Source organism: Nuphar pumila, chromosome 4 (assembly GCF_984573655.1).
Source record: "Nuphar pumila chromosome 4, dmNupPumi1.hap1.1, whole genome shotgun sequence".
Taxonomy (NCBI): domain Eukaryota; kingdom Viridiplantae; phylum Streptophyta; class Magnoliopsida; order Nymphaeales; family Nymphaeaceae; genus Nuphar; species Nuphar pumila.
The window spans coordinates 15,218,100-15,358,635 of NC_143252.1; the positions used below are offsets into that span (position 1 = coordinate 15,218,100).

The following is a 140,536-nucleotide window of genomic DNA, read 5'->3' on the forward strand; positions in this document are numbered from 1 at the left end:
CCTGATCTCAACAGACCAAGCAAATGGTACAATGTTGAAAAGAACCCAAATACGAGTGACTGACAGAGGTTAACAATGAGGGAGACGATGCAGTCAGAGTGCTTGATGGAGATGCAGGGAACATCCACCATAGTGTTGGATGACCTGCATGGAAGGCCAAGATGGTAGAGGTCTAACTTGATCTTTACAGGACCCAACGTAGGAACAAAAAAAATGATAGTACTGCAATGACACAAGTGCAGCAGAGGTCCACCATGTAATATAGTAGCAGCTACAAAGGAGAGGCGAATATCCCCTCTCAGCAAGACCGCACAAGGGCAGGATTTTAGAGATCACGAAGAGGTTGATGACATGCCAACTCTGATACCATAAAAGAAAACTCAAAGACTAGGATGGGAAAAATATGGTTTTATTTCTTTCATTTTATACAATACATAAAGAAAACCAACAAACCATAAAACATAAAGATCGATAACATCGATCTTCATGGTTATAACATTAGTGCCAAACATGGATACGATTAACCATATTTGCACATTTGCTGAGACGGAACAAACGTGGATAAGGCTTCCTTATTAGAATGCACACATTTGCTATTATACAGTTAGTGCACATTTTCTTATGTGACCTTATCATATCCAGAGACTCTGGATATGACAATGTCATCCTTATCAACCCTAACAGTTGGATAGGAACGATTTCTAACAACAAGTCTATACACGACACTGGTGATACCTTTTCTTATAGATTTAGTAGATTTTCTGTATAAAAAAACCAAGTATAATTCCAACTACAGCAACTTGCCAAACTTGTCATGCCCTAACACAAACATACACACAGGGCAGTTTTTTTTATAGTGCAAGTTCTATCATTAAGAGGATCTATGGACAACATATTACATGGTATAAGAAAATAGTATATTCGATTCATGGAAAATTTTCTTTCTTTAGGAAAGTGATGACACACTAAACAACTCATGGACTTGAGATTCATTATAAAAATACAAATGATAAGAAATACAAAAAAAAAATAGAAAATGACCATATTATTCTTTTAAAATGGTGTGTGTTCTGAAATGCCTACCAATTTGTTGAAATCTTGTGCATATCCAAAATCTTTGATTCTTGACTTTTTAGAACATTTTTGCCCTTCACACAAGTGAACCTGCTGAACTTTATGTGTTATATAGATATATATATTGTAGGAAGTTTGCAACGTTTCAATAAAAAGGAGATTCACACGATCATTTCACGAACCTCATGAATTTTGCATAAACAAATTTGTGAACCTTACCAACTTTCATCCCAACAAAGGAGATTCGCATATCAAACACGTGCACCTCCTCAGGTTCTCAACCCTTATGTGAACCTTTTGGCATTGACATGTTCTAGCTTGGCAGGTTCATCCCATGTATTTGCGGCAGTCCTAAAATTTGTGTAGGTCGTGTGAACAACCTTTAACTGAAAACCTGCGAATCTCCGCAAATATAGTATCACATTCACAAATATAGTATGCCATTTGCAAAGATACCCAGCGAACCTCGTTAACTAAATACTCAAGGAATTCTGCAAATGTGTGTTGGCATTCGCAGTCACCTGCTACAAATGTCACCAACATTCGCACTTTGATTAGACATCTGCAAATACAGTACAACCTTCATAAATATAGTATGACCTTTGCTAAGAAAACTTGTGAACCTTGTTTAACTAAATACTCCTCACATACATCTACAAATATGTGCTGACATTGGTAAATATCTATTGTGAATGTCCATACCTTCTCATAATTGCTAATTCATATATAAAGTTATTGTGGTCAATTTTTTTATTTTTTTGTTTGTTTTTTTTTAGAACCCTAACCCTTCTCCCTCTCTCCTTTGCAGCAATTCTTATGAAATTAGCTTGCAACATTTTGACGAGGTTGTAGAATCCTTTTGGTCAAGTTTTTCATCTTCTGGTTAGGTCAAAAAGTGAGTTTTATATATATATATATATATATATATATATATATATATATATATATATATATATATTTAATACAGCCTTGTAGTATTTATGTTTGGTTGTTGTCGTACATGATGTATGTATGTTTGCCTGTATTTTATATAATATTTGGTACATGATTTTTTTCTTTAGGGTTTACTATGTTTATGATTTTTTCATATATATATACATATATATATATAAGTGTTGTAGATGGTTTATGTTTGTTTTCTTGTCTTTTATTTAATATTTGATAGTTTCATCTTGGGGTAATGGAGTTAGGGTTTACTATGCACAAGCATTCAATTAATGTTATGAGGTTGGGGTAATTGTATATAAGCATTCAATAGGGGTTGGGTTTTTATCGATAGTTGGTTTTCAGAGTGGTTGTTGTGGGTAATTTTTTTAATTGAATGTATGAAGGATATATAGATGACCTTTTTGTCGCAAGCTATTCTCATTAGATGAATGATATGTTGTATAGTTGGTGTAGGCAGTTAATGATAACTTCTGAAATAGTAAAAGTATACTATTATAACATTGATTACTTTAATTGGAGATCTATATTGGTCTCCAAAAATCATAGCTTTAAGAAATTTATGGCTTTAATGTCTTGTAAAATCGAATATGAAAAAGAGTTATTGAGCCTCTGGTATAGTTATTCTTCAAACAATGATAGCAAACAAATATGAATAGATGTTTTGGATGATGATGATATATAATTGATGTTATTTAGTTTTGATGTTTACTTGGATGCTCGCAAAGTTAAACAATGAGCAATTGCTTTCGAAGCTAAATAAGTAGTTGGAAGTAATGTATAAGAAGCAATTGATGATGGGAATCCTATGGAGAATGTGCATCTATTTCATGCACCATCTATTGAGATCAGTCCTCTGGCAAACATCTAATTAACTCAAATAGTATTAATGTTCTTAACATACACATGGAGAGCATGTATTAAGGATATATGTTCAATATGTAGGCAATAAAGAACTTTCCTGAACAATTGATGTTGTACATGATCAAAGAATCACTGCAGATAATGTAGAACTACGTCAATAAACATTCAGCCTTTCAAGGCAGATGACATAACTAAGTACAAGTTGTTGGACTTTGCAATTTATAATTGAGATGTAGGTGTAATTATGAAGGTGTTATTTTTATTGTGAATCATAAAATTTAGAAATGTAAGAATATTTCATATATGAAAGTAAATAAAGTGATAAATACAATAAATTTTTATTTTGTTTATGCATCCAAACAATCAATTAGTTGTAGCAATGATCATATTGACGATAGAGAATTAGATTATGATAATTATTATACCATGTTGGATAAGGATAACTCTAAAATTATAGGAGAGGACCAAAACTCTGACGATATAGGACAATTAATGGCGGATGCAAATGATGCACAGATGACAATTGAAAAGTTAAACCATTGGTATGGTGTACAAGCTATATGAGCATTTATTGAGCAATAAAATTGTTTTTGGATTTTATACTAATAAGACGTGGTTAAATAGGTTTTTGTTTAATGGATTCTTATATAATAAAAAACAATTGAAAATCATTGAAGTAGAGGTATCTCAGTTGATTAACGAGTTGCATAATGAAAAACTTAATTATAAAAAAAAAATCAATGACTAACAACAAGTACAAATGATAGAAATATAATTGTCAGCCAAAACTTTAATGATCTAAAGTATTGTCATGAGTTTTTTAAAGATCATGTGATAAGGACTAACTATAAAATAAAATTCATAAGAAGCTATAGAAATAGAGTGATTGTCATATGCACGAGAAAGAACCCACATACTATAGGTGTGTAGAGCAACATTCTTTCAAGAGAAGAAGTATAAAAGAGAGCATATATATGGTGGATCATTGGGCAACTGTGGAGTGAGAAAAGTGTCTACCGTGTGGATTGCAAATTTTATTCACAAATGCCTATACGATAACCCGAAGATGACTCCAAGAGAAATTATCAATGACATCAATTATGAGGAAGTGTAGACACACAAATTTTGATGGAGTCATTTCAAGTTATTGGTCGTGTACCAAAATTTAGTGGTTTTGACCCATTTCAAGGTTCTACCAACTTCAACTTCATTTTTGGCATCCTCAAGGATATTATCCAAAAAATCAACTAAATTAGAGGATCTTAGCTTTTCAATAATCCAAAAATCATATTCATACAACATTAAAGTCAAAAGTTATGAAAGAAAACAAGGTGACTTGTTTAGTAAAAAAACTTATTTTTTAGGTAGGGCCTCATTTAAGAATATTTTTGGCTATTAAACTGATCAAATTTGGTTTTCATTTAAATGTTAAATTAAAGTAGAGGATGTTAGCTTTTTAACACGTCAAAAATTACCTAAAACTGACATCTAGATAGGAAGTTATGGCTAAAACAAGTTAACATATCTTGACGACACATGGGCAATGTTCAATTATCGTTAATGAAATGAAGGATTGACGTTTTTTCTTTGCTTTTGAAGGTCCAAATTCCAATTAGTGGGGTCCAACCTATGGTTGTGACATAAAGTACAAGAATGCAAGTAATCATCAGCAGTCCCGGCAGTGATGGTTGTGATGGCTGAAAAAGAGGGTCCCCCTAGGGTTTTGAAAAAATACTATTACAGATCATTTCCTACTCCAGGTCTGACCCAAAGGATTCACCTCAGCCCTGGGTGCACTCTAGTCAAGATCCAATCCATAGGATCTCAGCTCCAGTATCAACTCTAGGGAAACCCTCCAAGCCTAGAATCCTAGGCAGGCTGGGATTATGGTGGGATGGCCCCCTATAATCCCAAATAGGGTGAGACTATGTTTATATATTTACTCTTTTAGCCCTCTTGTAGGCTATAAATAGAGGTGCTCAGTCGATGTATTTTTTCAATAAAGCTTTAAGATTATTCTCTCAATTATTCATTCTTGGTTTGATTTTTTATTCTTGATTCATTGAAGGAACATATTTCTTCCTCGCCTCTTATTCCACGCCCATTATTAACCCGAAGGGAATGCCTTCTCTCCCTCCCTTGTCATCGACCCCCCATCCACCACACGCATCCCTATGCAGCCACCAATAAGAGATGTCTTTCTCTCTCTCCCCATCGCTGCATGCCCCTCCTTCACCTGGTGCACGTCCCTCTCTTAAGCCACGCCCTGTTGAAAGTCATAGAACCATCCTATGTGGGAGCTCAGGTTCTAATAGTGGTATCAAAGCATCATTCTCAAGAGTCACGGTGTCCAGATGATTGCCTTGGACAATGCAGCAAGGGTCCATAGCCTTTACAGTTTCTGTTCATGTTCGATTTGATGCTCAGATTTAATTTCATAATCATTTTTTTATTCAGTTGTAATTAATTTTTATCGTGAGTGGATTTAGATCAGACCCAATGCTATCTATACTGAATTTGGAGTATTTAGTTTGATTTATGTTTCTCAGGACATTTTTTTTGTCTTTTGGAGCTAGAAGATAGTCCAAGTGGCTTGGTAGACCTAAAAATCACCAAAAAATCACCCATACTTATCCTTACCAAACACTAAACCAAACCCAATGTATAGATCAGAAAAATCATATCATGATAAATGGATATCCTCATTTTACCAAAACATGTCATATCCATTGTTGGATCCTGACGACCTAACATTTTTTAAACTTCAAAAAATTCTCTAGGTCTGACCCTAAGCTTTAAAATCCTGAAATTTTTACCTTATGCGCGTACTTTTAGCTTTCAAACCCCTTTTACAGAACTTAAGAATTTGTCTAAATCGCTAAGAGTTGATCTAATCTTTGAACCCTATCTGAAACCAGGAAATTAAATTGAACCTATAACGCCTTGCCCTATCCTAAAAATAAATTATTTTTGACCATTTAAAAACCCTAAAAAATCCAAAAAGATTTTGTTTTGCATACTTGAGACCTCTGACCAAATGGCCAAACCTAGAGTATGCCTTAAAACCTATCCTACCCCTTTGCACTATTTAAACTTCAAACTGACAGTAATTTTTCTTGCATACAGTGCGGCCATGAAGGAAAATCACACTGTCTTCATATGCAAATTTCACCTTATTTGAACTCAACTGTCTTGGTTTCTTTTGTAGTTGGGAACATAGGATTCAGACCTCTTACTAGAAGATATTGAGTTTGCAATCAAACAAATCCAAGAATTGTATGCATCGAATAAAGAACGATGACTTAGTGAGAATGATATCAACATGGTGAGGTATATTGATACCATCGAGGACACACTAGAAAGAGTTCATTGGACTCTCACTGGTGTGTAGTTAATTGAACAAATTACTGCAATATAATTCTTAACGAAGGATCATGACATGTTAAGCATCATACTGAAAGATTGTGAGGATTAATATAAACAACCAAACCCGGGTGAAGATTTTATGCAAGAAAGGGTAAAAAATGACACATGTCAAATGTTCGACGAAATGCCCAAGTTGCTTCTCATAGTTGTTGTGAGTGATGACACATCAACCATTGTGAGGATAACCCCCAATGACCGTTACAGATGCAACAAAAATCAATAAGTGAGTGATTCAGTTGTGGGCAACATGAGTGTTGATCTGACTGAAGCACAACCCCCCAATGACCATTGTGGATGGAACAAAAAGCAGTAAGAGCGTGATTCAGTGGTAGGTAGTATGAGTGTTGATCTGATCTTTTCGATCTTCATGTAATATGTCGTTGGATGCGTCTCGCCATGCCGAGCGCAACGATATATCACTTTTTCGAATTCAAGTTTCGGTTAGCCCGAAAATTGCATTTTTTGAAAAAGGAGTAGTTTGTCGATTTGGATCCGAAGTTTGATCGGATTGGATCCGATGAATTTGATCCAAATTAATATGGATCTAGACTCTATCAAAGACCCATATTAATCTGGATTTGGTCCAGTCCAAAATTTATTTAGATTTTTGGAAATGAATTTTGATGTTAGATCCAGATCCAAATCCATGCCCAACGTTTTTCTAGCTTTAAATGCAATAACAAGCTTTAATTTGGGGTTAAATAAGGTTGAGAAGTCTCCTAAGTTATTTTAGCTATTTTTGAAAACTTTTAAATAATTATTAATTAATTAATATTAATTAATTAATTAATTTTAATTAATTTTGAATTTTATTTTTTATGGCTGATTGGGACTTCTTAATAGAGTCCTTACTCATGCCTAAAAAGGCTTGAAAAGTTTTAAGAAGGAACTTTTGAAAAATTAGGAAACTTTGAAAAAAAGTCGAAACAAGAGAGTTGAAATTTTTTTAGAAAGTTTGGGAGAAAGTCCTAAGGAGGAAACTCTCCTTCTTCAGCCCATTTAGAGAGGGATGGAGAAGGGGGAGGGCATAACGCCCCCTTTTATTTATAAATAGCCTAAAAAAAAGAAGAAAAGAGAAAGAGAAAATTAAGTAGCAAGAGAGAAGGAAAGAAAAGAGAGGAAGGAGAAAAGAGATGAGGAAGAGAGTTGCTCCAGCCCTCCACCCATGTTTTTCAACATTCACCCTTATTTTTTTCACTTTTTTATTTAAGGTATGGGTTTTCTCTCTTGAATCAAGTGAGAAATTGATATAGATTGGATTTTCATGCAATAATTTGATGAAAATCCATGAAAAAGATGTTTACAATCATGTTTTTGTAAAAACACATAGAGGATGATCCATGGATCTTCCTCCATTGATGTATTTTAGATTCTTTTCATCCTTTCAAAGAAATAAATTTATGTACATGGTATCTTTTTGCTAAAACAGAATTTTTACTTATGATAGAGGTATTTGTTTAGAGCTTCTTCTTGATGAATATCGATTTTCATGAATGTGTTATGGTTTTATTCATCTTTTCCCAAATAAAATTCTGTACATGCTTAGTTTTACGATAAAACGGAATTTTTATCATGATAAAAATGGTGTATTATGGGTTTGTTTCTTAATGGATTCGATTCTCATGCTTTATCTAATGTGTTAGAGTCATGGAGTGCACGTAGGCTTATGAAAGCATATTTCAATACAAGTTTGCATAAGCATGATAAGGATCAATGCATCTTTGATATCATTTTTTTTATATATAAATACATACCCATGGTAATACTAGTGTGCCATAAAAAAGGTCATGAAAAATTGGCATAAACAAGTTTATGAATTCATTCAAATGTACACATGTTCTTGAATGTGAATATGCCTGTACATGTTTATTTGTGTCTACTCGCCTAAGTATAGCTGACCGGAAATAATGCTAGCGGTTTTGATTTTGTTGTCTCTTTTTGTCTTTGTCAATAATGCTTTGAGAAGAAAGTGTTAACTACATGCAAAAAAACATGCTTGTATGGTAAACCTGTTCCCCAAAAAGAGCATATTTTGGTTTTACTTAGGAGAGAAAGGGGCACCTACTTGTATGGTAAACCTGGAATATGAATATATTTAAAAGTCCTAAAAAAAAATTTGTAGTGCATAACTGCTTTCTTTTTGTACTGGGCAAGACCCAATCTATGGAGATTCCAGCAGGCTGTTTGGAAACGGCCAAGCCTGGTAGCACTTGTCTGGTGCTGCCAGACTGGGCCAACCTGTGGCATGCCCTGCTGGACCCGCCAGGCCTGCTGGGCAGCAAACTGTTAAAAATATATATATAGATAGATAGATAGATATATATGACGAGAAAAAAATGAGTATTTAAACTTTTTCAGTGGGCTGGCTGGCAGCCCAGCCGAACCAGTCTCGACTGGGCTGGTACAGGGCTGGGTCAGGTGACTGTGCACTTTAAAAAAAAAAAGATCTATAAATTTTTATGCTGGGCAGTTGGCCAGATCAGCCCCCAGCCGACTGAGTTCGACTGGACCAGATGTCTGAAAAAAAAATAAAAATAAGACTGCATAAATTAATAGTATGGCGCCACTGCACTTTCTGAGAATGAACCAACGTCGGTTCAAATTGACTTGTAATAGGTACTTGTCTTCTTGGACCGACTGAAAGCACTTAGCGGCACGCCAGAATAACGCAGTCATAACTGCAGTTTTCAATTCTATGATAACATGTGCAATTGCAAGATACCTAAACTTTATAAAACAAATTGGGAGACAAAGCATAAACATGAGCAATTCTGCAACTTGAACTTTGTCTTTAAATTCTGTTTGATGTACCAATGTCCAGATTTGCCTACAATGAATGATTAGGCTTCACGCATGTCGTAAAAAATCTAACGTTAGCATGCTTATTATGGATTGATTATGCACGGTCAATATTTCTAATGTAATGTTACTTAGGTATGCTCGTTGTGAGCATGTGAAAATCCTAAAATTTATATTGTTATGTATATGCATATTTGCATTAATGTTGGCATATTGAGCATAAGATGAGTCACGGAAAGAAACATGTATTTTGTATAATCATGTGAACACATGCATGTAAAAGTTGATATTCATGTACACTCTTGTTTAGTAAGTACGAATGTGCATTTGAAAGTATGTGAAAGAAATGCATAAGGGGCATGCTCATGATGATTTTTGCGTTATATGCATCGATGGTCAAAAGATGAATCATCGTAGGCCGTGCGGGCCTTGAGCAGGGGATGCTCTATGCTTATTTTTTTTCTTATGCATCGCAAAAACCCATTTAATGTTTATTGAATTAATTACACTGTTTCTTATGCTACGGGCTGTAGTCCCGCAATGGATTTTGCATGTTGATTTTTGAAACGTGTGCTATTAATTTTTCATATTAAAATAATAAGAAGATAAAAAAAAAAAGAACAATGTAATATACATTTTAAGATGTCTCGTCAGAAGTATAAGACTCTTGGAGTTGCGGTTTGGGAAAATCGAAAGGATACAAAAACTCTATGTGCAGTGTTGTTGCTTCCGAACCCGATATTATTGAGGTTCTTTCTCCTGACCACGATTTTAGAAAGTTTCTACCAATTTGCCTGAGGGTGGTGTGTAGATACAGTTGTTGTTTTGGTATGTCAAGAAGTGACACTTGCGGATGTTGTTTTTTCTGGTGTCTCGACATTAGATTTTGTTTTCTAATGTTTCGATGAATGGTGTTGTTTCCTGATATCGGTCAAAGGCTAAATTTGAAACTCAGTAATAAAATACAACTTGTGTGCTAAGTTACCCTGAGAACCCTACTTGACCTCAAGAATTCTTACCTGTTTTGAGTATCCGCGGGTAATAATAATAATAAAAAGTGGAACTTAAATGCGTATGTGCATCCTAATAAGGACATGCATATGAAAGAGAACTTAATCAAAGATAAAGAATTATTCATGCATGTGCACTGAGATCATGCATTTTCTTGTTATGCATTAGATCATGCATTTTGCTTGCATCTTTACTTGTCTTGCATGATTCATTAAATATATTACATGTTATTGCATGTTAGAGTATTCTTACTGCTTGATATTCTGCAATTATTCTAGTTGTATCACTTCAAATTATTGCATGCATCCTATCTATACTCTTTATGCTTATTTGTTCATTAGAGAAACTTATACTCAAAATTTTGGTTCTGACACCTATATTTTTATATCTTGCAGCCTCAGGTACCCAGTGAGAGAACATTGTTCTAGTAGAGCTACGAGTACATCACGACTGCTAGACAAATCACTTAGGGACAACGTAACTCTAGTCTTTTCACTTACTTTTTGGCTTACTCTGATTTTTTATTATTTTGCATTTGTCTCAGACTGTTTAATTTGAATTAATAAAGTTGATTCAGCTTGAGTTTTGTTTGAAAGATAAGGTGTAAGATCCCTTTTAGTTGGTTGAGTTATCCAATTAAGAATGGAACTATAAAGGCCCCAGGGTTTCTGGGAAGACTTCCGCAATTGATTAAAAAAAAATCACACTTTTTCAAGGATACGATTTGGGGTCGTTACATCCTTCCCATTTTGTACCTTCTTCATGTTTCTTGTTCAAGGCATAGAAAACCACGGCATCTGCAACCAAAAGCACATTTGGCAATTGCTACCATGCGGTAAATGCTTCTTCTGAAGGTAGCATTTGCCAATTCCAAGAAGTGAGGGGAGACCTTTACCTTTAGAATTTCATGAACTCCATCCTATGACCAGCACCCAAGCATACCCACAATTGCATGAATTATCCACAAGTTTCACATGAGAAGCAAAGTGGTTATTCAATTATATATATATATATGAGAAGCAAAGTGGTTATTCAATTATATATATATATATATATATATATACAGGGAAGGGAGAGCGTCCAACCAAAGGAAGGTCTAAAATATCAAAGAGCTCCCCTTGGTCAATGCTTGAACATTTCATGGATCAGCCCTCATATATTTGTTCTTTAGTAAGAAATATACTTTACATGAAGATTTTACGATATATAGGTATGTTTTTTTAAACATGAAAAATCAACCGCTCACAATGCATTTAAAACTTTACAATACAAAATATTGTGGGCCATTGATTTTTAGCACTTTCAAAAAAAACATCTAAACATCAAAAATTCATAATCTAAAACATGTTAAGTAAATGAATGAAAAAAATCCAATATATAAAATCTGATCCATGAAAAGCTGGATTGTTAGAGAAGGAACACCGTTGGTTATCATCGATTGTAGGTTTTAGACCTTAACCTTCCTTTGGTTGGAAGGTCCCCTTCCCTATATATATATATATAAGGATGAAAAACTAAGAACTGCAATTTTTGCCTTATCAGGAAAATACAAAAAAAAATGACTTTGATATGCCCACCATTTAAAACACAGAACTGTAGATTTTCACACATGTAGTCAGACTTGATTCTCAACATTTGGCTATTCAATACGAATGGTTCATCCAAGATGAGAAGCAGGTATTCCTGTTAGAAATTTTTGATTCATGAGAGACTAATAAAACTTCTTGATACTCGTATTCTTTAATTCGTGCACAATTCAAAAAAAGATGCAAAGGAGAATGAAGAGGAAGAGGTGATATTTTTATTCAACCAGCCTTCCAAACAACTTAAAAATGGATTTGGTAAGGGCTGGGCGGAATTTTGATGGTGCTCCTAAACAGGCAAGTGGCAGCTCCCAAACAGAGCCAGTTAGCCCCATAAGGGTCTAGCTTTAAATCAAAAGACTCAGGCCTAGGCTTTTAAAAATTTGTCATTGGGTTTTCATTTGGTCTCAAAAGGATTTTGCCATTAATTTCACTATTCTTTTACTTCTTGTCTTGTTGATCAAATGAAGCTTTAGCTAGGATTTTAGAAATTTGCTGTTTTTTGAAGGGACTCACTTGTCTGACGGTGATCCATGCTCATATCTGTCAGTCGGGTCTAAATTTATAAAACCAAATCTGGTCAATTTTAAAAATAATAATGTTATATCTAGACCCATCTAGTTGATGAAGAGATCTAGGGATGGCAGTGGGGCGGGGCGGGGCGGGGGACAAGGTCTCCACCCCCGCCCCGCCTCAAGATTAGAACCTCCATCCCCGCACGGGGATGGATTTTAACCTCCACCCCCGCCTTCATCCTCGTTTCATGTCCTCCATCCCCGGTTCAAACGGGGATGAGGCAGAAGGGGCGGGGCTATTGCAGGGAAGAGTGGCGGGGACGGGGTGGGGCAGGGATCGTGGCGTGGCGGGGAAAAGTGTACATCCATCCCCACCTCCATCCCCGAACGAGGATGGATTTTAATCTTCGTCCCCGCCTCCATCCCCGTTTCATACCCTTCATCCCCGGTCCAAACGGGGCGAGGCGGGGTTTCCCCCGGTCGACTGCCATCCCTAAAGAGATCTGGGTATGGTTTTACAATAAAAGATTTATTAGATCCATTTTTGGCATAAAAAGAAATAATACAATGCAAAACCTTCAACACTATCGTACCCTTCACTTTCTCTTCTCCTTTTCTAATATCATCCCAGGATGATATTAGAAATGGCAACATTATAAGAAATTCATTTGAATTTGGATTTATAACCTTTTAATTGTGCGTGTGTGTGTTTGTGAGAGAGAGCGAGAGAGAAGAGAGAGAGATGGTGCACATCCTTATCTGGTACATACCCTACCCATACATATTAGTGAAAATTTTACATCCACAAAAGATGCTGCAACTCAAGAGCAGTTTGAAGTACCCATGTAACATAGATCGCAGTTGTAACAGCTAACATGCTTCTCCTGACATGTTATAACATTGGTCTAGCTTTCAGAGGTGGGCCGCATAAGGCAGGGTGGTCGTGGGACCCCACCCGGGGTTTTCCTCGCTTCTGCGAGGGTTCCTAATCATAAAAAAAAAATAAAAGGTCTAGGCTCCTGAATACGTCTTGAATAATTAAGATCCATATGGGATCTGTTTCCTCATTATATACAAAAAAATAAGTTGCTTGGAGAATCTAACTTGAACCTTCTCTAGCAAGAAACATACAAAATTCTCCCCTTTTCTTAAATTTTTAACATGCAACTTTAATAAATACATAGCTTTTATTCTTTTTAGACTTTTTGAAATAAAACCAAATCGTTCTCAAACAGCATTTGATTTTCTTGTGTTTCTTTACCATTCTCTTCTAAATACACTGGTGGTTGGTGAACATCTACTTTGTCATTCGGTGAGCAATTATTAGGACAACAAGCACCAAGAAATAACGACGTATTTAGCTCAATGTGTACAAGTATCTAATTATTGAATCACAAGTATACTTTTTCTCTGTTTTAGCCAAGGCAAGATTAGCCAAGGACGTGAAACCCCGGGTGTTAAACTCCAAAGAGTAGTGCTAGGTTCATCCTTATCACCTGACATGCACTTGTAGGAGTTTGTAGCTGATTTTACCCTCAAAGAGGCAATAATCTGCTACAGTAACAAGCCAACAAACTGATAAATCACTGTAAAGCTACAAGTATGGAGATGCCAATCAACTTCTATCCAGTAATTATAAAAAAAAAGAATGGAAGCATAATTACTACAAAAGAGATGAAAGGCATAAGTGAACAGATGGTAGCTCAAATAGGATGAGTTGTCATGTATATCTGAACTGGAAATGGTTCAGATAACACATGAGAGGAAGTGTTCCTCGAGTTGGATGGCACTCAAGGAGTTCATTGTGAAATTAGTGTAATTTCCAAAGAGAGTTGAATTTATATTATGCTGAAAACATGAGTTGATTGATGTTAATGTTTATGTAAGATACATTCTTGTTTTCTTTTATAATGCATAAATTAAAAAATTATGTTATTTGACTACATTAGCTGTTTCTATGTTGCAATGGAATTATTGAGGATTGATGTATGACTTACTGTGTTTTAGTATTATGTATGGATGCACTGCTATAATTTAAAATTTTAATGAGCTATCAAGAGCGATACAGAATGTTGCATGTGGGGCCATAATCTGACTCCTGCAAATCCTAGATTTGTTTGGGGCCTTTAGTAGAATAAGTTTGGTTTATTTAAATTTATTTCAATTGAATTTTGTCAAGGACATATGTGGGTCTGACATTTTAAATAAGTTATTCTATTGAATTATATTTGAATGTTACTTTGTTCAAATAAGCCCTATGTGAGTGTGTTTATCTAATTGTAACTAGCCTGAATTTTGGGAAGGCAAATTAAATATGAAAAGCTTTTTGTTGCATTCAAGAGAAAAGGGCTTTTACAAAAAAATCATGGATCAAAGAAAAAGCAATTTAAACAAATGGAGTCTTATTGTTGAAAAGGTCTTAAGATAATGATGAAAAATGAAAAGAAAAGAAAAGAACCTTTTATTAATAGGTTGCTAGTTTTGACCACACGCACCACATAATAATAAAGACCTCCAGCCAGACCATCATCTATCTATGCGCTGTTCCAATATTATTACATGCTTGAATGCCTAGTTTTCTCTCCTCCATAATTAACTGCACTACGGTATTTACATACTCAACTATTAGATCACCTCCAACGTGACCATCATCTATCTAATGTGTTGTTCCAATATTATTAAATGCTTGAATGTCTAGTTTTCTCTCCTCCATCATTAACTGCACTGTCGTACCATATACTCAATCATTAGATAATAAAATCTCCATAAAAAGAAAACCTGGAATAGTTCTGCTAGATTTGAGCACTACTTCAAACCTTCAAATATTATTTTTCTCTGACAAACCAAGAATGAACAAGATAAAAACTAAAAGAATACTAACAGAGAATATTACTTTAATGAGAAATAGGAAAGAAACTTATTAGTCCTTATAAAGTCCAAATGGGCATGATATGTAAATTGCAAATCAAAAAGTAGTTAATTAACAAGTTCATGAGCAGAAGAAACAAGAGGAATAAGAAAGCATTTACATAATAAAGAAAATGAGTATACCATAATGACTTCAACAAACACAATATGCAGAGATATGAAACACTTTAGCATAACTATAGGCCTTAAATGGAAAGCGAAAAACAAGACAGCTTGGATGTTAGAGGTGTTTTTAATAAATCTTGGAAAAATCTCAGTATTTAAAATCAAAAAGTACAAAGTGTACACCAGAAAGAAAGGATAAGTCTTAGAATGTAAAAAACAGAGAGAAAATTATTTAAATTATAAAAGGATAAAGAATAAAAAAATAATGTCTAACTATAAAAATATAAAAATAAAAAATAGTTCAGAAACTATAGTGATTTTATTGGTAACCTAACCACAATAACAATGATATCTATGTTTTGAAGTTATTTTGGATGTATCACAATATTTTATCTTTTAAATTGGTTTTTTTCCTTTTCACAGCTTCAATAGTGACATTTTCTAAATATTGGTGATATTTGTAAGAATGATATAAACTAAGGTATCAAATAATAAGGAGCACTAGGAAAAAAAACAAGGGAAGCATGTGCATCAAATATATAGGACACTCATGCTCCTAAGGTGATGTGCTATTGTCTTATAATTTGTTATAAAGCCATTTAAATGTCATTTAAATACTAAACAACCAGCCATGAGCTAAGATTAAAATTCACAGGCATTGTTCCTTTTTTCATTAATCATCAAATCATGGTATTCGTGTGCTGCTTACTATTTACTCTTATATTTTATTATAAATTATCAAAACACAGAACCAATCTACTAGCAGCTATGTCACCTGGGTATGGGTGCAGGTACAGAGGGTATGACACAACAATTCCAAAAAATGTGGGTATGGGGACACTGCTATATTCAAAATAAACTGAATATAATCTAAATATATATACTATATCTAAAATATATATTATATACTGAAAATATAAAGTTATAAACTGAAAATATAATTATAAATTATAAATTGAATACAAACTTGCATGTACAGAGGGTAAAATGGTGTGTCCAGGAGTCCACGTGGGGACACACGTGTATACACGGGTACAGAGGGCAAAATGGAGTGTCCGTGTGACATAGACTAGCAGCAATCCCTTAAGGAAAATCATGAATATGAAAAATTTGGTACTTTTGATATCAATTTCTCACTTGAATTGGCCTATTATGTTCATAATCAGTTGTTCTTCCATTATTTACAAATGAGTAAATTATTTTGTAACGAAAGAAGCATTTCACTAAACTAGTATTAGATGAATATATTTGGGCCAAGATGCATCAGAATCATTAGAATGGTCTGGGCACACTTGGCCAATACCTAAGGACTAAACAGTGACTAGGATATCAAATAAAGTTACTAAAAATCATGCAGAATGCTTTTAGCGGACTATACCCAACTAGGAAGCTCTCAGTGGCCTTTGGCTAGCACCATGGTTACCGGAAGCGCTTAGAGCATGTAGGCATCCCGATCTATAGGAAGTGGGAAGCAGAAGGGTCAAAATTCGCATTTCAGAATCATGGAAATCCCCATTTCTAGTCATAGGAATCCCAATTGCCATTCATAACACCATTTGAATGTAATTTTTTTGTAAAATGATAGTTATATAAGTATGAGATTATTTGGATGTTAAATTTTATTGTAAATTTTGAAATAATGTGAACATATTTTGTTATTGCTTTACAAGTTTGCCTTTTAGATGAAAGGAATCAAGGATTTTCTACTTTAGATTGGTGTCGAATATCATTTTACATGTATGGATCTACAAAAACTTCCTACCTTAGCATATTTTTTCCTTGGTTCAAAAGTATGATATAATGGCTAATTTATGTTGTTAGGATTAAGCAAAATTTCTTGGATTTGTCATATATGTAAGGAAGTATGCATAAATTGCTGCTCGAATTCTTTTTATTATTTCAACAATTGGTGTCCAATGTAAGCTTATTAAGGTGTTGCCTTTGAATATTTTGCACCTGTTGAATCTATATGTGTGTGATTCTCTTATGTAAGCAATCTAGAAATTTTCTAATAGAAAGATATAGTTATTTATTGTAATTTTCATTAAAATTTTCTTCTTGCATTAATCAATTTATCAGTATTGCACATGATTTCACATGTTGCTTCTCAAACAATTCTCTATACCCCTTCCTACTATACTTCCTGCTTCCAAATCCTTTAATGATTTGAAACGATCACTTCCTGATTTTGGTTCCCCTACTGCTTCTCGCTTTAATTCTCATCTGGAAACTACAGATAGCGCCAATCCTCCCAACATTTGCACCATTCTAAAGATACAATCTTACCAAACAAGCCAACAAACTGGAGCAAGATTCCAAAGGACTGCTCGGCCAGAAAATACTATGTACTTTTATAGAATAGATGAGTTCAACGTTCTTAATCACAACTCAACACATCATAAATTCCATGTTCCAATAGCAATCAGTCAATTCAGTCACTTTTCGTGGTCGGCTCAAGGTTACAAAAGACCTGGGCCAGAAAGCGTTACATGATAGAAAAGATAAAGATGAGTTCAATGATCCTAATCACAACTCAACACCTCATCATGAATTCCATGTTCCAATAGCGATCAGCAAACCTTGAAAATTCATCAAGAGAATGACAAATGTGAAGGCAAAAAGCAAAAGAAAAGTATACTGCATGGATTAAGATGAACCCACATAGATTAAGATGTCACATTTGCTTCCACCAAACACCACATAAACATCACATGAGCTAACCCACCAATGAGAACGTGCATACAATATACCAACTCAAATTTACTTGATTTCCAGGACTTGTTAGAAACATCAAAGTTAAAACCCTTTGAACGTAAGAGACCAATGCATCAAAACAACTACAGAACAGAAAGTATCACATTTCCGTCTCAAAAACTTCACTTATTATTCCTATACTATTGCAAGAAAATTCCAGATAAATACAAGTTTATCAAACGGACCTTTTAGAAGATAATATCTTCGTCCTTCTCCACTGCCAGGAGATTGTGTGCGGCATTGATCGAAATCCCCTTCTTGAGAGAAACCTTCTCCCCTGCCTGATCTTCCGCGAATTGCTTGGCCGCTTTCTGCTGCCTGTCGATCTCCCTCTTCTTATACCCTTGGATCTTCTTCAACCGGAAGAAATCCTCCCTCTCCAGCTCGTCCAGCTCCCCCTTGATGTAGCTGATCGTGTTCTCCAGCCTCGGCTTCACCACGTTCTCGAGTGCGTTCACCCTCCGGTTCGTCGTCTTGATCGCCTCGTCGAGGGTCAGGAACGACGTCTGCAGCGAAGCGAGCTCGACGAGGACCTCGACGGCCTTGATGTAGGCGGAGCGGCAGAGCTGGATTTGCTGGCCGCCCCTCGCGAGCCCAGTGAGGTCGTTCTTGGCATCGCCGTCGGTGAAGTACTCGAACTTCGGGAGCTTGACGCCGGCGACGTTCTCCTGGCGGGACCGCACCTTCAGCGTGGCGGAGCGGACGTTCTCGAGGACGACGTGCTTGACGTTCTCTCCGGCGACGTACTTGGCCTCGGTGAGGGCGAAGCCAGAGGCCTTCATGATATCGCCCATCGACTCCTTCGAGGTGACGATCTTCTTCAGGATCTGCCGGAACTGAACGGTCAGGGCGTCGCTCTTCTTCTTCAGGAGGGCGTGGCCCCTCGTGGCGCCGACGAAACGGGCCTTCATGATCCCGAGCATCGTGACCGTCGGGACGACGTTGAGCCTCTGATCCTGGCCGGCCATTCCCAATCTCTCTGGTGATATCCGACGAAACCCTGAACCCTAACAGATCTCGGACGAATCCCGGACAAAAACCGCCGCAATCCCTCGATTTCTCGCCGGAATCGGCTTGAAATCCACGATTTCTTCGATGGGGGATCCGAAAACCCTAGAGATCGACCGAACGGTGTTAGCTCTTCGATTCCTGGCCTAAAAGTTGCGAGAAAACCACAGTTTTCCAAAAGGGACGCGATTTCGAGGCAGTTTTTTGCGATACGATTTGCCCATTCGACGCGCACTTTCTGCCCGTTCCGAAAGCAATCAGATTTATGTTTGCAATCTGATGAATACTTTAGGGCGTAGAAACCAGAAAGGTTCAAAAGAAAGAAGAAAAAAAAAAGACAGATTTTTTTTTCCGAATAATTTACAAAAATACGCTTAGTGTTTCATGTATACACAAATACGCCTCGGCCTTTGGTAAATTGCGTAACAGCCTGTACAAACTTAGGCGTCCAATTCCAAGGTAGGTAGTGGAATTGAGAAATACTCGGCCGCCAAAGTTGTTTGGGATGAATGCAGTCGCAGGAACTGATGGAACTGGAGTGGTATTTAACACCTTCTTATTCGCATTTCACTTAAGATGAAGTGGTAGTTACCAAATACTACACCAGTTCTCACACTTTAACTGCTCCCCCGACCACTTCAATGCTCTTCCAGTCGTAATTTCAGCTTTTCAATTGCACAAGTGATAAATGTTATGAACCATTTCACTTATCCCAAACAACCATGTGAATTTGTTAAAACCACAAAATTTGAGGATTCCATAGCTGCCACCTTCTAGCAATTTTAATCAGGGCCTAAAAAACATATATGGCTGCTTAATACTAACTCCATCCAATTAACTCAAGTGTAGTTAATTAAGGTAACCAGATGTTTTTGCATTACCTTTTGCCTTTATCTATTCACCACTAGTTAAAAGAGGGTTTCTTCCAATGGTGTCAATCTAGGATTGGCAAATAAACCAAACAAGGCAAGTTCAGGCTCGGCTCGCCAGTTTTGCAAACCAATCGTAAACAAGTTCATGACAAGTTGAACCAAGCCAAGTCACAAGCTGCTTAGTTCGTTTACCAACCCTAGTTGTCACTTTTCATTATCGAATTTGAATTGATTTTTAAAACAATTCAAAATTTTGGCTATTTAGAGTAAACTAAATCAAGCTGAATCGATTTTGGTTGAGGTCACCGAATCAATGGAGCATATTGCTAGAAGGAGGGCTTGAACCTCTAACCTTATGATGTTGGATTTTGTAAAAATCGTCAAAAATTAAAAGGATCGTCAAACATGTTCTCGCTAAATCACTGAAATCAAAACTAAAACTTGATGCAGAAGTGTACATGAATTCATTGTCACTCTGATAGATCATTGACAAATATGATCTTACAGAACCTAGAACCTGTATACGTGGTCTTATTTCTTTCTCTAAACCTTATGAGAATGATTGAATCTCTTGATAATTATAGAAAGCCTCAAAGAGAGGATCATTGTATAAGGTTTGAAGATCATAACCTAATTTGTATTTAATTAAGAGTTTATCTTTAATTCACTCCATTATAAAATTGTAGACAGAATATGTCTCTTCACATAATGTACCATACTATATGAGATATCATATGGCCCAACCGAATTGAATCACATAAACTAGGTTTGAACCTATGACAATCTATAATATATGGTTTAACATATTTAAGCCCACACAATTTTTCTCAACATGTGTTGCTCTACCATTTTAAGTTATTTCGGTTGTGGGATTTCACAATCCTCTCTTATAACTCATTTCTTGCTTTATTTCCTTTGGTCTTAGTCTCACAATGGCTATAGTCTTTATATAGGCAACCACTAGAGGATTGACTTAACTCAACATTAACTTGAAAATTAGTACCTCATTAATCCAGTAACTCCCTCCATATCTATCTTAATATAGCCACTAAGTAGCATTAATATCAAATATTAAGATTGGAGTTATAACACAAATTGCACTTAATTGGCCCACAATCTCAATGGGTAACCTGTGAAACCTTGTGGCCACACTAGATCCAGTACTTAAACCCAGCACTCTTAACTTAAGTATCACCCAAAAGTAGCCTAAGATGGTTTAAGTAATTCTAATGATCACTAGGCAACCATCAAACCATACTACTGTTACAACCGTGGGAATGATCATTTGCTAAAGCAGGAGTCTTCATTGCCTCTACTTCTTGCCCCTCCATACCTTAGCAACAAAGGCTAATTTAGTGGAAGTTGCCTAGGTCACAAAGATTCATGAACTAAAGGACACGTGATATAAGTTCAACTATCAAGTTCAAAAAAAATCAGAAAATAAAACATCGGGATAAGGAATTCTTTAATTTTTTTAATTTAAAAAAAAACTAATTTGATATCTTAATAGCATAAAAATAAATTTATTGAAAATATACAAAATATTAAAATAATATAAAAATATTAAAGTGATAACCATATGTGTTGGTGTCCATGTAGACTTATTTGAACGTGTCCACTCGTGTCACCAGACACAAATAAAATGAGAGTGTCCCTGTGACATAGGGTGTTGCTTGTAATCGAACCTCGTTGCACTTTAGCTCTTGAGTATCTCATCTGATGTCTCATCTAATTTGAAGATCGGATTTTGGTCCTCATCATTTAACAATTGACAGTAAAAAATGGCAAATAGAGCAATCCACAATAAGAAATCGGAAGGAGAGAGACTATAATTAAGGGTAGAGAAGTAATTTCATGAAGTAAAAGTGTCTCAGGCAATTATTTAAGTAATTTCCTAAAAAGGTAAGCGTTTTTTGTTATTTCAGACCTGATCTAAGCGCAAATTTGCCACACATTAAAGCTTCTCTATGTAAATCACCCTGGTTTTTATAACAGATTAGCTCCCAAAATATTTTATAAGTAGAATTCTTCTCTACCAGAACAAATGAAATATTACCGTCAGGCATAAGTTATATCACCAACCTACATAAATCATGACCCTTTAGGAATCGGATGGTCATGATTGTAATTGGACCCAAAATTTAAGATTGTTATGCGACTATTAGCAAGTCAAATTAACCACCCTTTATTTCAAATTCTACAGTGTAATGAAAAAAAAAAATTTAACAACATTTTTCTTAAGGCCTAACAAAGTCTCTCTCTCTCTCTCTCTCTCTCTATATATATATATATATATATATATATATATATATATATATATATATATATATATATATATATATATATATACACACATATATATATATATAGAGAGAGAGAGAAGAGTAATCGTCACTAGCATTTTGTCCATTGTTCGTGGAACGAGCATCGCTGGTCACACGTGCGTTAATAAGAAAAATGACCTTCAGCGCGATCACGGCCACCGCTAAAGTTCATTTTTTCTGCTAAGCTATTTAAGGGAAAAAACTGCCGCTAATTCTTTTTTTTTGTGTCAAATGGATGCGGGACACACATTTATGTATCTGAGGATTGGGCATCCACTATTATTCTCAATCAGGTATATATATGGGTAGATGCCTAATGCTCTTTGTGTCTATCGTGTGTTTACCGAGCTTTGGAAAGACTGTTTCTATTTTTTCTAAAATCTGACCATACATGATGCTTGATTTTATGAGAATCAACTTTTGGATTGTTAGATCCCAACACCAAGTTAGGTTTTTATAAGATATTCAATCCTTAAAAAATCATCTTTTTCTAAAAAAAACATAATCCAAGTGTGATTCTTAGCAACTCGATCATGCAAAAGACATGGGTAGGGTCAGATTTTTGAAACAACAACAACTACGCCTTCATCCCAAAACAATTGGGGTCGACGATATGAACCAACAAAGAAAATCATTCTGGGTCTTCCACATGAATATCCTTCTCCTCCAATCATTTCTATCCAATGCCATGTCCTCGGTGAGGTTCAAAGCCTTCATATCCTTTCCTATCATCTCCATCCAAGTCTTCATAGGCCTACCCCGACCTCTTTTAACCAATATATTTTCCCATTTCTCCATCCTTCAAATCCCCTATCCAGTGGTGGTAGACACGCGGTAGGCACAAAAAGCATCAGGCACCTACCCATTAATATATATATATATATATATATATATATAATGAATCTCTTCAAGTGAAGCTCTTAGTTAAGCTTTTACAAGTTTTTCTCAAATATTTACTTCTAATTTCTTGATATTTTTTTTTATGTATTACATAGAAAAACCGCACCTAGGAGGAAAGACTTGATCACATTAGTCTTAGCCGGTCGTACATATGGTTGCTTTCTTAGTAAGGTAAAACTCTGTGAGCACCTCCCTTGAACTCCTATAGAGCCTCTTGATTCGCCTTGTGGAAGGAAGTTTCTACACGAGGACTCAAACTTAGGTTAGAGGGTATCTTCCTATCCACAAGCTTGTGATCATGTGGGCAACCCCTTAAGGTCAGTTCCTCGATAAAGGTTTTGTTGATGTTAGTTCTATCAGATTCTTACATTCATAAATTTAAAGCAATAGAATCAACATTACCACTTATTAACCACCTTCATTTTATGTTTAATTGAACGTTTCGGGTATGTTTGGTTAATCTTTACAAATATGAAAATAAAATCTCTTGCGATACGAAATCTGATGAGAATCAAAATCATGTGAATTGGAGTCTCGTAAGATTTCACTTCTCAAGTTTTTGTTGGTTTGACGAAAGAAATCTCATTTGGCTCACAGAGCAGGCGGTGGAGCTCGCTAAAAGTGGTATTCCGGCAAGTTTCACCTCCACTGCATTCCCTTTAGTTGGATGCAGTGACACCAAAATAAAATTTTGGAGAAGAAGGGCTTGCATGGAAGATGGCTTCGTCGGAAAACAAATATCATGCCCCTGTTATCGGCGAGCTTCACCATGGAACCACCCTCTGCCTCTGGCGGTTTTGCATCAACCAAGAAAAAAGTTATACCTGATTTTTTTCAGTGAGCTTCCTCTGACAGTCTTTACTATATCCAGTGACCTTTCCCTCTTCCAGCAACACGCAGGTGGCTGCTTTCGCCTCCCCCTCTTTTATGCTTTTCTTCTAAGTGAGAGAGGAAGAGAAAGAAGATGAATGTTAGGGTTTGAGACCTCCATCGTTCAACTTTGCATGCTTTTTTGGTAGGCTTCTCGTGAATCACTGGTGTTAGTTCGAATCATGTGATTTGAAATCACATCCTCACCCTTGAGATTAGAAATCTCACGCTCTTGGCTGATTTTGAATAACATTTTATTTGAAATCACATGAGCCCCAAATCTCATGTTTAGTTGGGCATGAGATTTGAGGCCAAATGAGAATCACTCTCATTCAAATGAGAGCAATTCTCATGCTTCAACATGCCATGACATAGATTTTTTCTATAATTGACTAAAATATGATATATTAATTAATGTTGAGACATGCACTTAGCTACAGAAGAATAGTTGAAACCTTTTTGCAACGGTGGAGTCAAGGGAGAACAACTAAACCCTAGATTTGTGATCCAAGTTATTTGTTTCTATATTATACCACTTCTTAAACAAATGATGAAAAAAAAATAATACTTAATACTTTCATCCTCGTTTCTTTTAAAAAATTATAATATTCTTTACAAAAAAAATAATTTCACCCGCATGAATATTTTCCCTTAAAAACATGGTTGTAACATTTTTAATAAAAGGGAAGGTTATTAATTAAGCACGATTTATACATCTCTACTCTTATCCAACTTCATACCCTAGAAAATTTCATTTGTGACCATGAAACCAAGAACTGGGCCTTGAATGCCCACAAAATGTTGCACAAAAGAATATTTTTTAAGGGTAATGTTTGCTACCCTAGTGGGTAAAGAATCCTTAGTGAAAAATACATATATTTTTTATTGTTTGTTTTTCTGACCCTTCAGATGTGATCTAGTAGAAACTGACCTTTGGATAATTCGTGCGAAATCAGAGTAGTTTCAAATAGGGGTGGCAATCGGGTCGGGTTGGCGGGTTGGCGTGTCAGCATACCTCAACCCGAACCCGACCCGTTTATTAAACGGGTCGGCTGTGGCAAACACGAACCCGACCCGTTTAATAAACGGGTAACCCGACACGACCCGCCAACCCATTTAATAAATGGGTTGGGTCGGGTAAACGGGTTTTCAGGTTCGCGGGTCAGGTTGGCGGGTTGACGGATCGGGTTGGCAGGTTGGCGGGTCGGGTTGGCGGGTTGGCGGGTTGACCCAGCCGCCTAACCCGTTTATTAAACGGGTCAGCAGGGTTGGCATACCCCCAACCCGAACCCGACCTGTTTAATAAACGGGTTACACGGGTCGACCCGTTTATTAAACGGGTTGGCTTAAGCCCAACCCGAACCCGCCTAAGAGGCGGGTTGGCGGGTCGTGTCAGAAATTGCCACCCCTAGTTTCAAAGCCGTTGTCTTCATATGTTTATGTCAGATTATACGAGGGTTGAAAAATAAAAAACCTACAATGCTCCAAAATTTTAAACTTCAAAATTTTAAACTTCAAAAAAACATATTTTTACATAGAAACCCTATAATCCAAGGTCGATTCATACTATTTTGACCATGTTGAACACATCTATGAAACACCACCACCACCTCTTCCCCATTAGTCCTTACCCACGAAGGTAGCAAATACTATCCCTTTTTTTCAACCCAGAATTTTATGTAGGACATGAGACTACTAAATTTAGGTGGTACTAGTAAAAGTAGCATATCCAACAATCAATTCAACCCCAATGGGACTCGGCATATTGGTAAAGGGAATACCTAAGGTGGGGATGAAAACGAGCTCAACTCGGTTCATATCTAGGCATTACGAAGTCTGACCTAATTGGATCTAGCATAATCGGATTTGGAATCTGAGTCAGTCGGGGATCAACTAAAACTGAATCCATATATGATTACATTAAATTCCGATATTTACATACATTCACATTTGGATTTTAGTCAACATTCTCCCACTCGTACACACTTACAGATGCAAAACTTGATACTGATTTAAGATTCAATTATTAATCGAATCCCACTTTGGCTTACCGAATTCGTTTAGAGGGAATCTGATTTGCTTGTGTATCCAACCTGAATCTGAACCATTTACATCCCTAATCTAAAGTTGGGCAAATCCAATGGTTCAGGGCCTACTTAATGGTGCCAACTTATCCATCATGATTCGGACTGTGTGTTGATCCAAAATCGATGATATAAAATCTTTGTAAATCTTCAAGTGTTTTTCATAAAAAAAAAAAATACGATCCATATGTTGATCCCTAGGTATCAACCATGCTAAACACATCCATAAGGTCGGAATCGCTAAAAAAGCATCAGCAAAAGCTGAAAAAGAAAGCCATTTAACAGGTTTTATTTAGCAAATTTTATTTAGCAAGTTGGCTATATTTCAGGCTTCAGCTGGTCACGGTGAACATATGCAAAAGTCTAATTTAAACTGCCACATCAATATCAAAGGCTCCACCACAAGGAGCGTTCCCCAGTTTGCACCTTGTTTTATTTAATTTCCGTACTTGGTTTGGACACTACTATCAAAATTGTTTTACGTGCTCCGCTGCACAAGAAAGCTTCACATGAGCTAAACAAATATATATTTGACCTTCTTAAATGACAAAGTTGCCCTAAATAGTCAATCGTTCATGATGTCCAACTCTCAATGTGACGATCCAGTTCAATTTGTCCAAACCAAACCACATGCTTGCCCACTTGAATCGGATCCATTTATTGGCTCCAACACCACCCAATTGGATTCGCACTAGTCCGGACACTGTTTGTTATTGGCAGGAAAGAAACCGGACAGGGTTTAGGGTTGACCATTTTCCTATCTTCATCTGGCGAAAGACAAGTTTAGCTGAAATTGTGAATTCCACTGGTGAAAGTCGTTTGCTGGACAGGTGATGGCGAAAGTCCCTTTCACATCTTAATGGAAGAGTACACTCGTCAAAAATACTATTAATTGTAAGGATAGTATTGTCATTTTTGGTAAGATCTAAGAAGGGGGTACGAAGACACAGGGAAGAAATGGAACCAGAGGCTCCATTGCAGGGCAGGTAAAAGGTGTCCCACTTGATGCGCAAGACGTCGTACTCCAGTCTACGATGTGTGGGCACCGAGGTCATTGACAGTAGTGACCCGTAGGCGGTTGCCATCCGCGCAATCAAACGTCCCAAAGAAGTTGATGAAAACAAAGAGGCATATTCGTCATTTCGTATTATTGATTAAACTATTCATTCATTATTGCAGACATTGTTTTAACGAATACGACTTACGAGTGCGCTCTCTCTTGTCCTTTTATGTGCCGCCCGTCCCCTCTTGAGTTGCGGTTCCATTTCAAACTTTCCCTTCTTTCTTCCCACACATCCCTTCCCGTTCTTCTCGGCGTCCTGTGCCCCTCTTGTTCGCAAATGGTAACGAAGGATCCTGGTCGTCGATTCTTCAAATACAGAGCGACCCATCTTCACCTCCAACCCACCGTTTACGACTAGCTTTTCTTCTCGGATTCTCCCCTACGAAGCGAAAACAACAAAAGAAGCCACGGAAAAGAAGGAAGGCGGAGAGAGACCCTGAGAAAAGTTTCCCTGGGTTTCTCGATTCGGCGAAGATCTCCCTCTCTTTCCCTTTCATTTTCTGTCTCTGTCTCTCTCTTTCTCAATCTCAATGTTGGCTAGGGAATTCGATTTCTCACGATCCGTGGTAGAGATGGCATGGATCATGTTGAGGATCGACTACTCGAGGCTGTTCTGGCTCCTCTTCGGCGTCTTCTCCTACGAGAACCACGAAGGAAAGCCTCGGATTTAGCATCCGCCGCCCTCTCCTTCTCATCTCTCACCGGAAAAGAGACAGAAATACTAACCCTTTCCCCTCTCTCTCTCTCTCTCTCTCTCTCTCTCTCTCTCTCTCTCTCTCTCTCCCTCTCCCTCTCCCTCTCCCTCAACTTCTCCTCCTCTGACCCCTCTCTGGCGGCCGAATATGTTCGAGCGCAGGCGGTTCGGTGACGATAATGGCTACGACGAGACCGATCCCACCGGTCGGTATGGACGAGTACGTTCTTCCCTCTTCTTTTTTTGCTCCTTTTTTCTCTATCACAAGGATACGAGTAAAATGACACGAGACACGCTATTTTTGTGCAAAATTCTATTCAAAATAGTATACAGGGCCGCGACACTGTAGAATCCCCGTGACCTAGCTTTTTTTTTCCTCAACGAAGGTTGTGGCCGACTTATGGTTGGAGGGTATTTTCGTCAGTTTGAAAGTTTTTGGCCGCCGCTCCGGCATGTGATACCATAGTGAAGGGTATCTTCGTCATTTTGAAAAAGATTATCGGTGCCTCTTCGTCGACCGGAAGGTCGGGTATTGTTGTAATTTGGGCAATCAGACGATTGAATTATTGAGGTCGGTTCCTGTACTTTTTCGGCTACCGCCACCCACCCTCGAGCGTGCAAAATGACGCAAGGGGGTTTGACCTACACATGGACACGAGTCACCAATTTGTGATTTTTATGAAACACAAAGATTTTTAAATATTTATTTATTGAGCTAAAAGTCATACTTTTAAATTAGCATCTCAATCTGACCACATAGAGCATGGTCTATTTGCTAAGAATGAAATATCCGGTGGTGATTTTTTCATGTAAAAATATGATGTTTTGAGGCATAAAAAATTTGGTACACTGTTGCCCGTTGATTTTCGAAGCTTTTAAAAACATACTTATAAGTCTCAATCATGTGATTCAAAACTCATTTTATACCAAGCAAGCCTTATATATCGCATCCACAGTGTAGGATCTACCAAAAAACCAAAAAAAATAAAAAGAAAAAGAAAAAATCAGGTGATTTCTACCCAATAGTTTCGTGTCTTCATTAGTACCAATTATTAACCCCTTATAAAAATATGTGCATCAGCAAATGAAATTCATTGTCAACTATACATTCATACAAACTAAGTATTAAACTCTATATTATTAGGTAAAACCAAGTGTTGACAAATATTTGCGATAAGGTTTATGTGGGCATAGTCGCGTTCAAAATTAGATGTTTCATTTTTGCATATTATCTAAGGCTTTTCTTCTTTCCCTTATATCTTATATGTTTCTCTACTTGTTATTTTGTCAAGATTTTTTCTACAAAAATGTGTGAAAAAAAATGAAAATTTTAAATATCACCATATTTTTTTCAATAAAGTGTTTGTCATTACGAGTACAATACAAATCTTAATAAAAATAATAGAATATAAAAAAATCATTAAAATTATAAAGATCGCTTATCTAACACTTTTAACGTGTCCCCTGCAAATAGCTAACTGGCATGAGGAACTCAACCCATTTTCATAAAAAAGAACAATATGTCGTTATTATCAAAAAATGTTTATGGTTATTTTAATCATTTGCTATTTCGAATTTGCAGTTCAACGAAGTTCTGGGCAAGGGCGCGACGAAGACTGTGTACGTATTGTGTTTTTTTGGCGTTCCCCTCGGGATCTTTGTAGTATATTGAAATATATCGGCGGTATTTTGAAAATACTGCCAATATATTAGCCACCGTTTTAACGGCTAAACTGTTGCGGTATTTTCAAGATATCCTGATTCTATTTACAGAATATATCAAGATATTTACTGTCAATATCTAACAGGATAAAGATCACTTTTATTGTTATATTTTATGTTGTAAAATATATTTATTCTTGCTGATGAAAATTGTCAGAAAAATCGAAATTTTCACAAAAATTAGCTGCTGTTTTTTGGCCGTTTAAAACTTTTTTTTATCAACTATAAGTTTGTAGTTCTCCGGCAAGGTTCTCCGGTTGGATCTGGGTTGTTGTTTGATTTTGCTTGGAACGAAAAAAACAACAGGTACAGGGCGTTCGACGAGCTGGCGGGGATGGAGGTGGCGTGGAATCAGGTGAGACTGGTGGAGGCGATGCGGTCGCCGGACCAGCTGCAGCGCCTCTACTCGGAGATCCACCTGCTCGGCACCCTCGACCATGACTCCATCATCAAGTTCTACGCTTCATGGATCGACCCCGACGCTCGCACCATCAATTTCATCACCGAGATGTTCACCTCTGGCACCTTACGGGGGTGGGTGGCCGTCTCTCTCTCTCTCTCATATGTTTATGCTAACATGACTCTATAATTGAGCGATGGGTGGGCTATCAAAACCCTAATTCAACGGAGTAGATCTAGTGATGGGTCACACAATACACATGAAATCACTGCGGATGTAATCATTTTCTGTGTTTTGTATTTTACACAGAGAATCACTGCATTCATAGTGATTTTTTTGTGTTTTATAAAGTATTGGGGTCATAGCCCCAAATGGGGTTGGCGTAGGGGGGTGGGGACTTAGCAGCTTGACGGACAGTCAAGGTTGATTCCCATGGGTGTTACCCCTCTGCGCCAGCCTCGGGGCAGGATCCTAGCCTCGAAGTTTTACGTGCTGTGTGATTTCTTCGAGTTATAAATTCAAAAAAAGTATTGGGTAATAAGCAGAAAATCACTACACGTAAACCTATTTTTTGTGTTTTGTGTTTTAACGTACTCGACCCAGATCACCTAGCCAGGCGGAACCACCCAATTCATTGTCGATCATACCGGTTTTGGTCGGATATTCAGACTGATCCCAGAGTCCTTGTAGTCAGGCAGTAACTGTCTGCCATTTGTTTAACGCTAAAACTAAAAAAATTCTGTTGGTTGTATTTGGCAAAGTGATTCTCTGAAAGCGAACCCCTTTCTGGATCCATTGTGGGTGATGAAAACCTACAAAATGAGCACGGTGTTAAATGAAACATGCTATTGGATTTTGGGTATTTTTTTTCTTCAAAATTCTAACCTTATATATGTGTTCAGCATGATTGATTTACTAGAAATTGACACTTGGATCATGCATTTTGGATTAGAAGAACAGTATTTGGGGCCTAAAAAAATTATAAAAATGGTAGGCCGTTAATTTTTGAAACTTTAAAAAATCCTATCCATTTATCGGAATCAAATGCTCCAAGAAGTGATTATAATAAAACAAGGCATATAGATCATATTTGTATGGTCAGAATTTTGAAAAACTACCAGAAATCCAATAACATGTTTCATTTTTAGCACTGTGCCCATTTTTTAGGTTTTCATTTCCCTTAAACAGGGTAGCACAATCCCCATTTATATATACTATTATCTGGACCGCTTTGACTTATAGTGGTACATTTGATTTACAATAGATATAATTTCTACAAAAAAAAAATAACGTTTTGGTATTTATTAATTTCATGCGTTAAATTGACAACATCATGATATTTTGGGTTTCTAGGCAATCCTTTTTCCCATTAATCGTGATTTATTGTTTTTTTCACCATCTGGGAGAACAAATCTTGTGTTACTTATACTATATATGGTTTCCTATATAGGAAAATTGCTTCCTCTAACCAGAATGGTGTAAATAGTGCTGATTTTTTGTGTTAAGCCATGTTTGGTAAATCTGACCCTACAGATGTGTGTAGCATAATCCATTTGCTAGTATTCAAATACTGGATCGTGCTTTTCTTTTTTGAAAAACATGTTTTATATGAGCCTTTAACTTCATAAAAATTCTGAGTCATTGATTTTTGAAGCCTTTTAAAAAACTGCGTACATGTCATAATCGGATCATCCAAAAGCCTATTCCTATTAAAGAGACCATTTAGGTTACAACAGTAGGGTTAGATTCTAAAAAAGGAACCAAGAACTTAAAAAATAAGACTGTTCGCACCCTCCTTGCTGAGGGATATGAGGCATAGAAAGAGGCCTTGAGGTTCATAACCATAAGAAGATGCAGAATGATGGAGTGCATGAAGACGTAATATGCATGAGGGCAGCGTTAGGATTACTATGAACAAATGTAGAGTCTAGCTGGCTATTCGCTTGAATAACAAAGCTCTCTCTTTGGGATCAGGTACCGGCAAAAATACAGGCGCATTGACATGGGAGCCATCAGGAAGTGGTGCAGACAGATACTTGAGGGGCTGATCTACCTCCACAGGCACGACCCTCCAGTGATCCACAGGGACCTCAAGTGTGATAACATATTCATCAATGGCCACCTCGGTGAAGTCAAGATCGGAGATCTCGGCCTTGCCGCAATCCTTCACCAATCACATGCTGCCCATAGTGTTATAGGTCTCTCTCTCTCTCTCTCTCTCTCATATAATAGAAACTATGGGTATAGGCTGCATGTTCTCAATCAATTACACCTCACAGATATATTTGTTTGATAGAAATCATTTCTTCTTTCAAAAAAGAAAAAGATAGAAATCATTTCTTGGATATATTTTTTTTTAACCTGAAAGTAACATTTTCTTAAGTAATAAAATTTTGGTATATTGTGGGATATTGATTTTTGAAGATCTTAAAAAACCTACATGTACAATGCTACAACACAGTCACGTGATCCAAAACCTGTTTCTAATTACTAAGATGCATATGCAGACCATGCCTATAAAGTTTGATCGACAAAAAACTCAAAATTTGTAAAAAAATTATAATTTCTACTAGGTGGATCTAGCTGCATCTAAAGCACTCTACAATATATATATATATATATATATATGTGTGTGTGTGTGTGTGTGTGTGTGTGTGTGTCATTAGAATATGAGAACTAATGTGTGAACCACTATTTTCATGGATTTTTTTAATTTTCTCTTGAATTTAACAGTGATGTGATCTACATGCTTGGTTTTATAAGAATCTACTCTTGAACCATCCGATTTTGATGCATAAATGAGATTTTTAAATCTTTAAAATCAATGGCTCATAATCATCATAAATATTCAAGCATTCAAAAATTACATTTTTTCATCGAAAATACATGATCCAAGAGTTGATTTCTAGCAAATTCACTATGCCAAGCACATCCTCGTAGTTGGATTTACAAAAAAATGTTGAAAATGCCCATATTTCTAGTTCTCATATTTCAGTAATAATAATCTAGCGATTCATATATATATATATATATATATATATATATATATACACAGAGAGAGAGAGAGGTGCTTCTATGGTACACTTGATTTACATAGATCTTCACTCCAAATTCAAAATTTGACCATTGAATCATGTTTAGCATATTTTATTTAGTATTTTTATGTATTAAAGTTGACTCCAAATGATGTTTTATATCATTTTTAAACCACCTATTTTCATGAATTGTGGGTAGTTGATTTTCACCAACTCAAAATCTTACGGTGCATTAAAAATGTTAAAACTTGCTAAAATACTAAATAAATCATTCTAAATGCATCTAAAATAAACCTATTCCAAGTTTCCAACAAGAGTGTGGACCATATATATCCATGTTAAATGAGTTTTTCAGGCTTTTTTCATTTTATTTTTAAATTCTGACCATACATATGTGATCTATGTACTTATTAATTCTGAGACATGGGTGGGTTTTTATAAGGTTTGAAAAATCAATTATCTAAAATCTTTGTAAAATTTTGAGGATCTAAATATCATTTTTTTCATCGAAAACACATGATCCAGGGGTGGATTCCTAGTAAATCGACATGCCCATCCCATTTATGGAATCTGAACCACAGACAAACAACAGAAAAAGCTGAAAAACCCATTTAGCATGTTTAATTTACCATATATTACCCTATATATGTGTTAGGGGATATTTTTGTGTAGAATAGCACTTCTCATATGTTTATATGCTCTGTTTGATTAGGTACACCGGAATTTATGGCTCCAGAGCTTTATGAGGAAGAATACAATGAGTTGGTTGACATCTATTCATTTGGAATGTGTGTGCTTGAGATGCTCACTTCTGAATACCCTTACAGCGAGTGCATCAACCCTGCTCAGATCTACAAGAAGGTCACCTCGGTATGGGACAAACCAAAATTATGCTTGGTTTCTTATCCTTTATATGTTGTGCGTACGCCTTCATCCTTAATCAACCGTGATGGTCTTGTGGTCATATAGGGCAAGAAACCAGAGGCTTTCTATCGTATAAAGGACCCAGAAGCCCAAAGGTTCGTGGGGAGGTGCCTGGAGAGTGCACCTAACAGGGTACCAGCCGAGGAACTGCTGCTGGACCCTTTCTTCCTTTCTGATAATGAAGGTGTGCCAGAGTTTTTGCCATCAAGGCCGTTTTCTAGCAAGCCACCTGCTTCGAGCCCACGTTCAGACCCGACTCCGGTGCCCGGCAAAGTGAGACGTACGCCGATCTCACCTAAGACCAAGCAGCACCATGTGAACACAGCGAGCAGCGGCATGACCATCACCGGAAATCGGGATCCCAACGATGACTCCATTTTCCTCAAGGTCCAGATTGCTGACAAACATGGTAGGAAGGGATCAAATTAATTTGTTCTCTCAATCCAGTGTGTTTCTGTGACCTCTTTAGTTGAATGTGGTATTCCCGCCATTGAGATACGGGCGAAAATAGGTTGGATACTGGCTGGATCATCATAGATCCCAATCTAAATCCAAATATTAGGAAGCAAGTCCAAATCTAAATCTAAATCTATATTTGATATGGTATAATAGAGTTGCCCCCGGGTCTGAATTCTAAACAATAATACTAAATGCAAAAAAGAAAAGGTTGAAAACAAGGATTTTACATGTAAAAAGTGCAAATAGGTCAGATTTGATTCACACACATGCACGCGCGCACACACAAACACAAATGCACCTAATGCATACCAAAATGCCATTTCTATTGCATCCTTAAGTTTTTAGATAATCCTATGATCACAAGAATTGTTAACGGCATTTTTTGTACGTATACTAATGCAGGTTGCATCAGAAATGTGTCTTTTGCTTTCGATATAGTGAAGGACACTCCCATGGAGGTGGCTGAGGAGATGGTTAAGGAGCTTGAGATTTCAGACCGTGATGCATCAGAAATAGCAGGAGTCATCGACTCCCAGATCACTGCCTTGATTCCCAATTGGAAGGATGATGCACCAGAAGGAGATCAAGATAGCTTCATCTTTGGAGATGATGATTCAATCATCGATCTAGATAGTTCCTCGCCTTCTTACTCTGATTTCCAAAGTCATCGTATTTTTTTCGATCAGTTGCCGAGGCATCTAGTTCCTGATCGCGGGCAATTACAAAACAAAGATGAGAAAACTCTAATCGATTGGTTACAAGGTATGTCTATAGATGAAATGGCCAAGATCATGATTTTAAGTTGAATCAACATGCATAAGATTGTATTGACCAAACCATTGATGTCATGTATTTGAAGATGCAAGAATCCCCACATTACTTCAATATAGTGTCATGAACATGCCAGCAGATTATGTCTCTGCAAGAAGCTATTCACATTTTCTATCTGGATACATCTTTGACATACATGAGATTGTGCAGCTTCAGCTTCAGGGTCTTATGTTAGATCCCAAAATTTGCTTATAGGTGGTGGTACATTGGTACATTGGCCATCATAAACCACCAACAAAAGACGTGATGCCTGTCTTGTTTGACATCTAAAGTAACTAGCTATTACTCCTGTCCCAAGTGGGGTTAGGTTAGTGGGGTGGGGGCCTTGGCTGCTAGACGGGCGGTCAAGGTTCGATTCCAGTAGGCATCTTCCCTCTGTGCAAGCTGACACTCAACATAGGCCCTAGGGGCAAGGGTCCTAGCCTTGGAGTTTTATGCTTGCTGTTTCTTCAGGTTAAAAAAAACGTAGCAAGACGTTTTACCTGATCTGCTCTCCATTGGCTATATGGCTATATAGCAATATTGAGAACACATTTTTCTAAGAAAAAATGTGATTATTGATAGTGGAAGTTGCTATTATTCATCTATGCTCAGTACCTGCTCTATGGTTTGCTAGATGCATTTTGTGTTTGATATGAATTTTGTTATTGATCGATGTATTTGTCATCCATGCAGATCAACCATACAATGATGATGATGATGATGATAAGAGCTCCCAGAGCTCCAATTTCTCTGGCCACTATTCTAATTGGACTCTTATTTCTGGTGATGAGAATGAGAATGCTGGCATTTACTTTGGGGCTGGAGAATTTGGTGGCCTTCGGCATGTCCCTTCAATGGGAAACCATGAGCTAAATGGACATGGCCGGCCAAATAAATCATCAAGGTTCTGTCCAGGGGGCTTGGAGATACCAAATCACATTAGGAAATGTAACAGTGGCAAGACTTCAGACTCGGTAGCTGCTGGTCCTGGCATGACCTTCGGCAATCGCCTGTTAACGAAGATGCACTCCTCCGTCGATTTTCGGAGCCAGCTTTCTCACAAGTCACTGATGGAGGAAGTGAGGAAGCAGAGGTTGTTCAAGACTGTTGGTGCAGTTGAACACATCGGTTTTCAAGATCCAAGCAACTTTTCTAGTGGATGGGGCCATACTGGGAAATGGTTTAATGGGAGGAGCCAAAGGCAGCATGGTTTGATATGAAGCAGAGGGAAGGTCGTCTGTTTACATGTAGTGTTTGAGTGTGAATTTAATTAAATAAATTGTAATGATGTGTTTGTTTGAGGAACAAACACAACATTTTCATATGTGAAAATGCTTAATGCACTTATGAAGAACCTGTCCTTTGATTACTGAAAAAGTGGTAACAAGGACTTCATTTCTTCCATAACCATTTCCATCATATCCTTCAAAGCAAGACCTGATATATAGCATATCCCGGAGCCCCCCACAATTCCATACAATATTCATAATTGTGGGCCGGAGGAACCTAGTGATCATCCACAAATCAAGCAACCAAGGAATATTGCTGCCACATGCACCAAGTCAGTTTGCTTTTGGGTAAGTTACATAAGGAAACAGTCAGTTTACTTTAGGGTATGTTTGATGGTTTGTCCAGGGTTGGACAAAATGAACAAAAAAGCCGGAACAGAACATTGGTTCTTTTCGTTCCGTAACAACTGCCCTTCCTCCCACCCAGGTCCTGGTCGTGACCCTTCCCTCCTTGGAAGAGCCCACTCCCAGTTGTTTTGAACTTTTTCTGCTTGTACTACCATCCGAACAGTCAAGCCAACTCATTGAAATTGGGTCGTACGATGGCGCTTCTACTTGGTGCGTGCCAACATACTCCATGTCCCGCTGCTCTGCTACATGCGTATTTACTAGGGACGAACTTGTTTTTTTGCCTCATCAGTCATGGGCATTCAAGCTATTGACTAGCGTACACTATTCATCCCTTCCTGAGGCAACAGTCATTCTTGGCGACAACGACTCTACCTTTTCTGATTGGTCTATGCCTTTAGGAAAGACACCCAAGGTGGATGGGTTCCCTATTGATGTTTTTTAGACTATTTAGGAGGTTTCTGACCAAGATCTATGCACTCTCCTACGACAGTTCCATGACAATGCCTTACTTCCTAGGGCGATCAGACGTTCTCTAATGGTGCTAGTTCCTAAAGATGGCACCTCTTCCTCAATGGACAATTTTAAGCCTATTGCTCTTAGCACCTTTCATCAAAGGTCGTCGCCTCCGCGAAGGATTTGCTCTTGCACATGAGGTCGTTCATTCTATGCACTCCTCCCATCAACAATCGTTCATTCTAAAATTGGACCTCTCTAAAGCTTTTGATTCGGTTCAGTGAGATTTCCTCCTCTTTTGCATTGAAAGGATGAATTTTCGCATTTGTGCTCTTGGAACTCTTGGAACCAAGTTACATTACCCAAACTCTTTGGAGGACTTGGCATTAGAAAAGTGGGCTCTTATTATGAAATGGTCATGGTTACTCATCTCAATTGACAAGCCTAGGATTAATGTTTTCAAAGCCAAGTACTCGCTACATTTATGGTCATCCAAATGGGCGGATGGGTCCAAATGGTCTAATGGGTTCGGGATTTGGAAGGGTTGGATCAAGTGCCTTTTCAATTCTGTTGAGGCAACACACATCGGCTCGGGTGATGGTTCACCTATTACCGGCTTTGGATGGGAGATTCTTTTAAGGAGAAACCCACATCAATTGTGGCTGAAAAAATGGATGGAACTTATTGGTGGGATAAACCACCACGTTGGTGGTGGTTACCCGCGATGTGGATAACGCTCCCCCACAGAAGGTGTTCCTTCCATTAAACCCACGCAGAATAAAGGGGGAACGGTTGCACAACTGTTCCCACTCTGTGCCTATAAAAAGGGAGTTTCATGAGCAACCCTGGTTAAGGTGAAACAAAGGAAAATCGTGAGAGAGTGTTTTAGGTTCTTACCTCTCTCTCCATACAGTCAATTCCCATCAAAAGGGAATCGGTCCTGCTCACCGACTGCATCCGGCAGCCTGCGCTCGTGGAGGGCCACAGTCCAACTGAGGAGAGGCCCTTCCCTTCCTTTATCAACCATCACCACCAGTGCGGCTTCTTCTGCTCCAGCCGACCTCCACCACCCACAGCAGCCCGCCAATGGCTGCCTCAGGTACGCAGCCCTCCCCTGTTGTTTTTGCCTGTTTAACAAAGTTTTGCTGTGTTTTCTGTCTTAACGTAGGGCCACCACCATCAAGGGGAGGCGATGCAGGACCAGTCCCAACATTGGGTTATGGGCACATGCCACCCCTCCGCTGCGAGGGTTTAATGGTGATTTTTTTTTGGCAACTGTCGCCATTGGGCGACAGTGTTTTCGTGCAGAGCGGAGTCATCGTGGGGTGACGTTGCAGGCTGTCAACAGACGGTCGCCATGCGGCGACATGGTGTCGACAACAGCTGGCGACAGTCGTCGTTGGGCGATAGACACATAAAAAAAAAGCCATTAAGGTTTTTACTTGTGGTTGTCGGACTGCAGGAGTTTTCGTCGTCACCGGTGGCAGCCGCGGACTGTTGCCGAAAAGGGGGGTTGTTTTTGTCGGATCTTCGATATTGCATCCGGCAACGTGCAATATAAGGGTTTTAAAAACCCCTTTTCATTTTCCCCTCTATCATCGGGCGATGGGGGTTGCCATGAGGATGTATCGTCGGGAAACAGCGACCTTCGACAGTCGATTCGAGGGTGTCAAGGACCATCCAGCGACGTACGACATTCAGGGCACTCCACCATTTTATTTCAGGGTGGCAGGCTGTGTCGGGCGACAGGTTTTGCCAGTGGTGCGTCGTTGGCGGGGCTGAGTGTGCGGCAGGGCTCTAATGTGTTTTGCCGGAGATGCATCATCGGCAGGGCTCCAGTGTGGGTCGTCAGCAGGCGGCATGGGTTGCCGGCAGGCGACATTGGTCACCGGCAAGCCAAGAGGGTAAACCCTCTTCTTCTCAAAAAAATAAAAAAAACCCTGTGTTTTCTATTCTTTTTCTCATTTTTATCGGGTGAAACCGGATCAGGTCCAATATCGGTTCAGACCCAGATCCGGTTCATATCGGCTCTGACTCGGATTAAGTCAAATTGGGTCTGACCCGGATCCGGTTAGTACCAGGTCTAGCCCGGATTCGATTAAATCCTAGGTCTGACCCAAATCCGATTACTATCCGGGTTAGACCCGGATCCAGTTCATATTGGGTCTGACTCAGATCCAGTTTGAACAGGTTTTGACCCAGATCCAGCAGGGTCTAGGCACTATTTGGCCTGAATCGGATCAAGAACTGATTCGGTCTCTTCTAGAACCGGTTTGAAGCCGTTTTTGACCGGTTCCTTCCATTTTCTCATCGGTTTCGAGATGCTAAAACTCTGTTTTCATAAATATAAAAAAATACAAGGATTTTGGCATACGGGTTTAGGGTTTTTATGAACTTTTGGTCATATTTGACACTGGTTCATAAGGTTTAGAACCGTTTCGGACCCTTGGATAACTGGTTTGGGGTTGTTTCAGACCGATTCAGAGTGTTTTTAAACAGGTTCCTGCTTGAGGACCCAAGGTTTTACTCATTTAAGCTTGGCTTGGGTTATAGTTCATGCATTTATTTGTAATTATGCATGCGTGAATGATTGTTTAAATATTGGCATCAAGGATAGCTAGATGACTTAGTAGTGAATTCATGTCACCAAAGTGACTGAATACACGTATGTTGTCAAAATTTTATAATATCATATAGTTTTAGCCAATTTTACTGTCGTACTTAGATTCATGAAACGATAAATAACCCAAAGATAGTTTTATTGTGTTTGAAATTTAAGTAAGGTAGAATAAGGTAAATGTGTCGCGATACATCACATATGTGTATCCAAAGGTACCTTGTGTCGATGGTCTAACTTCACAAGAACCTTAGTTTTACCGAATATAGTCGGTAGGCGAAGTGGTTTCGCGTGTCAGAGCTCTTTCCAAAGTAGGACTTCGATGACCCCCTTCACTCGCCTGGAAATAAGCATATTAAGAACTTTTATTCTTTTGTTTTTTTCATTAAAGTTTTAGTCTCGTACGAATGTTTTTTGATACGTGTCTTTTGTCGTGCAAATTCTAGTTTTGTGATTTTAGATGGCTCACTCTTTACATTTTCTTGATGGATCTAACTTTAGTGATTGGAAAGAGACTATTCTTTTTACATTAGGGTATATGGATTTAGATCTAGCCCTAAGGATAGATGAACTCGCTGCCCTCACCGAGCCTAAAGAATTGTCCACAGAATGATATTTACAAAGCACAGATGAGTGCTTATCCATATGCATCAGTTGTTGGAAACTTGCAGTACACGTAAACATGTTCTCGACCAGATATTTTTTTTGCCGTAGGGGTGTTTGAAACATTTCAGTCTAACCCAGATTTACCTCATTGGAAAGCTACCAAAAAAGTCTTATGGTACTTGCAAGGGACAAAAGACTATATGTTAACGTATCATAAAGTTGATCACCTCGAGGTCATTGGCTACTCAGATGTGGACTTAGGAGGATGCCTTGATAGTAGAAAATCTACCACTGGATAGGTCTTCTTACTTGCTGGGGGCACAATCTTTTGGAGGAGTGGGAAGCAAACGACCATTGTTGCCCACACCATGGAGAAATAATTCACATTATTGTACGAGACTACTTCGCAGGCTATATGGTTAAAGAACTTCATATCACAGTTAAAGGTGATTGATTCCATTGAGAAGCCACTGAAGGTTTACTGTGATAATGAAACTGCGGTGTCCTTTTCGAACAACAACAAAAGTACTACATCATGTAAGCATATAGAATTGAAGTATTGTGTTGTTAAAGAAAGGACGGAGAATCATTTAGTGCATATTGTTAATATTGGTACCAAAGAGATAATCGTTGATCATCTTACTAAAAGGCTACCACCGGGATTATATTCCGAACATGTAATGAGAATGAGCTTGTTAAACTCTTTTTGACATATGCATATAAATAAAGTGATCACTTTTAGTTCATGATTCTCATTATTTTTGTTGTTAATCTCATAAGGATTAGAGATTCAACTAAAGACCTATAGAATAGAATAAAAAGACCATTCTATTCATCAAATTATTCCCATAAGGTTTTCTGGTAAATGGTTTGTCGTCGGAACAAGTGAGAGAATGTTGGGATAAACCATCACGTTGGTGGTGGTTACCCACGATGTGGATAACGCTCTCCCACGAAAGGTGTTCCTTCCGTTAAACCCCCGCAAAATAAAGGATGAACAATTGCACAACCGTTCCCACTCTGTGCCTATAAAAAAGGAGTTTCATGAGCAACCTTGATTAAGGTGAAATAGAGGGAAATCGTGAGAGAGAGTTTTAGCTTCTTACCTCTCCATACAGTCGATTTCCATCAAGAGGGAGTCGGTCTTGCTTACCGACTGCATCCGGCAGTCTGCGCTCGTGAAGGGCCGCAGTCCGGCTGAGGAGAAGCCCTTCCCTTCTTTTATCAACCACCACCACCACTGCAACTTCTTTTGCTCCAGCCGACCTCCACCACTCACAACAGTCCGCCAATGGCTGCCTCAGGTATGCAGTCTTCCCATATTATTTTTGCTTGTTTAACACAATTTTGCTGTGTTTTGGGCCACCGCCATCAAGGAGAGGCGATGCAGGACCAATCCCAACACTTATGTGATTGATTTCCCCTCTCCACCCAAATCTGGGTCTTGATAATCTTATGTAACCGCATCTCAAATGGGCTCTTCTCAATTGACTCATGTTATGGAATGCTTGACCCTACCTTGTTTAATGGCTGCCCGATAAGGCTCTTTGGAACCGTATCGTTGTATCTTTTATCATATCTGAATATTTTTCCTTAAAAAATAAAGATTTTATTGTGGTATTTTGAAATGCTTATACATTCCTAAAAAAGAAGGTGATATTTTCAAAGTGTTAGCAATTTTGAAAATATAATGTTATTTTATTAACGTGATAAAAAACATTTTAATATATATTTATTATTTTTATATATCCTTTAAACCTTTGAATACATATTTTAATATATACTAATATTTTCCTATGCATACCACCCAGGTGATATCCCAGGTGGTAAGCGGGGGGTCCTGTGCTAAGCTGAATGCCCAGGTTCGAAGCCCTCTTCCACATGGGGCTTAAGAGATATCCGGTAGGGGTCTGCCTAACCCCACCAGCTTGCCTATCAAAGATTGACGGTAACCACTTTGGTGGTTTGTCCTTCCAAATCCTATTAACACCCGAGGAAGCCCTCTTACTCTTAGCTATATGAGGTGTAATTGCTCCACGTGGATAAGTATTTGCACCTCCCCTCTTGAAAGACCGGATGGAATTGGGGAAAGAACCTACTGAAGTGAAATATCGATGGAGAGAAGTGGTCCTAACCATAGTGACAAACGTTTTTATCGGCAATTTCTCTTTTTTCAAAAACTCATGAGAAATTGAAAAAAATCCATAAATCTCGCATTTTTTTCGGCAAAATCTTGGCAATAAAAAATTTAATTAAAAACTACAAAAAATATTTTTAATAAGAAAATATTAATAAAAATTATTTAAAAATAAAAATACATGATTTTTTCATGATAAGCAGCCATTTAAAACGTAAATATCGCTTTTAAATCGCGGTATTTATGTTTTTTCATAAATCTTGCTATATTTTGTAAATCTCACGAGAAATTTCCGTTTTAAGCTTTCAGGCAATTTCTCACGATATTATAAATCTCGCGATATTTGTCACACCGGTCCTAACAAAGCCAACCTGCCAGTAATATGTAAACATAGGTTCCATGCAAATTTAGTCCACAAGGAGCTATTAACATGACCCGTATCCGGACCCACTAGTCCGGCGCAGAACCCTCCCCTTGGGATCCAAAATGTAATTCGGATACACATTCTCATATACAAATTGGGTCCGGATCCGCACGCGGCATCTTATAAAGAAGAAAACAAAACGGGCCGCGAATCGACTCGGTGCCGTCTCTCTCTCTCTCTCTCTCTCTCTAGGGTTTTTTTCTCAAAGCGGCGGAGGAGGAGGAGACGGCCACGAGGATGGTGAAGAAGAAGAAGGAGAAGGCAGTGAACGTGTCGGGGAAGCCGAAGCACTCCCTCGACGCCAATCGCGGCAACGGCGGCGATGGCGATTCCCGCAGCGCGTCGACGGTGCGCCGCCTCAAGATGTACAACAGCAGGCCCAAGCGCAACCGCAAGGGACACATCCTCAAGCACGAACTCCAGTCCAAGGAACTCCCCGCCACCAACATCCAGCCTGATCGCCGCTGGTTCGGTAAGTTATCGGACGACCGATCCCGCTTTCCCTCTCGTTTTCGATCGGTTTATGCTCATTTTCCCCCTTTTCTCAATGTTTCTGCGGGATCCTGTGGTTATTTTTTCTAACTGCTGTGTTTTTTTCGTTATATTTAGATGAAAATTAGAGCCGTTTTTTAGTTCAATTGTTTCGTTTGTCTGGTTGATTTGAGCTGTTTTTTTTACTGTTTGGACTCAAAATCATGCTTCTTGATTTAAACGTTTATTATTTCAATTTAGTGGGAAAATTTGTGGGGTTTTGCTGCTCAGTTTGATTCAGCACTTCTTTGGCGGCTGAGCTCAATTTCTACGTGACAGCAATTTGCAATGATATTCGTTTCTTTTTTTTTCTTTTTTATGGAAAAGAGTTTATTCTTACTTGATTTCTAGTTATTTTCTCATGTTTTGATACCCGATTTTTGTTTGCCATTTTTATTGGGCGATTACATTTAGCAGTTTCTGAATTTTTTTATGCCCACTATTTGACGTGGACATATAGTGCTGGCGGTATTAATCTGTTGATCAAAATGGTTGTTCTTTTTTATTGTTGATGATTGTGGTCTGAATTATAAAAATTTGCAGGGAATACAAGAGTTGTGAACCAGAAAGAACTTGAAATTTTCCGGGAGGAGCTCCAAAGCAGGCTCTCCAATAATTACAATGTTATTCTGAAGGAGAGGAAGTTACCGTTCTCCCTTTTGAATGATTATACCAAGGTACGTAATCCATTTCTAAGCGGAGCACAAAGTGAACATATTATTTCCGAGTGTGTAGCAATGGACTTAGCGACCATTCGTTGTCATATTATGGATGAAAGAAAGCTGCTAACTATGCTATGCTAGTCAGCCTGGTTCATATAGTCTGGGACTCTGGCCACGCAAGGAGAATGGTGTGCAGAACACAGTGGCCACTCTTTTAATTGATGTACGCTAGGCTAATAAAGTTGATTTTGTTCTTTCAAAAGTGCTCATATACCCAACTGTAGACCTTTTCTGCAGAGCCCACCTTTTGGGGCTTCCCCTTGGACATCACTTGCCTAAACTCCCAATTTGACAAATCAACCATGCGCTGACTGGGGTCAGGTCCTATATCCATGATAAGAGGAAATCTATGTCACATGGATATGGCTGCGGATACGGAGACATGTAAATTATTTATGCCTACTACTGAAGGGAGAAGGGAGATATTTGCCTCTAGATGTTTCTTGAAAGAGATAGCATGTATAGACTAGAAATGCACAGCGCTATGATGCTATATTCTCAAGGACAATCTGCTTCCTTCCAGTTTCTGTCATCATGGGCTTTGAGATAAGGATGACTTTTTTCTTCTTATTCTGTTTCATGAATATTCTTAAATATTTCCTGATGCATGACAAGCCTTTTGCAACAATCTCTTTTTTTTCCTTCTAAATTTTGGGGCTGATTATTGATTATTATTCATTTTCACTGCACTTTGATGAAAGAATTTGCTTTTCTTTTTTCCTTATTTACTTTTCTATTTTCTCAAAAATGGGTTCACAACATTGGTGATCTTTTGTAATTTGCTGTATACAACTGAAAGCCTTTTGTTTCATATGACTTCCCACCAGTGTTGTGAAAAGCGTTGAGGCGTAGCGAGGCGCTCCACCAAAAACTGAGGCGAGGCGTAAAGCGTAAGCCTCAAATTTTTTTTGAAAATTTTAAAAAAATTATAAAAAAATATCTAAAAATACAAATAAATAAAGAAATGCTTTATTGATGAAATAACAACCAATAAGAAATAAAAAATCTCAAATAAGTACTAAAAAATATGAGATTAACATATAAAAGTAACTAAAAACTGATTACATAACTGAAAAATATATGAGATTAACAAAAAAAAACTAAAATATACTAATAAACTGATTACATAACTGAAATAACTGGAAAATATATGAGATTAACCTACAAAAGTTAAAATATATGAGATTATTCTAAAAAATATGAGATTAACATATAAAAGTAACTAAAAAAATGATTACATAACTGGAAAATATATGAGATTAACCAACAAAAGATAAAATATACTAAGAAACCGATTACATAACTGAAAAATATATGAGATTAACCAACAAAAGTTAAAATATATGAGATTAACATATAAAAGTAATTAAAAACCTAATTACATAACTGGAAAATATATGAGATTAACCAACAAAAGTTAAAATATACTAAGAAACTGATTACATAACTGAAAAATATATGAGATTAACCTACAAAAGTTAAAATATAGTAATATACTACTAAACTGACTACATAACTGAAATAATTGGAAATACATGAGATTAAGGTTTTCTTGACATAAATCTCACAGAATTTAACATTGACTATAGGGATTTTCTCAACCAAAAATCTCAGCAGTAATTTATGTTATAGCAGGGATTTCTCAACAAAAATCTCAACAGAAATATACTTTAAACAATAGAGACTTTTTCAAGGCAAATCTCAACAGAAACACATGTTGATAGTAGAGATTTTCTCAACCGAAATCCCAGAGCAACAATCATGTTAACCATAGGGATTTATATCCACAGAAATTCCAGCAGAGATACACTTTATTGATAATGAATTTATCAACATAAATTCTAGCAACATAACTTTTATAGCAAACATCTGTATATTGTGTTATGATTAAAACCAACACCCACAAATAAAATAAAGATAAAACTACTGTACACACACACACACACACACACATATATATATATATATATATATATATATATATATATATATTCAGTTTTACAAAGGACATCAAGCTGCTGAAATCAAAACTAGCATTAACGCTAACTACTGGTTTTTTTGACAAGCCACCCAAACTGTATGAAAAAGAAAAATACAAACAGCATTAGCACTAAGATGTTGGGTTTTATGAAAAGAAATTCCAACTGAATAAGAATCAAGATGTTGTAAATTTAACAACATTAACGTTAACATGCTAAGATTTATAAAATAAATAATACAAAAAATTCAACTGCAAATAGTTCAAGCTGTTGAAATCAAAATCATCGTCAACTACTGGGTTCATAAGAAATAATTCAAACTACTGTAAATCAAAATCAATGGCAGTTGTTGGGCTCTATGAAAAGAAATTAATTCCAATGGAGCATGATAGATTCCCTACTCATAAACGAAGCAGCCAACATTTCATTTACAAGAACAGTACCAATAATTACTCATAAAAATTAAAGAAATGCAAATTCCTAGGGGCCATAACCAGTTTCAAGAAGATTAGGCCTCATAAATCTTGTTGTAATTTTTTTTTTGCGCCTTGAGGCACAGAGGGCTGCGCCTTTTGCGCCTCAAGGCGCATTTTTGATAACACTGATTCCCACTATTTATTGACTTGTTCAGCTGATGAAAGCAAATTTTGCTCTGTACTGCTTTGTCTTAAGATAATCTGGATTGATAGGTAACTTCCATAAGTTTTTTTGTATATGACAGACTATTTTCATTGATTTGAAATTCCATGAATGCAAGTTGATTTGCAAATCTAATTCTTTGGCTTATATGAAAGCAATGTTAGAAACCGTTTCCTATAGTAGTTTTATCTTTGGCAGTTTAATGGGTTTCTGAACTGGATTTTACATATTGCAACAACTAGCTTCTTTGTGTTTGTCTTTAGAACCAAGTCAAGACCTTCCATTCAATACTAGCCAAAGGATGGTGGGTCAACTAGCTTGGGGAAAGTTGAATATCACGAACACTATAACAAAATTTGTATCTAGCTTTTTGCCTTTGTAATATTGTAATTCTCTGGTTATTTAAAATTGTAATAATATTTTATATTACAAAGTTATAGGGGATTATTGCCTAAATCTTTCTTCGGCTAAAAACCTAAAAAGGTAGTTCAAAGCTTCACTTTTTCACTTTCCTACTTTCCCTTGACAGTAGGAAAACCATTGAAATTTGGGTAAGAATGGATGGTGTGCATTACACTCCTAGAAGGATGTAGATATCATTGATCTAAAAAGAAAGGTGAAAAAAGTTAATGACATTATAAAAAAGGGTTTCTTATGTCATTTTCGTAATTTGTCTGGAAACCACTTTTCGCACCAAAGTACCCTTGGATGAGCTTTAGTAAGATATCATCCATTTCCTTGTCATATAGATAAGTTTTTATTTGAGTGTTGGATGATTGATGTTTAATTTTTTCAATGAGCTGACTTATAATTGATGGCCATGCCACACTTCTCCAGCAAGCTAGATTTCATCTCCTGGATAGAGAACCATTCCAGGATGCATTTGGCCCTAAGAGAAAGCGGAAACGTCCAAGACTTGTGGCAGATAATTATGAATCTTTGCTTATGAAAGCTTCTGGATCTCAAGGTATGCTTTGATTCAATTCCTGAATCCTATCATGCCTGACTTTGTTCCTTCTCATACATCACATGATTGGGAAATCCTGTTTTGGCATTTTTTGTGTTTTCTTCTTATAGTCTCTAAATTCATTTATCTGATGTTCTGTGATTGTTATTATTATTGTTGTTGTTGTTGTTATTGTAGTAGTAGTAGTTGTTGTTGTCATCATCATCATCTTCATTAATCTTGTGTAAGTTTATGCATTAATCATGATTCTGTGTGACTGTACAGTCAAATGCTTGACATGCCAAACCTGAGAACTAAACACTTTTTCCTATCTCTTCATCCGAAGGTGGAATTTGGCTAGGATCTTTGTCTAGTTGAAACTAACAGAATCATCCGTGTGGGATCAAATCTGACATGTAGCCAAACAGCACATTCTATAATACTTCTTAAGGTTGAAACTTGAAACTGGGGCATTAGTGGACAAAAATATTTCACTTTAGAAACTTTTTAGAAATTACACAGAAGTTATGGAGCTTACATTTCCTTTTCAAATTCTGAAACATATTCGGCATATGGGTGGAGTTGGTGCACCGTGATGGATGTCGCAGAAAACCAAAAATTTTGGTGGTCCACTGCTTTCTTCCTTGAACCAAAAAAGAAATCTTACTGCAGATCTATGTTCATTTTTACCATGAGATGATAGGTGGTCAGCTTGGTTATGGAATGGATGATTACATCCCGAATGCATGACTTTTCTTGCTGCAACTTGTTAGTGCTTGTTTGCAAGGGTTATTCTTTTATCTATTAATTTCAGTTATCTTCTTCATACGCCCTACGTCACAGTATAGGAGTTCATGCAACTTTATTAGTTTTGATGTCGTATGTGTATTGATTGTATGAAAGAAAAATGTAAAAAATTATATTGGATTTCTGTGGTTGCTGTTCACAAATATCAGATGCTTTTGAGCAAAAATCTGCTGTAACACAACCCACTGATGGAAGTGAAGAAGATGGCTTAAGAGATCTGGTCAGGCACACCATGTTTGAAAAGGGGCAAAGCAAGCGTATTTGGGGCGAGCTTTATAAAGTTATTGACTCTTCTGATGTTGTTGTCCAAGTAAGTATATTCTCCTGTGATCAAAGGCATTCGCAACTTAAAATTCCTTGTTCTGCATGTTATGAAACTTATTTGAATGTTTGGATTTTCTGCATTAGATGCTCTTTTCTTGAATTTTCGGAAAATGATTGTACTACCCCTGAGAATTATAATCATATTTCATAGAATGGTCAAAAGATATCTCAATATTCCTCAGATACCCACCCATCCGGTTTCCCCTGAATTTGGGGGCATTTTTGATGATTTTACCCTTCCGATAAAATACCGTTCTAGCGAAACTCACCATTTCAGCAAAACTCCACTTTCGTCAACAAAACTGAGATTCACCTATACGTTGAATTAGCAAAACTCAGTTTAGTTGCAACATAAGTAACAAATCTCGTTGAATTTGGGGGCATTTTTTTATAAATGAGTGTAGCTGAGATGCGTATGCTTAGATGGATGTGTGGAAATACAATAAAAGATAAGATTCGAAACGAGGAGATACTTAAGAAGGTAGGCGTTGCATCCATTGAAAATAAGATGAGAGAGAATCGCTTATGGTGGTTTGGACATATTCGGCGAAGGCCTAATGATGCTCCAGTTAGAAGGATGGAGAAATGGGAAAATATATTAGTTAAAAGAGGTCGGGGTAGGCCTAAGAAGACTTGGATGGAGATGATAGGAAAGGATATGAATGCTTTGAATCTCATCGAGGACATGACATTGGATAGAAATGATTGGAGGAGAAGGATTCATGTGGAAGACCCAAAATGATTTTCTTTTTTGGTTTATACCGCCGACCTCAATTGTTTTGGGATGAAGGCATAGTTGTTGTTGTTGTTTTTCTTCCACTCCATCCCCATCATCTCCATCACCACCACCATATCATCACTACCACCACTTCTACACCATTATTACCACCACCATTGCCATCATTACCATTACTACTACCACCACCATTGCCATCATTACCATTACTACTACCACCACCACCATCTATCACCATTGTCATCACCACCATAACCATTACCACCAACACCATCTATCACCATTGTCATCACCACCATTACCACTGCCACCACTACCATTTCCATTACCACCGCCACCACTACCATTTCCATTAACATCATTACCACTACCATCGCCATTGCCATCACTAAGTCACATGGGTGCGGGTGCGGCACTTTAAAAAACCTAGGGTGCAGGGGTGCGGCAGGGCAAAACTGTAAATATATATATTATATATATATATATATAATTTTGAAGTTTTAACAGTTAACATTATCACAATTTAACAGTTAACATTGTCATAATATCATTCATCATGCATATAATATATAAACCTAAATATCAATCAAATAAGTAAAGCAATTACATAAATCAACCTAAATATCGATCAAATAAGTAACGCAGAAAAAAACTAAATTACATACCAAAAGTAATGGATCTTAATAATTTTTTTCTTCATCATCAAATGCATCATTAGAAGGAAGACTGAGCTCTGATAAATCCATGTTTGTCATGTTGAAATCATGGTCTCCCTCGAAGTCACACTCTTCTGGGTTTATATCCTCAAATTTGGATGTTTCTTGTCTGCGTTACAAACCCATTTTGAAAATGTTAAATACAATAAAAGTATATTTAAATAAAAAATTTAAAATTAAATAATCAAAATAACTAAGAAAGCAAATTAGTACCTATATTCATCATTAGTTCGTGAAAGTAGTCGAAGATTTGAATGAACATATACTAAATCCTTTGCACGCTTTATTGTGAGTTTGTTTCTCTTCACGTTGTGAATTTGAGAATATGTGATCCAATTTCTTTCATAACAAGATGAACTAGCAGGTTGTGATAGCAATCGTAATGCAAGACGTTGGAGAAGAGGTGCTTCCGATCCAAATGTTGACCACCATGTGATAAGATCTATATTATCCTCCTCTCTCGTGAATAATATTGGTCCATATAATCTAGAAGATGAAAATTTTTCAAACTCTTGTGTGACTTGATTTAGAAGATATGCTTCAGGAAAAAGTCTTATCATACACATATTTTTATGTCTTGATAGCTCTGAGTCTAGATATGGAGGGACACGACCAATACCACTTGCTTGCCACTTTTTTGCATAATATTTTGGATTAAGAGAATGTGCCATGCAATGCAAATGAGTGTTGCTCTTATCCCATCTTTTGACTAAAATTGAATGAATATGGTTAAAAAATTCTGAATCAATCAGATTTTTTTTCTTCATGCTTGAAAACAACTTGTATTTTTTCAATCATATTATCCCATATTTCATAAACTCTGTGAAGCATGGCCTCATGCTTATCAACTTCTCTCAACATTTCCCAAATAGGTTGGGTAAATTGAAGAAAGTATACTACTTTGTCCCAACACTTATCATCAACAATGAATTTCTTAATTTCTTTGGATAGAATGTCCAAGTTTCATCCGTCACCATGCTAACCAAAGCATTCTTTATTTTTTTAACCTTCTTCACCATCACAATGATGGACACAAAACGTGTTTCAGCGACCTTCAACAATTTCAAGTTAAAATGCCTATTAAATATAACATCAACACGATGGTGGTTAACAACAAAATTTTTAATGCTTTTGACATTTCTTTCTAAGTCTTCAATCCATGAACACAAAGCATATGCTTGCGAATTTTCTTCTTCTTTGGGGTTGCATATGCTCTTTAGGGCCAGATTTAAGCTGTGTGCTACATAGAGAGTCAAAAAAATATGAGGGTAATCACTCTCCAAACTCAACATTGCACTTTTACAAACTGGAGCATTGTTTGTAATAATTTGTACAACATTATGATCACCCACTTCTTTTATGCCTTCTATAAACAACTCCTTCAAATACTCTGCATTTTTATATTCTCAAAATGCGTCAACTGCTTTCAAGAATACTGAGCCACTAAGCGAAGAAACAATGAAATTGATCAGTGGACGCCTTTGAATATCTGTCCATCCATCAGACACAATAGAAACTCCATTTTGCTCCTATGAATATTTTTTAATCTCCAACAACCTCTCCACATTTGCTCTCTCTTCTGCAAGAAGTGTGGTTCATATTTTTTCTGAGCTTGGAGGCACATAGTCACTCAAATTACAATTTGCCAAGGATGTTACTAAATCCTTTCAATAATTATTTATAGCCCCATTAAATGGGAGTGAACGAGAATAAAAATACCTAACTTTTCTATCCAATTATTCTCTTCCATATGTATTGAATGCTGCTTGTATCGTTCTTTTATCTCCTACATTGACTTTTTTTTTTCAGCATCTTCTTGGTGGCTTGCAAATGGCACACTAACTGCACAAGAATCGGTCATTGTCTTTCTCTTCTCATATTTTTCTTGTATTGTCTTCGCATTGCCTCATCAACTTTTCTACGTCCTGAAATGTCATATCCTAGTATCTTCAATAAATGAGCCTTCACTCTTGTGTAAGACCAAACAAAATCTCTTTCACAGAGCTTGCATCGAAATCTCTTGTTTCCATCATCTCCTTCTTCAGTTTTTGCAAGTTTATCTATATGTACCCATAGTGGCCTCACCTCATCAGTCCCACTACAACTATCATCAAAACTAGCAACAGAACTCAAATGTTGGGATGATGATGACGCAAATCATTTTCCTTTATCCGTCATTTTTATCCTAAAAAAATACATTCGAAAATTCAAATCAATTATACAAACATTATATATATATATATATATATATATATATATATATATATATATATATATATATATATATATATATATATATATCCCCTGCCAAAAACAGGGAGAAACTGAACCCCTCCCCTGAAATAAGAGGGAGCTGGGAAGGGGGCTCAACCCCTCCCTTGCCGACCCAACAAGAGAGCGAGAGGGGGGGGGGGGGGCTCGACCCCTCCCTTGAAATCAAAGGGAGCAGGGTGGGGGACTCGCTCCCCTTCCCTGCCGAAAACAGAGGGAGTAGGGGGTGGGGGTTCAACCCCTCCCCTACCGACCCAACAAGAGAGCGAGAGGGGGGAGGGGCCCCTCCCTGCCAACCCAACAAGAGAGCGAGAAGGGGGGCTCAGCCCCTCCCCTGCCGAAAATAGGGAGGGGTCGAGCCCCTCCCCTGTCGAAATCAAAGGGAACAGGGGGGGTTCAGCCCCTCCCCTGCCGACCCAACATGAGAGCGAGAGGGAGCAAGGGGGCTCGGCCCCTCCATTGCCAACACAAGAAGAGCGAGAGAGAGAGGAAGCTAGAGGGTACCTGTGACGAGGGAGAGGAGGAGGTGGCGTCAGGCAGAGGCATCAGGAGGACTTGAGTTGAGCTGCGCGGGAGAGGAGAGAAGATTAGGGCAATTTTTTTTGCCCTAATCCTCTTTTTTCATCGGTTTTTTTAACCTTTGAAAAAATGGACCAAAATGACCCTGGGTGTGTTGACCGCACCCACGATTGTGTTGACTGCACCCAGTGCTGCACGCGCACCCGCATCGCGTCGACGCGGGTGCGACACCTGCTTTGCCAAGTCCCTGTGACTCAGATCCACCATCACCACCACCACTAGGTTTCGCTAGTCCTATAGAAACTAGGTTTCACATCTGAGTTTTGCTATTTTATTGCAACTGAGTTTCATTGATGAAAATCGAGTTTCGCTAAAACTGTATAGGCAAATCTCAGTTTCGCTGGCGAAAGTCAAATTTCACTAAAACTTTTAAAGGCTATACAATTTTAGCGAAACTGAGATTCACTTATAAAGTTTTAGCGAAACTCAGTTGCAATAAAATAACAAAACTCAATTGTGATAGAATAACAAAACTCAATTGTGAAACCTAGTTACTATAGCACTAGCGAAAGCTAGTGGTGGTGGTGATGATGATGGTGGTAGTGGTAATGGTGATGCTGGGTGGAGATGGTGGCAATGGTGATGATGGTGGTGGTGGTGGTAATGGGGATAATGGTAGAGAAGTCGTGGTAGTGGAAAAGTGGTGGTAATGGTGATAATGGTAGAGAAGTGGTGGTAGTGACGATGGTGGAGAAGTGGTGGTGGTGATGAGGATGATAGGGTTGGAGTGGAAGAAAAGTAGTTGTAAAAAAAAAGTAAGTCCCACAACTAAGATTCGTTGGTTCTATTGCAACTAACCAAGTTTCTCTATTTCAATATATAGGCGAATCTCAGTTTCGCTGGCAAAAGTGGAGTTTTGTTGAAACAATAAGTTTCGCTAGAATGTTGTTTTACCAGAAGGGTAAAATCATAAAAAATGCACCCAAATTCAGGGAAATTGGGTGCGTGGATATGCGAGGAATATTGTGATATCTTCTGGCTATTCTATGAAATATGATTATTCTCAGGGGTAGTACAATCATTTTCGTAAATTTTTCTACAAGAATGACCATGTTGATCTACATTATCTTTTGATAACTTACTAAGAATTTAGTCTATAAATGAATTGAGCTTGAAAAATATTAAAAAGTGACTAAAATGAATGCACGTGTTTATAAATAAATTAATAAGTATATATATGTATGCAAAATTAAAAGTAGAGTGAAACTTCTAATAAAAGTTGGAGTGCCTCTTTATGATGAAAAAAGAAGACGGACAACATGCAAGTGTCCTTGAGAATTTTCTTTTTGAGTTTTTCCTGAGGTAGGTAGGGAGGGAGCTCGAGCTCTAAAATGCTGAAAAAAAATTAAAAGATGTATGAAAATAGAAAAAATTCTCACGATTCTATTTTACACTATTATGTACCTATCTCAAGGCTTGTAAATGAGATTGTAATGTGATACTTCTATTTTGTTGACATCTGTAATACAAAATTTTCTTGTTTTTATTGTTCTATGTTTATACTGCAGATGATGTTTTCCTCATGGTACTTTTGAAACCCATTTGTTTCCAGGTATTGGATGCCAGGGACCCTCAGGGTACCAGATGCCATCACTTGGAGAGGCATTTGAAAGAACATTGCAAACACAAGCATCTTATTCTTTTATTGAACAAGGTTGTCTTCCTTTGCTCTTATGCAGTATTCATGTCCCTATATTTGCCAGGTTTTCTGAACTCATATATAAAAAGTTCAAAAATCAGTTTTTCATTGTTTCATGTGATCAATTTTCACACAAATGCATGATAGTTTTGGTGTCTTCACAGTGTGATTTGGTTCCTGCTTGGGCTTCAAAAGGATGGTTGCGGCTTCTATCTCGTGAATATCCAACTCTAGCATTTCATGCTAGCGTCACTAAATCTTTTGGCAAGGTTTCAAAGTTCTCTTTTAAACGTTACTTTGTAAGGCCTTCCTGATGCATTGTGGTCTCTGTCTCAATTCTTACTCTTCTTTCTTTTTGGTTCTCAGGGTTCTCTCCTGTCAGTCCTCAGACAGTTTTCCAGGCTAAAAAGTGATAAACAGTCAATTTCTGTGGGTTTTGTTGGGTATCCTAATGTTGGGAAATCATCAGTTATCAACACATTGCGAACTAAGAATGTAAGTACTTTGTGTTGTTTTTAGAATATTCATTTTCTAGGCATTATTCAGTTGTGGACTTCTTGTGGTTGCTTCTTGCTTATGCAATCTCTCTCTCTCTCGGGTACAACTGGCAGGTTTGTAAAGTTGCTCCTATTCCAGGCGAGACAAAAGTCTGGCAATACATAACACTGACAAAGAGGATCTTTTTAATCGACTGTCCTGGAGTTGTTTATCAAAACGATGACTCTGAAACAGATATTGTACTCAAGGGTGTTGTAAGTATAAAAAACACAATCTCTCTTTACCATTGATGTGGGATTTTCTTCTCCGATTTAAGAATTACTTTTCAATGCTCATTTCACAGTTTGCGCTATTGATTTGTTGTAGCATTTTTCCTTTTTAATTGTTTTGAAGGATAAATTGATTGGCAAAAAGTTGATCTGTCCTAAGCCTAATGCTTGACTTTGCATTTTGCATGTGGTTATTTAAATGTGTGCCAGTTTGCATTGTAAGACTAGTCTTTTGTCTAGTATTTTCACATCATAGACTCATTTTTAAACATGTGATCTGGCCTCATGATGGTGACTATGACAACGATGAGAATTGTGATTCATTAGAATGACAAAGGGGAATAATCTGTTGCCAAGTGGAGGATTTGCATAAGGAATATTTGTCTAAAATTGATAGCTCCATGTGGATTTCTCCACAAGCTCATTTTTCAACGGTATACGTTTGTTTGTGATTTCATTCAAAGTTATTTCTTAAAACTATTAGACAACTAGACAAGATATGTACAAGAAGTTAGGAGGTAATTTCTTTCTTTATCATTCTTTGGAGGAAATGTTTAAATATGTTTAGTTCTCAGATCATATTATCCCTCTTTAATTATTTTTATTTTTTCACACACAAACCATCTTATACTTTGGCTTGTGCTTGTAATGAGGGTTTAGAATTGGCTGGAGCTCATGACAGGGTAAGCTTATGCTCGAGCTTGGGCTCATCTAGAGCAAAGTGGGCCAAGCCTTAAACAAAGTAGCTATGACATAGATTTGGTTCATTTTTACTGTTAGCTACCTCGTGTGTGTCATCCAAGTCTTAAAGAAGAAAACGCTTACATAAAATACCTAGAGTGTTCTATTTTAAATTGAATTATGAGATATGTGTTTAACTTCTTATGACCTTTTTAAATTGTACTGTGGCATTTCTTTTCAAATGAAAATTAAAGCATGCCATTTTATGAGTGATTTTGTTGTAATATGTTGCAACATTATTAGGTTCGTGTCACAAACTTACAAGATGCTTCTGAACATATTGGGGAGGTTCTGAAGCGTGTCAAGAAGGCAGATTTGCAAAGAGCATACAAATTGAAAGACTGGTAATTCTTTTTCTTATATCCCATGTAAATTTTCTTCCTTTTGCAATGTATGGTTCAAACTCACACAAGTTCACTTGCTATCATAAATTTTAGTTTTTCTATATTTTTTTTCTATGGCTTGTGAACCAGTAAATTTTAGATATATCATACAATACAAAATTCAATAAAAAGTTTAAACATGGTGAATTTTGAAAAATAATGCTTACCCCCACGAGTTTCAGCATTTTTAAATCACTACGAACTATATCAAAAATCATTTTGAACAAATTTCTACAATCATAACGATAAATAAACTTGCATTTAACCTCAACAAATCACTTTAACATGGGTTCATCACAACATACTTCCAAATTTAAATTGGCTCTTATGATTAAATATTATAAAATCACTATCTGGTCTACCAAACCAAAACAAAATTTGGCCAAATAGCTAAATTCAGCATGATCATCTATATCCATTTTCTTAGCATAGGGTGACTTATACATATAATGATAGAGTTTGAGCTTGGATCATATCTCCATGGGAATGATAGCAGTAGGTAGGTTGATAGATACATCTCGGTGGGTCCACAACGCACATCTCAGAGGGTAAGACATTTCTTGGAGGCAAAACAAAGTTCAACACTCCCTTTACATTGATAGTCACTCATGTGAACTACTTGTACCATCATGATTTCGCATGTTTCACGCATACATTAATGGATAATAGATCCAAAATCCATGTATCACTCTTTATCCGAATAACATTTAACAAAGTTGTCAGAGAGTATACTAGACTTGATACCATTCAGTTAGAATGGGCTTACTCTCACGAGGTGACCCGATTAACCATATATGAACACAGCAATAAATCACTATTTTAATAAAATAGTATCACTCTTCCTTGATCTTAGAACTGAGTTTGAAAATTGGGTTACATGCAACCAATTTTTTTTCATTATTTTCTAACTCGAGCTTTCTTGATTCCAAGATGCTTAAGAAACATTACAATGTCAATCTCAATTACAATTATTTAGAGGATTCATCAAGATTCTTAGAGGATTCATCAAGATTCATACCCCCACTAAATGGATAATATCATTAAGACAAAACACCATGGCTTACATAAACTTATTTAAAATTCATGCAACATTTCTCAATTAGAGATATATCCTAAGATCTCATTGAGTTTATATATTATCATGCACGAGGTCTTTCTAGGTCCAATATATCCAAAGTGAAAAAAAATCATTCAAACATGTATCAAAAGGTTCTAGGTAGGCCAAGTGAAAACCTTCTCAAATGGATATGAATCTACTACCCTTACTCGAAGAAGATTTCACTACTTGTTTAATCCAAACATAGATAGTTTGTATGTCACATAAGCAATTATCACACTATACCAAGTTAAATTGCAGTCATAAAAATATGCATATTTGACCCAAAGCACAAGTTCAAATGAGATTGCAATTTGCTATTCCACAAAATTATGGATCTAAATTGGATCCAAAGATGACAATAATGGGTCATGATCAAAATGGGTCACGATAGGGTTCAATACACCTTTCAACAAGTATACTACACATAAACATGGACATAACATTTTATTCGAACTTTGAAGAAAATTTTCGAAAAGATCCACTATTTTTATATAGTGATGAAAATCAAGGTTGGAATTCTATTATGGGCCGATGTTAAGAGTGTTCAACTTGATGGAGTTTTTGTGACCTTGGCATAATTAAAAAAAATATTTTTTAAAGTTTTTTATGAAAGTTGAGAAATGAGTTGATCTAATATTTTAATTAAATTGAGTTATCTTGCGAGAGAATATGTTTTATGAAAGTCTTATTTTATTGATAAGATTTTGATAAAATATATACACTTTTGACCATAAACTTGGTGCAATTCAACAAGATCCTGATATTATAGTATCAAAGAAATATATTCCAAGTAGAGCATAGCAATGCTATAGTCATTTGCTTATATGCAGATGAGCAATATTGTAGAATATATAAGATACAAAATGTTTTCTTTTATCTAATTTTGACATGAAAGAACATGGGCTTAGTTGATGTTATATTTGGTATTAAATTGTTAAACATGCGAATGGTTATGCATTGGCACAATCCTACTATATTGAGAAAATATTAAATATAATCATTATGATTGTAAGCCTATTGCAACTCCATTTGACCATAATGTTAAAGTGTCAATTATTACGAGAAGCATATCCCAACTAGAGTATGTGGGTATTATTGGCAACCTCATGTATCCTAATCCATTAACAAAGAGACTTTATTGAGAAATTGTTTATTAGACATCGAAGGGAATGAGGCTAAAACCTATAAAAACAATCACCCATGATGGAAAATCAACCACATGATATGTAAAACCAAGCCTAGTAGTTTAATGGGAAGAACAAGTCACCAGAGTGACTGGTTGAGTACTTATAAACTTTTCCATTCTCGATGTCAAGTGCTCGAAACCTGTGATTTGTTAGTTGAGTCTAAATTGAACTCTTAATGAGATCCATAGCTCTTATGGTTGGGTGTTTTGAATAAGTTTTATACTTTTGATGGACTCACCTATGCGAGTGTGCAAGTGGGCAGTGGCGAAGCCAGGGGTGGGCATGGGTGGGCGGTCGCCCACCCCAAAATTAGAAACCGAGTCAAAATATGATATGACTCGGGTCTTCTTCTTCATTCCACACGATTTGGTGGTTGCATTCTTTCCTTGCGAATGCTTGTTGAAGAAGATCAGAGCAGGGTGGTGCAGGGGTGGAGATCAAGCCTCCCTGCGATACAGAGTACCCTATGGCACCCAGACGCATGAGACAGTGGACATGGGATGGAGCCAGCCGAGGGAGTTGCTTCGCCTCATGCTGTGGCGAGGACCGTCCCCTCCGAGAGGAAGCTGAGGAGGCACCTCAGTTGGAAGACCTTCGGCTTGCTGCTGGATCACCACCGAGAAGGAGGTGGCTCAACTACCAAAACAGGCTTTCGATCTCGATCTATGATCTTCACCGCCACGGAGGCTTCGAGCCATTGCGCCACCGATAGAGGTCGATCACCACCACCCGAAGTCTGCCCACCCAACGAAAAACTTCTGGCTCTGCCACTGCAAGTGGGGGTTGCCTTCTATTGAATTAAGGCTTTGTCACTAGAGCATATTGATGAAACTAGGATACAGCATAGGACCCTTAATGTGCAGCTTCTATATATGAGTATAAACCTATGTCACACGGACTCGGCTCCAAGGTCGCCGCACCCTCGTCGACACGCACCGACACGGGTGCGGCTCGGACTCGGTCAACCCGACCCTGGGTGTGGTCAACGCACCCAGGGTCATTTTGGTCCATTTTTTTGGAAATTTTTTTTTGATTTTTTTTTAAAATTTTCTGGGCTACAGCTGTAAGGAAAAAAACCCATCACAACTAAAAAACCTGTACACTTTCAAGTTTTAAGTACAGAATGGGCACAACTCAAGTTTTTGTGGTTTTTTCCTGTACGAAGAAAGTGAATTATTACAGTGTATGAAGAAAGTGCCCAAAAGTGAATTATTCCTGTATGAAGAAAGTGTACAGAATGCCTTCACAACTCATCACCTGTCCCCTAATGGGCACAACTTTGACCGAGTCTTATATATATATATATATTTTTTAATATATATATAGCCGAGTCCCCGTGTCCAAAATTTTTGAAATTGCGCCGCACCCGTGTCGCACCCGCACCCGCACCCGCACCCGCACCCGCACCCATGTGACATAGGTATAAACACTATTATCACCTGAAATGAAAGTGTGTTACTTTGTTTGGAAAGTCGATCAAGATTCTCAATTCAAAGCTATTGCTATTGGGGTTCCATATTCACTATGACTAAGTAACACTAATATGAAGGTTTAAATCTAAAAGGTACTTTCATTTATGCACTGGATCTTCACAAAGAACCTCATGAGTCTTTTTATAATTTTGTTCTATGTTGATAATTGTTAGGTTATTATCTTAAAATTATGTGGGTTGGAACTTAGCTTTGTCCACCTTTTATCTATCATTTCGTTAAGTTAATTTTTGAAAGGAACTTCACTACTTTCAAAATGTTTAATCTCGTATTAAAGAGGAGAGATATCTGAAAAGAAGTGTTTTCTCTGGTTACGGGTCATGGATCTGAAGATCCAGACCCGTGACACCCACTTCTTCATTAATGGCATTATGTAATATTGATTATTGTAAAAAGGGTATTCTAGTATCCTAATTTTGTTTGTAATCACATGTTAATATAAAGGAATACACAGCAGCCGACCCATACACAACTAGGTATCAGTTTTTCCCAAACCTCTCTCTCTCCCTTTCTCTATCTCTCTCTGTTTCGCAGCTCTCTAGCGTGGAACGAACTGCAGGTTGCAAAACTAACATGGTATCAGAGCCACGCTTCAGCTGAAACTGTGATCGATTCAAAAAGGCATGTTTGAAGATCCTGTTCTCCTCTATTTCCTCTTCCAAAGTCTGAAAATCAAAAAAAAAAAGGTACGTCTGTTCTTGTTTTCCTTTTTCTTTTTTGGAATCACGACTGACCCAGTCAGTCTCATTCTTTTCATCCTACATCTGTTTCTCGTTTCTTTTTGGAATCACGACTGACCCAGTCAGTCTCAGTCTGTTTCTCGCCTCTTTCTGGAATCACGACTGACCCAGTCAGTTTTTTTTTGGGTTCATGACTGACCCAGACAACTCAGATTTTTTTCTGGTTTCTGGGACTCACGACTGACCCAACTAACTCAATTTTTTTTGGGATTCACGTCTCATTCATCCCCTTCTTTTCTCACCCAGCCAACTCTTTTTTTTGGTTCACGTTTCATTCAGTCATTACTTTTCTCCCTATAGTTTCCTTTTCTCCTACTTCGGTAGTGGCCGAACTTTGGTTTCTCCACTGTTTTCTTTTGTCTCTTGAGTGACTCAGCCCAGATTTCCTCATTCAACCATTAACAAGCCGATACATTAGGAATACATATTCACATTGATTTTTTTGGATTTCCATATCCGATATTCCATTTCATATACAAATCAGAAATCTGATTGACATTCAATTTCTGTTTCATATCAGCAATCTGAATTAGTTCCTGCAAAAAAAAAAAGAGTTACAGAACTGCAGGTGTAAGCAGATTGTGCTGAATACATTCTTCATTCTGTGAAACATGAATTCCCTTCCTAGCCAGTCAGTTCTTTCTTCAAGTTTCCTCAGCCAACTTGTGTATGAAAAATTAAATAATGGTAACTTCTTGACTTGGAAGAGGCAAATCATACCTTTCATTAGGAGTCAGGATCTTTCTGGACATCTGGATGGATCTATTCCAGTTCCTCCTGAGTTCATATCACAAGAAGAAAGGGACAACAAAGGGGAATCTACTACCGTATATGTTAGAAATCCTGAATTTGTGGCTTGGATGAAAAAAGACCAAGCGCTTGTTGCTTATATTACATCAACACTGTCACAAGAGGTTCTTGTAGCCATTTCAGATGACTGCACTGCCATGCAACTTTGGAACAGACTTGTTCAGACATACTCACAGGTTTCTCAGGTCAGGATTATGTTTCTTAAAAGAGAATTTCAAATGTTAAGAAAGGATTCCATGACCATCATGGAATATTTGAACAAAATGAAAGTTATCACAGATCAGTTAGCAGTTGTTTGAAGTACAGTTTCTGATAAAGATTTGGTACAACAAACCCTCAGTGGATTGGGACACGACTATCATATGATTGTCACTTCTGTGTTATATTTACTTGAGCTGCCAATTTTGAAGATCTGCGCGCAAAATTGTTACAATATGAGATGAATCTAAAGGGGTTTTCTGAAGAATCATCTATGCATGCTGGGGCACAAGAAGTTCTTGCTACAGGGGTTACTTATGCACGAGGACGAGGAAACCATGATATCAAGGGAAAAGGAGCACAAGGTAGAAGTGGTCATGGAGGTCGTGGATTATTGCCTACACCCAACTCATATACCAACCCACAAAGACAAAGGCCAATTCCTACTTGCATCTCTGTGTAATAAAAGGGGGCATATCAAAGCTAACTGCTGGTTCAATCCTCTAAATAAAGGAAAATCAACACAAACTGAAGCAAAAAGAGGCACATACAATACAAGGACGAACGGAGAAGTAAAAGAGTTGTTGTTGTCAGCCTTAGCAGAATTGAATCTGAAACAAAATGAGCAAGGCACTTGGTATGTGGACTCTGGCGCAGCGACTCATGTTACTGGTGATGCAGGTAAGCTCCTAAAACTTGTTCCTTACATTGGTAGAAGTAGTATAGTTACTGGAGATGGATCACACCACTCTGTCTCGCATATTGGAAACTTCATCATACCCTTGCCCGAATCTTCCATCAATCTTTCAAATGTTCTTTATGCCCCTAATATCAAGAAAAACATTGTTTCAGTTTCTAAACTTGTTGATGATATCAAAGCCTCAGTTGAATTTACTCCCTCTTCTGTTCTTGTTAAGGATCTCTGCACGAAGGAGACGTTCGCTAGAGGAAAACGGCAAGGCAATATGTATGCTTTTCAAGAAGATCCTTCAACACATATTCGCTCTGCAGACCCAAACTTGAAGCTCCAATCATCGTTGTCTTCTGAAAATCCTACCTGCGTTTTTAGTGTCTCTGAAATCAACAAGCCAAACCTTTGGCATGGTCGTCTAGGTCACTGCAGTAATAATTTCATTGAAAAGCTTGTTTCAAGTAACCTCATTCCCAAGTCAAGTTTAGGAATGTAAATGACAACAAATGTTTTAGTTGTCTCTTATGTAAGAGTCATGTTTTACCATTTTTCATTCTATCAATAAAAGAGCTTCAAGACCTTTTGAGACTATCTGTTCTGATGTTTGGGGGCCTGCTCCAGTTGCTTCTATGTTTGGAACTAGATACTATCTTTTATTTGTTGACAGTTATTCTCGCTATTCCTGGATATTTTTCATGAAACATAAATTTGAATCTTTCAAGTTGTTCCGTAACTTCCATTCCTTTGTCAGAAACCAATTTTCTGAAAACATCCTAAGTTTCCAATGTGACGGAGGAGGTGAATTCTCTTCCATTGACTTTACTAACTTTCTTCAAAGTAATGGGATAAGGAAAAAGATGTCTTGCCCGCACACACCTCAGCAGAATGGGATTGCTGAAAGAAAGCATCGCCATATTGTTGAGAGTGCGATGAGCATGATGCATGATAGTAATCTTCCGATCACTTTATGGACAGAAGCTTTTCATTCTGCAGTTCATGTGATAAATCGATTGCCCATGACTATTTTGGAAAACAAGTCTCCTTACTTGTCTCTTTTTGGTATCCACCCCAACTACTATGATTTGCATGTGTTTGGCTGTTTATGCTATGTTCATGTTGACAGTTCAAGGAGACATAAGTTTCAGGACAAGGCTTTGAAGTGCAAGTTTGTGGGTTATGCCGATGACTATAAAGGGTACAGGTGCTATGATTCGGTGAGCAAGCGCATCAAAATATCAAGAAATGTCATCTTCGATGAATTGAATTTTGATTTTCAATGTACTAGTTCTTCAAAATCAAAACATAAAGTTCAGGCTTATTATCCTTGGTTGAATTATGAACTTCTCGCAGGAGCTAGTGATGCTTGCTCAAATTGCACTCAAAAGGATAAGATACTTGTGTCTACTGTTGGGATGATTGATCATGAAAATACAGACTCAACTTTGAATCCAGGAAGATATAGAGGCTTTGTCTACACTCGACGAGAAAGAGAGTCACCCACCATAGTTGATTCAGACATGGACACATCCTCAACATCCAACATTGTTGATACTAGAAGATCCACACGTCCTCGCCATCCAATTGAAAGGTGGGTCAGTTATGAAAATTTCTCATTAGATTTTCAACTCTTTCTAACAGCCTTGAATAAAGAAGATGAACCCACAACGTTCTCTCAAGCATCAAATTCCAGAAGATGGATTGAAGCAATGAATGAGGAGATTGAAGCTCTACATGAATGTGGTATGTGAGATGTTGTATCAAGACCACCTGATAGAAATGTTGGTTGTTCGAAATGGGTATACAAAATAAAGTATAAACCAGATGGGACTATAGAGCGATACAAGGCGAGACTTGTAGACAAAGGTTTTACACAGGAGCAAGGACAAGATTATGATGAAACCTTTAGTCCAGTGGTGAGAGTGGGGACAATCCGAGTCATACTTTCTTTAGCTATTGAACACCAATGGACCATTAGCCAACTTGATGTGAAGAATGCCTTTCTTCATGGAGATTTGAGAGAAGAAGTTTACATGGAACAACCCACTTGTTACGCAGAAGGTAATCCTACAAAATATGTCTGCAGACTAAAAAGGGCGATATATGGATTGAAGCAGGCATCTCGATCTTGGTTTGACAGCTTTTCTCTTGAAATACAAAAATATGGTTTTAAGAAATCTCTTCTTGACCACTCCTTATTTATATTTAAGAACCAAGACACAATTACTCTGTTGTTGATATATGTGGATGATATCATCATCACTGGCAGTTCCAATGAGCACATTGAAGAAGTCAAACATCTCTTGAATCAGAGGTTCAAAATGAAGGACCTTGGCAAACTACGGTACTTTCTTGGAGTTGAAGTCGACAGTTCCTCTGAAGGAATGACTCTCACTCAACATAAGTATACTATTGATGTTCTCAATAAAGCGGGTATGAAAGACTGCAAGCCCTTAAGCACTCCTAGCGTTCATCATCAAAGGCTTAGCTCTCAAGATGGAGATCCATTTGATAATCCCACACAGTACCGTAGCATAGTAGGTATGTTACAATACCTCACTTTTACTCGCCCTGATATAGTCTACTCGGTGAATCAAGTTTCTCAGTTTATGCATGCCCCATGTGAAGGGCATATGGAAGCAGTTAAACGGATACTACAATATCTGAAGGAAACGGTTGGGGATGATCTCATATATAAGCGAAAGACAAATGGGCAAAGTGCACATGAGATCACTATTTATTCTAATGCGGACTGGGCGGGAGATCTAGATGAACGCAGATCAGTATCCGGCTATTGTGTATTTGTTGGGATGAATTTGGTTTCTTGGAGTAGTAAGAAACAAAAGGCTGTTGCCAGATCCAGTACAGAGGCTGAATAGAGGTCAATGGCAGCCGCCACTGTTGAGGCTACTTGGGTTAGACATCTACTGACAGAAGTAGGAGAATCGATATCTCGATCACTTCTTTTGTGTGACAAAGTGCCATTAGTATGTCTTTTAATCCAATCCATCACAGTCGTGCCAAACATATTGAAATAGACCAGCATTTTGTGAGACAAAAGGTAGAAGAGAAAGAGATTGAGCCTGAATTTGTTCGAACTACAGATCAAGTGGCGGATATATTTACAAAAGGATTGACTAAAGACAGATTTTGGACGTTAAAAGGCAAGTTGTTCATGATTCAAGATCATGCACAACTTGAGGGAGGGTGAAAAGAAGTGTTTTCTCTGGTTACGGGTCATGGATCTGAAGATCCAGACCCGTGACACCCACTTCTTCATTAATGGCATTATGTAATATTGATTATTGTAAAAAGGGTATTCTAGTACCCTAATTTTGTTTGTAATCACATGTTAACATAAAGGAATACACAGCAGCCGACCCATACACAGCTGAGTATCGGTTTTTCCCAAACCTCTCTCTCTCCCTTTCTCTATCTCTCTCTGTTTCGCAGCTCTCTAGCGTGGAACGAACTGCAGGTTGCAAAACTAACAATATCTTCACATGGGTTTATATAGGATAGAGTTTATTTTATGGTCTAGGCCCATTAGGGGCATATGTCAATTTAACTTTGAACTATGAACCTTTGATCTTGGACACTTGGACTTGGATATAGGTTTGGGTTTAGGTTTAGGTTTAGGTTTTGGTTTTTGTTTTGACCTAACCCAGCTTGGCTTGGTTTGGTTCAGTTCAGTTTGATTTGCTCATGGTCATATTTAAATATTTGACCATCTTTTTGGTAATTAGGATGATTATATCTGCCATGTCCTTGCCTGACTCATTTGTTGGGTTTGACCGACTGTTGTTTTACTTTATCCTAGTAAACCTGAACGTTCTAACCGGTTTATGATCTGGTATAACTTCTCTTGCATGATACATTGATAGGTAGAACGGTCTAGAATCCTCCTAGTCATTTGACCTCACAATTGACCTATAACAATTCCATACTTTGGACGACTTGAGTCATTTTATGATCATTTAAAACTATTTGACTGCTCTTTTGGTCTGTTGATGTCGTGCAATCTGTTCTCCTAGCCGTTGGACACACTTAATGCCATTATAATTGATTTCGATGAAAGGTAGGCTTGGAGTCACATGTTGGACACACTGTCTTTAAAGCGACAATTGCCCCACTTAGAAGAGGGAGAGTGAGTTGTCTTTAAAGCGGAGGGGGCTTGGAATTCATGCAATCTCGCTTAGGATACAATCGAGCTTTCACCTACTTGCAAGGGTCAGCCCACGCCATGCACTAGGTTAGACTGAGAAACTCCACACAAACCACCTTGAATAACCCTCTTGTCTAACCAGGGTTTAGTCAAAGCCTCAAGACGTTGAGAGAGAGAGGGAGAGCTTGTGATGATCATAATAGGAGGGGGATTGAGTTTATATAGGTTCAAGCTCAAGGTCAAGTAATGAAGGCCCAAATGATTAGGAATAATGGCATTAAGTTGGCCCAACACTTAGGAGAAAAAGGGGGTTATAGGCTGGGTAAGGTCATACCAAAAGATCAGTCAACTGGTCTAAAATGACCCTGAAAAGGCTAAAGTCATCCAAAATAAGGGTTGGTTGAAGCTCAACTGCGAGGTTAAATGACTAGGAGAGCTCTAGACTGTCATGCCTATTAATGTATCATGCAAGAAACGTTGGGCCAGGTCAAAGTTTGGCTATAACGTTCGAGTTGATTGGGTCAAGGTTAAACAATGGTTGGTCTACCCTAATAAATGGAGCTGGTCAAGGACTTAGGGACAGCATCGTCTCAAGTATCAAAAAGATAGATCAAAGGTTTACTATAACCAGAGTTACTGGAAGTGCCTAGGGTAATGGGGAAGCGCGCTTCCTCGATATGCGCTTCGGAAGCGCGAAATGTCACGCTTTTGAAACACGTGGGGGAAGTGTCCCCCCTTTTGGGAAGCGTGCTTCCCTCTCTTTTATGGGAAGCGCGCTTCCCCCACGCTTTCTCATTTTTTTCATTTTTTTCGCTTCCCCCTCGCTTCCGGTTCGCTTCCTAGGTCGCTTCCGAGACGGTTCATAATTTTCTTCTAAGTGGTCCCACGCTTCCCCGCTTCCTACATTTTTGAAAGTGCCTCGCTTTCCGCTCCCGCTTCCCGTATCGCTTCCCGCTCCCGCTTCCTCAACTGGCAACTCTAACTATAACCATGACCAGACCAAACCGAACTGAAACAAGTTGGGCCACGCTGAAATTGAAACCTAAACCCAAATCTAAGTCAAAAGTCCAAAGTCCAAATTCTAAAGTTCGAAGTTCAATTGACATGCCCCCAATGGGCCTTCCCCATAAAAGCAACTCTACACTATATGTGAATGTTTCTCTCCTCTTCAATATGAGACTAAATATTTGAAAGTAGTGAAGTTCTCTCCAAAAGCTAACTTAGGGAAATGCTGGGTAGAAGGTGGACAAAATTAGGTTCCAAGCCACATAATTTTGAGACAATAACCCAACAAATCGGCCGGTAAAAGAATTATATAAGATTTGTGATTGTTCAAATCTGTTTGGTTCCAACTCTTTGTTCATTGCCTTGTTTATATTTATTTTCCTACCTGATTGTAACATCCCATGGATGTCTTTAACTAGGATTCAAATTGATTGCTCTTGTCTGATAAAAGTTGATATTCTAAGAGTGTTCCTATCTGAATATTCCAAGGGGGAAATCTGTTGGTGGCAGTGAAAATTACAGACCCACATCTTCTACATATTTCTGGGACATGATGTCAGAAATTCTTGAGGAGATGCTTCAGTACATCCTTGTGAAGTCCAACAAATCAATCATGAAATTCCATTTTGCCGACTATAATAGAAGAATCTGCACACAATTTTAGCCAATTTCAGAATAGATAAAGGAAGACATTAATGCCATGATTCCCCCCCCCCCCCCCCCCCCCCCTTCTCATTCAACGTCTGTTGTCTCAGTTCAGAAGCTAGTATTTCCTTAGGTGAAACTTTTCCCCCCTTTTAACCAAGCCCCAACTTAAGATGATTCATGATATGATGAACCCTTTTTCTATGAAAAGCTGAAAGGAAGTTGAAACTTATTTAAATGTGTGGTTATCATTCCTGCTGCATTCTCTGTTTTTATTCAGTTCTGATGGTTGTATGCATGGACATACTTTTCAGGGAAGATGGGAATGACTTTCTTCTTCAGATGTGCAGATTATCAGGGAAGCTTTTGAAGGTACTCTTTGGGTAAACCCTGTCTGTGAATGCAATTCCAACACCACTTTCATTGGTCTCTGTTAGTGATGATGTAGATTCTTTTAGTTAGTGTTTCAACTTGTTGTAATCATTATTGGTCAATGTTCAAAACCTCGCTGGGCTGACTTGGTGACTTGGCTCAGTCAGCCTGGATTGGCCACACTGGGTCAACCCAGTGAATGACCATGATTTTACACAAGACTGTCAAATCCCAGGTTGAGCACGAGCACATGTGTGTAATTGACTAGTTGCTGCTTGTGACACTAAAAATTTCTTTGTTATGATGGACTGATCTTCCTATTGTACTTATTCAAAACCCCATATTCCTTGTTAACAATAGTTCAATGTCTGTGGTGTGAAGAGTGAATCATGTAAGAGCCTGTGCAATGGTCAAGAAAATAGAGAAATGAATGGAAGTCATATACTGAGGAATAGTACCCCCAAGAGAGGATGCTTTCCCTCGTCTTTCAGTTTATGTAGCTAATTTCTTTCAAAATAGCAGTTGTATCTTTGGTTTAATATTTGGAAATATTATCAGACTTCTGCCCTGAAGGCATTTTTTAATCCAACAATTCCTTCTGCTTTTCACTGAGCATGAAGTGCATATGGAGTTAGTCCTATATTTTGGTTATTTTATGTACTGGAGTGAGAAAGGATACTTGGCTAACAGTTATAACTCTTCTAATTCCAAAATCCACACTTCAAATTTTCCTTAACAGAATCCTAAGTGGAAAAATAGAAAGGAGCTACCAACTTGGCTACTTGTTTGATTGTGCTTCAGTTGTTTGTATGCTTTGTCAATGTAAACGTTGCTCAAATCACTTCTATGATTTCATTAAGAAATTTAAAAGGAAGAAACATAGAAAAATTGATTTATCGTGGTTGGAGGACAAAACCCTAGGTTTTGTTTTTATGCAACCTATCTTACTACTGTATTATATGTACACCCACCCACATCCACCTGAATCCTGGCAAGAAAGTTAAATGGGAAAAATACCGAGGTATGGATGATTAGATATAAATGTTTGCCATTTTGTTGCCTGAATTGACTAATTGCTCATCTAGAAATGTCTGGTATCTCAATCTTTTAGGTGCCAGGGAAGCACCTGGAATAGCTTGTATCAATACAGCATTTTTCTAAATATAAAATAAAAGGGGCTGATGGTCTTTATGGTGTTGGCGTCAGATCTTTTGAAGGGGAAGAAAAAGGGAAGCATTATTGATCCTTTGACATCTGTGTGGGTCATATAGGGATATCATCTCATGTTTTGATTTCCCATTAACAATTGGATTAGGAATTGGTTCCAGGGGCATGTGGGAGAAATTCCTTAGGCACAACATAAAATTCCGAAAATTTGGAAGTTTGACCTGTACATACTTTGTTTCATATTATTTTAATTGTTATATTTATTTCTCCCCATATTCAGGGTGGTGAACCTGATCTGATGACTGCTGCGAAGATGGTTCTCCATGACTGGCAACGCGGGCGAATACCTTTCTTTGTTCCCCCACCACCTGAAGATAACAATGCTGGAACTGACGCGTCCATTGTTTCTGATGCCAAGGAGGAGGGTTGTATTGATGACGGTCAGACATCTGCTGCAATGAAAGTTATTGCAAACGTCATCGCAGCACAGCAACAAAAAGATGTCCCCTTTCAGAAGGACTTCTTCAGGGAGGGTAGTGAGATTGAGGAATCAGAACCTGGTAAACTATCATCTTTTGCTCTTAACCCTACCTTGTTCTATGGGAAGAATCACTTCATTTATTCCAAGATTTATGTTTTTAATAAGTTCTGTTCTGAGGTTATTGTTGTACTGCAAGCACCATAATCCGTCTTGATGGTCAAATGCTTTACTGTTATTTACAAAAACATATCCAAAAGGTTTTTATAATTCAGACTCAGTCCCCAAAAAGATTGGTACTTCAAATGCATATTTCATGTACTTTTATTATTTTAACCAAAATCATAAGTCCTTAAGTTGACCTTGCCTATTTCATGATTACCCTCTAGAATATATATATATATATATATATATATATATAGATAGATAGAGAGAGAGAGAGAGAGAGAGAGAGAGAGAGAGAGAGAGAGAGAGAGAGACTGGTTAGTTTTGAATTTATGAACTACATCTAAAGGGAGAATAATCACCAGTGTATGAATTTGAATAACTGAAGATAAAACCAGGTATGTAAGTCTTTTAAGATATGAATTTGAATTGTGAAAGAAGACATTTTTGTAAGTAACCCAATGATTTAGTGTTTATGGCATTGTCCTTTGGAAAAGTAACATGATAAACTCCATGACCTGTGGGTCTCAGTTTTTTATGGCCTTCTATCAAACTTCTGGTTGAAGCCTTGATTTGAAGATTTTTGTAACATGTATCTGATGGTCTATTGTTGCAAAGTAATTGTGGTATCGGTTGGAATGGTGGTTAAAATAGATTCTGTTGTTTTTTCACATTTGCAGTTTGCACAAACAAAATTGCACAAGCAAACTCATTTGCAGATTAGGCTCACTTATATTCCCTTTAGTACCTGTGTTGGTTTCTTTCAAAGTATGAGGCAGATCTGCCAATACTGTTCTCTTTTTCGTCTGTCTCTGCAGTTCTTTTATGTTTATGCCCGTAGAATTTGTCAAAGCTGATTGAATTGTTGAATCCTTTTCTCAGGATTAAACTTGGGGGAAGAGGACTGATTGTACACTTAGCTGGTGGTGAGCATTTGTGTACAGTGGGAGTGATGGGAAATGTTCAGAGAAGTTGATCATGTGAACCATCCCCAATGCTATTTAAAGTCGTCATCTTCCTTTGCAAGGAGAGCAGGCATAAAAACACGGTTGGTCTTATTCTACCATATCAATGCACATCTGTTACTTGAGATTCCCGGATTCACTAATCACTAGGCATGTAATGAGGGATATTCGTTTGTCTTTTTCTGTAAAACTTGGATATCCGTTGGCACGACTGCAACAGATTTCAATTTTGTGAGGTGTAAGAGATGGATCCTAATGACAACGGTCAAAAGTATTTTCTTCAGTCCAGAATAGAAGATGTTCCTTTCGGTAGTTAATAAAACCTTTGGGGTTGGAATTTTTTCTGATAATTCGCTATATATCTTTTGGGACCGGACACTCTTATATGATGTTGAATGGTGGGCAAAGTGGCAAGAAGAGAATACATGTGGCAGAAATAGGTATATCAAGATAGGTTTCTGACTTACAGAAGGATAAGTTTAAAAATTAATATACCAGACAATGTTTTGAGAGTACTACCAATAAAAGAAAATTTGGAGAATGTCATGGTTTGGACGTGCGCTAAGCCTGCAGGTCAGTCTTTTTTTTTTTGACGACCAGAAAACCCTCACTGACTACAATGAGTTGCTTAATGGGCCTTCCCCCCTGCCTCACCCTAATTAGAAAAGCTAGAACACAAGCCAAGTGTGTTGATGTTATGCCTTTTCTCCATCGCCCAACATAAAAATGAAACGTCGTGATTGAATCACAATGTTTATTTAGCTGATGATTGATTGATATGTTTAAATGTTCATAATCTGATTTTTTCTGCACTATCTGTTGGTCACGATGGTTGGAAGCATGAATAATATTGAGCTATGATTTCCAAGGGCTCGGAAGATAATTCTCAGGCCTTATGTTCATATCACTTGTATAATAAAATGCAGAAAGCGCATAAGAGGGGATTTATACAGGGTCCAAAGTGGCTGAATGGGATCTGGACCTACACCAGAAAAGGAAATAACAGTGAACCGCCTCAAAAAAATCTAGACCTGGATGGATCATGTTGCCTTTGTATCTGATACCCAAGTAAAATTCAACTTTTCTCGGTTGGGCGAATTTTGTTTTGGCTTTTCATAACTCTATGGGATATCAAAGGGTCAATGGGGCATGGACGTTCGTGAGAAACTTGTCTCAGTATCATTATCTTGGATATTCTAGTTCTTCAAGATATCTATTCTGCATCCAAACCTGTCACAAAATATTTTGAAATTTTTGGTATTCTATCACAATGTTGGCCAATGCGATCCCAAAAAGTGCAACATTTTTCAACATTAACAAATTTTAACAATATAATGCTTTTATCCCATCTCAATATTAACCCAATATTTTTTTTTATAATATTTTGGATTTTATATAACTATTTTCTAGAGAATTTCAAAAAAACAATTAATGTATTGCAAGATTTCCCAGAGAATGATATTTGTGACACTGATCCAAACACACCTCTGAAACTAAGCGAAGGGTGATCTTATTTGGGTCACAAATTCCCTTCAAATATTTTGATATTTTCCACCTGCTTTAAACCTTCATTATTTCACTGATATTTTGAAATTGCCACATTATTTTTATTTAAATGAGTTAATCTTAAATTTATCAGTAAATTTACCAGTTTTACCAATTTTTCTTAAACTCAACTCTACAATAATATCAGGTCAGGCTTATGTAAAATTTGAATCAGATTGGTAATCCTCATAACAGTTCTTTATTTTTTCCTACTGATCAACATGTTAGATGATTTCTTTCCCAACCAGGTCTCCCGTTTTTGGGTCCAGCAAGATTCACGAAACAATGGATGGATATATGCAGGGCCATTGTTGATTAATTTTCGCTGAAATATTTCACTGTTTGGTACTTAACTTTGGAATTTTGCTTTGCTACCTAAATAGCAGTAAATAGATTTAGGAAAAATAACTGTCTTTGTGGAAGTCCAAGGGATCTGAGGATTCAAATATTTGTCCTCAAGGAGTATCTCGGGCTGCACAGAAAATACTGGAGTTGGGCTTGAACATCCTAGATCTTTCTAGGCTTGGTCTGGTAACGGGCCTGTAGAAAATAATAACAGCAGGCCAGTCAAGGGAATGGCGTGGCTGGTGCCAAACCGTGTCTATCCTTAGTCCTTGCATTGGATTCCTTCCCATTGACAGTACCATCCACCATCTTTATTTCCACAAAGTCTTTTTAGGATCAGAAGAAATATTGTTAATAGACCAGCTTATTGCTAGAAAAAGCTCTTAGTTTTCATAATTCAGGCTCAAAAGGGTGTAATTACATAACGACACTGTAAAGGGGGGGCTGAACATGGAACCTCAGTATATGCTCTTCCAACTTGGCTACAAGAGGAAGAAAATATATGTATCTGTTACATTACATTTATTATATCAGCTTCTAATTTAGACAGACAGCATGTGGGTGTATGAGAATCTCGTTTTGCATACATCCGATCACTGAAAGCGAAACACAAGACTTTGAAACATATTCATTTACTTCCACATGCTAAAGTCCAGTACCACACGACAATCTCACACTCCACAGATAAAAATAGATAAATAAATAAAAATGAAACCAGCTACTTGTTGACAATGAACAAGCTCTTTAGAACAAAAAGATAAATAATCAAAAAATACGTGAAAAATTAAATCTATCTTTAAGTGACAAATAGCGTTCCAAATCCTCAATTGGGAGTTTTAAAACCAATTAGCACAAGAAATGTAATATGCTTGATCTTCTATGATACACAAGCTAGCCAACCAAGTTTCTTTTTCCTTTTACCAAGCCAAAAACGTTGTTAAAAGATATAGGGTAAAGCAGCGAATGAAACAGCTGGAAGATTTGGTTGTACAATCACAACCGAGGGGTCTCAGGTTCGAATTGATGGTTATCCAGCTTGCCTATCCGAGAGAGAAAAAAAACGGTTAGGATAAAGAGAGGACACAAGAAGTTATCACATGCCCAGAGAATAACAAAACGAAGGCACCAAAGAACCCCCACATCATTCTTGAAGCTTACACGAAACAGAATACTTCACTCCTCCAGAGGGGGAGGGTGCTCACCACTGAGGCTATCTGTAGGCCATGAAATTGATCTGCATTCCAAACTAATTTCAAATCTATGTCACATGGGTGCGGGTGCGGCATTTTAAAAAAGCTTGGGTGCGGGAGGGCGAAAATATAATATATATATATATATATATATATATATATATATATTTGAAGTTTTAACAGTTAACAACAGTAACACTAATGAAATAAAAGATAATTATCGAGAGTACAGTTTAAAAAACAAAAATTATATATATGCTAAAATTCATCATTATAAGACTGCATTAACCAAACTTAATTGAGTTTCAAAGCTTCATTAAGCTCTACTGGTCTGAGCCGAGTTTAATAGTTTAATTGAGCACTGCTAGATGCATATATGGTTTTAATTTTTTGCTATTGAATTAGGCAAATATCAGGATTTGATGGATATCTGATTACATGTAAAAGAACCAAATAAGGAACGAACACCGGTCCAAACGGGGCGAGACCCCAGTTTCCCCCTGGCCAGGACATATATGCTTGGTTTCCCATCCGACTCTTTTAGTTATTCTCTCCTAGTTACGTAACTGAGCTACTTTTGAATGGTAACCAAGCTGGTCATCCCTGAAGAAAGGCTGTATTGTCCATGATCATTACATTGTGCCCCAAAATCTGGCAGCTCATTGACTTTAGATATTTTGTATTAATTTTTCTAGTACGTAACCTCCAGCCCAGCACATATCTCGAAAGAAAATCAAAATCTGATTTAATATTTGCAGGCAGGTACAGTGGACTGCAATCTGTACAGGCCAACATGGGCATCATTACCCTTTCGCCTTCCTGAACCCTCTATTTTAACAGAATGGTTGTTCGCTCTTCAATTTTCAGGGTACAATATGGTTGTTCCCTGAGACCATCCAGATTTTCATGAAAAGTTAAGCTCTCATCAACTACGAGAGGTGTCAAATCTTCAGTAAAAGGTGAGAATGATGAAGAAAGCCACCAGGTGCAGTATCAATGTATTGCCTGATTCACTCCCAATCAAAAATGTGGTGAGGACCAACATCCTGTCCAAGAGATGGAGGTATCTCCCGACCGCAATCCCCTTCACAAAATTCGATGAGGATCATTTCCCTTCGACCATGAAGCAACTCAAGAGACATAAGAAGTTCGGCGAGTCACACTTGCATCTAGAAGGAACCGATCTTTTCACCGTTGTCAATCGATTCTTGTTGAACCAGGCACCTTCGCAGGTTTAGCCTGTGCTTGACCCAAAGAAACGATTCGGAGAAGACACTCCTTGGCAGTTGGCTACGGCATGTGGTTGCCGTAAAAAAAGTTGAAGAGTTGTGTCTCGAAACTCGCCACGTTGACAAGCCAGTTCCTAAGTTTTCTAGCTTTCATGCCCATTTCAGCGGGCCTCTTTTATTTTTCAAGTCCAAAACTTGGACATAAATGACCCTGGGTGCGTTGACGGCACCCAGGGTCGGGTTGACCGCACCGGGTGCTGCACCCGCATCGCGTCGATGCGGGTGCGGCACCTGGTTGGCAGAATCCCTGTGACATAGTTTCAAATCAACCAAATAGATGACTTCGAAATGTTGGATGTAAAAAGCATTATCTGTCAAGATCGGTTATCCTTCTCTCAAACTGTCCAGACTCCAAACTCAAAAAGTTCTCAGACTGATGTGATCAAATATTACAGCAGAAATCCATCCCAATCTGTACATCTGGATAATGGGATTACAGGTTTAAGGACAAAGGATCTTCATCTGTTTTAATGTGATTCAGTCTCTGAAATTAGTTCTCATCCTAACCTTCATCACATCCCCTTTGAAATTTTGCACTTTTGGTGAACATGCATCAAGCATCCTCAATCAAGTGAGCAGTTTCACTACTGAGATATGTGTGATTCTGAAGGCATGCCTAGTAATTGTAATCACAACATATTAAAGAGAAAAACAGAAAAGATGTAAACTCTATATTTTCCAGTTTGTCCTAATCTACACTTGAAACTTCATTGAAATGAAAGTTTCCTGAAATAAAAAATTGACAAATAATTGAAAAATCATCGATATAATCTGAGATAAAATGGAGAAGAAAAAAAGGACAAGTTGTAATGACAGTGTCCAGTTTCGGAGGAACAAATAAAACTTAACAGGATGATGAAAATTGTGGAACACCATCAGTTGTCCAAAGACAGCATTAACTCATTTATACAGAAGCATTTCCAACACATCAGAAATATCACCAAAATCTTTTTTCAATATCTAGGGTTTCCATAACTTCATATGCTACAATATAAAAATAAGCACTGTCTTAGTATCTTGGGGCATGTAAAATAAAGTTTCAAGCAGAGTTACCAGCTTAATTTTAAATATGCACAAATATGAAAATAAGGAAATCAAGAACTTACCATAAATGGGTTATGTCAATACACCAAAACTATATACAAACTTGAACAACACTGGCTACACCTCATTTGGATGGTCAGAGAACCCAAAAGGATCAGTGAACAAGATGTACTTCGTGAAAATCATACTGTATTGATTTGAAAATTTGTCTCCACATTTCTTTCAAGTATGCTCCAGTAGCCTTATGAAGATCCATTATACGAAGAGCAAGCTCTCAAAAGTATATATCATATACATGTAACCTAAAAACACTCTCCCCTACAACAAATGAACTTACATTTGAATTAGGTGAGATTAAGTATCTTTGTGCTTCGAGAGGCTCCTAGGTAGTCTGCTGATAATATTTTCATCCACCTTTTTATAATGCCTTGAGATCTCTTTATGGACCACTCCAGCATATCTATCAACATGTTCTTCATATTTACTATACAATGCAGGAATTGTTACTGCAATTATAGTTCCTGCATCATAAAAAATTTCAAGTTGGCCAATACCACAGATATCTGCAGGTACGGGGTCAATCTATGGAGAACATGCATTGGACTAGGAAACTCTTTCTTTTCTCATTTAGACAGGTTTTCAAATAAATCCAAAAATAAAAAAACTCATATTTCACTGAAATAATTCAACCTAAAGCATGTTTTCTAGTAAACAAACAATGACAAACACACTTATAGGTTTGGATTGAGAAAAATACATGATATTGAAAACAAATTGGTCTATTCACCATTCCATTACTATCATGCAATTTAGTTGCCAATACTTGGCAATATGTTGGCCGTGCAATTTCGTGGGATACTGAAAAGGAATCCACTTTGTGCTTACTATTTACAAATAACAAAAAACAAACTGAATGAAACACTGATAAAAAAAACCCATTAGTATAGATGTGCTTGGATGAATATGAATTGCATCTAACTTAGATACAACTGGGTAAAATAAGCTTAATTGATCCAAAGTTGAAACCATATATCTAATAAGAATCCAACTTAAGATTAAGTGGGTTCACATTTACTCTCATTTTGGGCTGAAATTGAACTTAAGGTTGAGTGAATCATTAGTCCCAACTCCCAAGAGATAGGTCTATTTAAACTCATGGATCATAATAGTTTAGAGGTACCATTTGGACACCCAAAACCTGGTTTTGGGTGTCAAACTAGGTTTAAGCCACAAAATCTTCTGTTTGGATGCCACCAAACCGGGTTTTAGGCCAACCTGTTTTGGGGCAAAACTGAGTTTTCAATCCAGTTTTGCAAAACAGGTTCCCCCTTCTTTTTTCAACCTGGTTTATCAGGGAGGACCTGTTTCCCAGCCCCTTCCCCCTTCTTCACTTTTACAACATAAACCTCCTCCACCCTCAAACTGAGTCCAGTCATTTCCGGCCGGACCCTGGCCGGACTGGTACCGCCCTCTACGGGCGGTACCACTCCAACCTATGTCACCTGGGTACGGGTGCGGGCGCAGGCACGACACGGCAATTCCAAAAAATGTGGGTACAGGGACACGGCTATATATATTAAATATCACATAAAATCAAAATAAACTGAATATAATCTAAATATATATGCTATATCGTAAGTCACACAGACTTGGCTAAAAGGTCAACGCACCCGCGTCGACACGCCTCGACACGGGTGCGGCTTCGGACAGGGGACAGACATGGTCAATTAAGTGTCAGGCTCGGTCAACGCACCGGGGCTGAGTCCGTTCACATTTTTGACTCAGTCAACTTTGACCGAGTCTATTTTTGTCCATTTATTTTGGTAAGTTTGTGTTGTTACTTCAATAGAATTACTTTTTTATTTTTGCTTTAAAATTTACAATCTTATATATATATATATATCCGTGTCCATGTGTCCAAATTTTTTGAAATTGCTCTGCACCCGTACCCGTACCCATGTGACATAGGCTATATCTAAAATATATATTACATACTGAAAATATAAAGTTATAAGCTGAAAATATAATTATAAATTATAAATTAAATACAAACTTGTATGTACGGAGGGTAAAATGGTGTGTCCGGGTGTCGATGCATGTTGACACAGGGATACGCGTGTCGAGACGGGTACAGAGGGAAAAAGTGAGTGTCCGGGTACCATAGACTCCGACCATTTTCTGCTGGTGATCGGCCAGAAAATATATTTTTTTGTAACTTCTTTTTTTAAAGTGAACTCCGCCTGTGTATAACTGTTTAGTTATACACTGCCGGTCCCAAGCCCGGATAAAGGAGGAGGGTTGCGGTAGGCCTGTGACAACCAGCATAAAAACTTAGTCATACCCTATGAAAATGAACCAATATGAGAATTTCGTTGGGGCGTTCCCTACTGAGCGACGCGCTGTACTCTCTAGGCCCGGAGGCAGTGATAAATGGGCAAGGGTTGCTAGGTCGTCGCCCGGAAGCGACGCGTCACACCGGCGCCCGGGTGTGGTGTCAAATAGGCAAGGGTTCCCTCACTTTGTTGGACGGGTGGGGGTAAAGAAGTTAGTCCAAGACCATAAAATTAGGTTAGCCACTTGGAACATAGGGTCTTTAACTGGTAAGTTAGTAGAGTTAGTAGATGTTATGTGTAGGAGAAAGATTGATATTTTATGTCTACAAGAGACCAAATGGGTAGGTGAGAAAGCAAAAGTGATAGAACCTTAGGGATATAAGATTTGGTATACAGGAATAAATAGGAATAGGAATGGAGTAGGGATTGTTATGAGTCGTCAGTTTATAGATAATGTAGTTGAGGTCCGTAGGAAGGGTGATAGAATTTTACTTATTAAATTAGTATTAAGTACGTATATTATTAATATTATTAGTGTTTATGCACCTCAAGTAGGTTTAGATGATTCCATTAAGCATCAATTTTGGGAAGATTTAGATGGAGTAGTACAAGGGATATCTTATGGAGAAAAGCTTTTCATCGGCGGTGACCTTAATGGACATGTAGGCATTAGTAGGGATGGATTTGAGAGTATCCATGGAGGCTATGGTATAGGAGAAAGAAATGAAAGTGGAGAAAGGATTTTAGATTTTTGTTTGTCCTATGATATGATCTTAGCAAACACTTGGTTTAGGAAGAGGAAGTCTCACCTAGTAACATTTAAAAGTGGGGTTAATACGAGTCAGATAGATTTTTTCCTACTTAGAAAGAGAGATAGGGGTTGTTGCATCGATTGTAAGGTTATACCGGGAGAAAGTGTAGCTACACAACATAGAGTCTTAATTTTAGATCATAAAATTAGACAATGCCGCAAAAGGGATAGACATAGGATAGATCCTAGAATTAAGTGGTGGGCACTGACAGGAGCTAAACAAGGAATGTTTGTAGAACAGGTAGTTAAGGAAGTTGATTGGTGTCTCGAGGAGGATTCAGAATCAATGTGGAATAAGATAGCGGGTGGCATGAGAAAAGTGACTAAGGAGGTATTGGGTGAGTCTAAAGGCGGTGCACCACTAGGTAAGGATACATCATGGTGGAACGAGGATGTCAAATTAGCTATTAAGGTTAAAAGAGAGTGTTATAGAAATCTAAGTAAGAGTCGTGATAATGAGGATTTGGAGAAGTATATGATAGCAAAGAAAGAAGCTAAAAAAGTAGTTCGAAACGCGAGGGCTAAGGTATATAAAGAAGTTTATGACAAGTTGGATACCAAAGAAGGCGAGAAGGATATTTATAGGCTTGCAAAGATGAGAGATAGGAAATCGAGGGATTTGGGTATGGTTAGATGTATCAAAGATGAAACACAAAGGGTTTTAGTCAAAGATGAGGAGATTAAGGAGAGATGGAAAGATTATTTTGATAAGCTATTTAATGATAGTCATGCTCAAGATCTTGGAGACTTCTCCATTCCTTTTCATGAGATAAATCGTGACTTCATGCGCAAGATTCAAAAGAAAGAAGCAGAGGCTTTGAAGAAAATGAAATCAAGAAGGGCAGTTGGCCCAGATGGTATACCTATCGAGGCTTGGAAATGCTTGGGAGAGAAAGGTTTAGAATGGTTGACAAATCTTTTTAACTTGATTTGGTGAACAAATAAGATGCCTAATGAGTGGAGGAAGAGTACTTTGGTGCCTTTATATAAGAATAAGGGTGATATACAAGATTGCACAAACTATCGTGGTATAAAACTCATGAGTCATACTATGAAACTTTGGGAGAGGGTGATTGAGTCTAGGTTGAGGAAGGTTGTCATGATATCGGAGAATCAATTTGGTTTTATGCCTGGAAGATCAACTATGGAAGCTATACATCTTCTTAGACAACTTATTGAAAGATATAGAGAGAGGAACAAAGATTTGCATATGGTTTTTATTGATTTAGAGAAGGCATACGATAGAGTACCTAGGGACGTTCTCTGGTGGACAATGATGAAGAAAGGTGTTTCTCTCAAGTACATTAGTATAATTAAAGATATGTATGAAGGAGTAGTAACCAATGTCCGCACTTGTGAAGGGGTAACAACCAATTTTCCGATAACGGTTGGGTTACATCAAGGATCTGCTTTAAGCCCTTTCCTATTTGCGATAGTGATGGATGAGCTTACGAGATCAATTCAAGAAAATGTACCGTGGTGTATGTTGTTTGCTGATGATATTGTTTTGATTGATGAGTTTAGAGTTGGGGTTAATGCTAAGTTAGAATTATGGAGACAGACATTGGAAGCTAGAGGTTTTAAGTTGAGTAAGAGTAAGACTGAATATATGGAATGTCGGTTTAGTAAGCAACAAAGTAGTGATGGGAGTGTAGTGAAGCTTGGTGAGCAAGAAATACCGGTGAATGATTATTTCAAATATTTGGGATCCATCATTCAAAAGTATGGAGAAATTGATGGAGATGTAAATCATAGGATAAAGGTGAAAAAGTGTATATTGTTTCGGGTTCGGGTCTGGATCCTATACCAGACCCGAGTTCATTGTAAAACTTAAACTTAAATGTTTTTCTTCTGGGTTGGGTTCGGATATTATATTAGACCCGACCCGACCCATGTTCACTTAAAGGTTTTTATACAATGCATTAGGTCACGATTTCTGATATACAGAAATCGTGACAGCCGCAGGGCTCTTTTGGTTTTCCCTTCTCGTCTTTCTCTCTCTCTCCCTCTCTTTCTCTGTTTTCTCTCTTAATGCAGGTGCAGATGAAATTCTAACATGGTATCAGAGCATAGATCCTTCTAGAGGTGACCACGATCAAAAAAATTTGAGGTTTTCTCCTTCTCACTCTCTTTCTGTCCTTCTTTCCCTTTTGCCTCTTTTCTTTCCCCCTTTCTGAACCTCCCTGTCTACTCACACCTCACGTGAGTTACATTTTTGCGAACCTGTGATTCACGGGCCCCCTATCCACGTGAATCCAGATCGTAGATTGACTACGCTTCACGTGAACTGATTCACGTGAAGGATCGGTCTTCTCCCAGATCGTGAGTTAACGTCTCTTCACGTGAATTCGTGAACTGATTCACGTAAAATGTTAATTTTTCTCATTAATCGTTTGATTTTCCTTTCATTCTGTCTTTTCCAAAATATCTCTGCATATTCGAATGTTATTGTGCTTCCCTTTGATTCCCTGTGCTCTGCTGCATCTTATCATTCCTGATTTCCCTTTGCTGAAACAGTCAAAGGAGGAGTTTCTTAACGTGTGATTCTTTTTACGTTTTTTTTTGGTGCCCAGAAAGGACCAAAGTTTCTTCATATTCTCATTTTAAGAGACTACGATTCTCTGACAAAAAAAAAAAGAGTATTGGGAGAAGGTTGATTTTTTTGTCTATTGATTCTTATTCTCTATGGATCCCTACCATCCTCAATCAAATCTTTCCTCAAGTTTTCTCAACCAACTTGTTTCTGAGAAGTTGAATACCTCAAATCTCTTGATCTGGAAGAGGCAGATTATTCCTTTCATAAGGAGTCAAGGCCTCTTAGGTCACTTGGATGGAACCACTTCAGTTCCACCAGAATTTAGCCCGAGAGAAGAAAAAGATGACAAAGGAGTGAGTTCAATCGTGTATGTCAAAAATGCTGAATTCCTCAATTGGGAAAGAAAAGACCAATCAGTTGTTGCATACATCACATCCACCCTGTCTCAAGAGATCCTACTTGCCATTCCTGACAATTGTACAGCTCTACAACTCTGGGAACGACTGGTTCAGACGTATTTGCAGGTTTCTCAAGCAAGAGTAGTTTTTTTAAAGAGAGAATTTCAGTTGTTAAGGAAAGATTCCATGACCATCATGGAATATTTGAACAAGATGAAGACCATTACAGATCAACTTGCAGTTATAGGGTGTGCCGTTAGTGATAGTGACATGGTGCAACAAACCCTGAGTGGATTGGGATCTGACTACAACATGATAGTCACTTCACTATTGTGTCTCCCTGTTCTTCCTACCTTTGATGAGCTACGAGCCAAATTGATCCAATATGAAATGACTCTGAAGGGATTCTCTGAAGAAACTCATAATCATTCAAATTCTCAAGAAGTTTTTACTACAGGAGTGACCTATGGAAGAGGACGAGGACGAGGAGGACAAGGGCGAAGTGGACACGGAGGGCGTGGTTTGTTTCCCACTCCAAACATGTTTACTCATGCGCAGGGAACAAGATCCATTCCTACTTGCTTCCTTTGTAACAAAAAGGGACATATCAAGGCGAACTGTTGGCATAATCCAGAGAATAAAGGAAAGAGTCCACAGACAGAAATCAAGAGAAGGTTCACAAATACCAGAGACAGTGGAGAGATTAAAGATTTGCTGATATCTGCCTTGTCAGAGTTAAAGTTGAAGCAGAATGATGAAGGCACTTGGTTTGTCGATTCCGGGGCAGCGACTCATGTGACAGGCGATGCAGGTAAAATTTCTAATCCTATTCCTTATTTTGGAAAAAGTAAGATTGTCACTGGAGATGGATCCCACCATCCTGTTTCCCATGTTGGAAATACTGTTATCCCCATGTCATATTCCACTCTTACTCTTTCTGACGTTCTTCATGCTCCTGACATTAAGAAAAATATTGTCTCTGTCTCTAAACTTATTGATGATAATAATGCTTCAGTTGAATTCACTCCCTTCTCTGTGCAGGTCAAGGACCTACGCACGAGGGAAACATTCGCTGAAGGAAAGAGACGAGGCAACATGTATGTCTTTGAAGAAGCTTCATGTCGTGATGTTCGCCCTTCTCACCTAGTTTCGAAGTCTTCATCAGAGTCATGTTCCTCCTCTTCTGCTAGTGTTTTTAGTATCTCTGAATGCAATAAGCCATCCTTATGGCATAGTAGGTTAGGACATTGTGGGAGTCATTTTATTGAGAAACTTGTTTCTAATAATCTCATTCCAAAAGAAAGTCTTAAAAGGGATGAGAGTAGTCATAAATGTTCCAGTTGCCTTTTATGCAAGAGTCATGTATTGCCTTTCAATTCAATTAATAAGAGAGCTTCAAAACCTTTTGAGATCATTTGTTCTGATGTGTGGGGACCAGCCCCAATTGTCTCTGGGTCTGGAAGCAGATATTATATAATCTTTGTTGATAGCTATTCTCGATACACTTGGATATATTTCATAAAAAATAAGTCAGAAGTCTTCTCCTTGTTTCAAAATTTCTTTTCCTTGGTCAAAAACCAAATTTCTGAGTCCATTCAGTTTTTCCAATGTGATGGAGGTGGGGAATTTTCATCCCATGACTTTATTTCTTTTCTTCGAGATAACGGAATAGGAAGAAGGGTGTCCTGCCCTCACACTCCTCAACAAAATGGGATTGCTGAACGAAAACATAGACATATCGTTGAAAGTGCCATGAGTATGCTTCATGACAGCAATCTTCCCATCAACCTATGGACAGAAGCCTTTCATTCTGCCGTGCATGTGATAAATAGATTGCCAATGGTCATTCTGGAAAACAAGTCTCCTTATCACTGTCTCTTTGAAACTCATCCTAGTTATCATGATCTACGTGTTTTTGGATGTGTTTGCTATGTGCATGTTGATCGGTCCCTGAGAAACAAGTTTCAAGACAAGGCCCAAAAGTGTAGGTTTGTGGGATACGCAGATGACTACAGAGGATATAGGTGCTATGATCCCACCAACAAACGCATCAGAATATCAAGAAATGTTGTCTTTGATGAGCAAAATTTTGATGACAAAGCTGATGCAACCAATATACCAACTGAAGTTTACTATCCTTGGTTGAGTTCAGAACTTTTTGCTAGCACCAGCGAAGCATGTTCACCAGATTGCGTGCAGCAAGAAGAAGAGATGTCTGAAAACACTGAGACGTCGGGGTCACAGATTTTAGAAAAAATACCTGGTAGATACAAAGGCATTGTCTATTCCAGACAAAGACCGATGACATCAAGCCATTCAGATCATGCTTCAGTCAACAATCTGACCCCTTCTCACACTCCTGAGATCAGAAAATCAAGCCGCATACGACATCCCATTGACAGGTTGGTCAGCTATAACAACTTCTCCTTGGATCTTCAGCTGTTTTTAACTGCTCTCAATAAAGAAGATGAACCCACTATGTACTACCAGGCAGCCAATTCTATCAAGTGGGTAGAAGCTATGAATGATGAAATGCAAGCTTTGCATGAATGTGGAACTTGGGAAGTCGTTCCCAGACCGCCTGACAAAAATGTTGTTGGATGTAAATGGGTCTACAAGATAAAGTACAAGCCATATGGAACTACTGAGCGATACAAGGCAAGACTCGTAGCAAAAGGATTCACTCAAGAAGCAGGGCAAGACTATGATGAGACTTTTAGTCCGGTTGTAAGAATGGGAACAATTCGAATTATTATTTCTCTGGCTGTTGAACATGGGTGGAAGTTGAGTCAGCTTGATGTAAAGAATGCCTTCTTGCATGGGAATTTGAAAGAGGAAGTGTATATGGAGCAACCCCCTGGATATCAAGAACAAAATTGTAAAACCCATGTGTGCAGGTTAAAGAGAGCTATCTATGGTTTGAAACAAGCATCTCGTTCTTGGTTTGATAGCTTCTCACTAGAGATTCAGAAACATGTATTTTCACGTTCCATGCTGAACCACTCATTGTTCTTTTTTAGAAGCCAGACTGTGATCACTCTGTTATTAATTTATGTTGATGATATTGTTATCACAGGAAACTCTGTGGTTCACATCCAAGAAGTGAAAAACTTACTAGGTCAGAGGTTCAAAATGAAAGATCTTGGAACTCTACGCTATTTTCTTGCTGTAGAAGTTGATAATCAAACTCATGGCTTGACACTCACACAGCACAAGTACACTGTAGATGTTCTCCGCAAGGCAGGTATGAAAGACTGCAAACCTCTGGGAACTCCGAGTGTACTGCATAAAAAACTTAGTGCTCATGATGGAGATTTGTGTGATGATCCCACCAGGTATCGAAGCATAATAGGAATGCTGCAGTATCTGACCTTCACTAGACCAGATATTGTTTATTCAGTTAATCAAGTATCTCAATTTATGCATGCGCCACGTACTGGACATATGGAAGCTGTCAAGAGGATCCTTAGATATCTGAAAGGGACTATTGGGGATGGATTGACATACTCACCACAGTCATATGGAAAAGATGAGCATAGACTGACTGTATATTGTGATGCAGACTGGGCTGGGGATCCTGATGAACGAATATCTACATCAGGATATTGTGCCTTCATTGGAAGAAATTTAGTCTCTTGGAGCAGTAGAAAACAAAAAGCTATCGCTAGATCAAGTACTGAGGCTGAATACAGATCTATGGCTGCTGCCACTGTCGAAGTCACATGGATCAGACATCTACTGACTGAAGTAGGAGAAAAGATCTCCCACACTACCTTGCTATGTGACAACCAAAGTGCTATTAACATGTCATTCAATCCAGTACATCACAGTCGTGCTAAACACATTGAGATTGATCAACACTTTGTGAGACAGAAAGTTGAAGAAAAAGAGATTGAGCCTGAGTTCGTCAATACTGAACAACAAGTTGCGGATCTGTTTACGAAAGGATTAACAAAGGATCGTTTTTGGACGCTCAAAGGCAAGTTGTGTATGGTTCACAACCATGCTCAACTTGAGGGGGGGTGAAAAAGTGTATATTGTTTGGGGTTCGGGTCTGGATCCTATACCAGACCCGAGTTCATTGTAAAACTTAAACTTAAATGTTTTTCTTCTGGGTTGGGTTCGGATATTATATTAGACCCGACCCGACCCATGTTCACTTAAAGGTTTTTATACAATGCATTAGGTCACGATTTCTGATATACAGAAATCGTGACAGCCGCAGGGCTCTTTTGGTTTTCCCTTCTCGTCTTTCTCTCTCTCTCCCTCTCTTTCTCTGTTTTCTCTCTTAATGCAGGTGCAGATGAAATTCTAACAAAAGGTTGGGTGGATGAAATGGAAAAGTGCAACTGGAGTGTTGTGCGATCGTAGAATGCCATTGCGGTTGAAGGGAAAGTTTTATAGGACGACTATTAGACCCGCTTTACTATATGGTACGGAATGTTGGGCTGCCAAGAGACATCATATTCAAAAAATGAGTGTAGCTGAGATGCGGATGCTTAGATGGATGTGTGAAAATACAATAAAAGATAAGATTCAGAACGAGGAGATACGTAAGAAGGTAGGTGTTGCACCAATTGAAAATAAGACGCGAGCGAATCGTTTACGGTGGTTTGGACATATTCGGCGAAGGCCTAATGATGCTCCAGTTAGAAGGTTGGAGAAATGGGAAAATATATTAGTTAAAAGAGGTCGGGGTAGGCCTAGGAAGACTTGGATGGAGATGATAGGAAAGGATATGAATGCTTTGAACCTCACTGAGGACATGGCATTGGATAGAAATGATTGGAGGAAAAGGATTCATGTGGAAGACCCAAAATGAATTTCTTTTTTGGTTCATATCGCTGACCCCAATTGTTTTGGGATAAAGGCGTAGTTGTTGTTGTTGTTCTTTTTTAAAGTGGCTGCCGGCCATTTTCTGGCCAGCCACTGGCTGAGAAATGACGAGGATGGTGTCACACGTTTTTTTTTTCAAAAAAGTGGATGGCTGACCATTTTCTGGCCAACCACTGGCCGGGAAATGGCCCAGCCAGTGTCACCTTGTGAGGGATATGGTAACAGAGGACGAAGAGGATTTGGCCATGCTTTTGGAAGAAACAACAGAGGACGAAGATCATTGTCTACACCTTGTTAGAGTGGAGTGGAAGAAGCATATGCCAGTGTTACGGATAGAATAATGGAAACTTTAAAACTAACGCATGGAGAAATAGGACTCCTAAAACCAAATCCATGTAGTTGAAATAAGGCATGATGATGATGAACCTAAAAATAGTACCATAAGATGGGCAGCATCCAGGTTAGTTAAACATGTCCGCAACATACTCAATTTTCTTATTGAATAGGACTATGCCATGCTTGTGATGCTGTGATGTTTGATATACCCATGAGAGAGAGAGGTTAAAGTATAAATTACAAAAGAAAAGGTGTTACCTTTGCCTTGTTTGTTGGTGGATTATTGACTTTCTTTTCTATCCTTACTAGTGCTTTTGTGTTATTATTTGAACTCAATACAGAATACCAAAAGCTAATACAGCCAAAGTTTTAGAAAGTCAAACCACAATATAAAGTATAGAAATATATTAAAAATTTTAGTACCACAAGGCATATTTTCTTTCATAGGAATAGATTGATCAAATCATCAAACTCTAGTTCTTATCTTTCATCATAGAGCTTTGCCAATGAATACAGAGATGAGCTAATGCGGCCATTTTTCAAAGAACAAATTTGATGATGGAAAAGAAAGCAATTTTCATACAAACATGAATGTTTACTTACCGATATATGCCAACGTAAAGAAAGAAAAAAGGCCACCAACAACAGAGAGTAGCCACAGGCAGAACACCACCTGTCAGATGGTAAATCTCTATCATGGGTCAGAATTTGCACATCTGCATAATTTAACAAAATAATTGTTGAACATATTGGCCATCTGCAGTTGCTAATTACCTTAAAAAACATTCTAAAGTCCTTTCCCAGAGTAATGTCATGGGCCATTAGACACATATAGTTGATTTTAACACGAAAAAAAGCAGCAGAATTGCTGACCATTTCTTCCGATAAGACCAATTCCGGCAGTGGCTGAGGTTGTCTGTTAAGGCCAATTGGTGAAAGAAACAGAAGAAAAAAATTAATATGTAATAATACAGGGAAGCATGTGGAAACAGAATTTAACTCGATGTCAAGGCCTTACTTGTTCAAAAGAACAGAACCATTTGCTCGTATAAAAAGCAGTACAACTAAAATCAATAGAACATCTGAAGAAACTGATACAAAAGATAATCCTGAACGCTCAAAAAGGAGCCAAGCAATTGTAGCTGCAACAATAATGGCAAGTGGTACTCGTCTCCCTTTCCACAATATGACATCTGCAGCTAAAAGTAACACAGCATAAAATAAAACAGGGTACCAATGTAAGCAGTTGAAATATCATGAAAGAGAAAAGTAAGACTTTAGATGCAATGAATTTCTGTTTAGTCAAAAACTTTTGCCCAAAAATCAATTTTCAAGAAAAAAAGTACCCTCTTCCATGAAATCCACCTTGAAGGATCATAGCCATTGGTTCGTCTCTTGTTTTCCAGCAAACCAGATGATTCGTCAGGATCCTGCAGCAGGCAAGGGTAAACGACCCAAACCTGCATTGAGGATCATCTTCTTGGCTTACCAGAAAACAGAAAATTGCACAAATCCTAGGAAGGGATTAAGATACAAATGTTCAAACCATAGCAATGTCGAAAACCATAGAAAGAGGTGAGGAATGTTAGGTGTGAAAAAGGGATCAAAGCGATTGCATGTCACATCTTTCCTTAATAAGAATGATGGAGCCATACATTAGTTACCAACTCTTGACCGGATAGTATTATCTCTTGCTGACATAGGTTAATAGAAAAGAACAATGCAGGAGTTTCCTCATCCTTGTTCAGCAGAAATAAGATGAACTCCATTTTGATTGATTGTAGTGTAGGGTTTCATCATCACTTGCACATATTATAAAATTGTTCTCCGTAGCTTGCAATTCAGTATTTTATTCGTATTAGCAAACCTTCTTTACATGTATTTTCCTCTTACACATAAACTTTTACCTGATCTCTTTTATTTTTCATAAGACTTTCTTGACAAAAACTGAACAAAAAAGAAGATCCAAGATGTCATGAGAAATCTACAGCCAGGAAACCAGTGAAACAGCAATTAACCATATCAGGATGCATGCAATCCCTCATCGGGAAATGTCAGATAATCTCGGATGCTGCACAGTGGAGCACAATGTTGTACCACTATATCCCACCTTATCTCAATCTCGTAAATGAGTGTGTACAAGCAAACACCCTTATGCATCACAACAATATATAAAACTACTAAGCACCGGGCAATACTGCTACAATCTAAATCAAACATATGAACTTAAGTTCCACACACACACACACACAAAATTGCAGTCTGAAAGCGAGATTTTTTTTCAAACCACAGAACCCATCAAAGCAACAACAAGAAGAAGAATCCCTACATTCATAAATCGAAGAATGATGCAGCAAACGGGTGTATGCGATACCTTTTCCGCCTCCGACAATCGCACGAATGGATTGTTGGCGATTGAACAATCGGTAACCTCCCGTAGTTGATGGATCGCTGCCGTTCGAAGCCACAGCGGTCGAAGAGCTACACTGCTCCAGTATCTTATCCTTTCGCGCGTTAGAATTCGCCTCGGCGTTGGACGAATCATGCGGGTTATCCATCATTCACTGCCCCACAAATTAAATACAAAATAAAAACAGATCAACTATTATCCAGAGAGAAACAGAATAAAGAGACCCTCAATCTCCAAGAAAGGGCAGTAATGAGGAGAAAGAAAACCCCAGGTCGAATCGAGAATGGGAACCCTCGTTCCTCTAAGAAAGACTGTTACGATTGCGTGATTAATCGCTCACAAGAAGCCCGAAAAGAAAAATGAAAGATTAAATTAGATAAAATAGTTGCTTTCACGCCAAAAATCGAATGGAATTCTTCAAAAGAAGAAATGGAGATCAATCGCAGACCCAAAATGAAGAAAAATACTTAAAAAATTCAAGAGAAAAATATCAAAAGAACACGAGAGAACCATTTCAAATTGCAACGGTAAAAACGCATAATTTTCAGGGAAAAAAAGAGAGGAAATTACCCGGAAGAAGAGATCGAACGATTTTCTTCATAAATTTCACTGAAGTTCTGAAAAGGCCAAACCCCCAAACTGGAACACATAAAGGAGTCGAGTCGATATCGTTTCAAATCGGATGATCAACGATTTGGATCGTTCCGTTTTGGAGGCGTGTCGGAATGTAAACGGGTCGGATTCGGTTCAGAGTAGGGATTACTAAATCAAGCCAAACATGAACAACAGGTTCGGTTCGGCTCAGCTCAGCTCAGCTCATATAAACATGTTAAGCAGTAATAAATACAATTTTGATATATTTTATGGGTAAATAATTGGTACTAATGAATGTACAGAACTATTGAGTAAAGATCATCTTTCCTTTCACAATCTTTTGATTTTTTGTCAAACTGACAATCTCATTTAGTTTTTGAAAATGAGCGAGCTCGAACTTGGCACCATGAGCACGCGCTTGGCTCCACTCACCACAAAATGAGAACATTAAGAGCTCCAGCTTGGTCAGCTCGCCACAAACCTAGCTTTATGTTTGGTTCATTCCGCTAATTTACTAGCCCTAGTTTGTGATGCTAAAACAATAAACACATATGATGGGATGTGTGTATGTGTGGGAGAGGAGGCAATGAGGCATGGATCTCGTTGTGGCTTGATGCAGGAGCATAGCAAAAGACTCCGGTTCATTAAGATTTATTTGGATTTATTGTAAATTTTAGAGTTTATGGATCATTGTATTCAGATATTGAATCTATATAAGATCCAAAAGTAAGATTAAATTTTTTATTTTTCTATAAATACTTGTTACATAGGGAAGAAGTTGAGAGTTTGATGATTAAACTTGTTATTTTTCATGAATTTTATGTAATTTTCTCATATTTTTCTGCTTTCTCTCAATTTTTGTACATAGTAATGGTGTAACATAGTTTTTCTTTAGGAATCAAAGGTTTAATTTAACATCAAAGTGGTATCATAACAAAACATTTATCTTGTCATGATGATGAGAAGTTCGCAAGGTGACTTGACGAAAGCCCTGAAAGTTCACATGATAATTCTTTGTGCGCGATAAAAAGTGATGTGTGCGGTATGATTCAGGAGCTTGATGTGACAACAAAGATGATCGATAGTATAATTCAAATATTTTATTTGTTCGAGAAGAAGTTCATAGAGTTTATGCGATGATCGAAAGGGTTTATGGGGAAGATGCTCACTAACGAGCATGAAACAGAGGTGTTAACCCTTTGTAACTCCCCACAACCACTATTGTCGATAAACCAACACCTTACCTTCGAATCCAAGCCACTTTTGTCTGGTCCTGACACCTAATGTCTTGGTTGTGCGATCCAAAGTGTCCAACTTTCAGAGTGGACTCACCCCCTTGATTATGGTCTGAATCCTCATAGCATAATCTTAAATCAGGTTGACCCAGCCCCAAATGAACCAATCAATTTATTACCTTGTATCTAGACTCAAACTTCACACATACCCATCTCACCTAAACCAAACACGTCCCAAAACCTGAGCATATTTAAGGTGCAACATCAACAACATATAAAACATGGGATGATGAAACAAGAGATCCAAATTATTTATTCATGAATTTCTTATCCATTCAATTTAAATCTTCAAAAAGATACAATCGAGGACTATAGATGGTTCATAAAGAATGTTCAAGGTTTTCATATACATATTGAAGCAGATCCTGCTTGGTCTACTCAGTTTATGGTGTTGTATAAGAATCCAGCTCCGTATTATAAGCTCATAACCAATAAGGTGGAATGAGATTAAAAAAAGCACAAGCAAGATTTGGACTTGCGGACAAATCTTCTCTAACTCGAGGAGAATGATGCAAGAGCAAAAGACCTGAGTCCATAAGGATGCATTTGAATCTATTTTAGATTTTAGAGATTTTGGATCTTTGTATTCATATATTGGATCTATCCAAGATCCAAAAGTAAGATTAGGGTTTTATTTTTCTACAAATAATTGTTATTTAGAGAGAAAAATGAGAGTTGGATTATTAAACTTGTTATTTTTCTTGAATTTTATGCATTTTTTTTGTATTTTCCTGCTTTCTCTCATTTTTCATGCATAGGAGTAGTATAACATATTTTTTCTTTGCAAATTGATGATTTGATTTGCATCAAGGTGTTAGACTTTTACAGTAAAATAATATATTTTTATGACTTTATTGTAGATTACCCTGAAATGTGCAAATATGTTTGTTGATCAACCATATCAGAGATTATATTTTCAAAATTTAAATAACACAAGTTTATTTTGAAATTATGCTTAAATGATAGGTGCTAATTTGAAAGTTACTACAACTGACACGTTTTTAAAGGCCAAGGGTGTAGCTGAGTTATGTAGATGTTATTTATGTGTAAGAAAGATAATAAAGACTTTCCCACTAGAATGTCCAGTGGTGGGTTTAGGTTGGATCCATTTGTTGGCATAGGTAAACAATGTCCTATTACTAATCAAATTTGGATTTAGTTGATATTTAAACCTTATAATCCAAATGTTCCCGTGTGACTTACATTGTAAAGTTGCATCTAGAGTTTGTTTTGCTTTTGTTAAGTTTGATGTAAGCTGCCCGGTTCAAGTGAATCAATACCCCGAAGGGGCAACCCGTATACTTGAACTGTAATTGCCTGAGGGCAAAATTGTGAATGAATCAAATGTGTTGAGCTTTCTTTTATTGACCCTCGTTGTGATTGCTTCTTGTGATTGCAATTCTTCTCCCTCTATTCTCTCTTGCTCTATTGTACTCTGATTACAAGCTTTTGCGACTGGCGAACAAGCTGACAAGTAGGCTTGCGGTGATAAGGAAGGATTGTCGTGTCACGTTGGCCTATTGAAGGAAATAGGCCCGTGACAAGTGGTACCAGAGCTCATTCTCATGTTGGGGAAGGGACTTTGGAGTCGGTGTTGACAGACACGTCGACAGACTACGATTTATGAGCAAGACATCGTGATGTTTTATCAAAACTTGCGCAACACAAAGGCAAGGCAATTGTCAAAATTGAGGAGATGGGTTCACCTCGGGGTCAAGAGGGGATGGCTGCAACTGTCATCAGGTTGGTGGAAGATGTGACTTCACACGAAGAAGTGATTTCACGCGTAGTTGAATTATTCGGTGGACTGAATGATGTGGTGGTGAGCCTACAAGAGTAGGTGGTCTTACGGGTGGAACAAGTCACTTCGTTGACGACAATAGTGACTGACTTGCAGACTGAAATGGAGGAGCTTCAGTTGAAGAACCGCACATTACAGCGGACAGTGACCCTAAATGGAGGAAACAGTGAGAGGTCATTAAGGATTGATGTGCCAAGACCCACAAAATTCAATGGTTCTCGTAACAACAAGGCCATTGATAATTTCTTGTTCCAAGTAATAGCCTACTTGGATATTTAGAATGTGATCGCTGAAGATCTTAGGATCAAGGCTGCAACAACTCTACTTGATGAAGATGCTATCTCTTGGTGAAAGCAGAAGCGCAGTGATATGGAGAGGAGTCAATGCGTGATAGATACCTTTGATGACCTCAAAATGGAGCTGCGCAACTACTTCATGCCGAGAAATGCACAGAGGTAGGCATACCGAATGGTTGGCGAGCTTAAACATACTGGTTTGTTACAAGACTATATCAGAACCTTTCAGAAGCTTATGTTGGAGGTGCCTAACATGTCAGAAGAGGATAAGCTCAACTGGTTCATTGTGGACTTTAGCCATGGGCGTAGTCTGAAGTAGAAAGGTGCAACTCCCGTATTTTGAAAGATACATATGTGGCAGCCAAACACTTAGTTGACACTCGGCGTAAGCCTTTCACCCCATCAACCAAAGTTGAGAAGAAGCCTGACCACAGAGGAAAGAAAGATGATCAACGTGACAACAAAGGTGAGGCGTTGACACACCATCAATTCAACAAGAAACAGAACTACACAAAGTATTACAATAACAATAAGGGTGCAGTTGTGACATGCTGGTTCTGTGGAGATAGGCATATCACCAGGCAGTGCCCAAAGCCCCTCATGAAGAACGACGAGCATGTCAATGTTGTGTAAACAGAATGCAACGACACTGAGACTATGCAACTACGGATAAGAGCCATGCGGTCGATTAATGCAGCTAGAAGTTGCGCAGTTGAGAACATATAGGTTAGCAAAGAACTGATATATCTCGAAGTCATTACGAATAAAAAGTCTACTTCAGCAATGGTAGACTCCAAGGCCACATACAACTTTGTCTTGCGGGAAGAGGCAGAGCAGTTGGGCTTAAAGCTCGGTCCAAAGCAGAGGACCATTAAAATGGTGAACTCTGAGGCCAAGCCCATCTTTGGTGAAGCAAGAGATGTGGCTATCCAAGTGGGGAGTTGGGCCGACAAAGCCAACTTCTCTGTGGTGCTCCTGGATAACTTTAAGATGATTTTGGGTATAGAGTTTCTACGGAGTGAGAATGATATGATGCTGCTAAAGTTTAACACGTTGTCAATTATGGGGCCAAACCTGTCCCACACAGTGCAATGTCTTACGCAGAATGGAAGGTCTTCAGTGTTATCAGTGATGCAGTTGAAGAAGGGTGTCAAGCATGGGGAGTAGACATTCTTAGTTGTTGTGCGCACAGATAAAGGGAAGGTAGAAGCAATAGTGTCGCCGACCCTATCCCCATTATTGGAGGAGTTTCGGAGGGTGATGTCTCTGAAATTGCCAAAGCGTCTAAGTTGCAAGGTCGACCATAAGATTGAGTTGACTTTGGGAGCAAAGCCTCTCGCAATGGTTCCATACCACATATGAGCAGCTGAGTTAAAGGAGCTGCAGGCAGCTAGACGAGATGTTGGATGCAGGCATCATTCATCCATCGAAAGCCCCATTTGGCACCTCAGTCTTATTTCAGATGAAGCATGGTGGCTCCAAGTGATTATGTATGGATTACCGTATGTTAAACAAGGTCACAGTAAAGAAAAAGTATTCGTTGCCACTAATAGCAGACTTATTCGATCAGTTGGGTAGTGTCCGAGTCTTTTCAAAGCTAGACTTGAGATCAGGTTACTGGCAGGTGAGGATTGCAGACAACGATGAGCCAAAAACAACTTGTGTCACCCGCTATGGCACTTACGAATTCTTAGTAATGCTATTCAGGTTAACGAATGCTCCAACCACGTTCACGACCCTAATGAATCAGATTTTCTACCCGTACTTAGACAAATTTATGGTAGTTTACTTGGATGACATCGTGATCTACAACAACAACATAGAGGAACATGTCGGGCACTTGCGAACAATGTTTCAGGTGCTGAAGGAGAATGACCTCTGTGTTAAACGAGAGAAGTGTCTCTTCGGGCAGAAAGAGATCATCTTTCTTGGCTATGTTGTGAGGCGTGGTGTGCTGCGTATGAATGAAAAAAAAATAAGGGTCATCCAGGAATGTGTTTCGCCAAGCAAAGTGCTAGAGTTGCGGTCATTCTTTGGTTTGACAAACTATTATTATTATTTCATCGAAGGCTATTCTCTCATTGTTGTGCCCCTCACTGTCTGTTAAAGAAGAATCAGGTATGGCTCTGGACAAAAGCGTGCCAAGATGCCTTCGATGGCTTGAAGAAAGCCTTAGTGAGGGAGCCAGTGGTAAAGCTGCCTGATCACTCAAAACCCTTTGAGGTCCATACAGATACATAAGGCTTTGCCATCGGTGGAGTCATTATGCAGAATTGTCATCTGATTGCATATGAGAGTCATAAGCTGAAGGATGCAGAGAGGCGTTACACGGTGCATGAACGTGAGATGACCGCCATCGTGTATTGCCTTAGGACCCGACAACACTACCTTCTGGGTGCACAATTTATCGTCAAGATAGACAATGTGACCATGAGCTATTTTCAAACACAGAAGAAGTTGACGCCTAAACAAGCTCGGTGGCAGATGTTTTTGGCTGAGTTTGACTTTGCCTTGGAGTACAAGGTTGGAAAGACCAACGTTGTTGTAGATGCCTTGAGCCGCATGGATAAACTGGCAGTTGCATGCGCAGAGCCTTCTAAAGTGCATTTGGAGGGCGCATTGCTGAGCCACATTCGTGAAGGTACGCAGTAGGATCCAACAATGCAACACCTTGTTTCTTTGGTATAGGCAAAGAAGACTCAACGATTTTGGCTACAGGATGGCCTTCTCGTGACAAAAGGGGGACGTATCTTCGTACTGCGGTGGAGAAGCCTCCACTGAGAATTGCTTAAGGAGTGCCATGATACACTATGGGCCGGCAATTCTGGTCAGGAGCAGACCTTAGCACTCCTTGAGTGCAGTTACTATTGGTTACAAATGAGGGACAACGTGGAGGGGTATGAGCGAACATGCCTCATCTGCCAACAAGATAAGAGGACAAACTAGAAGGTTGCCGATCTCCTTGAGCCTCTAACAATTTCAGAACATCATTGAGATAGCATCTCCATGGACTTCATTGTTAGTCTGCCAAAGGTAGAGGGCCTCAGTTCTATTTTAGTCGTGGTGGATCGTTTCTCAAAATATGCCACCTTCATCCTAGTTTCTAAGGAATGCCCTACAGAGTTGTTTGTAAAGCATGTGGTGAAGCATTAGGACATACCAAAGAGCATTGTGAGCGATCGCGATACTCGCTTCACGGGCAAGTTCTGACGTGAAGTATTTTGGCTACTTGGCTCGGATTTGTTGTTTTTCAACAAGCTTTCATCTAGAGATAGATGGGCAAACAGAATACATTAATGAGATATTTGATCAATATCTTAGGTACTTTCTTAGTGCCAATCAGAAAAATTGGGTGAAGCTCTTTGACGTGACACAGTTTTGTTACAACATGTAGAAGGGCGAGTCTTCAGACCACAGCCCGTTTGAGGTAGCCATAGGGCAGCAGCCACTGACCCCGTACACTCTTGCCACAACACAAGGCGGAAAAGAGAATGAAAAAGTAGGCAGACAAGCATCGTCGGTCCACTGGGTTTCAAGTTGGGGATCAAGTGTTGGTGAAGTTATATCCAGGTCGCACAGGCATCTTCCGCGGGTGGCACCATGGATTGCTCAGAAAGTATGAAAGACCTTTACCATCACGAAGAAGGTGGGCAAGCTGGCGTATAAGCTGAAGTTGCTCCCAGACTTCAAGGTGCACCCGATTTTTCACGTGTGCAACCTCAAGCAGTTCTATCTAGACGATGGAGACCCAAAACACAGCGTGCCACAATGTGATTTCATCATGCAGAGGGCCTCGGTAGCACAATGAGCCGAGAAACACCTCAGTCAGACCCTTTGCCACAAGGTCAACTACTTAAGTGAAACAAAGAAATACTTAGTGCAGTGGGAGGAAACATTTAAACTTACGTGAAAGCCAGCTTCCCGAATGAACAACCGCTATCCGACTGAAGTCAGGGCTTACTATGAAACAGATGGCGCTGAGGACGACACATGATTTGAAGGGGGGCGCATGTTCTCTTGTGACTTACATTGTAAAGTTGTGTCTAGAGTCTGTTTTGCTTTTATTGAGTCTGATGTAAGTTGCTTGGTTCAAGTGAATCAACACCCCGAAGGGACATCCCGTATACTTGAACTGTAATAGCCTGCGGGCAAAATTGTGAATGGATCAAATGCGTTGAGCTTTCTTTTGTTCAACCTCGTTGTGATTGCAATTCTTCTCCCTCTCTCGCACTCTAATTACAAGCTTTCTCGACTGGCAAGCGAGTTGACAAGTAAGCTTGCAACAGTAAGGAAGACTGCCGTGCCGTGCTGTGTTGGCCTATCGAAAGAAATAGGCCTGTGACACCAAATCTAAAAGCAATTAATATGACACGTTTGCCAATGAAGGAAAATCAGTTTTGTGTTTGAGCAATCATTATTGATGAAAATGCCCTTAAGCTTTGTTATGATACTTTTTTTAGAGAATAAGATATGTATTTGAGTGAGAAAATGATACAGATTTAGCGAGTATGATGAGGTATCACACTCAGTCCGAGAGATGAAAAAAAAAAACAGAATATCCCCAAGAAAAAAAAAACATTGTTAAAACAGAGTGGGTCTAGCAGAAAATTCTGTTTTGATCGATCCAAAGAATAGATTGACCCATTTGAGTTGCTCTAGAACGTGGTCCAGACTGCAGCTGATGCTTTTGAAAATACGTTGGTTCCGCTCTGTCCATATTAGTTTTCAAGTTGTCAAAACCCAAACACGCCACAAAAATTTCTATTTATTTTCTCTTGGGTGTAGATGGCTCGCAATAAGAACATGCAGTCTCCAAAGTCTCGTGAAGTCGCAGTCTCAAAACAAATGTTGGGTCCATTCCTCGCTTCGAACATCTACTGCACAAGTGAAAACCCAATTTATTAAGTCTGATTTTTGTTTTTATTTTTTCCTGCAAAATAATCCATCCTATCAATGAACCACACACAAAGGCAATCACCTCACCATAATGCTTTAGTGGGCAGCCATTACATTGTAGGTATTGATAATGCCAGTAAAATGAGGATATAGAAAAAACTCCATCTTTGGACAACATCCAAAGTAACTGGTTGGTTCTCTGCATCAAGGAAAAGTTAGCCAATTCATCCATGACAAGGGTCCATTGTTAAAAGGCATCATTAGTTGGATCCTTTCTCAATACGATCTCCCATTTATTGGCGGATGATGACCAGTTTTCCTGCACCCTACAATATTTCTTACGTGCAGCATGATATAGAAGATGATATGCCTCCCGTAACCATGATCTTCAATAGCAACAATGATCTTCAATAAGCAACAAAACTCCTCAGTAACCATCATCCAACCCTTCCATAAACCTAAACTTCTATTTATATGTTTCCATCCAATTCCATGGCCATTCCACTAAATCATATTTTCTCGAAAAAAATGTGGACAACCTTCCTTCCTTGCAAATAACCCACAACCATTTTGCTAGAAATGCTTTGTTAAATCTACTAAGGTGGTGCAACCCAAGACCACTAACATCCACATGTTGAGCAATGACATCCCAACGTACCAAAGAAGTAGACCTCCCTGCCATGTTGCCCTTCCAAATAAAATTTTGAAACTTGGAGAACCTCTTTTCCACTTTTTTTGGTATGATGAATAATTGCAAAAAATGAGTAGCTGGAGATATTGTGACATACTAGAATTATGCATTCTGCCTTAGATAATATACTCGAGTTGCACATGATTACATGATTATACGTATACGATCTTCTACCTTGCCCCAATGCAACACGCAGGAGATGACCAAATGAAGTAGTAGGCCTAAGTAGTCGAATGGAAGAGAGTCCATCCCGTATTAAAAAATATGTGAAGCCCTTGTTTATAGCATACATGAAGAGTCATTCACGACAAAAATATAACTCTTCACCTTATTCATACAAAATCCCAATATCTCCCTAAAGTGTCTTAAGATAGTCCACAATGTCCACATGTTTTAATATGTTACCGGCCGGCCCAAATAACAATAGGTCATCCACAAACAATAAGTGGGGAATGGTAATGCTACTTGAGACCCAACAACCATGATATATGCCCTCCCCCTCGACCGAAGTTATAATCATAACCGATAAAGCCTTCATGGCCAAAATGAACAGCAAGAGAGAGGGTCACCTGTCATAGATATCTCCTAAACTTGAACAATGCCCCCTTCTCATCATTCATAGAGACCACAATCGAAGTAACTTGGAATAAGTATTTGATCTAACGAATCCATTTTTCACCAAATGCCATATGTTTTAAGCAACATATAAAAAAAATCAATATAAAGAGAAATGCTTTCTCAAGATCAATCTTCAAAATGAATGAGGGCTTACCCGATTGGTTGTTAGAATGAATTATTTAGTGTGCCAAAATGCATGCATCATGCAACCCCTCTTGGGGATGAAGTCACTTTGCGAAGGTGAGACAAGATGGTTGATGACTAATTTCAACCTCATGGCTAATAACTTTGTGATAATCTTGAAACATGTGTCCACCAAAGCAATGGGCCAGAATCTACTAATGTCTTCTGCTTGTAGCTCTTTGGGTATGAGAATAAGGGCTAATCTATCTATGATATGATGCCCGGTATCCTTGCATTCGAGTGAAACTCTTGAAGCATATATATGTAATAAATCTCCTTTTACACAATACCAATTGAATATGAAAAATTCAATAGGAAAACCATCCAAGCCCAGGGATTTACCATTCGGTAGGGATGACCAAAATGTATTATTGATATTGTCCTCCGAGCTGAAATGAGATTCAAAACCATTCCGACCAGCATCGCTAAGCCTCATGAAACCAACCCCCACATGTCATAAGATGTCGAAATGAAAGAACCAAAACACTGTTTGAGATAATTGGAGGCCCCCATTTGTATAAATGGTTTGTTATATCATTAATTGTCCTTCAATCGTCAAGAACACGATGAGGTTCTTCCTTCTCCTTGTAGATGGATACATATGAAAAAAAAAATGGTGTTAAGCTCCTCAGATTGGAGCCAATATGCCTTCATTAGCGCGTTGCTTCCATCTAATGCTTTCTCTGATCCTTCACTCACCAATTGTTTTTTACCAACTCTTCACGCTTGGCCTTCACCTCCAAGGCCTCAAGGACTCCACTAGCTAGTTCTGCTGCAGCATATGGGCACCATGTGTACGTATTTGGATCCTTGCATAGGCAGTTTTGATAAGTTCTCGCGATAAAATAAGATGACATTCACCAAAAAAAAAATTCGTTTCTCATGGCTACACAGGCCGTGTATGTTCCACATGACCATCTGTATCACGAACCATTTGTACCTTCTCTGCCTGAGGAGTTACCACCTCAAACTGATATCCTGGGCAGTCCCGTACGTTTTCTCTTCATTTCAAACTATGATCTTGGTTCGAGCAGGAGTTGAGATACGTAAGACTTCATTCAACATTTGGTCATCGTTGAAGTCATCAACAGTACATGCCGGCCAGCTCTCCTGTTGCTGGACGCCATCTGCACCAGCCAACCTTGCGTGTGTGTGCAATCGAGGTTGATGATGGTCCCACGTCTGGTCTGCACATTGGATTGGATTCAAGTCGATGCAGATCCCTGATATGGGTATGGTGATGGTTTGGTCAACACTTGGGTCTGGATCCAAGGAGGAGGATCTGTCCAAATGAATCGGTTCCTTGTTGGGGACGTGTTTTGGATAGTTCCCAAACAGAAAGTCATTGCAAGGGGGTGGAGTGATGAGGTTGGGGCCCACACGTGTTGATAGGACTGTGTCCAAGACCCCACCCTCCCACCCACACACACACACACTCCATGGTGGTTGCAAAATAAGGACGTTGAGCTCTGGCCTTGACCAAATGGGAGGCAGTAAAGGCGTGGGTTGAAACATCATTTAGAGGAGGGAATTGAAGAGGGAGGTACCACATGTCTAACCATCCAAGGTCCACCAAACAGTTTGGTTCCATTCGAATCTCTAAAGAAGTGACCCCACTTTGAATCCCTATTGGATTCAAGGGATTCTGAGCCACTCCCATTCGTTCATGTGGTAGGCAGGTTATCAGGGGCGCTCCTCAAAATACGTCCCCAAGGAGTTATGATTAGGAAGGTCAGTAAACTGCCCAATTGCTGTAGATTTTTCAAAATCTGACCATTCGGGGAGCTTGACAGTTCATTTTACCATGCTAGGTGTCTGTCATCTTCGTCCATGGAAATGATTAGTGCCCGGTCATAAAAAAATTCAGGGTTTTGACCGGCGAGGTGTATTCCAGTCAAGCCAGTGATCTGAGAAGTTGAACCAGAGAGGGAAAAGCTCATGATCATCCTTGATGTTTATCTTTGACAACCTGTAGCGGATTGATCTGAAGAAGATCGAATCATTCTCGATCGCACACGGGTGGTTCTCTATTTTCATAGGGTTTTTAGCAAATCTAATCCTGCAGATGCATTCTGGGTGGTCCATTTGCTTGCAATCAACTATTGGATCATCCCAATCAGATAAAAAAAGTGATTTTTTATACTTACATGTTTACAAATATTTTGAGACATTGATTTTTAAGCCTTAAAAGATCCTTCTTATACATGGTAATCGGATGATCCAAGAGTCTGTTTTTATAAAACCGTGCATCTAGATGGCTTCCCTATGGTAAAAATTTTAGAAAAAAAACTTATAAAAATCTCGGTGCATACCAATTTACATATTTGATTGGTTTACATATTTTAGTTACTATATATATATATATATATATATATATATATATATATATATATATATATAATGGAAGGGAGACCATCCAACCAAAGATACAAACAGTCCAAACCACTTTCAAAAATTGATTTTAAAAGTGTTTTTTGACAAATATAATTGTATGAATGCAATCTTCATGGTAAAAAACCAAACGACCAACTCTTGTAGCAAATTTTTTGATGTGTATGTAAGATTTTATAATATGCTAAAAATGAAAGGATTGAAATTTTTGAAGTTTTGTAGATCATAAAAATCCATTTATGCATAAAAAAGTTTGCAATAAGAGTTAGTTTTTATGTTTTGTGATTTGCAAAAAAATACTTTTTATATATGATTTTTAAAAGTTGCTTGGACGGTTTGTACCTTCTTTTGGTTGAACCTCTCTCTGTGTATATAAAGAGAGTTTTTTGAGAGGAGAGAGGTATCCAACAAGCTTCTTCGACTTTTCTACCTACTTTTGTCATGATTCTAACGAAAATAATAGACATCGCAAATTCAGTTACTATTAACAAAACCTGTATAATTGAAGATTGCATTGCACAATATTCAAATGCATGTAGCCATGCATATTCAATGTGTGGTAGCACCAATAATGTCAAGGTGGTTCCGCCCATAGCTTAAGAAGTAATGTCTCATGTTGCAGTACCCAAGGCTCCGCCAAATGAATATCATTATCACAGTTGTAACAGAGTTTGCCACCCACAAGGGACGACAAGGTTCAATAACTAAAAAGGGGCTGTCAATGTGCAGTTCAGTTCCACTCATCCTTTATGTCATCCCCCATCTTCATACCTCTCTTAATTAAACCTTTAGGTTTGTTTTGATTAAATCATATACCTTATATAGATATATTCAGCATGGTCGATTTTAATACCCTTGGATCGTATTTTTTCAATGAAAAAATTAGTAATTCTTTTAAATCACAATTGTTCATTGATTTTTGAATCATCAAAAAATCCTGCACACTAGCTGGATTTAGGCGATTTAAATGTCGATCTCTAAATAAATGATGTACATCACATCAGCCATGTTTATAATTAAACTTTATTAAGTGAGCCCCCCTCTTGGTGACAACCTCGCACTCTGCCAGTTTGCCTTGAACATGGGCCAGCCAACTTGGCATAAATGGTGGAGCCCCATTTTTTCATGTGGAACACTGTCATGTTTATATGGCGTTTGGTTATGCCGGGGCCTGGAATTTGATGGCTATAGTTCAGTATAATCCGTTTAATTGGATGTGCTTGTTGTTGATGTTGTTGTTGTACTTTGATATTAATGTTGATGGCGAGGACCAATGTGGTGTTCATTGGGCCCCACATGTGAAGGGGATAGCACATGGAGGAACGTGACAAGTCTTCAGAGGCTGCGTCAGAGAGAGAGAGAGATCAGACTGAGTGTAGATGGGAATTTAATGCACGCGGTCACAGTACCTGTGCAAAATTTGACATGACCAAGTAGTCAAGGTAGACACGCTACACGGATTTGAATCATCGAGTGCTTAGGCCTTGTTTGAAAACTGAAAGGCGATGGTGCAACCGGAAACTCTAATAGCAGGTTTGCTCGGAAATGAGAATCCTTTTCCTCATGGTTGTGGGAGAACCATGTGCTTTTGTTCCATTTCTCATGTGAAAGCAAACATGACTAAGGTTTGAAAGAAGATTTCAGGTCATTTTAGTCACTTTTCATGTGCTTCCAAATCCAAGTCAGGTTGCCAACCTTGCGATATGAAATCGTATGATTTCAAATCAGATGAGATGAAAATCTCACGTAACTTTGAACTACGGGAGATGCAAGCAAACGTGTTCTACAGTTGGCCTGCTTCTCGTCTTCTACCATGAAAATCGTGCTCTACAGTTGGCTTGCTTCTCGTCTTCTACCTAGAATTTTCATGGCATGCTTTTTGTTACTTTCGTGTTTTGGGGTGTTCTCTCTCTCTCTCTCTCTCTCTCTCTCTATATATATATATATATATATATATATATATATATACTGTGCCTGCTGTCTCTAGCTTAATTGGTCTAAGTCTTTGGAATTTACACAATGCAGCTTTGGCAACAGAAGGCTTGGTCTTATTTTTGGTACAACGGTCTGAATCCATCAACAAGACCAGGTCTGAAAGATCAATTATTGAAAATGATGGAGGAACCAAAGATGAGAGAGGGGTCGAAAAGTTTCTTTTTATCTCTTACACCATTGATGCTACAATGTTAAATAGAGTAGAGGAATCGTATCTTACACAATAGGAGAATAACAAAAAGATAATACCAAATGTACACATAACAGGATACCAAATATACATAACAAACAAATGGAAGGAACAAACACCCGAGAAAATCTGAACCACCGTGAGTGTTGAGATGTTGAGCGGATCTCCCGAGTGTGCCAAATATGCTAAGAATTATCCCGATAAATAACATAAGATGGAATGTTCTATTATAGAGCATAATTCAATTTCTCAATATGTCCTGTTTATGTGGTTAAGTAGGTGCATCCAAATACCCACCAGTATGTTTGAATTCTCGGATTTGAAATCCAAGAAATTGAGAGGTACACTGGATGAGGAGAAATGGTGCTAGGCCAGATAAGGTCCCACCATCTTACCAAGCATTCCATCACTTTTCAAGAACAGACCTAACCACTCGGGTAGGCAATGCACCCTTCAAGACTTGGTTGCAGCTGGATGATGAATAGCTAGAATTTCTTTAGTGAAGGGAGACCTAATCATTTAGGTCCTTTATTGGTGGCATAATTTGGGTTTTACATTCTCCCACTCGGGTGGGTAATTTCTCAACTTTGACATATCTTTTTGAGCTAAGCCAATGTATCAAAAGTAAGGGTCGGCTAGGCCCGGCCCGGGACTGTTTAGTGCTTGGCCTACGTACCCGGCTTTAAGGGAGGCCCAACCCATTTACTAACAGGTCAGGCTTTGTCTTGGTTCTTAACGGGTTCGAGTTTGAAGATCTGCTCATGACCCAACCCAAACTGAATTAATTAATGTAACTAATAAATAATTAACAAGTTTTCATGTATTGAACTAATTATCTTTTTAGTTTTTATAAAATAAAATTAATGCAATTAATTAGGTAAATAATAATAGTTACCAAGTTACTATGCAAATAATTAATTTAAAAAAATTATATTATTAAAAATTAACTCTGCCTGTGTATAACTGTTTAGTTATACACTGCCGGTCCCAAGCCCGGATAAAGGAGGAGGGTTGCGGTAGGCCTGTGACAGCCAACATAAAAACTTAGTCATACCCTATGAATATAACCAATATGAGAATTTCGTTGGGGCGTTCCCTACTGAGCGACGCACTGTACTCTATAGGCCCGGAGGCAGTGATAAATGGGCAAGGGTTGCTAGGTCGTCGCCCGAAAGCGACGCGTCACACTGGCGCCCGGGTGTGGCGTCAAATAGGCAAGGGTTCCCTCACTTTGTTGGACGAGTGGGGGTAAAGAAGTTAGTCCAAGACCATAAAATTAGGTTAGCCACTTGGAACATAGGGTCTTTAACTGATAAGTTGGTAGAGTTAGTAGATGTTATGTGTAGGAGAAAGATTGATATTTTATGTCTACAAGAGACCAAATGGGTAGGTGAGAAAGCAAAAGTGATAGAACCTTGGGGATATAAGATTTGGTATACAGGAATAAATAAGAATAGGAATGGAGTAGGGATTGTTATGAGTTGTGAGTTTATAGATAATGTAGTTGAGGTCCGTAGGAAGGGTGATAGGATTTTACTTATTAAATTAGTATTAGGTACGAATATTATTAATATTATTAGTGTTTATGCACCTCAAGTAGGTTTAGATGATTCCACTAAGCGTCAATTTTGGGAAGATTTAGATGGAGTAGTACACGGGATATCTTATGGAGAAAGGCTTTTCATCGGTGGTGACCTTAATGGGCATGTAGGCATTAGTAGGGATGGATTTGAGAGTATCCATGGAGGCTATGGTATAGGAGAAAGAAACGATAGTGGAGAAAGGATTTTAGATTTTGGTTTGTCCTATGATATGATCTTAGCAAACACTTGGTTTAAGAAGAGGGAGTCTCACCTAGTAACATTTAAAAGTGGGGTTAATACGAGTCAAATAGATTTTTTCTTAGAAAGAGAGATAAGGGTTGTTGCATCGATTGTAAGGTTATACCGAGAGAAAGTGTAGGTACACAACATAGAGTCTTAATTTTAGATCTTAGAATTAGACAATGCTGCAAAAGGGATAGACATAGTATAGATCCTAAAATTAAGTGGTGGGCACTGAAAGGAGCTAAACAAGGAATGTTTGTAGAGCGGGTAGTTAAGGAAGTTGATTGGTGTCTCGAGGAGGATTCAGAATCTATGTGGAATAAGATAGCGGGTGGCATGAGAAAGGTGGCTAAGGAGGTATTTGGTGAGTCTAAAGGTGGTGCACCGCTAGGTAAGTATACATCATGGTGGATCGAGGATGTCAAATTAGCTATTAAGGTTAAAAGAGAGTGTTATAGAAATCTAAGTAAAAGTCATGATAATGAGAATTTGGAGAAGTATATGATAGCAAAGAAGGAAGCTAAAAAAGTAGTTCAGAACATGAGGGATAAGGTATATAAGGAGATTTATGACAAGTTGGATACCAAAGATGGTGAGAAGGATATTTATAGAATTGCAAAAATGAGAGATAGGAAATCTAGGGATCTGGTTATGGTTAGATGTATCAAAGATGAAACGCAAAGGGTTTTAGTCAAAGATGAGGAGATTAAGGAGAGATGGAAATATTATTTTGATAAGCTATTTAATGAAAGTCATGCTCAGGATCTTGGAGACTTTTCTATTCCTTTTCATGAGATGAATCATGACTTCATGCGCAAGATTCAAAAGAAAGAAATTGCAGAGGCTTTGAAGAAAATGAAATCAAGAAGGGCAGTTGGCCCAGATGGTATACCTATCGAGGCTTGGAAATGCTTGGGAGAGAAAGGTTTAGAATGGTTGACAAATCTTTTTAACAAGATTTGGCCGACAAATAAGATGCCTAATGAGTGGAGGAAGAGTACTTTGCTGCCTCTATATAAGAATAAGGGTGATATACAAGATTGCACAAACTATCGTGATATAAAACTCATGAGTCATACTATGAAACTTTGAGAGAGGGTGATTGAGTCTAGGTTGAGGAAGGTTGTCATGATATCGAAGAATCAATTTGGTTTTATGCCGGGAAGATCTACTATGGAAGCTATACATCTTCTTAGACAACTTATTGAGAGAAATAGAGAGAGGAACAAAGATTTGCATTTGGTTTTTATTGATTTGGAGAAGGCTTACGATAGAGTACCTAGGGACGTTCTCTGGTGGACAATGATGAAGAAAGGTGTTTCTCTCAAGTACATTAGTATAATTAAAGATATGTATGAAGGAGTAGTAACCAATGTCCGCACTTGTGGAGGGGTGACAACCAATTTTCCTATAACGGTTGGGTTACATCAAGGATCTGCTTTAAGCCCTTCCCTATTTGCTATAGTGATGGATGAGCTTACAAGATCAATTCAAGAAATTAAATGTGTCATGGTGTATGTTGTTTGCTGATGATATTGTTTTGATTGATGAGTCTAGAGCTGAAGTTAATGCTAAGTTAGAATTATGGAGACAAACATTGGAAGCAAGAGGTTTTAGGTTGAGTAAGAGTAAGACAGAATGCATGAAATGTCGATTTAGTAAGCAACGAAATAGAGATGGGAGTGTAGTGAATCTTGGTGAGCAAGAAATACCGGTGGATGATTCTTTCAAATATTTGAGATCTATCATTCAAAAGTATGGAGAAATTGATGGAGATGTAAATCATAGGATAAAGGTTGGGTGGATGAAATGGAAGAGTGCAACTGGAGTGTTGTGCGATCGTAGAATGCCATTGTGGTTGAAGGAAAAGTTTTATAGGACGACTATTAGGCCCGCTTTACTAAATGGTACGGAATGTTGGGCTGCCAAGAGACATCATATTCAAAAAATGAGTGTAGCTGAGATGCGTATGCTAAGATGGATGTGTGGAAATACAATAAAAGATAAGATTCGGAACGAGGAGATACGTAAGAAGGTAGGCGTTGCACCCATTGAAAATAAGATGAGAGAGAATCGTTTACGGTGGTTTGGACCTATTCGACGAAGGCCTAATGATGCTCCAGTTAGAAGGATGGAGAAATGGGAAAATTTATTAGTTAAAAGAGGTCGGGGTATGCCTAGAAAGCCATGGATGGAGGTGATAGGAAAGGATATGAATGCTTTGAACCTCACCGAGGACATGGCATTGGATAGAAATGAATGGAGGAGAAGGATTCATGTGGAAGACCCAGAATGATTTTCTTTGTTGGTTCATATCGCCGACCCCAATTGTTTTGGGATGAAGGCGTAGTTGTTGTTGTTTGTTGTATATTATTAAAAATTAATGAATAGCTCAGGCCTGTCGGGCAGGCCCGATAGCCCGCAGACTGACTTAGACCTGGCCTACATATATAACGGGCTGGGTTTCGGGCCCGGTAACTAATGAGCCCAGGCCTAAATCCTTGACTCAAACCCGGCCCATAGCAGGCCAGGTCAGCTTGGCCCATCGGGCTGCCCGGCCCGTTGCCCACTCCTAATCAAAAGTAAATTGACAAGTTGATGTACCCAACTTTGGGCGAGCGCCTTCGTTTAATTCATCAAGTTACCATGCCTATTAGATATGAGCTATCTAGATTTGATGCATTCTTTATGCCTACGATTCAGGAATTGGACGTGACGTCAAGGATTATGCTCATCTGGTGTAGTGCATGGTTGAATAAGATTACCTGGCAAATTGGTAAGCAGACGTGTTTAGACTTTGTTGTGAGGACCCAATTGGCTCAGTCATGTGATTGGCCTAGGCACATAAATATTGAAGCTGGATCCGAGGGTATCAACAAGTCACATCCTATTTCAAACACCCTCAAGTCCAACAAGAAACCACCAACTTCGCCAGCATGACTTGAAAGTGTCTGGTTAATTGGATCGGATAGTATCAGTATCAGGATCAGGGTCCACCAAGGACTCCTTGGGTAGGCATCTTAAACTAAATCTAGCCAATGTCTCCATGTATTTTGCATCAAAAAGCTTAAATTCACACCAATTTCACGAAACGCCCGGTATCAGGGAAAGCTCGACAAAGGAAAAATAAATAAGTCTTGTGATAGACTAATTTTTATCTTTTCTAAGAAGGCAATGGGGGGGGGGGGATCCACTCATCTCTATCTCATACCCCTTTTACGATCTCATTGTTGTAAGTTTTTTTTTTTTATCAAATCAGACTATAAAGATGTGATTGACATGGTCTATTTAGTGAAGATCAGTATTTGAGATGCCAGAATATCCAACTAAGATGCATGACTTTCTTGAGATTCAAAAGATCGATGGTTGAAAAACTTTTTTGATTAAAAAAGAACCTGATTTTTTGGTAGAGACAACACGAACCAAGAATTGTTTCCTATCAAATTAATTGACCATGCTCAATCCATTTGTAGGTTGTCCAATATGAGAAAAACAACTTGCAATAGTAAGATCCTCAGGAGAGGCCGTGTGATGATATATACCAACGCCTAGACCAACCGCATTCTTGATCATATCTCTCCGGCCATAGACGGTCCACGTATCTACAGAAAGATTATTGGTTGGTGCTCTGCTGGGTAAATCAGCATATGGTGGCTTTCCATTGCAGACTTAAACATGAAGGATTATGATAAAATGTCAAGGCCAATGATGTAGATGAAATTATTTTTTAATACAATACCATAACTGACCGCAAACTAAAAAAATACAACAAACATGGGCAATTTAATGTTTTCTTGATAATTTTGCTCTTTTGTTAGGTGGAAATCATGGCGTTTGGTTTTTTTCAGGCGATAACTTAGAGGGTGCCTCCAGCAGGGTTCCGGAGATAGTCTCACGTGGCATGGAGGCTAGGCGAGGGATCCAGCTAAGTGCCATGGTTTTTTGACACAGCCAATCACATGACAGCATTTCATGTGCTGTAACTGTGGGATCCATGCAATGCTATCTCATGTGATTGGCTAGTGTCACATAGCCGCTCTTTGATCTCAACTCTCATATCGACCAGGTTCCTCCTTTGGATCTTCACCCATATACACGCGCTGTTCTAGCAGTAAGGTTTACAGTGGAAGGTCGGCTACCTACTACGGATAGGATCCAAAGAATGGGTATTTCTTTGATTAATCGTTGCATCGTGTGTAAAGCTGATGAGGAGACGACAGAGCATTTATTATTACCGTTCACGGTTTGGCGTAGGACAGTCACCTTATTTGGTTGAAAGAAGACTCCTCCCACACCCTCTCTCTGCAGCATTAAGACGGTGGAGTGAGCAGAAATTCATGGAAAAGAAGATTAGATGTGTGGTGTTGGTGTCCTTCCATATCATCGTTTGTAGTCTTTGGGATACCAGAAACCAATTGTTTTTCGATGGGATTCAGGTGGGTCAACTCACTGTACTGGTGTTGGTGCTTAATGAAATCCGGGTGAATGTTCTCCAAATTTGTCATAGTCTAAATCATGATATATATTCGAAATGGTTTTATGCTGTTAGGTGAACTATTCCACCAGCTATACTTGTGAGCTAGAAGGTCACCAGCTATACTTGGTGGAGAGTGGGATTTACAATTTCCATTGTGAGCTTCATGAATTGGTGGAGAGTGGGATTTACAATTAGAGACCTTGAAGGTCACCAGCTATACTTGGCATGGCTTAGTCGGTACGCTGACATGAAAGATCGAGAATTAATGGGTTGTTTGTAAGGACATTTTCCATCTAGTCTCTCGCACTAACATTCTAATTGAGTCATCCAGGAAGGACATTGTTGCTGCTATGATCAGAATGCTTGAAGGCAGAGGTACTGCTCATCTACCAAACTAGCTGAGATTATGGATATTTTATGGAGGTTTGAAAGGGTTCAATGCACATGAAATGCGAAACACCAGAACTTCCATGCATGCAGCTTAGCTTGATTAAATTGTATGGATAGTGACAGGGTTTGGAAGGACAAGCCTCCGGACTAGTTTTCAACCATTTTTGATACGTAACTGATTCCAAAATGTGTATTCTGGTAAGGGTCTGCCTAACCTTATCTGGCCAATAAAAAAAAACTTACATGGTGACTGATTTTTTTAGGTGACAACTTACACAAGTGGTTTGACCAAGGCACTTAAGTTTTTAGGCAGCAAAAGGGTTGTTCCAGACTGTCATATTTTTCACTTTTTTGTTTATGATGTATATACTTTTTTAGCACTCTCTAGTGCCTCAAAAGATCTTACGGCTTAAGTACCCCATGTATTCGGACCCTCTATTCTCCTCTTGATATACTTTGCTTTCAAGTATCTATAAAGAAACTTTTTGCATCCTTTCCTCTTTGCACTTTTTGTGATTGTTCATGTGCGTACTCTTGCTTTTGCTCGTGCATGTGTGTTGTAATTTTTTTGTACGCTAAAAAGGTTTGCTTTCAGTGTTTGCAATTAACCAAAGCTACATCGCAAGGGCCTTCACTTTTAAGCTTATGACAAGTTGGAACCAGAGCCTTATCGACATTGGGATTGACAATGGCGCCGACGAAGAATGTCATGACTACATCAGGCAGTATGATTTCTCTTGAAAAAAGACTTCATAACCAATAATCGGGTGTTAGCCATCTCGCGTGATTTTGCCGAGCTGACTGGGACAATGACCAATATGGATAAATTGGTCAATGGAACTTGTGTTGCTTTTAAGGATCTTAACACAGAGATCAAGACAGTGGCAAAAGGGATGTAAGACTCTGTAAAAAGTCTTGCCACTAGATTTGGTTATTCGGTGGAGGACCTTGCCACCAAATTTGATGATTTGTTGGGTCGGTTTAATATCATGGATGCTAAATTGGATGTCTGACAGAAGAATGATCAGTTGGATCGGCAGTTGAGGACTGCCCCAGCTGGCGGCGTTGTGGCGCACGTGAATAAGCCACGTTACAGGCTACCTGAGCTCACAAAGTATAGGGGCACGCATGTCATAAAGGACCTCAAGAGCTTTATCTACGAAATAGATCAGTTCTTGGAAGCTGCAAGAATAGAGGAAGATGTAGAAAGGTTGCAGACCGCAACAATGTACTTTGCAAATGAAGCGACTCTTTGATGGAGACATCGCTTGAGTGATGCTCGGCGTGGGTTGGTTGCTATAGTCTCATGGGAGGACCTCAAAAAAGAATTATGAGACTACTTTTTGCTTAAAAATCAAGAGAAAATATTCTGCAAAAGGTTGCTATCATTGAAATAGACAAGATCAGTGCATGACTATGTCAAGGCATTCTCTTCGACAATGCTGAAAGTCGAGAGAATGGATGATTATGATCAGTTATTCTATTTTAGTAACGGGTTGCAAGGATGAGCAAACACAAAACTCATTCGGCAAGATCCTACAACGCTAGCTAAGGTACCTGTGATTGCAGAGGAACTTGCCGAGCTTGATAGAAACAACACGATATTTTAAGGCAGACAATAGAGAAATGACTGTAACAATCAAAGGAATGATCATGCGCAGAATACTAGCCATGGAAACCAGCAGAATCAAGGCCGGCAGAATGGCCAAAATAATAATAAAAAAAAGAGTAACTTCTAGGATGACAACTATCATCGACGTGATTATTGTATTTGCCACGATGATCACTAGGCCGATACATGTCCCAACAGGAATGGAGATAACTGCTTACCCTGAGCTGTGAATGTCGTTCAGGGTGAAGAAATTCATCAACCTACAAAGGCATCAACAATTGGTGTAATGCATATGATGAATGCAGTGAAAGTGACAACTACTACATAACCGGTTGTATGCAAAGAACTGATATACTTGGAACTTCTACTCAACGAAAGACTCACCAAGGCATTAGTAGACACAGGTGCCACACATAATTTTATCTCGCGTGAAGAGGCAGAATGGTTGAGACTGCAGTGGAAAAAGAAGGAGAGTTGCATAAAAGTGGTTAACTCTAAAGTCAGGGCCATCTACGGTGTTGTTCATGATGCACCAATGTGTACCCACAACTGCTCAGGATGGATCACGCTATCAGTCACGCCTATGGATGATTTCAAAGTCATCCTTAGAATGAAATTCTTGAGAAGCAACAAGGTAGTACAAATACCTCACCTCAACGCTGTCAGCTTTGAGAGTGAGAATCGGTCCTGCATGGTTACTGCGATACCAGTGAAGTCTTTGGAGCACTTGGTGTCCGCACTCCAGTTGAAGAGAGACATGAAAAATGGTGATGCGACTTTTCTTATCACAATCTATGTCATAAATGAAGCGAAAGAAGTTGCTGATGTCCCAGGGGCCTTAGTGTCCGTATTGAAGGAGTTCGATGATGTTATGTCTACCAAACTGTCGAAGAAGCTACATTCGAGGCATGAAGTAGACCACCAAATTAAGCTAGTGTCGGGTGCACGGCTACCCGCAATGCCTCCCTATCATATGGAAATTTCTAAGCTGTAAGAATTACACAAGCAATTGGATGATATGCTCAAAGCAGAAATTATCCAACCATCCAAAGCTCCCTTTTGAGCGCACATGCTATTTCAGGCAAAGCACGATGGGTCGAAGTGTTTGTGCGTCGACTATACGACACTGAATAAAATGACAGTGAAGAACAAGTATCCGCTTTCTTTGATCGTAAACTTGTTTGATCAGCTCGAAAAGGTGAAGGTCTTCTCTAAGTTGGACATGAGATATGGCTACTGGCAAGTCAGAGTTGCAGAAGGTGACAAGCCAAAAACTACTTGTGTAATGCGATATAGGGCGTTTGAATTCCTTGTGATGCCATTTAGCTTGACGAACACGCTTGCCACCTTCTCAATCCTGATGAACAAGTTTTTCTACCTGCGCCTTGACAAGTTTGTCATTGTATACTTGGACTACATAGTGGTGTACAACGATTCTATCGAGTAGCATGTTCAATACTTTCGAATTGTGTTTTAGACTCTAAAGGACCACAAGCTATATGTCAAGCAGGATTAGTTCCTATTTGATCAGAAGGAAGTTCACTGCATTGGCCATATTGTGGGAGGAGGCACATTGAAGATGAACCATAAGAAGATTGAGGTTATTCAAGCTTAGGAGCTGCCTACTAAGGTTTGTAAATTACGCTCCTTCTTGGGGCTTATGAATTATTATCGGTGCTTTATCAAGGGACATTAGCAAATCGTTGCTGCACTCACAGATCTGCTGGAGAAAGACAAACCATGGCTATGGTCTGATGCATGCCAGAAGGCTTTTGACAGGTTGAAGCGCGACCTGACAGAGGAACCAATGCTAATGTTGCCTGACAGTCGACAACCGTTTGAAGTACAGACCGATGCATCTCACTTTGCTATCGGAAGGTGTTGCTCCAAGAAGGACATCCCATTGCATTTGAAAGCCAAAAGCTTAACAACACCGAGTGTCAATACACTGTGCATGAGTGTGAGATATTGACGGTCGTGCATTGTCTCCTCACATGGCGACACTATCTTTTGGAGTCACAGTTTGTTGTATGCACTGACAATGTTGCGATAAGCTACTTTCAGACTCAGAAAAAGATGAGTCCAAGGCAAGCGCGCTGACAGGATTTCCTGGCAGAATTTGATATGGTCCTTGACTACAAGCCTGCCATGACCAATGTTGTTGTCGATGCCTTCAATCGTAAGGTGGAACTTGCAGTTTTGCTCACTTGAGACAGCAGTGTGAGCCAACTGATTTGCAATCTTTTTGAGTAGGTTTGAGAAGCTTTAAAGAGTGACCCGACATCTCAACAATTGATCGCATTGGTAAAGAAAAGAAAGATGTTGAGATTTTGGCTAGAGGATAATTTGCTTCGCTCAGAAGGCAACAATCTATATATACCACGGCAGGATACTCTATAAGGGCGCTTGATGCATGAGTGTCATGATACCACTTGGGCGGGTCACCCAAGACAATAGAGAACATTGGCATTGTTGGAGTGTGCATTCTTCTGGCGGCAGATGCTCGACAATGTGGATGCGTATATGCGGACTTGCTTGATTTGCCAACAAGACAAGTCCATCAATCAGAGACCCAATGGACTACTAGAGCCCCTACCAGTGTTGAGTCGTCTGTGAGAGTGTATAACCATGGACTTCATCATGAGCTTGCCAAATACTCAAGGTTGCAGTTCTATCTATATAGTTGTGGATAAGTTTTCGAAGTATGCTATTATCGTGCCTATCTCTGCCATCTGCTCAGTTGCCGACACTGCTAAGTTATTCGTGCAGAATGTAGTCAAGCATTGGAGAATCCTAGAGAGCATTGTTAATGATCGTGATACCCGCTTTACTGACAAGTTTTGACGAGAAGTATTTCACTTGATTGGGACAAACTTGCACTTCAGCACAAGTTTTCACTCCTAAATCGATGGACAGACAGAGATGATCAATGGCATGTTGGAGGAATATTTGTGACACTTTGTCAGTTCCAATCAAAGAGATTGGGTTGATTTACTTGACGCAGCTCAATTCTGCTACAACCTCCAAAAGAGTGAGTCATTCGGCCATGGTCCATTCAAAGTTGCAACTGAACAACAACTGCAGACTCTGCACTCCCTTGCTGTGCAAAGATGTGGCAAAAAACCTTATGCATACCAGTTCGCTGAGAACTAGCAAGATCAGACAGAGTTAGCAAAGGCGTATTTGAACAAGGCAATCATGCACATAAAGAAATATGCAGATGAGAAGTGTTGATCGACAAAAATTCGTGTTGGGGACAATGTGTTGGTAAAGCTCTTTCCAGATCGCACAACTATCTTTCGAGGCCACCACCGAGGCCTTATTTGCAAATATGATGGCCTCTTCACCATTATCAAGCATGTAGAAAACTTAGTGTATCTGCTGGACTTGCCAGCAAACTTTCAAGTGCATCCGATATTCTATATATGCAACTTGAAGTCGTTCCACGAGGACGAAAGAGTCTCTTAATGGAGCATGCCTCAACGTGCTCCCATTCTATAGCGTGCACCCTCAACGGTCAGCAACTCAGGTAGAGAACCAAAAACCATTCTCAACCATTCCAACAACTACCTTGGAAAAGTAAAAAAGTACTTAGTGTAGTGGAAGTAATTGCCAGAATGTGAAGCCACCTAGGAGAAGGCCACCAACATGTTTCAACACTGACAGCTTGTAGAGGACTACCATGGACAATTGGCATCGAGGACGATGCCAACTTAGGCGGGGGAGCGTGTTCCGGACAGCCATATTTTTCACCTTTTTGTTTCTAATGTATATACCTCTTTAGCACTCTCGAGTACCTTAAAAGGCCTCACGGATTAAGTACTTTGTGTATTCGGATACTCTCTTCTTCTCTTGATACAGTTTGCTTTCAAGTATCTATAAATAAGCTTTGTTGCATCTTTGCTTTCTTTGTAATTGGCAATACGCATACTCTTGCTTTCGCTCGTGCACGCATGTTGTGATTTGCTTGTGCGCTAAAAAGGCTTGCTTTTGGTGTTTGCGATTAACCGAAGCTATGTTGTGTGGGCCTTCACTTCTAAGCCTGTGACAAGGGTAAACCATTAAGAAAAAAAAAACAATTAGCTAAATTTATTATATTTTCAATCATAATTTAACCATGTTAATTTGTCATATTTTTTGGTCCGATGGTGCCAAAAGCCAGCGCCATCGGAGTCTTTGTGAGTAAATACTATACTCTTGACAGAAATAATTAAACAAAAACAAACTAGTAGTGATAAGGAGACTGAAATAAAATATTTGAATAAATCCTTGAATGCTACATAGGCGATGTATATTTTGATCTATAGATTGCAGTCAGCGTATCTCTATGAGAAAAAGAAAAAAGACGAGGGAGTATCTGGATACACTCACTAATATCCAAATAAATGTGATAAGTTGTTCAGGGCTAGCTCCATACTGCATGGTACCAGCCAAACCCACTTTTCGGGATGTGGGTGCATCCAAGATGCAGAGACAGAGCTATTCCCTCAAAAAAGTAAAAAAGAAAAAGAGAGAGAGAGCACAGGTGACCGTTTGTTCTTGGCAGCCGCAGCACCATGCTTTTCAACTATGAAAATCCATTTCCAAGAAAATGTAGGGACATCCGAAAGGAAATTTATAAAGTTCATCTACTTTTGCCAAATATAACACTGTAAAATACCCAATTGCTCCTCTTGGTTTGTAGAAGTACTTGCATGCGGTAACTTTGGCATTGGATATATGACATATATGTCCACATCGAAGAGTCAAAGACGGTTTACAAGAGGGTGGAGGAATTGTTCTTCTCTTGGGCTTCGCCAACAAAAGTTATTGCACCCACCAGAAATAAATTAATGCAATGGAATTCGTGATCAAGCTTCGCTTGCTTTCATTATAAAAACAACCATAGCTCCTGCAAATTCTTCTCATCAAAGAGAGGAACTAGGAGGAGAAGGGCGTGTTCTTCCCTGAGCTCCCTTCGAGAGAGAGAGAGAGGTAATTGCACTGCATGGCTTCTAATCTCATGCTGTTCTCTGTGTTTCCTCATTCCTTTCTTAGAGCCCTGAGGTTACCCTTCAGAAAACTGAGATACCCACGTTCAGTTTCTGCTAAAGGTCTCAATACCACCTTACCAAACTGCCCTCACACCAAGTGCCCCATCGATGACATGTCCAACAAGACCATGCTCTGCCATCTTGACAGTGCACTCTTGAGATCACACTCATTCTTCCCTTACTTCATGCTTGTTGCCTTTGAAGGGGGAGGCCTCCTGAGAGCCCTTCTGTTGCTTCTCACCCGCCCCTTCCTTGGTCTCTTTAGTGAGGAGTTCCGTTTGAAGGTGTTGGTGTTTGTTAGCTTCTGTGGGCTAAAAAAGGAGGGTTTCAACTTAGGGAGGTCTGTGTTGCCAAAGTTTTTCTTGGAGGATGTTGATTTGCTTTGTTTCCAAGTGTTGATGGGTGCTAAGAAGAGGGTGGTCTTCAGTGGGCTGCCAAGGGTGATGATTGAATGGTTTTTGGTTGGGCATATGGGGGTGGATCTGGTGGTGGGCAGTGAACTGCATGTGGTTGGAGGGTACTACAGTGGCATTATAAAGAGGGGTGGTGGAATGGGGAAGATGATGGTGCTTCTAAAGAAGTTATTTGGTGAGATGAAGGCTGATGTTGGTCTGGAGAATATCAGGGCTAGTGATTATCAATGGCTTTCCTGCTGCAAGGTACTGCAATTTCAAAACTATCTTTTTTCTTTCTTGTTTTCGGCCTTCTTTTTCTGTTTATACTTGTGTGTGCATACTTGCATGTCAGAGAGAGAGAGAGAGAGAGAGAGAGCTCTTTGATTTATAGCACGAGAGCATGCTCTAAAGAAAAGGGCAGAGCTCTAAAAAACACAGCAGAAAACAGATTGGTCACATGACATGAGATCTGCATGGTCCTTCCATCATTCCCGATATGGCTCTGTTGAAAACAATGTTAAATATGGAAATATGATTTTTTGATATATATATATATATATATATATATATGATTGCTACCTTGCGGTTCAACTTATGAAGCTTTCATCCTCTCAATGAATTGGTATCAATATCTCTAGATTTATGGAACCATGTGAGATGCATGAGACATCTCCAAGTATTCGATCGTTTTCAGTTATTTAATTGGCAAGACCAGCTCATGATGATAAATATACGACACTTGCATGTCACAGACAGAGGGACCACCAACCACAGTATGGGCGGACGACTGACGCTAATGGAGCCTCGTAAGCTCGCAAGGAGGGTGGAGGGCTGGAGAGAGAGAGAGAGAGGGCAACATAGGGAGGGAAGGAGGGAGGGATTGGGGAAATGCGTAACCAAAAGGGGCTTGGGCACCAGTGGTCAGGGTAGGGCACTGCCCATGCTATAGTGGGTCAAGGTGGGCACCCTATAGGGATTTCAGCGGGTTAGGGTGGGCATGTACCCACCCCCTAGCTCCACCCTTACCTAGGTCCATCTGATTCCGCCATATGGGTGGATTTTTATAGGGTTTGAAAATCAAATCAACAACCCAAAATTTTTATAAAATTTTATGGCTCAAAAACATTTATCATAAAAATACAGTCTAAGATCTTAATTCCTACGAAATCACAATGCCAAACACATCATTAGAGTCAAAATTGCCAAAAAAGTATTAGAAAACACATTTAGATCCATTTGCATGTCCTATACCATCATTACTTATGGTGGTATACTCTTGACTTATATAAATCTAACCCCCAAATTAAAAGCAAAAGCAAACCTTTAGACCATGATTAACATTTTAAATTATTGTGTAAATACTGACTCCAACATGATATTTTGGGTCATTTTTAAAACAACTTTGTTATATATATAGGCTACTAATGAAGCGACAAAACTAATGAGCTAGAAATCATAGGTGCAAGTGGTAACGACTCAATCTAACCACATAGATGTGTTTAGCATGGTTTGTTTGCTAAGGATCAAGCCTTGGATCAAGTTTTTCTTATGTAAAAATGTGATCTTTTGAGTTATAAAATTTTGACACATTGTGAGCCATTGATTTTTAAACCCTTTAAAAAAACTAATTACTTATCATAATCACATGATTCAAAACAAGTTTTCTACTAAACAAACCATGTAGATCACATCCTTTACATTCGATCTACAAAACATTGAAAATTTTTGAAGAGTGATTTTTTTACTCATAAATTTTGTACCTTCGTTACTAGCTAATATTAACCCTATATATATAACTGAACATATTAGGTGCCATTTCTTGTTCTGCCTTATAGGTTTTAAGTGTTTTATGATAGATTTGAACCGATTATATGTGTTTAGCATGTTCAATTTAGTAGGAATCGACTCTTGGATCATGTTTTTCAATAAAAAAACATATTTTTATGAGCAAAGAAAAACTGGTACCTTCTTAGCCATTGATTTTGGATCACTGAAAAAACCTGTATACAGGTCAGCTTCCGACGATCCAAAAGCAGGTTCCCACTAAACAAAACCTATAGATCACATCTACGGTATTAGACGTAAGAAAAACTACTTAAAACTATGATTTTTGAAGGGGCCTAACAAGACTTTAGGTAAAAGGGGGCCTAAGAAACGCATTATATATATATATATATATATATATATATATATATATATAGAGAGAGAGAGAGAGAGAGAGAGAGAGAGAGAGAGAGAGCCCAATAAATTCTTACCAATCTGCTTCTATTGATCATTTATTTTCGTATTTATGTGTCACTATTTATGTGTCACACAGGAGGCTTACATGGTGGGTGGATCAGACAACAGAGCGACCCCTGTGCTCCCCAGAGAGATGTACCCAAAGCCGTTGATTTTCCATGATGGCAGGCTCGCTTTCAGGCCAACTCCTCTTGCCAGCCTAGTCATGTTCTTGTGGCTCCCACTGGGCCTCGTCCTGGCCATTTTCAGAATTCTGGTTGGCCTGGCTCTACCGTACAACATTGCCGTTGCCGTGGCGTCACTGTCCGGTTTAAGCCTCAAACTGAAGGTTCACAACTCATCCACCTCCCCAAGCACTAGAAAAAATGGCATTCTCTATGTTTGTACCCACAGGACACTGCTTGACCCAATCTATTTAGCAGTTGCACTCAAGAGGCCTATAACTGCCGTGACCTACAGCCTTAGTAGGTTCTCAGAGATCTTAGCACCAATTAGAACAGTTAGGCTGACAAGGGATAGAGTGAAAGACGGCCAGAAAATGAAGACCATGCTAGGTAAGGGTGACTTAGCAGTGTGCCCAGAGGGAACCACTTGCAGAGAGCCTTATTTGTTAAGATTCAGCCCACTTTTTGCTGAGCTGACAGATGAGATTGTCCCTGTTGCCATTGATGTCTCTGTCAACATGTTTTATGGCACCACAGCTAGTGGCCTCAAGTGTCTAGACCCACTGTTCTTCTTGATGAACCCTTTCCCCACATATTACATGGAGATTTTTGACAGGTTGCCCCTTGATCAAACATGCAATGGGGGTTATAAGTCAAGGTATGAAGTGGCCAATAGTGTGCAGAGGATGTTGGGTGATGCATTGGGGTTCGAGTGCACCACGCTGACAAGGAAGGACAAGTACATGGTTCTAGCTGGCAATGAAGGGATAGTTCAATCTTCTTCATAACGCTCGGGAGGTTCAGTAAGGACACAAACAGGATTCGATTTGACTTGTAATATTACGTAAAATTTCATTCAGGTTTTTTATTTTGGTATTTTTTTTCAATTAATTTGTGTGACTGGAAGAATAATATAAAATATTCGTTATTATTGGTAATTTCTCAATGTTGGGATGCTGTTTTTTCTTCCTACTGAAATTCTGAAACCGTGGGTAGTTGCGTGTGGGGGGCGGAAGATTTTCAAACGTATTACTGTTTTAGGCGTTAGAGCGTCCACCTGCTTCTCCTAAGGCATTAAATGAGAAGTTTGTTTTTTTTATGAAAGAGGTGAGCCCCACGAGGAAAAGGGGAAAAACCACACCGACTTACGTGACCCCACCTCTGAAAGCTACAGAGCTTGATTTTTCTGAAAGTGGCTGTTCGATGATTGGATGGTCCAGTTGATAACCATGTATATTGAACACTGAACGCAAGATAACGAAGAATTATTCTGTTTTATCTGTATGACAGTTAACCATTGCGGAATAATAACTTGAAAATGATGTACAATTTTGTTGTTGTTTTTAATAATTGATGTATTTCTCTCTATCTCTTGTGTGTGATTGGGGGCATCCTTCTCTCCATAAGATCCAGTTTTTATCCAATTTTTGTAGTGGATATGGATTAATATCAAGTTGGATATTTAGAGCTAATAATATGTTTTTGGTATGTATCTAGTTTTGATTCAGTTTTATGATAGATATGGATAATATCATGGTAGATACATTTTGGATCTAAGTGTGGATAATCTTTTGCTTTTATGGGCTAAAGATAAAAGCTCACAAAACCAATATTTTTGCAAATTTTGTATTTTTTGAGAGTACTAGTCATCCATCACAAGGCATGATGGATGGCCAAGCTCATTCCACTATAGCTACACACCTAAGGGTTGCACAACTACACACACATAATATATATATATATATATATATATATATATATATATATATATATATATATATATATATATATATATATATATATATATAGCTCATAACAGTGGACAAGCAAATCGTCCATTGTTAAAGAACTATTTTCTATCATTGATCAAGCAAAGATCAGCGGCTGAACATGCTTTCTTTTTGCAAAATGCACTTTTAGCGGTAGTCTTGACCACCGCTAAATGTGCATTTTCCGCCGCTAAGGTGCCTCTTTTGTGCAAAATCAATGCGCAATGCATGTTCGATCGTCGTTCTGTGATCTACTTGTTTGACAATACGAGTTTTCCACACACACACATGAAAGAGAGCCGTCCAACCAAAGAAAAGTCCAAAATCTACCACCAACAACGATCGGACAACTCCACTTCTCCAATGCTTGAGCATCTTATTGATCAGACCTCATATATTTGCCTTATATAATTTATTTAGTAAAAAATATGCTTTATATGAAGACTTTACAACATATAGACATGTTTTTCGCAACATAAAAAATTGATGGCTCATAATGCATTTAAAACTTTACAATACAAAGTATTGTGGGCCGCTGTTTTTTAGCGCTTTCAAAAATGCATCTAAGCATCTAAAATTCATAACTCAAAACTTGTCGCTCACTAAATGAATGATAAAAATTCAATATGTATTGTCTGACCTATGAAAAACTTGATCATTAGATAAAAAAGTGTCTAATCGGTTGTAGATTTTGGACATTCCTTTGGTTGAACGGTCTCCTTTCCCTATATATATATATATATATATATATATATATATATATATATATGTGAAATTTTTTGTTAGACTTTAGTGTGTTATGGTGATTATTCTAGCATCTGATAGGCCAAAAATTGATCAAGGTCATACCGACTATGTTGATTAGTGCTACCCAGACAGTTTCCCGTCCAATCTAATCCTGGATAGATAGTCAAACATCTGGATACATGATCTAGATGGATCAGGGAGTAATCTGGTCAAGATTCGGGTTCATAAAGAGAGCAAGTACATGCAACTTGGATAGGGCATAACTTTGTCATTTGATATCGGAACTTTAATGATTTTTGTAATGTTGGAAAGCTTATTTTGAGGTCTACAGTTGTCAAACTTTCAAATCTGAAAATAGGAGAGGAGACATCTCTTCCTCCAATCCTCTCAAATCCAATCTTAACAAAACTAGAATATCAAAAAGGAATATAGAAATTTTGGGAAAATTGAAAGTAAGGTGTTTTACCTCTTTTGTTTTCATTAGCCTCCAAAAAATACTCCATGTTCATTTGATATATATATATAGAACCCTTGTTTGTACTAATTGGTACCATTTTCTTAATTAGGTTATACTTTCTTTTTTCTAATTAGGGTGGGATCTTACTACTAATCACAAAGGAGAATAGTTACCCAATATATTCAAATTACGTGAATTCATATCTCACATTAATTCTACTTTTTGAATTATCCTTGAACCCTTCTAGATAAGATCGGTCCTGGTAAAACTTTACTATAGTACATAAAAATTTGATTGGACTGTTTGACCCACTAAATGAGCTTGGATGGCCCCCAAAATATTGAAAGCAATTTCTGATATTTGTCAATGTAGCCATTGAAATAAGATATTTCCAACGACGCAAAAATCGTCCAATTGTGGTAACAGATGATAAGTTGTCCTGTCAAAGTTGCATGTATCAGCTTGCTCTCTTTGTGAACATAAATGTTGATCTGATTGATCTGGATTACTCCTGAATCCACCAGGATCATTACGCTTTGGAAGCCATTTTTAATGAAAGATAGAAAACTAATTTGTTTAAGTAGGGCAAAACTCAATTATCCTATCAATGACAAGGATAATTGGGGCAAAACCAATAATTTTTAATCCATCGCTGATCTGTCGATTCAACCATTGTGCCACTCAAGAGTTTGCAAAAGTATAATGAAGATTTTAATGAAGAAATTGAAATTATGATAAAATGTTGACTAATCAAATTCACAATGAAATATGGCCTATTATGTCAAAGTGCATAGTGGTATATATTTTCTTCTAACTTTGTACAATATATCAAGCTCATACTTCCAAAAAATATAATTTACATGAAACACACGAGTGTTTAAAAAAACTTCTAATATGAAGAGATGTGCATTAGCATAAGATGCTGCAAGATGTACAATTTAAGAAATAACGTGAGACTTACAGTCAAAAGTTACATAAATCTTTACCAATACCCAGTAAACTCTGAAAAAATATCTCCATGAAATTTCTAGGAGGAACATTTAATAGTTTTTTCATTATGAATTATGACATAATTGACTTCTTCAAGAAGATGCGTGAGAAAGCAGCCACCTGTGCTTTCAGCCTGTCTGGAGATGTTGTGGGCTTACCAACTTTTCTTTATATCTAATCAAGATAAACAGACTTTTAATCCATTTTTGAAAAAGTGAATCAGATTGAGAGATTTGAACCACCAAAAGACCTAGAGCATTCAATCAGTCATTTTTTTCTCCACCATTAATATATATATCTTGCCAACTAAGATATACATTATCTTCAAGGACCTACACCAGAAAATCTCCAATTGATTGGTTGCTTCAAATTAGTGCCTAATCAAGTCTCAAAGGACTTCACAACAAAGTAATTAGGTTGGTACGCCTTTTGTCTAGATCTTAAATGCAAACGAGTTTATGCATATGACGTAAATCCTGCCCTCAGGAATATCACGTCCCCATACATACCATTGTAATTAATTAGAGTTGGAACTTGGAAGGTATACATGTTGCCAAAAAGCAAAGCAGCATGCACGGGCAAATATCCTTCTCTCGTAATTTTTTTTTTGAGATAAAATAAAAAATGACCACAATTATTACTAAAAATCTATTTCATATGGACAAATCAAACTATCTTCTACAGTCTTTCTCAACCTCAACGAAAAGTTCTTAAACATTATCTAATGGCAATATATAACATTGGTGCAATAGTTTGAAGTTCATAATAATGCATAAATTTTATTTATGACAAAATAAATCAAAATACAAAAGTATCAACTAAAATGGACCTCGACGGTGACCCGCAGCATAAAATTCATCTATAAGAGAATCTATAACTAAAGTCATAGTATATTCTCGTTCGATGTACAATGTCATACAGTCAACAAGAAAATCGTTGTCCATTTTTTTACGAATTTTCGTCTTCACATTCTTCATCACTGAAAATGCTCGTTTTGTAGAAAACAATAAAAACAATATGCTTTATCTTCTGTCGGAGAATACTCTAGCCAACGAAACTTATCATACTAATGTTCTTGACATTGACACACTTGTTTACCACATTGTCTACTTGGGTATTGTCCAAGTTTTGGTTGAAAAGGTCCCGTCCTAAAATAAGCCCATCTAATTTGATCTATTTCATTAACAGGGTGATCACACATACACTTAATTTTACTCGGATCTCTTTCAATATAAAAATCAGATTCGAAAGTTGGATTCAGAGATGGAATATGCTCAGGTGATGAAGGAATGGTTGGAGTAGGACTTGGAGTTTCCTCGACTTGTCCATCTAAAGAGTTGTCTAACTTCAAAAAAATTGATAACAAGTTTTTTCTTTTCTTAGTGCTCGAAGATTGTCTTCTTTCCATTTCAAATTCTACAAATAAATAAGATACTACATGAGCAATCAGTAAGTGTATGACATTTAAGAAATTTTTCATGCAGCAGTCATAAGTGCTAGGCATGCAGAAACAAAAAAGCTTTTCTACCTTTTTTTTTTGAATTATTCTTGAGAAAAAAATCATGCTTGCTTTACAAATTTTTAGAAAAAAGTGATAGCATTTTGATTATAAGATTTTGATTCATGTCAGTAATAAATTATAAGATTTTGATTTATTGTATGGAAAATGTTCGCATTGATCAAATAAACACTTTTGTAACAAGTACAATAAATGAATGACAATGGTAATGTCAATGAAATATCACAACTAGGATATTTGTCACATAAAGCACTTGTTTAACAGGGAAAAGAACTATAATTCCAAAGAAAAATAAAACCAAAACCAGATGGACAAATTCCCATCAATAATGAAAAGGCAATCAATTACTAGAAAGACTAGGGTTAGAGGTGAACCATTAAGATATTGTAATCTTCAGAAAAAAATATTCAAGATTTTTTATTTTAGAGAATTAGTATATCTTCCTCTTCAAAGAAAATCAAGAAAGCACCACTTGAACAGAAAAATGGTAGTGGGTAGTTTACAAAATCAAAATGTAATATTGTGGCCGTTAAAATGAAATATTGTGGGCAAAAGAAAGAGGAAACGTGTGATAGTTCCCACCTCCCAATAAACAGGAGTTCAAAAGAAGAAACATGGGGTAGTTTCCAATCATTCACTTTGGTCCAATATTCCTCAACTTTGAAGATGGAAGTCATATCATGTTCTTACAGAGACATGCTTCTTTGCACACACAACTGAAGGCAACAACGAGTTCCGTTAATGGGCTTATGTGACATAATAGTGAAAGCAAAAAGCAATGTTCTTCCAATATAAAAGGAAATATTCTTGTAAAGCTTTAAGCTAAGCTTTAAGTGGGAAAACAAAATGTTCCATCTTCAACTTTCGCATGAATTTCTCAAAAACTGAAGCAATACACGACATAAAACAACTATGAATTCATACCATACTATAAAATTCAAGCCCGTCTTTCGTTAATTAGTAACACGTTCACTTCCAACTATTCTCTACCAAATCGTCACCACATATTGCAATAGTTTTACACCATATGTCAAGAAAACAAATGACAGAACAAGACCCTCCAATCCACAAAACGATTAGTCACAATTAAATAGAAATAGAGGCATCAATTCCCAATCAATCATCATTTAACCGGATCAAACTCTCAATTACAGGGGAAAACCATATTATTCTTCAAAAAAAAAGAAGCAAAAACAAAGAAGACCAATATCATAAATCCCATAAGAAACGCAGAGGCAAGACCAAAACTTCTAAATAGGTGAAAAAAATCCTACACCGACAATAAATAAATATATGAAACATGCAACCGACTCAATAACTCGCATACCCAATAAGGAACCCAGACAAAATCAAGAGAAAAAAACTCAAAAAAATGAAAACTCAATCAAGAATTTCACAAAAATCAAATCACAAAGGCATTGCAATAAGAAAGCGAAAAAAATGAAAGGGGAACAATCGGTAGAAGTATTACCCGCCAACGAGGGCGATCATAAATCAATATCGACGAAATCTGAGGCTCTGGAGAACAAAGAGATCTTCAGATTGGCAACAAGATTTTGGGGCACTCGATCGATGGGAATCACATTGTGGCACTGTAGCAGAGCAAGGCCTGTGGGGGGGTGATGCCATGATGGCGTCGATGAGAGAGAGAGAGAGAGAGAGAGAGAGAGAGAGAGAGAGAGAGAGAGAGAGAGAGAGAGAGAGAGAGAAAGTAGCTGGGAGTTGAGGTTCCACCGGGGTTGAGCAGGGCCTCCGACAAAGGGGGCTCAGGTAAAAAGAACCCCCCCATTTAAAACCCTACCGGGTTTCGAATCCGGGTTGGGTCCGACTCGGCTTCTGAGATATATAGGACTGGGCTACAGCTCAGTCCCCCCCATGTGATGTGAGACAGAATGATGGAGTGACCCTTTAGTAGGAAAAAAACGGTGACCATCGATGGAGTTAACCTTTGACTTTTAGATAGATTGTTAGAACCATAATTACCACCCTTTGACTTCTAGATTAGATTGTTAGAACCACAATTACCACGAAACCAAATGGATTCGAAGGGGGAATCGAGTATTAAAATGTAGAATGAAATGGGAAGCGCAATATGGCTATGAAGAATTTATGCATGAAAATTGAAAAAAATAACATATAGAAAATAATATCAAGCGTAGGCCAAACAATATATATATATATATATATATATATATATATATATATATATATATATATATATATATATATATATATATATATATATATATATATATATCGTAAGAAGTGAAGAGAAAGAGAGTAAAAAGTGAAAAGGAAACGTTAAAAAAGCAAAAAAGAATCAATTTGGGAGACGAAGAGGAAGCAGGATTTTCGCTAAAGTGAATTGAGTTTCTCATAGTTTTCCCTTCTTTTGGGAAAGCGATAATTAAGTTTTTCACTTCTAAAGCAAGCTTCCGAAGCAAGTTTCCTCATGTATCCAGAAGCTTCGATACTATAGTTAGAACCCTCTAAGATAATATGTCACATAAACAATTCACTTTATATCTATTGATAAAAAATTGTAAGTTGATTAAATTGACTTACCCAGATTTCATGAAAATCTATTCAAGTCTTGATCATCTTTTTGCTCGAGGAAAAGGTAAAGCACAAATAGGTTTCTCGATTTTTGTAGCTTGAATCGCATCATCAAGATTGCAATAAAAAAATATGTAAGTATCTATTGAAATGAATAAAATAAATAAATAAATAAAAAGAATAAATTGTTTAGAAAAGTATATTTTTCAGATTCAGGGGTCTGTTTAGCTTTTACACTCCTTTTAATCTATCAGCTCCTCCCGAGGTAATATGCCTCGTGGTCCCAGTGGGTACGCAAACGAGGACTTGGCCTGCCCATTCACGTGCTCAGCCTCACCCGGCCGTAAGAGCACATCGCCTGTGAAGACGATATTCAACACCATTTTCATTTTATGCCTAGGGTAACACAACACGTGAGCACTCCCTCTCACAAACACGGGCCATTGCTCGAAGACTCCAACTGAGTCCCAAAACCTCAATAGGTCAGATGTGTCATACCCTATGGTGTTTCATTTTTTTCTAAGTGTAGGTCACATTGAGTGTATAGCACACCTCTGGTGCGTCGCATATTCACCAATATGCGAAAGTAAGTCAAAACAGGATGTACTCGATAAGCCAAAACCAGTGACCTACGTGTCAGGATGTGTCACAGTGCATGTGCAAAAACAAGGAAAACTTGCAAAGTCTCAATCTCGCACATATATCGTAAAATGCACAAACCACAAATTTTGAGCCGCACAAGGCTCAGAATGCATGTATGATGCTTACTGTATAAGCGATGAGTGACCAGGGCCTTGGAATACGTATTTTCCCAATACATGTATTCCAACCCTCACAGTGCGACAAAAACTGTAATTATTTAACTAGTACAGTCCATGTGATATGAGACAGACTGATGGAGTGACCCTTTAGTAGGAAAAAAAATGGTAACCATCGATGGAGTTAACCTTTGACTTTTAGATAGATTGTTAGAACCACAATTACCACCCTTTGACTTCTAGATTAGATTGTTAGAACCACAATTACCACGAAAAATGGATTCGAAGGGGGAATCGAGTATTAAAATGTAAAATGAAATGGAAAGCACAATATGGCTATGAAGAATTTATGCATGAAAATTTAAAAAAATAACATATAGAAAATAATATCAAGCGTAGGCCAAGCAATATATATATATATATATATATATATATATATATATATATATATATATATATATATATCGTAAGAAGTGAAGAGAAAGAGAGTAAAAAGTGAAAAGGAAACGTTAAAAAAGCAAAAAAGAATCAATTTGGGAGACGAAGAGGAAGCAGGATTTTTGCTAAAGCGAATTGAGTTTCTTATAGTTTTCCCTTCTTTTGGGGAAGCGATAATTAAGTTTTTCACTTCTAAAGCGAGCTTCCGAATCAAGTTTCCTCATGTATTCAGAAGCTTCGATACTATAGTTAGAACCCTCTAAGATAATATGTCACATAAACAATTCACTTTATATCTATTGATAAAAAATTGTAAGTTGATTAAATTGACTTACCCAGATTTCATGAAAATCTATTCAAGTCTTGATCATCTTTTTGCTCGAGGAAAAGGTAAAGCACAAACAGGTTTCTCGATTTTTGTAGCTTGAATCACATCATCAAGATTGCAATAAAAAAATGTGTAAGTATCTATTGAATTGAATAAAATAAATAAATAAATAAATAAAAAGAATAAATTGTTTAGAAAAGTTTATTTTTCATATTCAGGGGTCCGTTTAGCTTTTACGCTCCTTTTAATCTATCAGCACCTCCACATAGGTACGATGGTTCTTTGATAGTTTCAGAACAAAGTACAGACAGGGCTTGGGCAGAATTCTTCTTCGAGCTAGCACTTAGGTATGAAATTTTAGATTTTTTGCTCCACAGACTATAAGGAGTTATCCCTATTTATAGGTATTTTGCATGAGATATGGATTCAAGAGTTACTGAATTTGAATTCAACCCAAATGAATCTATTCTTGTCCTTATGGAGAGTAAGACTCTTCCAAGAAGAGTTCTACTTTAGATAGGACTTTGGGTAGGATATGATTCTATTTTTTTTAGCTTCAAGAAGACAAGGATAGGCTTTTGGGTAGTTTGAAAAAAAACTTCTAAATGTTTCACTGATACAAAAAGTGTGTGTGCCAATGATAATATTTTACCTGGCACAATCGATGCACCAATGATAAACTTTCACTGGCGGTGAACTTCACTGACACAGATTTTGCGCCAATGATAAACTTTTACTGGTGTCGATATTGCGCCAGTAAAGATATATATTATCACTGATGCAGATTTTACGCCAATGATAAACTTTCACTGGCACAGAATTTACGCCAACAAAGACATAATTATTATTAGTGCAAGCATTGTTGTTCCCTTGCGACTTACAGTGTACAGTTGCGCTTAGAGTCTGTTTTGCTTTTGTTGAGTCTGATGTAAGCTGCCCGGTTCAGATGAATCAATACCCCGAAGGGGCAGCCCATATACTTGAACTGTAATAGCCTGCGAGCAAAATTGTGAATGAAGTAAATGCGTTGAGCTTTCTTTTGTTCACCCTCATTGTGATTGCTTCTTGTGATTACAATTTCTCTCTTTCTATTCTCTCTTGCTCTCTTGCACTCTGATTACACGCTTCCGCGATCGGCAAGCGAGCTGACAAGTAGGCTTGCGACGGTGAGAAGGACCGTCACGCCGTGCTGGCCCATTGAAGGAAATAGGCCCGTGACAAGTGGTACCAGAACCCGTTTTCGTGTTGGGGAAGAGACTCCAGAGTTGGTGTCATCAGACACGCCGACAGGCTGCGATTTGTGAGCAAGACATCGTGGCACCTTATCAAAACTTATGCAACACCAAAGGCAAGGCAGTTGCTGAAGCTGAGGAGATGGGTTCACCTCGGGGCCAAGAAGAGTTGGTTGCAACTGTTAACAAGTTGGTGGAAGAGGTGACTTCGCATGAGGAAGCGATTTCACGCGCATGTGAATCATTCAATGGTCTGAATGATGTGGTGGTGAGCCTGCAAGAGCAGGTTACCTTATTAATGGGGCTGGTCACTTCGTTGACAACTACAGTGGTCGACTTGCAGACTGAAGTAGGGGAGCTTCAGTTGAAGTACCGTACGTTGCAGCGGACGGTGACCCTAAATGACAGAAATGGTGAGAGGCCATCAATGATTGATGTGCCAAGACCCACAAAATTCAATGGTTCCCGTGACAGCAAGGCCATTGAGAACTTCTTGTTCAAAGTAGAAGACTACTTGGATATCCAGAATGTGACCCTTGAAGACCTAAGGATTAAGGTTGCAGCGGCCTTACTTGATGGTGATGCTATCGCTTGGTGGAGGCGGAAGCGCAATGACATGAAGAGGGGTCAATGTGTGATAGACACCTTTGATGACTTCAAAGTAGAGTTGCGCAACTACTTCATGCCAAGAAATGCGCAAAGACAGGCTTACCGGATGGTTCGTGAGCTCAAACACACTGGTTCGCTGCAAGACTATGTCAGAACGTTCCAGAAGCTTATGCTGGAGATACCTAACATGCCAGAAGATGACATGCTTAACTGGTTCATTGTGGGACTTCAACCATGGGCACAGTCTGAAGTGGAAAGGAGCAACCCCCGTATTTTGGAAGATGCATATGTGGCGGCAAAGCGCTTAGTTGACACTCAGCGCAAGCCTTTCACCACATCAACCAAAGTTGGGAAGAAGCCTGACCACGGAGGCAAGAAGGATGAGCAGCGCAATGATAAAGGTGAGGCGTCGACATGCCATCAATCCGAAAAGAAACAGAACTTCACAAAGCATAACAACATCAACAAGGGTGCGGTTGTGATATGTTGGTTGTGCGGCGATAGACATATCGCCAGGCAGTGCCCGAAGCACCTTGTAAAGGACGACGGGCAAGCCAATGCTGCACAAGAAGAATGCAACGATACTAAATGCAGTGACACTGAGACCATGCAACCAAGGATGGGGGACATGCGATCGATTAACGCAGCTAGAAGTTGCGCAGCTAAGAACATGTAGGTCAGTAAGGAACTTATGTACGTAGAAGTCATTATGAATGGAAAGTCTACTTCAGCAATGGTAGACTCGGAGGCTACACACAAATTTGTCTCGCGGGAAGAGGAAAAGCGGTTGGGCTTGAAAACTGGGACAAAGCAGAGGACTATCAAAACAGTAAACTCTGAGGCCAAGCCCATCCTTGGCGAAGCAAGAGATGTGGCTAATCAAGTGGGGAGTTGGGTTGGCAAAACCAACTTCTTTGTGGTGCCTCTAGACGATTTCAAGGTGATTCTAGGTATGGAGTTTCTGCGAAGCCAGAATGTTATGATGTTGCCAAAGTTTAACACGTTGATGATCATGGGGTCAGACCTGTCACACACGGTGCAGTGCCTTACGCAGAAAGGCAAGTCTTCCGTGTTATCGGCAATGCAACTGAAGAAGGGTGTCAAGCATGGGGAGCAAACATTTTTAGTTGCAGTGCGTGCAGATGAAGGGAAGGTAGAAGCAGCAGTGTCGTCGACCCTAGCCCCACTATTGGAGGAGTTTCGGGGGGTGATGCCCCCGGAATTGCCAAAGCGTCTTCCGCCAAGACGTGAGGTCGACCACAAGATTGAGTTGACTCCGGGAGCGAAGTCTCCTGCAATGGTTCCATACCGTATGGGGCCAACTGAGCTGAAGGAGCTGCGCAGGCAGTTAGACGAGATGTTGGACGCAGACATTGTTCGTCCATCAAAAGCCCCATTTGGTGCCCCAATCCTTTTCCAGATGAAACATGATGGCTTGAAGAAAGCCTTAGTGAGGGAGCTAGTGCTGCCACTGCCTGATCATTCGAGACCCTTTGAAGTCAACACTGATGCCTCAGACTTTGCCATTGGCAGAGTTATTATGTAAGATGATCATTCGATCACATATGAGAGTCGCAAGCTAAAGGATGCAGAGAGGCGTTACACAGTGCATGGACGTGAGATAACCGTCATTGTGTATTGCCTCAGGACCTGGCGGCACTACCTTCTGGGTGCCGAGTTTGTCGTTAAGACGGACAATGTGGCCACGAGCTATTTTTAGACACAGAAGAAGTTGACGCCTAAACAAGCTCGATGGCAGATGTTTTTGGCTGAGTTCGACTTTGCCTTGGAGTACAAGGTTGGAAAGACCAATGTTGTGGCGGATGCTCTGAGCCGTAGGGCTGAACTGGCAGCTGCGCGCGCGGAGTCTTCCGAAGTACATTTGGAGGGTGCATTGCTGAGCCGCATCCGCGAGGGTACACAGCAGGATCCGACCGCACAACACCTTATTTCTCTAGTGCAGGTAGGGAAGACTCAACGATTTTGGCTACAGGATAGCCTCCTCATAACAAAAGAGGGACACATCTTTGTACCACGGTGGGGAAGCCTTCGCCGAGAGCTACTCAAGGAGTGCCATGATACACTATGGGTCAGCCATTCTGGTCAGGAGCGGACCTTAGCACTCCTTGAGCGCGGCTACTATTGGCCGTAGATGAGAGACGACGTTGAGGGGTATGTGCGGACATGCCTTATCTGCCAGCAAGATAAGGGGACAAACCAGAAAGTTGCCGGTCTCCTTGAGTCTCTACCGATTCCAGAACATCCTTGGGATAGCATCTCCATGGACTTTGTTGTTAGTATGTCGAGGGTAGAGGGCCTCAGTTCTATTTTGGTTGTGGTGGATCGTTTCTCAAAGTATGACACCTTCATCCCAACTTTCAAGGAGTGCTCTGCAGAGTTGTTCATAAAGCATGTGGTGAAGCACTGGGGCATACCAAAGAGCATTGTGAGTGATCGCGATGCTCGCTTCACGGGCAAGTTCTGGCGTGAAGTATTTCGGCTACTTGGCTCTGAGTTGTTGTTTTCAACAAGCTTCCATCCACAGACAGATGGGCAGACAGAGCGTATCAATGGGATACTGGAGCAGTACCTTAGGCACTTTGTTAGTGTCAATCAGAAAAATTGGGTGAAGCTCCTTGATGTGACACAGTTTTGTTATAATCTGCAGAAGAGCGAGTCTTCAGGCCACAATCCGTTTGAGATTGCCACGGGGCAGCAGCCACTGACCCCACACACTCTTGCCACACAAGAAAAAGGAAGGCCATCATTCGCCTATCAGTTTGTTTGCGACTGGCACAAGCAAAATGAGTTGGCGAAGGCATTCTTACACAAAGCGACAAAGAGAATGAAGAAGTGGGCAGACAAACACCGCCGGCTCGCAGGGTTCCAAGTTGGGGACCAAGTGTTGGTGAAGTTATATCCTGGTCGCAGAGGCATCTTTCGCGGGCGGCACCGCGGACTACTCAGAAAGTATGAGAGACCCTTCACCATCACAAAGAAGGTGGGCAAGCTGACATACAAGCTGGAGTTGCCCCCAGACTTCAAGGTGCACCCGGTGTTCCACGTGTGCAACCTCAAGCAGTTTCATCCAGATGATGGAGACCCGGAACGCAGTGTGCCACAACGCGCTTCTATCATGCAGAGGGCCCCGACAGCACAATGGGCCGAGAAGCACCTCAATCAGATCCTTCGCCAAAAGGTCAACTACTTGGGACAGGCGAAGAAATACTTGGTGCAGTGGGAAGAAACAACGAAACCAACGTGGGAGCCTACATTTCGAATGAATAGCCGCTACCCGGCTGAAGTCAAGGCTTACCACGAAACACATGGCGCCGAGGACGACACATAATTTGAAGGGGGGAGCATGTTCCCTTGCGGCTTACAATGTACACTTGCGCTTAGAGTCTGTTTTGCTTTTGTTGAGTCTGATGTAAGTTGCCCGGTTCAGGTGAATCAATACCCCAAAGAGGCAGGCCGTATACTTGAACTGTAATAGCCTGCGGGCAAAATTGTGAATGAAGTAAATGCGTTGAGCTTTCTTTTGTTCACCCTCGTTGTGATTGCTTCTTGTGATTGCAATTTCTCTCCCTTTATTCTCTCTTGCTCTCTTGCACTCTGATTACACGCTTCCGTGATCGGCAAGCGAGCTGACAAGTAGGCTTGCGGTGGTGGGAAGGACCGTCGCGCCGCGCTGGCCCATTGAAGGAAATAGGCTTGTGACAATTGCGCCAGTGAAACTAATTTTCGTTGGCTAATGTAAATTGCGCCAGCAAAGCCTTTACCGATGAGGCTTTTGTTGGCGCAGCGGTTGCACCAGTAAAAAGTTTTATTGGTGCAAATGTTGCGCCAGTACAACTCGAATTTGTTGTAGTGCATACCTACGGTCATCGTGCTCACAACGTAAAATTTCGAGTCTAGGACCCCCTGCCCCAGGGCCTATGTTTCTCATTGGCTTGCGTAGAAGGGCGACGCCCATGGAAATTGAACCTTGACTGCCCATCTAGCAGGCCAAGGTCTTACCCCACCACGCCAACCCCCCTTGGAGCAGCATAAGTGCATTTGTTCTAGCATTTTGAAATATAAGGATGATTTTGGAATTAAAATCAAATAATGTAGGAATGTTTTTTGGTATCATCGATAAGATAGGGACGATTATGAAATAAACTCATTTGTTTTATACCAAAAAACATTTGGGCCTCTTTGGGAGCCTGGATCGGGCATTCAGGATTTGTTAGCCTTGGGATTTGTCAAATCCTATAGCTGCTTGGGAGCTGGTACTGCTGGAGTTGGCATCCCTGTTGACAACTACCAGATCCCAAACAGTCAATTTAAACTAAAAAGGAGTTGAGAAGGGTGATGACAAAGGTGTCCAACATTGGAGTTGCCAATTCCAACCGATAGAGGTTGCAGCTGGATTTGAGAGATGTTGGGTATTTGGGCAGAATCGTATCTCATCTCTTGTAAATTGTAAATTGTCATATCCAAGCTACTAAAAGTGGCAAGTGCTGTTATGGGCTATATCTTTCTGTTATTGCCCAAGCTTCATTCTCTGTTTTGTAAGGATAAGCTACCGGATTGGCTACCTCCTAATTTAAGTGGATCGATGTAAACTCATTATTTGATTTTATTAATAGATATCTGAGCAATGATCCAGCGTTCCAAAAATAAAAGCTCCTAAAAGTGGCCCTTATTAGGGACTCCGTGAAACCCTTCCAACATCCACCAACTACAGGCTCCCAAACGGTTATAGGATTTGAAAAGATGCATTATGAGTTTTTAATGAGCATCAACTTATTTTCTAAATGAAATGATATATATATATATATATATATATATATATATATATATATATATATATATATATATATATATAGTTTCTTCACAATTGATGCAAAGTTGTAATATCCCAATGTCTATTTTTATAAAGATATCAACTAACTAAAAGGGTTAATATGCATATTTAAATTATTGTGCTACAAATGTTTTTGATTCTTGATATTTGAAACTCTCAATGAAAATGGTCTCCATGTAAGAATGCCATTGTTATTTTTATATAACAATGTTGACAAAAGAAGCGTTTGATATTTGTTTATAATGTTTCAGAAACAAGTTTCTACTAAGATAACATGAGTTCTCCAGGTATTTGGGATGAGTTTCATGAATATTTGATAATTCAATTTGTAGTTTCTGATTGTCCATGATACGTCATACACAGGAGTATCAGATGGATGAATGGACCCAATCTAGGTGTGTCCAAATTAAGAGATCTGGATTCATCCACTTTCCACGTAAGGTTGCCCATATTTGCTGAAATTAGGTTTGAATGTCAGACATTAAATCCAGATCCAGTGCATGGGAATCACACGGTTCCTTTTGTTTTAATCAGGTGTACAAACAGTTCAGAATAACATATATTGGTTCTGAACCAGATCTGACCCATATTATTGGTTCAGAATAACATATATTGGAATCTATTGGATCCGGGCTGGAATTGGATAAAGATGTGTCCAGGTTTGGGTTGGAGTAGGATCTAAGGTGGCCTATTTTTTCTTTTTCACTATTTAACTTATTTTTAAATGTATCCAATGCAAGAGGGTCACAATTCTTTAACTGGATCTGGAACTTTAAGGTCCAAGTCGGATCCTGATCCAAAATGAACCCATTCTTAAAAGTCAGACCCAGTGTTTGGTCAAGCTTGATCTAACCATGTCCTGTTTGCAACCCTAGTCCTATAAATAGCACTGGGAAATGAGACGAGTAGCTCATCATACATTCAGCTCATGAGAAACTTGACTTAGCTCAGAAATTGAGCTCGGCAAGTTGAGCTACGAGCCAGCTCGTTTAGGTAAATGAGCCGAGTGCGAACATGGCAAGCTCGGCTTGGCTCACTCCAGCTCATTTTACATATTATATATTTTATACATTTCACATTTTATGCATGTATTATATACATATTATATATGTTTTATACATATATTTTATATATTATCAAGCTTTAAAAACATTTAAGAAACAATTTTTTTAAAAAAATGAGTCAGCTCATGATCGGCTTGCAAAGCTCGACTCATAACAAGCTCGAGCTCAGCTCGGCTAGTGATGAACTTACAAGCCGAGATTGAGCAGTGGTACACTCTTAACGAGCCGAGCCTGAACAGCCCCGGTTTGGCTCATTCTGCTTGTTTTCTAGCCCTAGCCTTAAGCCAAGTGATGCCCAAGCAGAAACATGGCAAAAACTAATTGCGTACAAAATTAACGATTCTAAAATGCATATACAATCATGCATCTATTTTTCCTTAGCAATATCCAAGCCCGGTTCAGTTGGGGTCATCGAATCAAAGGGGCATGTGCGCCAAAAAAGGGCTTGAACCTTCAATTTTGTGAAGCCACATGCTCTATCAAGTTGAGTTGTTCTAGCCTCTATACATGCATTGAAATTTTCACAATCCTCTCTTAAAGCTCATTGCTTGCTATATATCTCTTGGTCAATACCTGCTATGGCTATAGCTCCTTTATATATATATATATATATATATATATATATATGGAACCATGAAAAGATTGGATTAATTCATCACTAAATACAAAGTTATAACCTTTATAAACCATATAAATCATCTGGTACCAAGATCCAATATCTCCCACTTGACTATGAGGAAAAAACAAGCATATCATATCACAATTGGTGCATCAACTAACATTTCATTAACAAATAAAAACCAAGTCAAAGTTGCACAATCCAATGGGTTATCTAATCATTATTTACGTATGAGGTTTTTTTATACGTGGTATAGGTTGTTCTCACATGGTCACGTGGACTTTTCTATCATCTTCAAACACATCATTTCATGTACAAAACAAATAATTCATAAAATATTGAAAATATATTCATCAACATTGATAGATTTATCATGTTACTATGAATATAACATGACCATAAAACATATCACATACACGATGAACTTTTTATGT

General features: G+C 38.6%; 5 protein-coding genes across 6 annotated transcripts; 3 read left to right on the forward strand and 2 right to left on the reverse strand.

Moving 5' to 3' along the window:
* Positions 1-17,938: 17,938 nt before the first annotated feature.
* LOC149839475 (V-type proton ATPase subunit D-like) lies at positions 17,939-19,344 on the reverse strand. The gene has a single exon (XM_090002563.1). It carries the CDS (start codon positions 18,970-18,972, stop codon positions 18,193-18,195), a length of 780 nt encoding a protein of 259 aa, XP_089858689.1. The 5' UTR covers positions 18,973-19,344; the 3' UTR covers positions 17,939-18,192.
* Positions 19,345-27,317: 7,973 nt separating this feature from the next.
* LOC149839476 (putative serine/threonine-protein kinase WNK4) lies at positions 27,318-36,549 on the forward strand. Its single transcript, XM_090002564.1, has 8 exons — positions 27,318-28,039; positions 29,402-29,439; positions 29,848-30,075; positions 31,916-32,139; positions 33,689-33,846; positions 33,946-34,309; positions 34,762-35,121; positions 35,866-36,549. Exons 1-8 carry the CDS (start codon positions 27,968-27,970, stop codon positions 36,390-36,392), a joined length of 1,971 nt encoding a protein of 656 aa, XP_089858690.1. The 5' UTR covers positions 27,318-27,967; the 3' UTR covers positions 36,393-36,549.
* Positions 36,550-43,201: 6,652 nt separating this feature from the next.
* ATNUG2 (GTP-binding family protein) lies at positions 43,202-72,440 on the forward strand. The gene is made up of 12 exons (XM_090002565.1): positions 43,202-43,521; positions 44,124-44,257; positions 47,758-47,887; positions 48,823-48,983; positions 54,852-54,953; positions 55,103-55,207; positions 55,305-55,433; positions 55,550-55,690; positions 56,690-56,790; positions 69,171-69,228; positions 70,676-70,955; positions 71,921-72,440. Exons 1-12 carry the CDS (start codon positions 43,287-43,289, stop codon positions 71,944-71,946), a joined length of 1,602 nt encoding a protein of 533 aa, XP_089858691.1. The 5' UTR covers positions 43,202-43,286; the 3' UTR covers positions 71,947-72,440.
* A 5,012-nt stretch (positions 72,441-77,452) lies between these two features.
* On the reverse strand, positions 77,453-91,695 carry LOC149839478 (Reticulon family protein). Of its 2 annotated transcripts, none has more exons than XM_090002567.1 (6): positions 91,647-91,695; positions 91,041-91,230; positions 89,685-89,859; positions 89,441-89,582; positions 89,270-89,339; positions 77,453-77,937 (listed from the first exon to the last, which is right to left on the reverse strand). In XM_090002567.1, exons 2-6 carry the CDS (start codon positions 91,225-91,227, stop codon positions 77,771-77,773), a joined length of 741 nt encoding a protein of 246 aa, XP_089858693.1. In that variant the 5' UTR covers positions 91,228-91,230; positions 91,647-91,695; the 3' UTR covers positions 77,453-77,770. The 2 variants fall into 2 exon arrangements, with proteins under 2 accessions (XP_089858693.1, XP_089858692.1); XM_090002566.1 differs by having other exon boundaries at positions 89,685-89,865.
* Positions 91,696-119,456: 27,761 nt separating this feature from the next.
* On the forward strand, positions 119,457-123,102 carry LOC149839479 (glycerol-3-phosphate acyltransferase 1-like). Its single transcript, XM_090004139.1, has 2 exons — positions 119,457-120,023; positions 122,077-123,102. The coding sequence occupies exons 1-2, from the start codon at positions 119,478-119,480 to the stop codon at positions 122,950-122,952; spliced, it is 1,422 nt and encodes a 473-aa protein (XP_089860265.1). The 5' UTR covers positions 119,457-119,477; the 3' UTR covers positions 122,953-123,102.
* Positions 123,103-140,536: the final 17,434 nt, after the last annotated feature.

Bases quoted from the DNA above. Each gene is read 5' to 3' on its own strand.
- LOC149839479 (XM_090004139.1), top strand. From the start codon at position 119,478: ATGTCCAACAAGACCATGCTCTGCCATCTTGACAGTGCACTCTTGAGA. The intron at 120,024-122,076 runs GTACTGCAATTT...TGTGTCACACAG, and splicing joins AATGGCTTTCCTGCTGCAAG to GAGGCTTACATGGTGGGTGG.
- LOC149839476 (XM_090002564.1), top strand. From the start codon at position 27,968: ATGTTCGAGCGCAGGCGGTTCGGTGACGATAATGGCTACGACGAGACC. The intron at 32,140-33,688 runs GTCTCTCTCTCT...CTGTTTGATTAG, and splicing joins TGCTGCCCATAGTGTTATAG to GTACACCGGAATTTATGGCT. The intron at 33,847-33,945 runs GTATGGGACAAA...GTGGTCATATAG, and splicing joins TCTACAAGAAGGTCACCTCG to GGCAAGAAACCAGAGGCTTT.
- ATNUG2 (XM_090002565.1), top strand. From the start codon at position 43,287: ATGGTGAAGAAGAAGAAGGAGAAGGCAGTGAACGTGTCGGGGAAGCCG. The intron at 44,258-47,757 runs GTACGTAATCCA...ACACTTCTCCAG, and splicing joins TTTTGAATGATTATACCAAG to CAAGCTAGATTTCATCTCCT. The intron at 69,229-70,675 runs GTACTCTTTGGG...CCCCATATTCAG, and splicing joins TATCAGGGAAGCTTTTGAAG to GGTGGTGAACCTGATCTGAT.
- LOC149839475 (XM_090002563.1), bottom strand. From the start codon at position 18,972: ATGGCCGGCCAGGATCAGAGGCTCAACGTCGTCCCGACGGTCACGATG.
- LOC149839478 (XM_090002566.1), bottom strand. From the start codon at position 91,227: ATGATGGATAACCCGCATGATTCGTCCAACGCCGAGGCGAATTCTAAC. The intron at 89,583-89,684 runs GTAAGGCCTTGA...TGGCCTTAACAG, and splicing joins GGTTCTGTTCTTTTGAACAA to ACAACCTCAGCCACTGCCGG. The intron at 89,340-89,440 runs GTAATTAGCAAC...ACCATCTGACAG, and splicing joins ACTTTAGAATGTTTTTTAAG to GTGGTGTTCTGCCTGTGGCT.